We start from the raw sequence: 121,280 nt of genomic DNA, 5'->3' as shown, positions 1-121,280 counted from the left end.
TCCAGAACACCTCAAGAAGCAAGGTAACAACAGGCATATTTTGTCCAGAAGGCAGTGGAGAGGAAGGAAAAAGGCTAATGCAGAACCAGGGCTCTACAGCAGAGCCAGCTCTGTCCAAAGAACCATCACTCAAGGATCAGATTGTCTTGGAGGTGGTTTCTGTGCAGAAGAGTCTCTTTATATCTACAAAGCTTCACAGTGCTTCCAGGTAGGAGGTAAGTGCAAAAAGCTTTTTATAAGGCTCTGTTTCAAGTACTCAAGTTACCTCAGTGCCTGGATGCCCTGTCATTCCTGCATGAAATATTCAGGGGATTATCTTGTAATCAACTGTCTAATCAGAACAGATGATGGATCCTGCTTAGCCTTCAACCTTGCAATTTAAGCAATGTATAGGGAAGAAAAGTTGTTGATGACCAATGCTATCTGAGAAAGAACTCTTATTTACTAATGATAACTGGAGGGAGCTGTAACTAATTTGAGTCCACATCTTTTTCTTCTTTTATCCTATTTACTACTCTAGGATGGTTTCTCTAGTGTGACAGGGACAAATGGATTTATTCAATGCCTGAATAAATTCCAGTGGTTCTAAGATCTTGTGAATCAGGATAATGCACTGTGTCACAGATGGAAAGGGTAGAAGTCATCTCTGTCCCGGAGACATGTGCTGATGCACCCTGGTTGTGCTATCAAACCTGCTGAGTACATAAAGGGAGCAGTGCAGCTGTTGTGTCCCAAAACTTGAGCTGGATGATGTAAAATTTTCCCAGCAAGCCTAGGAAGTTCATATGGGCCTTGGAATTCATTAAATGACCTCACTCTTGTTGGTCCCTACTTTGAAATGGCATTTCTTATCTTCTTATCTTCTAATCAATATATTAGATACAGATATCAAATACTTTGTCTTTTTTACCCTGACAGTATCTTATGCTACTCTCAGAACTTCTTTCAGAAGTTTTAAAAACAATTAATCTGTTTCCTAGACAGGGAACAAATCTCCTGCTTTCTACATCTATCTCAGGGAGAGGGAAATGAAAACATCCTGAAACTTTCATTATTTTTCATCCATGCTGCTCCAGCTAAGCTCAAAACCAGAAAGACATATCCTGGCTAATTCTGGAATAGTATAGGAATGTAGAGCCAGGTCCTGCTGGATTCCCTGTGGACTTATAGCTCTGCCTGCACGGGTTTCAATTACCAGCCTCTATAAGCCATAAGGATGGGTGTGTTACAGGTAATACGCTTAGCCCAGGTAATAAATAATATACACAGCAATATGAGAGGAAGCAATATCCAGCTGCTCTGAATGGAAGTACTCTATATTTGACTTTCCAATGGAGAAAATCATATCTTGGCATCACTATCTTCCCTGAAGTACCTGGGTATGGTGTTAATTGATAATGCAGAGCTGTGACAAATAATACTGATATACCTGATCATGTTTCACCTGCTGTAGAGGAGTGGTGCTTGCAAGTCTGTAAATTTAGCAGAGAGATTAGATGTTTTGAATTATTAAGCAGTTATATAAGACTCCTCCCCAAATCCATTCAGCATTCCTGTAAATCTATCCTGTGGTACACTCAACAATCCAGCTGGTGTTCTGAAGCGGTGGGATGTGTTTCTAATCATTGGTGGAAGGGTAAAGACCAAGGTAGTTCAAGCCCATCAAGGCTCACAAACAGTATATGTATGACTTGGGAAACAACATTCCTCAAAGCCTGCTTTCTGCTGGAGAATGCCAATGGAGCAGTCAGATGTAGAGGACTGTGTGATGTGCTGGCACACTTGATTGTGGGCAGGACTGTGCTCTTCACTCCTGCCAGGGAGGAATGCTGCTGAGAGCATTGGAATTGCACTTAATGCAGCTGCCTATGTGAAAGGCAATGTAACCTGCACAGGGAAGGTCCCAGCCCACTGGTCCTTAGGCAAAAGACAGACAGCCCTTTTGGGGCAGGCTGCCTGAAAAAAAAATGATTCACATGTCAGCAAGTCAAAGTCAAAAATGCATTTAACCTCCTCAGCCTGCTAAAGGAGATAGTATAACATTCCCTTCTGCTTTTTCTTTCCTGACAGTCTGTTTCTACAAAATGATTTTCAAGGAAGATCCTTCTGGCCTTGCTCATGACGGGGGCTTGGAATATATAGGTAGTAGTCAGGCCTGAGTAACAACATTTAGACCACACCAAAGTCCCCAGAACTCCCTGCTGGAAGTAAAGCCAGTACGTGCTCTTCCCATGGGCTGCATTGCACTGACTCATATAATTAATTACCTATTTAGAAGACCTGTCTGCAGCCACGAAGCCTTGGGCTCTAATCCCATCAGCTTTCACGAGCTAAGAAGGGTCAGTCTGGGTGAGGGCACAGGCTGAAACAAAGGGACATCTCAGCCATGGTAAGTGGAAGAGGATGACATTTGCCTTTTACTCCTGATCCATCCCTTGTCTCTGCTCCTCTCTGATGTTGCAGGTTGCTATTCCAGGACTTGCTGATCTTCAGCTTCAGATGAACTGTTGACTAATTGGTGACCCAAATCCATCTGTCCGAGAGCTAATATCTAGAGGCAGCTACAGGAAGGAACTGGTGTGAGGGTGGAGGTAAACTGGTGACAGATCTCCTGCAGCAAGTGGGGCTGGTGCCAATTAAAACTGGGCTTCTCTCTTTGGTGTTATTGTGGCCAATAGCAGAAAACACAGAGATGCATGGAAGGCCTGCACTTCTACCACTGCGCAGCAAAAAAGGATGTCTTGAAAGAATAGCAAAAAACAAAAAGGGGTCACAGTTCAGAGTGTGCTGAATCCACAGCTGACTGGTGAGAGAAGCAGCAGGGATCTGCCTGGTTCTTCTAAAAAAAGGAATACAACTTACCTTTTTAGATGAAAGCACAGGAGTTTTTGTTTGTCCCCAAAGGGAGCTTTCCTTGCAGATGGGGAGATGCTTTGACCCATTTAATCATGTCACAGTATCATTCATTATTTTAAAATTGTTAGTTAAACAAGAAGTTTAAATAATTCTTGTTGTTCAAAAATATGCATGGAAATAACAGTCCTCCCTCTCTCATATTTTTGAGAAAGTAGTACTTCCCAGTGAAACTGCTTCACTGACACAAGATTCCTCCAGGACCAACAACACTTTGGAAAACTGTTTGTGTTCCACGGCCAAACTAGACAACATAGAATTTAAATCTTTGTAAATATAAGCCTGGCAGCAGTAACTGAATTAAACCTGCCCGTGCAAATTCTGCATCTAAATTAATTCCAACTTTTGAAACAAATGCAACATGTGAAGTTCAGGCACGAAATAAGGGAGATAACCACTGAACTTTCTCCTCGAGTTAGTCTGGGCAAGGGGTGAAGTAAGAACTGTCCTTAATCCTGTACACATTTCCTGAGGACTTGCAGAATTTTCTCAGCCTGTCCTCAACACACTTTCTTTACATTCAGCTTCAGGAGAAACATATATATGCACTGCAGAAAGATATTCAGTTGTCTGAACCACGACCAGTATTGTTTGCGTACCAGGAACATTCTATTTTTACTCTGAAGCCTTATCACATAATGCTGTACTCCCTGAAAAGAATGGGAGGAAAAAGAGCAAAAAATTTTAGGTCCACAGTGAATCACTAAGGGCTGAAGTGGGAAATGAAAGCCTAATGTCTCTGCAGACAATACTAAATGATTTGGCAAATGTTCTTTAAGTATAAGTAACTGCTTCCAAGCATGATTTATTTGTGGTTGTTTTTTGTTTTGTTTTGTTTTTAATAATGTGGATTGATTTCCACAGTGAAATGAAGGGAATCTCTCTCCTACAATCCACCCCAAGATGAATCAGGCTGTGTTCTCTTGTGCTGGTAAGCTTTATTGTTTGCTGTGTCGATACAATTTATTCAGGATTCTAATGGATAAGGCGGTTGTCTTGGGTTGAAAGTTATCAGTTCTCACACTAACACAGAAGGCATCAGCCCTCTTCCCCCCCTAGAGTTACAAGACATAAAGAACAATATCTCCCAACTGGTTTCAACAGATGAAAATAGAACACACATTTTTGGTTACATTTTTCAACCCAAGACAGCAGTGTACAGAGAAAAGGAGGCTTGCATTGTGAAGTTCCTCCATCATAAAGCTTCAGATTAGGCAATGGGGCTTCTGGGCACAATTCAGGGTGCGCACTGGCGATCGCGGCATTCGCACAGCGAGGCGGAGGGGACGGAGAGCTGCACCACGGTCCCGTTGGGACACCGCAGCGGGATTGTCACCGTGCTGGTCTGAGTGGCTGTGCAGCAGCTGCACTGGTCCTCCCACTGCCCAGTCTGGGCAGAGTACCTGGTGGTGCTTCTGCACTTGCCCTAAGTGGAAAAAGAAGAGAGCTGAAGTTCGAACAGAGCCTCATCGCACGCGGAATCCTGGTTCTTTCCTTCAACATATCTGTGGGTGACTGCCTCCACCTTCTGTGCCCTGCTGCAAAATATGAACTCAGAAACAGGTGCCTGACTCCAGAACATGAAGTGCTGCTCAAAGAGTACCTTCTTCTGAGCATTATCAGAGCAAAGGAGAGGTGAAGAAACTGCTCACACACACAAAACAAGCCCAGAATTTAAAAACTCATAGGGAATGTCCAGAGCTATGGTGTTGGCTTCTGGGCAGATGTGGTTATCGTGCATCCAGAAAGCGCTTTAGCCCAAATGCTGCAACCCACACACCCACTGTTGCCCTGCTGCTGCTATTTTTTTTCTTGTTCTGCTTGTCTGGCCACTTAACTAATTTAGACCAAGCTGTCAGTGCCTGTAGCTATAAGCCTCCATGATGTAAAAGCAAGTAGCTCCACATAACACTCTGTCACAGTCCATTTCCTTTGGTGGCTTTGTGCTCCTATTTCTCAGTCTAATTAAACTAAAATATTCTATCATTATCAGGGAGCACTTTAGAAAAAATGTACTTAATATTATTTATTCCCAATATAAAATCTGGACTTCTGCAGGATAAACATTTATACTCATGACTTCATGACTTGACAAGAAGTCAAGAATTATTAGTTATGCCATAAATTGGATTGCACACAAGGGTTGATTAAAATCCTCGTATGGGGCTTGGTTATCCTGGAAAGAGCAGAGATGCAAACAGCCAGAAGGGAAGTTATTTATTTTAAGTTCCTATTTTAACAGGAAGTTGTAACAGGCATATAAGGTGTAAGAAGTGATGGGCTGGAAATTAAACTTTTAATCTGAACATAGAAGACACAAGACATGTAGAACACAACAGCTTGGTGCCAAGGCTAACGGAGGAATCCCAGAGCTTATAGGACACACAAGTCAAATCTTGGCACTCAGGTTTAAAGGTCTTTTAAAGTGTCATTTATCTAAATACCTATTTAAATTCCCCTAAATCAACCCAGAGGCTCGGTGCTTAACTACAGACTCAGAGCTGGAAAACAGCTTCATAAATGTGAAGAAAAATATTCATTTTCTTTTTGTATGTAGGAAGCCCTAACAGAGCTACTTCAGAGCCATTAACTTCTGATGGAAGCAAGAGAGTAGGATGAACCAAGCCTTTGTGTCTAACATATGGGCCTCTTTTCATGCTGGTTTGACTAGGGAAAATCCAGCATCACCAAATTACTTCAGGAAGTAAGTGCCAAAGAAGTTAACACCAAGTCAACCAATGAGAAGCCACTTACAGATGTGAAATCATGGTGGAAGAAAACGTTTCTTTTTGGGAAAGAGAAAGGGGAAGTCTTGAGGCAGAAGGGGGCTTGATTTTTTTGTTATTTACCTCACAATGAGAAATGGGCACCTCCTTTTCAGCCACACATCCATTGATATTCCCATACTGCAGTCTGGTACTTACTGGATGACATTCCACTTCCACACCTACCAAATAAAAAAAAGAAAAAAAAAAAGAAAAGAAAAAGAAAAAAGGTGTTTGAAACTGCTGACAATTGCTTTTTGTAACCCACTTCCCTTTACTCCTGAAATTGCTGTCAGTGAAATGTTATTCCTGGTAAAATCCCTAGCCCTAAAATTCCACTAAAGGAGGATTTCCCTCATGCTTCTTTTCAATTGACTGCTTTGTTTTAAAGTCACCTTGGCCATCTAACACCAGCCTCTTCCCTGGTCTTAGACAACTCTCCTGGTAACTCTGGTAATCAACAGGGATTCTGTTCCCCCACTTTCAAAGAGAAACTCATCATTAATATGCTCAAATATAAACAAATCCAGAATATTTTCTTCTGAACTCTTGTGTGTTTTGGTCTGCACCTAACAACTTGTGAAGAAGCCAGTGCTTTTTTCAGTGGGTATTTTGTGCACAGACAACAGCAGCTCTGTGTAGTGTTACTACAGTTTTATGTCTCTGTGAAAAGACAGGCTCCTGCTCATACCCATTTCTAGTTTCTAGCCAACCAATGAAATTTCTGTGTTTAACAGAATATTGGACTGATTTTTAGGTGCTACACAAAAACATTTCAGAAAGTTGAAGGAATTGAGCAAGGCAACTGCACAAGTACATACAGAAAAGGAAGAGAAAGGTATTCCTCTTCCTACCAGCAAACATAGCCTTCCATCAGAATGTTGGTACCAAATTGACTCTGTGCCTTGCTAAAACCTTAAATTAAGAAACTCTGAAATTGAAAATGAAATAAAATTATGAAAAAAAAAATGCAGCTCATTTCTGGTTTCAGGGCTGAAAATGCCCTTTCTCTTTTAATGATTTCATCACTCGTTTATAAAAATTGTTCACCTGAAAGGACAGTTGCATTCACACAATTGAAAAGCATAAAAAAAAGTCATCAGGCTCAACACTACTTCATCCCCTTTTTGATACTGACTTACCAACTTGTTCTCTAGTTACTTTACCTCTGTTATTTATTTCTTTGTTGGCTGTGCCTCCTCTGCAAAGTGCTTGTAACTTAACAAGACATGTGAGATTGAGATCAACAGAGAAAAGAAGCAAGAAGCAGAGATGCAACTTCTTTTTAAGTGGGAAAATCAGGAATATCCTCTGCCAGTTTCAAGTCCTGTGTCTAACACCACAAAAATCTCATGAGAAAATAAGACCTGTTCACTTGTGTGCTCCCACAAACTTAAAAGCTGGAACAATGCCTTCAGCCACATTAAAAAACTCCAGTTGTGAAGGCATAACATAGAAAGGGAAACTGGCTCCTCAACCAACTCCTTTGCCCAAAGACTTGTAGGACTCTGCTGAGCCAAAGGCATCAGCCTGGACTTGAGGGAACAAGTTCCTTGCCCAATTCTTTATGGCACAGAGACATCTGAAAGACAGACTCTCTCCAGACCTTGGAAGAAAATGTAATCTATGTCCATGTGAAACTGAGCTACATCCTGGCTAAACATCATTGGGAATAAGGGTTTGAAGGCCCATTCAACGCTGGAGGTTTTAGGCATGCAGTACATCACTTAGATCAATTTGTCTTTGCTGCTGCAGAGAGGTATCACTGTTAAATTACTCCAACTGTCAAATTTATGCATTGATCTGTGCTCATTTGGAACTAGTTTCTCCTCGATTACAGTGATTGGCACTCACAATTAATAGAGCCTGCCCACCACCTTGTCTTTTAAATCTCAAAATCTGTTTTGGTTAATAAATAATTTTGAGTATTCCTTACTTGTAGCCTGGTAGACTAAAGCTCCCTTAACCAAATTACCTGCTTGATCCATTTGATGACAGTCTCTCAATAGCTTTCTGACTTCTATCTCTCAAGCCCGAGCTCAGTGATTATCCAGACAGGCAAAGGCTGCAAACTCTCTAAGAGTTACCATCCTTCATCAGGGGTATTATTGCAGCAGCAGCTCCTGTGCCAGTGTGGTGATGGGCTGCTATGCTGGCCATCTTTTATTTATGAGCACATGCATAGCAAAAATTAGACATAACACAGACAAGACGTTGATATTTTGACCTTAAAAGATAATTTCAATTCTTTGCTATCTTTTTTTTTAATTTTATATAAGCTACAGTATTATTATTACAGTATTATTTCTCAGATAACTGAGAGGTTATCTTCTCACAAATACATCAGAGATTCATTTTAGAAATGAGAATCCAACCCTGCATTCATTCCTTATGTAAGCAAACCCTTCCTACTCTCACAGCCTGACTACCATTTGGATTATCCACACAAAGATGCATGAAAATAAGAGTTGCAGGATTGACCTCTCAACTGGTAAATTTAAGAAACAATCAGGTTATTCCATAGGAATGCATTGCCCCTACTATTTTTGGTTAACATGTTATCAAAAACATTACTACCACCAGGGTTGGGCTTTTTTGATTAATTAATTTTAAGTTAATTGATTATTCATGAAGCGTTTTCCTCACATATTCAGTAGTATCAGATTAGTGACTTGTCAGGCTGTCTGTGCAGGACTGTTCCTGTTACCACCAGATGAACAATAAAATAAAACATTCATAATTAACATCGACATAAAATGTGGAGAGTATCTATTTCCTTCTAAGCACTGGAAATACTGTCAAAACACGTGTTCTAGATGACAAAACATGACAGCAGCATCCCAGTCAGTGGGTGGGCTTCTGTGATGGTTTATTATAACCACATTCCTAAGTTCATTTTCATTACACTGTAGGTACTTACATACACTGTCTTTTCCATACAAGATTTCTGGATTATTTACTTACATGTGTCACAGCAAGTGTTGCCAATTTTTGCAATTCTGCCCTAAAATGATAAAAAAGAAAACTCAAATTTTGACTGAAGGGATGTATTTCTGTTCTGTTGAAAGAAGATGTATAAAGCAGGGTAGTAGGCAAAAAAACCCCAAGCCACCTGAACTTCTTTATTATACAAAATCATAAATCTACATTAATAATCTTCTCTTTATCAATTTTAAGATTTTGAACTTGTGATGGTATTTGTTGGTAACTAATTGAAAGTAATTGACTTATTAACAAGTCCAACACCTGAAAATATCACTCTCACCTTCTGTTAGGAGCTTTCTAAAATAAAGACGTTAAATACATATAAATTCTGGAAATCAGAAGGATAAAATGAGTAGCATTCAAGTCTCATATCTGTTTAAGAAATATCACATCTGTCAAGTAAGTTTTAAAAGATATAAAACTTTATGTATCTTGTTTCATTGCTACCATCCAGAAAATAAATTGTTTGATTCTTCAAATATTCACCTTCCTATTCATAACAGAATTATGGCCAGCAGTCAGCACAGTCCCTCAAAAAGCCAGCTTATATTTTAAAACAGAGAAAACCTACATCTTTGTAAATTTCAGAGACAGTCCACATTCAGTTTAGGCAAGGTATTAGGATAGGGTTGGGGTTTCCCACCCCAGCACACAGAAGGTACCAGAAACATGACAGAGTGCATTAGGAAACCTGGAAACAGGACCTGTTCCACTACTTACTCCTTCAGCCAAGCATCTTCTGGCATCAAATGGAGGACAGCCAGTGATTCTCCTTTCCCAGATGAATTCCCCTCTCTCATTTACTCTACAGGAGTGACTGTCACAGCCATCCTGAAGGGATGTGTTTGCCTGGAAAGATCAAAGGGCTGTTAGCTTTGCACAGACACAACAGGGGACAGGAAGTTCTCAGGGTATTGTTTTGCTGATGTCTCAGTTAAAGTACCATGGTGGTGACATTCATAAAACATGGAAATCTTTAGTAAACAGCATTGTGTGTCAACAAAGTAATTATCTTCTGTTTAATTCCATGGCCATATTGATCACAGCTCTGCCCAAACCTGACCTTTTTCAGCTCTTAACAGGGAAGAAATTTCCATTAACTTAGGGGAAAAAAAATCCTCTAAGTGAGAGATTTGGGGTCTGGCCTATGATCTATCTTTTAAAGAGACATATAAACAATTATATACCTTCTGGATGAGTTAGAAACTTCTTTAGAAAAAATATATATATAACCACACGCCCATCCCCACACCAAATCATTTCGGTTAGAATAAGGAGTCCAGCCATTAACCTCTCACTGCCAACCAAGCCCACCACAAAACCACATCTCTTAGCAGCCTGTACCAAAGCTCGACAATTCTTCCAGTGGAAAAAAAAAAAATTGATATCCAATCTAAACCTCCCCTGGCACAGCCTGAGGCTGTTCCCTCTTGTCCTGTCCCAGTTCCCTGGGAGCAGAGCCCTCTGTCCCCCAGCAGTCCCCTCCTGTCAGGAGTTGTGCAGAGCCACAAGGTCCCCCCTGAGACTCCTTTCCTCCAGGCTGAGCTCACCCCTGGTGCTCCAGACCCTTCCCCACCTTCGTGGCTCTTCCCATACTCTCTGCATCTAAGACTTCTCTCAGGAATGGAATAAAAGAAAATTTTAGATGCTGTCTTTTGTGACAGAGGATGGAGTTTAACCAGAAAAATATGCATTTGTGTTTAAGAACATATCATGCATTAAGGCCAGGCTGGATGTGGCTCTGAGCAACCTGCTCTGCTGGACTTTGTCCCTGGCCACGGCAGGGCATTGGGACAAGATGATCTTTGAGGTCCATTCTATGGCTCTGTGCTGGAGAAATTCCCCAAAATTCACATTTTTAACTTAACTATTTCACATTTTAAATGAGGGTTTTATTTCCTCTAAATACCTGTTTGAGGTCATATTCCAGTTAAATTTCCTTGGTAACATTCCTGAGTCTAGATGCCCCTCTAGAACTTTGCACTGTGGTATGAAGTATCCTATTTTTTTCATTTACAAACAAATTTAATTCCTTGATCAATTATCCTGAGACACAAAAAACACTGGTAATGCTATCTAATCAAAAAGGAAGAAAAATGCGCTTCCCTGGGGTTCAGCAGAAGTTGATGATACATTTACATTTACTCCTAAATAAAAGAAAGAGTGCTTAAAACTTACCTGAAGATATTGAACCCTTCCATCTCTCAACCTGATGCTACATGAAGTTGGCACACATTTTCCACAGCAAGAGCCAGGGATTTCCTGCCTTCTGTAGTTCTAGAAGGTGAAGGACATTTTTCTGGGTTTAAGCATGCATGTTATTTTATTTTAAAGAGGTTAAAAAAATAAGATTCAGTGGACAAATTGATAGCCAGGAAAATTCTTCTAAGTAAAACTCAGTAAAAATTCAATGAATTTTACACAGCAAGACATGGAAAAGTTGTTGGAAGTGCTGAAACTGGAGAGAAAAGAGCAAAATATCCAGTTAGCATTGGGCAAGGAAAGGGCAGAACAAGGCTAAGCTGGAAAATTTGGAGTATAGAAAGAAAAAGAAAATGGCTTGATAATACAAGAAATAACAGAGCATCAGAGAAGGTACAATATAATAAAAGAGAAAAGGAGAAAAAGAAAGAAAAGGGGGCTAATGGAGCCCCACAAACAGCATTGAAGAGAAAAACGGTGGCATGAGAAAGAGCAGGGGGAATGAGCAGCACTAGGTGGAGAGATAGAAAGTTATAGAGTGGATAATGGAAAAGAAAAAACCAAACCAAGCAGAAAGGAATTGAGCTAACACATGAAGTGTCCCACAGTAATGTCCCCAGCTGCTGCAGATAACCAACAGCTGCTTATGATGAGATGAACATTTTTAAGAAAACAAACACTTTCTGGTTCAGTGAAGCCATGCATGTCATCCATATGTTTTTTGTAGAAAGAGAAATTGGGGAGGGGGGTTGCTATTAAATCATCGGGGGGAAACGTAGTTCATTGTTATTTAGGTGAACTTTCCCTACTGGTAAAAATATAAGCACCTAAAGCAGGTCATAAAATGACCAAAAAAAAAATTACCCTCCTGAGCAGAATATGCTGGAGTTGGCTGCACTTCAATTGCCAGTGCATTTCCTCACACAACTTCAGCATGCAGGAGAAAGCAGGTGCTCCTGAGAGAATTGGTACTCTTAACCCATTTGTACTCTTAAATTTTATTCATTAGCAAGAAATAGCTTTTAATCTGCATGAAGTCAAAGGCTTTGAGACAGGAAAGATCCTGTATAGTGTTTGAATCCCACTGGCCTTGGGAGATGAAGACTTTCTTTATCTTATTTGATTTTCTTCCCCCATTAAGCTCTATAAATTCATTACAATGGCTAGGAAGGGATATATACTCCAACTTCCCTTGGGTAGCTGCACATCTCCCAAACACAAGTTCACAATCTTTAATAAGCCCAACTGGAAATGGCCCTTTCTTCAGGGTTTTCTGTCCAGTCTGTACTTTTGGGTCACGTGGGGAAAAGGAGCTGTTTGGGAAATGTGTGGGTGGTGAAAGAAACAAGAGAGGAATGTTCCCTCCACACCACCCCTCCCCCCCACTTTTTTTTTTTTTTTTTATCATGCATTATATTGATTCCTCTACCTTTAATTTCTACAGCTGGCTCCTTGCAGTGAGCAGCAAGAATGGAGGTTTGTGTATCTTTGTGTGGGAACATACACATGCACACACGTCTCTGGACACAAATTCAGTCTGGTGTATCTGGGGTTTTTTTATGTGTCTGCCAGGTTACATTTTGTGGAAGTTATATTTTGAGAAAGCTGCTCAGCACTGAGCTTGGCCATTTATTTTCCCTTCAGAAGACTATGCCTATAATCAAACCTTACAGGAGGGATCATATTGGGGTCTGGAACCACAAAAAGTATTCCAGATTGTCCTTTTTGTCACAGGCTATATCCACACAACCAAATAAAAGGGATCAAGGCTAGTTTGATGACCCAGTGGAACACTTATGAATTATCTGAGCTGCATTCTCCACATGAAACTGGCTGGCCTTGGGTTGTCCTAACCACTGACCAGTCCCTCAACATCATTTGGAAGTCACAACATCATTTTTCTATTCACAACAGGCCAGCTGGGACACTGTTGACAATTCCTCAAGAAAAAAGGGTTGCAAGAAATAATTTGAGCCTGCAGTCTCGCTCTATTTTTTTTTGGTAGAGATTACTCTCTACAGACACTTAACTACCTTTCCAGTCTCCCAGTTCCACTTCAGGATGAGAAATTAGATTCATCAAAAACTCTGCCCCTCTCTGTTCCAGGGACCCTATCAGTGTGTGCCCCTCCTGGACATCAGCCAGGGAGCCCACATGATCATGTTAGTTAGAAATATGGATTTTGGGTGCCACAGCCACCACTTGCACAGGTCCTGGGTATGGTTGGGCCCATTGGGCTTCATCCACTACCCAGGGAAAGGATGGAGAAGAGGAAGAGGCATTTAAATTTTTTTCTGTGAAACTTTGCTGCTGGTCTGTGCTCTTTGGACACGGGGAGATCAAACCAGTCTCTGAAACTCACTTAGGTCTCCTTCTGCTCCAGGTATTGGTGCTAAGAGAGAAAACGACGTAACTGAGCAGAACTAATCAAGCAATCCTGTCACACTGTTGGTCAGTGGAATAAAAATGGAAGCTATATCCCTCTGGCTTTCTCACCCAAGGTCATTCTTTGCTGGTGATGGCAGCAAAGACTTCAAAAATCAGTGCGAACTGATGGGGACAATCACTTAAAATCCCCAAAGGCATGTGCTGGGAACCAAACAAATGCTACTGAGCCCAGCTTTTAGACAATTTGGAAGAGTCATAGCAAAGGCCTAAAGCATGGAGATCTGGTTGGGCTGCCAGATAACACTATAGGAAAAAAAGGACTCAGCAGTTCCTGTTACAAATGATTTGCCAAACCTTATACTGCCCTAAGGGTAAGTCATCTGAAACAAACAATAAAATGTGCCTGTGGAGCTGCATACCATGTAAAGTTATTTTTGCTGTGCTGAGGATTTAGATCAGATTTGGTGCATACCATCCAATTCACAGAAAGAACACAGAGCCAAGGCTTCTCAGAAGAACCTGAAGAAGGGCCAAAGGCCCCAGAGTCGCACCAGACATAAACTGGTGTGTATAGAGAGGAACAGGACTCTGCTCAGACTGGTTCCTAAGCAGCCCCCCCAATGCTCCCACTCACCGCTGGGCAGGCCTGGCAGTTCAGCTTGGTGCACCTCAGGGTGTATTTCCGAGGCGCTGTCTGGAAGCAGTCGCACGTCGTGCACGGATCCACCATCAGGCGCCTCCCGTGCTGAAACGTCACAACCAGTCATTTGTCAGTCAGTCAGTGACCACCTCACCAGCAAAACTCAGGTAAACAGGGACTTCAGGGTAAATCTCCTTCGCTAAAGCTTGCTCTGCAATTCTTTGCTAGAGAAACGAGAAACCCATGTTGCCAAGTTTCCAGAGACCCCAATTTTTTTCATCTCTAATTCCAGAACGAGCAGCCATGGCATGAGGCTATTTTTCAAGAAATCCCTTTAGAAGTCCTTAATCTGAGAAATGTTATTGGCATTTCTTCGTTGTTTACAAATCTAGCAAGCAAGAAAGGAATGCTTGAAAGTTATGAAGAAGATTTTTTTCTTCTGACTACGTAGTTGCCAAGAGTTCATTTTTTGAGTGTAATGAATTGATTTGGCAACAAATTTTTATGCTAGTGCCATCCCAACCCACAGATTGTGGGCAGAAATTGCTTGTTATAGTTTTTGTAACAATGCTGCTTGGAATCTCTAAAGGCCTAAAAGCTTAAAATTAAGAAAAGACAAATAATTAAAAAAAAAAAAAGGAGTTACTGATTGAAGAATTCTACTTGTCCATAGTTATAAGCAAATCAAGCTGAGCACAATTCAAATTCCCTGAGCTCTTCCCCAGCACCTTGTTTACTGAATCCCATCACCTTTTCAAAGCAAGCAAAAATGACACTTAAAATGCAGAGCAAAAATTCCAAACCATTAAGAGACAAAAATATGTGGAGTCAGTAATTCCTGCACTCAAAGGAATTCTAGACAAACTCTTTTTTCCTCCCAAGTGCAAAGCCCTTCATTTCAACACCAAAATAACAAACCACAAAGGGTGAAGGGGCTAAGCGGGAGCAGCCTACTCAAGATTTTCACAAACTTCTAAAAACTAATAAATAAGGTAAATAAATAAGGCAAATAAATAAGGTAAATAGACAATTTTGCTAGATTATGAAAGGTTTGAATTGTACTTCAGATATTAATGGAATACCACCACTGATTTGACTTGGTACTGTGCATATCCTCAGATTCCTTTTTGAATCATTAAATGCTCATTAAACAAATGAAGCAAAGACAAGAAGCTGGCCACAGTAAAAGTAATGCATTTATGGGTAATTTAGAGCCAATACTCTGAAGGAAAAATGTTCTGAGCACAGAATTTGAACTACATTCTTATTCTGTGCCCCAGGACAACAGAGGTCCTCAGGCCTCTATAACCAGTAACAATAATGACTCTCTACTGAGGTCTAGAAAAAGGATCCTCCACATAAAACATGATGAAAGAGGAAATACAGAGGAGGAGATCCCTGTCTTTTAGCAGCTCAGCTTGAGACGTGAACAAGGGATTCCTCAGCTTTCCAGGTTTAACCTTTTGTAGTGGCTACCATTAATCTGGAGGGTTAAAAAACCTCAATGGAGGCAGACATGGCAATACACTCAAAAATTTGCTGCTGGAGAGAGAGAAAACATGCTGATTTTGGCTGGGGTACAGATAATTTCCTTCCCGGTGGCTGGAATGGAGCTGTGGTTTGGATTTCTTCTGCACACAGGGTTGATAATACAGAGATGTTTTTATTGCCAAGCAAGGATTCCATGAACCAAGGCCTTTTCTGCTTTTCCTGCTGCCAGGCTGCTGAGGAGACTGGGGTTCATGGAAGGTTGGGAGGAGCCACAGCTGGGACAGGTGACCCCAGCTGACCAAAGGGACATTCCAGACCTTCTGGCATCATGATCGGAATATACAGTGGGGAGAAGAAGGAGGAAGGGGGGATGTTTGGAGTTATGGCACTTGTCTTGCCAAGTCACCATTCTGCTTGTATGGGAAGGCTGAACACCTGCCCTACCATGGCAAGGTTTGAACGAATTCCTTGTTTTGCTTTGCTTGCACAGCTTTTACTTTCACCATCTTTATCCCAGTCCAGGACTTTTCTCACTTTTACCCTTCCCATTCTCTCCTCGATCCTGCTGGGGAGGAGTGAGTGAGTGGCTGCTGGTGGGGGTTACACCACAGCAGATGGAGAGCAAATATCCTATGAACTCCAGTTGATCCAACACTGTTGTCCAAACTTCCAGTGCTGATCTCAACACTGGAAAGCAGTCAGACAGCAGGGTGACAGTTTTTGCACAGACCACATGACACGGTTTATCAAGGAATGCCTCAATGGCTCTAGGCTTTATCATCATAAAGGGTCTACAAAGCCACGACTGATAACACTGATATCCTTATGGAATCTTCTAATAGTTCTAACATTCCAATTAAGTATGAAATAGATAAAGTTGAATCCATACGACAGTCACTGTGAGAGACAGGAACACAGGGATTACTAGAGATACACTGAAATGAAATCTTCACACACAGGTGCCTTGAATTTCTGGGGCAGGTCTTGCCCTGATCCCAAATTTTCTTGTGTCAGAACTGAACAAAATAATACATTGATTGATACAGACTTTTTTTCCCTTTATATAACACACCTATCGTGCTTTGGCTATCTAGGAATGAAATGTCAACACCTGCTAACCCAGTGCCACCAAATAAGCTGCATAAAGCTCAAATCTGCTCAGATCACTTCAAAAATGCTACTCAGCAAAAGCCTGAGAAAACAGATGAGATACAGATAATCCTTTTTGTAAATACAGCCACCTGCTTGGAAGATTGCATGTAAAACCCACAGCATTGATAAGAATAGGAGAGTGGATACAATACACCAAATTACTGGAATATAATATTGGTAATCAGATACATGACAAAAATGTAAAGGGATTAAGGACACCAGAAATGCAGTAAAATACCCAAAACTTGGAACTATTCAGGGAAGGAGTTAATGTAGAAAAGTTTTCCCTTGATATAAAATGAAACTTGATGACTATTCTTAAAGGACCCAACATAAAGGGTTTGAAATCCAGAAAGTATAAACTTTGTGGACACCACATCTCTCCTGACCAGGACTCTGGAACCAGTCACTGAAGCAGAGAATTGTACAAGACAAAGCTGCAGTGACACCAGGTGCTCAAAATATTTTAGACATGCAGTTAATTAACTTATACTAAGTCATTAAATGAAGCTAGTTTAAGAAATTTTAGAAACTTTTTTCCAATATTGCAAAAGGTGAGATATTTTGAAATTTTCAAAACACAGACACTTCTCATTTTGTCTTCAACATGACATTTTATTTCAAAATTTGCTTATGTTTCATTTTAAATTATTTGTAAATATTTTTTAAATGCTTGAAGACAGAAAAAGCACTTTACTTGACTGATCAGGTGAACATTTAGTTGGAGGAGAAAAAAATTAGTCATGGCAGAACAACTGGAAAGAGCTTTGGTTTGCAATACAGAAATTTTTATATATATATATATATATATGGAATATATAATCCTGTACAAGAGAAGGTGTCAAGAGCTGCTAATTACTGCCCTGCTTGACATTCCCTACAAATATTGTCTTTATAGGATGCCAACTAGTTCTGACAACATACAATAGAGGGATTAAAGAGAAAGTAGATTATTCCACAATTTATCACTTTTAAACCAGCATTGTGACAAGAAAACTTTTCTCTTCTGACAAGAAAAACAAGAGTTTTTCCTTGGATTTAATTCTACAGGGAAGTCATCTTTACACAGAATGATGGATGCTTGATGACATGGTTTTAGCTCTTAAAAACTGATAAACTTATGCCTTTGGACTAGAAGAAAAAAAAATCCAAAGCAGAAGAAATGGATGGAGAAAAGTTCTCTCTGCCACACCATTAAAATATAAAGAGATTTGAGTAAATTTACTTTTAAATAAATCAAAAAGGAAGACACACGTTGACAAAGCAGGAATGAGTAGGTTAAATTTAGGTTAAATGACTAAAGAGAACCTGTCTCCCTGGGGGATGGTGAGAATAGTTAGAGCTCTTTGACACCAGAGGTGCTGCCAGAATATGGATTTAGGGAAACAATGGACAATTGACAGAGCTCTCCAAAGATAAATTCAGCATAAATGAGATCAGATGCTTAAGTCCCATCATTCCCACTATCATGGGCTGGGTTAAACATATCTTAATCTATCCATTAAATACGCAGTTGAGAAAAAATTTCCTCACAGGGCATATCAGCAGGGATCTTGAAAGGGAAAAGAGGTCAAACAGGGAGGAAGCTCAGCTTTCCTGTTCCTGCTAATAGCCAAGGAGGGATACCTCTCCTTCCACACAGGTGGAGGAAGTCTCCACCCTTGCTTTAATCTGCCTTATCCTCTAAACAGAATAGGGGAAGGTTTTGCTTCCCCAAAGTGGGCAAGGATCACTTGGGAGATTAACCATCACAGTGAGTTTCCTGTGTGTTTGGTAGTCTGCAAACCATTACAAAATGCACATTATCACAGTTTCTAAGCACTCTTTAAGCACCCTTCAAGATAAGGAAACATTGCTGTCTCCATTTTGCAGAGATGCTCATTGTCATATAGGAAGACCCAGGCAGAGCCAGGAGCTGGACATAGACCTGCTAAGGCCCATGGCACTGCTTTTAGTCCAAGATCTCACTTGCAGAGATTCTATCTGGAAAAAAAGCTGCCCTGAATTCTGTGTGTGTATATTCTGACAAGTGTGTGTCTTTCAAAAGCTCATTCATATATTTAAATATCTCATAATCTCAACAAGTAAAAGGAATTGTGTCTTACCCCGATAACAGTGCCATTCAAAGGACAACCATTCAGGGGTGCTGAAAAAGAAAAAAGTATTCCATTTAGCATTACCATTATAATGACAATTCCAAAATGTAATCAACCACAGTTATTCCTTTTTGACTCAGTACAGTTCCAGCTTGGAGAAATTTGTATCCAGTTTTACTGTAAAGAGGCATAACTGAGCCCCCTTGCATTACACCTTGCAAGGTAACAATTGTCAGAGCTATACTTGAGATGCTGCATAAAAAGATCTCTGGCTGAGCTATTTTTGAACAAGTACATGGCAGAACATAAACTTTGCCCTCCAAGCCTCACACTCTCAGATGATGAACTCGGGTTTTCTGTAAATTAGAGAGCATATATCCTCTCCTCCTCCCACTGCTCACTGCTCCCTCCTCACCCTGTGGTTGCACACACACTTGTCAGCTAAAAACTGGGAGTCTTCCCAAACTGTAGCCAATTACCCAAGTGTTTTGATTTAGACTTTTGAGCCAAGACTATGTTAGGAGTAATAGAATCATAGGCTTGGCTTGGAAGAGACATTAAAGATCATCCAGTTCAAACTCCCTACCACGGGCAGGGACACCTTCCACTATCCCAGGTTGCTCAGAATCCCATCCACCCTGGCTTTGGACACTGCCAGGGATGGGGCAGCCACAGCTGATCTGGGCACCCTGTGCCAGGGCCTCACCACCCTCACAGGGAACAATTTCTTCCCAATGTCCTATCTAACCCTCCTCTCTGTCAGTGAGAAGCCATTCCCCTTGTCCTGTCACCCCTTGTCAAGAATCTCTCTCCATCTTTTCTACAGGCTCCCTTCAGGTACTGGAAGGCAGAATCCCCTCCTCCCCTTTTGCCCATGGGGCTTTGGATGCAGCAGAAGGTGCTTCTGTACTCAGTAGAAGGCAGTAGAAGCAGAAGGTGCTTCTGTACACAGGAGCCCTTCAAAGTGGGACTACGCTTCCAAAACACACACTTTTAAAATTGTTGAGCAATAGAAAACCACTCCATGAAACAATTCATGCTGGAGTGATCCCGTTTGTCATCCCCAGACCTTACCACATCTGCAGGAAGGACAGCAGTCTATCACTTGGTTGCAGCGCAGCTCAGTGCCCTCTGGACAGTCTGGCACATCCATTTGGGAGCAGGAAACATTCTTTTGCTGCACAAAAACCTCGTTGTTCACCCGCACACACTCGTTGACAACGCAGCGGTTCCAGGGGGATCGCCACTCCGTGCCAACCTGAGGGGAGGTTGTGACAGAATTAAACAAAAGCAGCAGCATTTGTGCCCCTGGACAGAGGGAAGGTCACCCCAGCCAGACGCTGGCTTGCCAAAAGCACATTTGCTGCATCAGGAACAGTGTCCCTCAGCAGTTCTCCCCAAATCCTTACCGTGACAATCAGTTTATAGATCATGTTGTTTGTAGAGAATAAGAATTACAGGAGTATCCTTTAAAAGGGACAATTCAAATAACATGTGAAGATGGAAAAGCAGTCCTAAGTAGAGTTAAATCTGCATTTATTCCCTACTGACAGGCTGCACTGCAGCTGAGCTGCTCCTCTTTCTGCTGCAACCTGCTGCAAATCAGCTCAAAGCCCAAAGGAGGCTCTAGCAATAGGCTCTAGACCTGAAACACTTGCAAATGTAGGAAAGACAAGATCCTGTTGACAGCTCTCTTATTATCATCACCCACAGGCCAGACAAAGCAGGAACTTCAAATGCTTTTTATGGGAACAGACATCAACAGAGGCCAGGAGGAAGATGCTGCCACAGTTGAGTGTGGGAGGAGCTGTTGGTTGCCTTGTGGTTTTATTCCTTCACTGATACCACTCTGAACGTACTTCAAGAACAGCAAAACTGAAGATCAGATCCCCAGCTGCAGTCAGTTCAAACATCTTTGCTCAGAAAGTTAGGAAACTTTCTTTGAAGTTAAATACTTGATTCTTCACTAATGACAGAAGAGTTACAAGAGGATATAGCAAGGAAGAGACTGCAGAGTATAACTATTAATGTGTTAGGACAAAAAAAATGTCAGTGAGACACAAAAATAGACCTTCTGAAGGCTTATTTCATTAAGCAAAAAAGAATAGCGATCCACATTAAGAAATCCCCTTGTTAAAACAATTAAAAAGGCAGGTTGCAAAATGACACTTTAACAAGCTTTTTTTTTTTTTTTTAAAGACAGCAGCAGATTGCAATACAAATTAGCTGGGCTAATTTAAACAAATAGCTGACAGCCAGGGAGGCATTATACCCAAAGAACTTACATCCAATGCGTTCAAGCTACCATGGCTGAAATTGGTAATTGTACACAAAATATCTGGCCCAGAAAAGAGCAGGGAGGATTTGCATGTGGGAATTGACTGGGTAGGTCACAGGACACCCAAAACATTGTCTCTCAGTGCTGCTTGATATGTGGAAGAAAAAGCTGGTATCATCTTCATCTCCTTCCATGGAACACAAAATAATTCCAGGGGGCTTTTGAGAGGAGGGAGGCATCCATCCCACTGGCTCCTCACCGCATGCAAAGGAGGATCCTCATCACCCCGAGCCCAGAAGTGTGGCTCCTCACAGGCAGTTTTCTGACATCTCCCACAGCACTCCCCTTCTGGCACAGTGTACTTGTAGCCCTGCAGGAGGAAAGAAAAGAAAAGGATTTTCTTACTCAGGAAGAGGAGGCAAACAAGAACATCAATCCCAGCATTTTCTTTGAGGATTAATATTCAATACTAGCAACCTTGTAGGAAGAGAAGATTTGAAAAACGACAGATGTAATTATGAGGGGGTTTTAAATATTTTTGAAAGTATATTTTTTATATATATCTAACAGTATCTTACAAAGGCAAAGTAAAAGTAAAAATTGCTCTTGTGGCATCTTGGAGGTTCATCAGAACTCACAACTGCCCTTCCCCTTCCAGAAAATTCAAGGGTAGGATTCAGTCTGAGCACATTCAGACATCTGTGTTTAAGCAGAGGGAGGATGCAGATTGCTCAGACATGTCACTGGGGACCAGTTTTGACTGATCATTTCATCTTTTCACAGAAGCATTTAGGTTAAAAAACCCTTTAAGACCAAGTTGAACCCAGCATTGCAAAGTCCAACACAGTTTAAGCCAACAGCTTACTTGCAAAAGGCATTTGAAAAAAAAAAAATCTACAAATTAAGACAACAAAATGAAACTACTATACAACGCTAGAGATTATGTATCTTATCAAAGTTGAACACTTAATTAAGGAAAACTAAATAAGCAGTATGAAAATGGAACAGTAGGCCCTCTGTTATTAAAGAAAAAACTCACAAACTCAGCAAAATAGGTCAAAAAACCGCCAAACAAAACCCCGATCCACAGAAACAACAGGAATCCCAATTCTCACTTTTAATACATATTAATCTCTTAAAACAAGTAGTCAAATACTGAAACAGTGAAATATCTAAGTGCAAGAAAGCAAAAAAGCTTTAATCTAATTAGAAATAAAATATTCTATATGTAATAGCTAGGCAGTCTCCAAGGGGCACAACATAACTCTGATCTCAATACAGAGCTGAAGGAGAGATGTTCTGTCACATAATATTGTTCATGTGAAAAATGCCTGTAAAAATAAGCATAATTTTATTTTGGTCAAGCTGAATTACTGAGGGATCCCCAACTGCTCCCTCCCTTCATGAACTGTCCCTGATTTGCAACATGAAGCACATTAGCACACCTTGATAATCAATGGACTTTTTGATAGGGAAGTCTATTCCATATATTGTCATAAAATGTGATGTCACAGCTTTTTTGTGAGAAAAGTTGTGCTGTTGAGAATTTGGTTTCATATTACTTTTATCTGCTAAGTAAGTTTAGACATGTGTCTGAAGCATCTGAAGTACCAGATGCAACTTTCTGCATGGCAAACTCAAGAGAAGTAAAAATTCAAGAGCTAGTACATGTTATGGGGGTTTTAGGCTATTTTTCTCTTTTTTTTGTGTGTGTAGCAAGTGAAAAAAAAACCTCCAAGTTGTTCTCACAGAAGTCAGATGACACTGTCAAAAATGATACTGCACAACTTTAACACCTGGCAATGAAATTAATAACCAGTATCAGCAGAGTTCAAATATCATCCTAGTAATGATTCATGATTAAGGTATGTATTTGAAATCAATAAAAATTTTAATGCCATCTAATCTGAACTGAAAAATAAGTTTAAGGTCAGTTCAAACTAGATGACAGCACTGCTGATGTCCTTGATATTCAGTATATCCACTGAATCAGGAGTAAGCAAAGGAGAAAAAAATCTGAGCTACCCAGGTAGTGTAATAGTTACAGTTTTAGTTGTGCAGCCTTGACAGCCATTAAAGGAGCTGAAGAAATTACAAATTCCATAAAGAACTGGCATCATTTCCACCAAGTCTTTTTAGGTGTTTTTAACCAGATTTTTTTGATGCTGCAATGTCAAGGAACTGTAGCTTTGCATTAATGAGATTTTATTAGAATATTCATGTGAGCTGAAACACAGCCAGATACTTTAGACCTAATATTTCATTAAAATTGCCATAACAGTGACAAGTCTTTTCTACATATGGAAACTGAAGGGATTCTCTTGCAACAGGTGAAAACTTCTACATTTACTCTCATGATTTTTACTGCATTCAGAATCTTAAAACTTTCTCATCAAACTCTGCCCTAGCTTTCTTGGTTTTTTCCTAATGGATTGGGGTTTTTTGGCTGGCCCTAGAGAATGATACAGTACATAAGATTGATAAGGATCATCAAGTACAGCTGCCGGCCCTGCACAGGACATCCCAACAATCCCACCATGTCCAACACTTCTTGAGCTCTGTAAGGCTTTGGGCTGTGACCATTCCCTGGGGAGCTGTTCCATGCTTGACCACACTCTGGGAGAAGAACCCTTTCCTACTATCTGGCTTAAATCACATTCCTCTACCAACTCTTTGTACCAATTATCTGTCTATTCCTGTTTGACCATCTAAACCAATAAAACAAAGTGGCTCACACTTCCTTTGCAGGCTTCCAAAAGTAAACCACAGGGTTTTATAGGATGTAGCAGATGTCTGAGCACAATAAAGGTCCCAGCATGAGGTGTTATTACTGCTACAATAGGCAGAGCTGAGCAACAGACAGAGCTGAAATGGGAACTTCATAAAGTGAGCTTGAGCTAGAACAGACATCTGCAATTGAACTTCAGCCATCATGAACACTTATTGTGCAAGTGGTGTAAATGACAGACACTTCAGGATTTTCTTCAGTTTTTCTTCTATCAAAATGTAAAATACATTTGTCACTGCTTTTCTTGGCAGCAGGATGCAGTCCTAAAAAATAGCCCTAAAATAAAGTCAATAATGCTCAGACTAATGCTCTTAGATTCTGCTCCCAAGATAATCCATTGCTACAACACTTATTTTTCTAATTTTTCTCTGGTTACTCTCTGAACAAGGAGGCTTAAAAGGGATCATTGCAGGTTCCCACCAGGGCTCTGCTGGTTATTGCACTGGTTCACTGGTTACTCACCCGAGGGCAGAACGTGTCACACTCTTTGTCACGACATTCCATCATCTGCAGTCCTGTAACATCATCCCTCACACTGGTGCAAGAGCATTCCCTGCATCCATCTTCCCAGGTTGTCCCAACAGGATACACTATGTTGTTGTGCACACATACCTATTAAATGCAATAATTAACACATAAAAGAGCACACTGCTGCTGTCAGGACACACTCCTGGTTTTTAAGGCTGAATTTTAAGGTGTGAAAGCAACCATGAATTCTGTGGAATATTTTGAATTCCTTAGAAATGCTACAGATCTTAAAATTATGGCCAGTCTCTTGAGGAAATGAAAGTACAAACAAAGCTACTGTTTCATACAAAATAAATTGCAGAGTTTTATCTGCAGTCAGTGGAATTGCCCAGGGTCTCAGTTTCCCTGTAAGTATAATGTGACAATATTCAGGGATAATAAACAGTAAGTCCTCTAGAAGGAGCCTTGAAGACAAAACTTCTTCCAGCTAAACCATCTGATCTGAAGACATATTAATTGAACCTAAAAGTTTTTTATCCTCAGGCCACCACAGCTATCCCTAAAACACAGAGCCATCCCTTATCTTGAACTTTCTATTAGTAAATTTTACAGCTTGGTATTAAAGAGAGAACATCATTTATTGTTATAACTAGAGCAATTAAGTCCCAGAGACATGATATTAATTATGCAAGGTCATGAACTACTCAGAAATGGACAATAAAAGGTAGATGTCCTGAGCTGCAAGCCAATGTAACCCTATGTTCAGGTTTAATGAAAAAGTTGCATTGCCCTGCAACCCCTCCTCTAAGCAACTTTATCTTAAAAGTTAACTTAATATAACATCTTAATAAAAGGTTGGCAAAATAAGAAAAATATATCCTAGTGAAGCTTAGCAGAGTCATAATTTGGCAAAAACATAAAAGTGGTGATACAGTTCTTAAAAGACACACCACCTTCCCAAGCAGAGACAAAGGTAATCAATGAGCACAAGGAATTTTAGGTCTAAAGTGTACCAAATATATCAATAAATTTAGTATGGGATTGGAAGAATATATAGCAACGGTAGTGGTACCAAAGTATGTATATCTGTTACCTGAAAACAAAAATCCCCTCTGAAATTCCTGATGTTTGAGTGACTTTTAGTTTCGAATTTTTTTTATATTATCTCAAAGTTACAAAAAATGGACTGGTTATGTCAAACTAAATTACTGTACTAAAAGAAGCAACAGTATGAAGTAACAGTATGTTTCTTTCAGGCAGTTGTAAATGAAAAATGCCCTGGCATCACTTTCCAGCAGTCTCATTGGGGGTTTATTCATATCTAGCTGGCTGCCTGCTTGCTCTGGTGCTGCCACTCTGTGTGGAAAAGACATTTCACTTCCCTTACCCGGTCTGGAATGCAGGTGGTTGACACACAGCCACAGTCATTGGTGAGAGACTGGGAGAGGTACCCGGGAGGGCAGCTCACTGTGGAGTTCCTGCAGCTGCAGGTACACTCGTATTTATCACAGCACTCGGTCTTGACAGCGGTCAGCGTCCGATGCGACGGGCAGGAAGGTCTCGGGATGGAGCTGCACATTTCCCTGTTGCAGGCTGGCAGGAAAAGGTGGGCACTGCGTCAAGCTCATGGATTTTTAGAGTGCTGCCAGTGAACAGGACAGTTCTCTGGCAGCAAGGCATTAATCACCACCTCAAACTGTTATAAATCTGCTTAAAGTCTAAGGAGTAATGCAGATATAAAAGGCTCTGGTTCAGGAACTCAGAAAAGTTCCTGCCCTGCCAAAAAAATTCTTGTCTCATACACAAACAAGAAGATTTATAAAATAAGCATCAGAGTCAGAGAACACGTGTCCAAGAAGTAAAGTGTTTTTCTTGTCCTTAATTTGAAAGTGTACTCAAAGTGCCAACAACACACTTCTGCCAAGTCTGGGAAATCATTACATGTCCGTTGGCACCAAAATTAAACCTTTCAGAGGGAGAGAAATAATCACTAAAGGAAGTTGTCAGTGTTGCTCCAATGCAGCGTTCCAGTGTCACTCCCTGGTAGGAAAAATGTTCTTACCACATGTGTAATTTGGTCTGCACTCTCCGGGGTTGGTCAGGGCAAGCTGCAGGCCAAACTCACAGACAGGGGCAGGAGGCAAATCACAGGAAACCAGGTCACACACTAGGAGCAGAAATTCAGAGATCGCTTAAAACCACGCCTGCTTAGTCCTCAAGGAAGGACACACACACACATGCACATCCCCATTAAACTCACACTCAATTGCTGTCTTAAAATATGAAGTACATTAGAGTTCAACAGGTCAGAGTTTGTTTTCAAAATAGCTTAGAGAAGAGTTCAAGATCAGGTTACGGGGATTAAGGTTCTAATGTTATATTTAATGGGCAAATATAGATGATGCAAAAATAAATGCTTGAGAAAAAAAATTCTAATGTCATTTAGACAAAAACAAATTGCTCCATCCTTCCTCATCTACTACAGAAAGAGGGACAAAGTTGGAAGTGAATGGAGACTCATAGCTTAAGGAGCTGTTTGGTTTTCCACATAGCTGATTGTACAATCATTCAGTGGTATCAAAAATGCAGCACTGAATTAAAGTATTTTTTTAAAAGGGACAGTATACCTCAGAAATATCTGGTAAAAGTACAGACCAAGAAGATTCCAAGAGTTCACAAGAACCTACCACACTCGTACTCAGGGCAGCACTGGCCAGGGCCCCTGCGCAGGCGAGCGACTTCACACGGACCACACTGGACAGCTGGAGAAAACACCCATAAAACAAGTTTGGATAAGAATTAGGAAGCCAGGAACCAAAACATCAATTCAAGTCCAATCACAGAGCCAAATGAGTTTACGTTTGACAGTCGGGCAGGGTCGGACCGTGCAGTTTATCTTCTTGTTATCGAGACATGTGCAGATCTTGCAGGGCTCATTCTCAGGAATCCACGTTTCCATGTGCTGAAGGAAAAAAACCCAACAACAGCATGTTAGATAGAAATCCCATGCTCTGGTCACTGGTATATTAGGATGGGAGGATGGGAGTAGGTGAGGGTGAGTAACATTAACCTGGAAAATCAGAAGATTTACAACGATTTATCTATGAAGAGTTGGTTGCTCTGTTAACAGTAAAAACATAAGGAGACACATAATTCTGCAATGACTGTAGTGTGCCATTTTAGCAAAATATGTAAAGAATGGATAGGATGAGGAATTACTATTGTTTTAAGCATCAAAAATGCTCAGATATAAATGCAATTGCAGGCTATTGTGAGTAACAGTGGACTGGTGCAACTACATACCATGATTGCATGTTCAGTGGTAATAAGGGAAACAGCATTATTTTGGGAAATACAGAGAAGTGTCTGCTTTCCCTGATTAGTAAGTCTTCAACATAGAGAAATAAATAGTGCATATTTTTATATGAAAAATATTTGGTGTATCATCACTTTACTCTTCAGTGGACTGAAGACTGGAAAAGCACTATATCACCTCTAAAACAAAAATTGGCACTGTGGTGACTACCTGGGGGTAATGAGTATTTTCAGAAACCATCAGTAACGAAAGTAATTTTTCAATCACTCTTCCTTCCCATGACAGTGGAAGTCACTGATATTAAAGATGCAGTTACTCACACAGAACTACGCACATTTAACACCCATGTGAATAGGGAGGTAAAAGTGGAAGGACACATTATCAGGCATTTTAATTTGCACAACCAATCTAGGTTCTGGGTAAGAACATGTAGAGCAGGTCAGGATACCACAAAAAAAATGCTGTCATCTGGAAAACTCTAGAACATGGTTTAAAACTAACTCTGCTGAGCCTTTTAGAGATAGGAAAAAAAAAAAAAAAGACAAATCTAAGCATACTGCATCTATACTCAGAAACAGTTACGTTTTAAGCCATTCTGTGTGAGTGTTGGGACTAAAACCCCATAAGCCCAAAGACAGTCTAGGGTAGAAAAGAACAGAGGAATGAACACCAGAAGAAAAGAAGGAGGTCAAGGAAATCCTGACCCAAGTGCCTGTTGTATTGCTTACAAGCTTAGCCTGCAATGATGGAGAGGCAAAACAGCTACATGAGCTGATCCTCCCTGTCCTCCACCTCCCCAAAAATCTCATTAAGGATCTAAAGCCCATAAAACACTGCAATTAAAGTCCCTTCTCCTTCAAATCCAACAATAGAAATGTGGATTGAAGACGACTGGCTGATGTACACGTGAACTCTAAGAGCTCAGTAGCTGGGAGTGAAGAGGAACCATCCCTGTTACTTGGAACAGGGGACACAGGGAAGAGTTTGGAACAGGGAACACACCCACTGTGTGATGCTGGCATCAACAGTGCCTTTCACTGCAGTCTGGTACCCAGCATCCACAGTTTTTCCCAACCCCATAGTGCCACAGAGAGGGCTGCCTGAACTAAGTAAAGTGGATTTTCATTAACACTAAAATAATAAATTTCAATGAAATAATAATTCTTCTCAAAAAAAAAAAATATATATATATATAGACAAACACCACCTAACATAATGTTGACTTGGTCTAACCACTTCCCACCATGTTTCATACATGAATTGGAAAGGACCTACAAGGATCATCCAGTCCAACCCCTGGCCCTGCACAGACACCCCAACAATCCCCCCCTATGCATCCCTGAGAGCTCTGTCCAAACTCTCCTGGAGCTCTGGCAGCCTTGGGGCCGTGACCATTCCCTGGGCAGCCTGGGCAGTGCCCCACACCCTCTGGGGGAAGAACCTTTCCTGATATCCACCCTAACCCTCCCCTGACACAGCTCCAGCCATTCCCTGGGTCTTGTCCCTGGTCACAGGGAAAAGAGTTTGATCCCTGTCTCTCCACTGTCCCTCATGAGGATTTCAGTGAGCTTTGCAAAGACAATACAACATATTTTAAGTAAAGGATTCAGATTTATGATTAAATTGTCATTACTTGTAAAAGTCTGCTGAATGGAGATGTTTATCTTGGTTAATATTCACTTATGCCATCATTCTTCCTCTCTTTCCTCTAGACCTCCCTCCACATGGAATTGTCATGCCTTGCCAGATCTATACAGTCCCAGCTGTGATCTTTATATCCAGTCCCAGCCAATTTCACACTAGGGGAGCTAAATGGGGCTGACAGCCAGGAGATTACAAGGAATTGAGTTAGAAAATAAAGTATCCAAAGGGAAAACAGATTTACTTTCAAAAGTGTGAACTCCAACCACAGCCAGAGGTTGCTGTGAATGTAGTTACCTGATGGTGTGTGCCATCCTCACTGACACACTGAGTGCAGACTTCTTCACTAACACAGCTGTCACCAAAAATCACCTTTCCCTCAGGGCAGAAGCAGCCTTCTGTGGGATAATCCTTGCAGACACTGACTTTGGTATTATTCTCACAGCTCTTCACACAGGCTGTGTGGCAGTGGTCATATATCAGATGCGGGGCACATTTCATGGCTGAGCAAGACAGAGAAGACAACACCAGCTTTATTTAAGAGATCTAAAAAAATAGAAATCAATCTTTCCTATCAAGCTTTCTTTAGAATTCTTTCCATTTTAGAAAGCCATCACCCAATGAATGGATCTGGTCCCTTGCAGCACACATCAGCAAACCACATTTTCAGACCACATCAATTAGCAGCAACATATGACTCACCCCAACAATGATATAGTGCTTCAAGTGTCTTGTCAAATTTTGTTTCCAACACTGGACCATAGACAAGAATTTAGAACCTTATGTATATAGTAATAGTGTATGATTAAGAGATAGCAAGGACAGACTAAAGCATTGAAGAAAGATTTGTTATTATTACTATTATTTTACTGTTAAACTTGATAGGCTGCAGTGTTCCCACACAACTACAGAAAGCTAACAAAAAGAATATTTTGGTACTTCAAAACTGAACCTGCTGCATTTCTGCATCTTTTTAATTAAACTGCCTTATTAATAGAATTAATTGAATCAAGGAAAATTGCATAGCCCTGTAAGACAACAGAAACTTCCTACTGATGTGTTCACAAACCTGAGGATATTGTCTCTAAAAGCAAACACAAAATTAGGGCAATAGCTGTTCAGAAAAACTATGGACATAGCTTCCACACTGTGTATTCCCTTAAGTCTATTTTTTTCTACAGCTTCAATTAGAAAAAGTGTTTCTTATTTCCCAGTCTGGGACTGCTGTGAGGTTTATAAAACTTTCTTTCAGTCCCCTGAGAAAAAACATTGAAAGAAAATCCAAGCTCCCAAACAAACATGAAAACATTCATCAGCTAAACTGTCTACACACACTCTTCTAGCAGCCAGTGGAGACGCAAAAAAAAAAGGTCTTTGACATTAACCCTTTCCATGTTAAAGCAAATTATTTTGTAGAATCATAAAATGGCTTGGTCTGGAAGGCACCTTAAAGACCATCTTGTTTCAACACCCTGCCTTGGGCAGGGACACCTTCCATCATCCCAGGTTGCTCAGAGCCCCATCCAACCTGGCTTTGGACACTGCCAAGGATGGGGTAGCCACAGCTGCTCTGGGAAACCTCTGCCAGGGCCTCACCACCCTTACAAGGAAGAATTTCTTCCGGATTTCCAATCTAAACCTTCTCTCTGCCAGTTTGAAGCCATTCCCCCTTGCCCTGTCTCTCCATGCCCTTGTCAAGAGTCTCTCTCCATCTTTTCTGTAGGATCCCTTCAGGCGCTGGAAGGCCACAATGAGGTCACCCCAAAACCTTCTCTTTTTCAGGCTGAATATATCTGAATTCCAGAGAGTATATTCACCCACCCAGGGAGAGCAATCAGGAAGGACTTGCAGTGCTTGGAATGTCCCAATATGGCACAACAAAACCTAAAGTAAAATTCTACAAGAATGACAGGAATTGAGTGCACTGGGAGGAGGAAAGCAAGGTAATCCACAACTGTGCTACTGTTCTTAAACACACAGTGGTAGAGTAATTATTAAGCTGTAGTGTTTATTTAGTCATTCATGCAACTTGGATAAATCAAATGTTGACAATTTAAATTGTTGGCAGTTGCACACAGGCATTTGCTGGAAGAAGGATGATGATGTTATTGTTAGGACACTTAACACTTTTATGCTTTTATGCTAAAATGAGCAACTCTTTGTCTATCCTTGTACAGGCCGTGTAACCAGATAAGAATTTGAAAACTGCACAGTTATTAAGGTAATCTGCTGACATCCGGCTTTGGACATTACAATTTGCAAAGTCTTGCTGTGGCACTGAATTTGGAAAATGGCTGGCAATGTTCTCCCTCTGCTTTCTAAATAGACTATATTCAGTAGACAGGTTAACAGGATAAGGTGGAGAATAAGCCACCTCAAGAGTTATTTACTGGTATTTAATGATTCCTTGCATTTTTGGCAGATCTTTGGGTATGCCTCCTAATAGGGCTTTCAGGAGAAACAGAACAAACAAACAAACAAACAAATAAAAAGGGAAAAAAAAACCAGGAAGAGAAAGCAGAGAAGCAGAACTACTTGTCTATGAGAATTCAGGAGAGAAGGTATGCAAGGCAACAGCTGTCTGAGTTTGGCTCCAGCATGAGTGTCTTGTTTGCCTTGGTTGTGTTCTGGTAATGTGCAATACTCACATCCTGCTACACAGCACAAATTTTTCACCTTCAAAACACAAGCAAAACCCAGGCAGAAGGAGAACCAGATTTGCAAAGCAAATTACACCCAGTTGGCATGTCCTGGCAAGAACTGACATCAAAAGAGAGGCTATTTCCCCATTTTTCCCTGCAGCAGAAACTTAAAATCACACTGGCTCCTCTGAGCCACTTTCTGAAAAGCTTTGGCTTTGATAGAAATGGAAGGATTTTGTGAAACTGTTACAAAGCAAAGTCTTGTTTTGTGCCAGGTATGGCAGTGACAGGCTGGGAAGCAGTTCCACTAGTCCAAAAGTACAAGTCTCTCTGTCCCCCTCAGACCATTTAAAATCTGTATCAAAGCAATGATATCTCCTGCTAAAACAGCCTGGTAGACTCTCAGCCCAAACCTGGTGCCACAAAGGTTCAGTGGCTGCACAGCCAGGTACTGCCACAGAGCTCTGGGTACCTGTTCACAGTATCTTTATTTCCCTCTAGCATGGAGTTTTACCAGTTAACAGTTTACCAAGAAACACTTCTTCCATAACATTCAGCTTAGCAGGTAACCAACCAGTTATGAGATCTGCAATGCCACTTGAGCATTGGAAAATCAAGCTTGATCCGGAACATCCAAATAATTAACATTACACTGAGCTCTCCAAAAGCAGGACAATTTCCTTATCAGCTCTTAGCACAGAGCAAAACCCTTACGGCAAAGCTCCGGCGTCCTCCAGTCCACGCAGACGCCGTACTCCCTGCAGATGTGCGCGTAGGAGGTGATCATCTCGCAGGCCTCCTCCTCGTAGCAGCTGCTCTCCATGCAGGCCTCGTAGAACATGTTGGGGGCGATGACGCCGTGGCAGGCGGCGAAGGGCTCCGCCAGCAGCAGGCGGCAGTGGCCGGGGGCACGCTCGGAGCACCCGTCCTCCCTGCGGCTCTCGCAGGCCCTGCCCGGCTCCGGCACCGTCCAGTCCTGGATGAAGGCGCCGCTGTCGGCGGCCACGGAGCCGTTGCGCAGCGCCAAGTCATTGGCGTGGTTCTGGTCACACAGCCCTGGCAGGGCGAGAGAAGGGAAAAGAAAAATCCCTGAGCAATCAGCATGAAAATACACCTAGGATAAAAAAACAGGGGTGGGACAGATGGCGCTGGTTGGGGCAGCTCGAGGAACTCATGATATTCCTTATTGCTGTTGTCAATAGAGGCATAAATACCCCGGGTCTTGTTTCTTGTTTCCTCACTAAAGGAGGTACAGGTTATGCCACAGAGGTACAATCTCTGTATAGATTACACCACTGAGGACACTGTAGAATTAACTCACGCAAGCAGCAGTCGCCCTTTTAAATTTTTCACCTTCACTGCATGCACTGCTCATATTTCTCACGGAAGTGAATTTGTAAGAATCTAAAATGAAACCCTCATCCAAAAATAAAAGCACAGATCTCTCTCACAGATCTCTCTCACAGATCTCTCTCACAGATCTCTCTCACAGATCTCTCTCACAGATCTCTCTCACAGATCTCTCTCACAGATCTCTCTCACAGATCTCTCTCACAGATCTCTCTCACAGATCTCTCTCACAGATCTCTCTCACAGATCTCTCTCACAGATCTCTCTCACAGATCTCTCTCACAGATCTCTCTCACAGATCTCTCTCACAGATCTCTCTCACAGATCTCTCTCACAGATCGGGAAGATGGCTTTCTGTTTTTTCTTGCTTCAAGTTGTCTCTGCTGATCTTTCTAAAGTATTACTGGGCATCAATGAGCTGTCACACTGGGGATAAGAGTAGAAAAACTTAGACAGATTTCCAATATTCCCCCAAAAGTGTGGGACCAGTTCACCCAGAGAGTTTACAGATTTGGACATTCGCAAATAGCAATAAAATAGATAGAAGTTCAAGCCCAAGTAGGAAGCTGTTAAAAGTACTAACTTTCAAACTTACCACAAAGCCCTTTTGTTCCCGAAGAAAAGCTCTTTGAATTAAGTCTAAGAATAAATTCATTGTTTCTTGGAGTAAATGTTAGATTATGTCCAAGAAGAGAGAACTTGATTTCATGCATTATTTCTCCATAGGCAGTGATTTCAAACAAACTGCTGGAATAGGGGATAAGAACCCTTTCACCATTAACAGTCACCTGTTCAAAAAAAAGGTGAGGTTGTCACATCAGTTCTAGCAAGCAGTTACAAATCAATCCAATTTTATAGTTGAAGCACATTTTGACTTGACAAATATCTGAAGATTTAACTGAATCTAGACATAAACAATTTTGCCAGCTGAAGGTTTCTATTGAGTCTAAAAACATACAGAAATACTCGATCTTCATCCTGTGATGAAGGATGAACATGAACAACTCTTCCAACATTTTCCTATATAAGTGCATTCTTTGAGCACCACAGGTTTACAGACTAACACCCTCATGCTGTGAGGTTCAAATGATGCCTCAGTGGGAGTCAAGGCTGTCCAGCACCATGCAGAACTTGGTGCAGGTGCTTTGGTCCACCCTATTTTGCTACATGAGTCAGAAGAGATCATTTTAACAAGTTGGCCAACTCCTGTACATCAAAAATGGGTTGATTTTGAATATTCTCTGCCTATAAAACAGATGTAATGCATACTAAGCTGCCCTTTCTTCTAATGCTGAGGTCCAGTTGTACACAAGGTGAGAGGCAACTCTCTAGACCTTCAGCTGGCCAGTGAGGCACAGCTCTGTGAGGAACAGAGTGCTCTCCCATGGACCAAACACAGCATGAAGGACCTCTACCAAAAGAGGGCAATCAGAGTGCAGTATGTCCTGCCTGTAATCCTGCCTTTCTGGCAGAGGTGTCAGGGACACACTGCCAAATCCCATGTTCTTGACATTGGCACACCAGCACGACAGGGAGAGCAAGAGGAGAAACGTGGCTGGCTCATTATGTGAACACGGATTGTATCATGAAATGGAGAAGACATGTTAAAAATAGGCTGAAACTTGATCAAGGGAACAAATTTGTCCCCATAACCTGAACTCTACAGCACAAGCAGGCAATGCACAGTTGAATTTATGGTGTTTGCTTACTGCCATGTCTCTGAAGAGCTGCACTGCCACACCACGATGCTTCACTTCAATGGAGTCCATGCAGTTCATCCTGAGTGCTGCTCTGCATGACCCTTCATGGAGCACGACTTCAACATCATGTTGCAAGTCTTGAAATAGGATGTAGGAGCAGTTTCCAGTCAGCTTAAAATTCAGCCCATCAAAAGTGACAATATGTTGAGATGAACTTCCTATACAGACACCTGGGAATAAACAACAACAAAAAAAATCTTGTAGGCATTTGCTTTTAAATTTTACTATTTCTCACAACTGTTCTCAAATAATTGAGAAAGAGAGGAAGGTAATGAATTGCAAATGCTACAGCAAATCATTGGAAAGAAACTTTGTAAATACTTCATCACACGTGGAGGTTTTTTGCAATATCTTTGTCTGAGAACAATAAGTATTATAAAAGATTGGGATAAACTTGTAGAAAATCCCTTTGCCTAAAACTTATTCATATTCAATATGATTTTGTAATAGATTTTATTAAAAAATAAAATGGGGAAATCCCTTTCCTGTTTGTAGAAAGACTGTAACACACTGTTCAATCTTTGCATTGCATTATATTCTGTACAGTGTTACATTTGATTCCAAACAACACTATTTCACCCATTTCAAACACATCACAAGTTGATACCCAGGGACTTTGTTTTTCACACAGGAAACAGGAAAACTGCAGAGAAATAATATGCACAGGATAAACCAATGGCCAGCTGACAGCTCAGTGTCCTGAGCTTCCAAGACACTTCCTTGTCTTCAAAAACTGGAAAAAAAGGGAAGATTATAAATCTCAGAAGAACCAAAATAAAACCTGATACTTCTGGCCCATAAGTTTTCAAATCTCTTGGTTAAAGGATAATAAGGACAATAAAATCAATGCCAGCAAAACATGTAAGGAGGAAAATGACCATGGTTAATAATTCAGTACTTTGCTTCTAGCTGAGAATAATCTTTTTCCTATTCAATGACCTTCAAATTTAATTTCCCAGGAAAAACAGCATCTAGAGGGAGGGACGTATCCCTTTGGAGCACTGGGGCATCTTCATTTTACTGTAAATGCTTATAAAGTTCATATGTAAATAACAAGGAAATGAATTAGCAATAAAATGACATTTCTCAATCTTTACTTATTCATGGACATTAAAAAAATAAGAGAATGAGAATCCTTTCAAATTTCTCATGGGTTTCTGTAGCACAAAATGCACTAACATGCTCCATCTCAGAGTAGTCCAAGAGCACACAACAGCCATGAATCACATTGCAAATCATGCTGCCGTAAAATCTGTAACTAGTTCAGCAAGCAAGCACCTTTGCAATGTAACTCCTGAACCATCCTCTGAACTCAGATGATCTGGAATACTTTTTCAAGGACTTCCTCTTTGCAGATGCATTTGTCACATCACCCACACTGTCAAGCCATGGCTGGAAATTGTGCTTCAGCTCTCCAAATGAGTGAATCATGAGTCAATTTAGCAGCATTTTCACGGGTGGCCTAACCAGTTTCCTTCCATAACAACAGAAATGCTGCCTCACACTGAGCTCCCACTCAGCACCTCTTCTTTTATGTCCATCTCTGCTTTACTGATTGTTGAGAGTTTTGTCTCACACAGCATCAGAATCAACCTTTTCAGCTGCTACCACTGTTGCTTCAGCTGGCACAGAATCACCCTGGCTGCACTGTGCAGTCATTAAAAGGACTTGAGCCATGGGATTTTTTAATCAGCTGAGGGGGATTGGGATTTTCTGTTCCCTCCTTCTGTAACATGAAAACTCCCTACTTTTCCCTCACAAGTTATACCACTTTAGGAAAAAAAAAAATTGATATTGTGGCTCATTAAATTCATAAAGAGATAACAGTTCTTAGCTCATCTTAACTCAAAGTGAACTATAGGGCTTTTCATGATAATCAGCTAAGAGTATGAAAGGTTATTTCATTTCATCCTTCCAGAAGGTTTTTTATGAAGGTATGTCTTGCATGCCAAAAGTAATGCCCTCATGTTGCTGTCTATATATTTAGAATCAAGAACTTTAATGAAGATGCACTTCTTATGAATAGGTATCACTAAGACTATATCTTAAATATTATAAAATACTTATGACTATCCATCTAAAATATTTCTACTTTTTCATTCAAAGTTCTTGTAGCAAACCAGAAATGTTAGATTTAAAGTGTTGAGATCAACAAATACAATTTTAGGAAATGCCAAAACTAGGGGTGTAAAGAATTGTGTATGTCTAAGAGTTCAGGGATCAAAATCCAGCCACAAGCTTTGGTATTTCAAGCAGTGGCTGGAAGAAATTGTAATTAAATTAGCCAGCTCAGCAGAGGACATTTTAAATTAAGATTATATGTTGTGAAGAGGATGTGTGTGTATATATATAGGGTTCTGATCTATTTTTAAGAAGTAAGCATATGAATATAGATTTAAACCCACTTATGGTTTAATAAATGGATTACCTGCCTCCGGGCTGCATCCCTCTAACCCTCTAAATGTGAGTGCATGCACTTAATTCCTGTTCCTGTGATCCCAGCTCAGGCACCAATCAGTGTTCAGCCTTTCTGTTCAGACACTCAGTGTGAGATTATCTGGATAAGGGAGAATTTTCTGTTATGTTTTTGTACTACACCTGCTTGAATGAGGGCAGGCCAAACCCTCAAGCTCTGAGACAGACTGAGAATCCATCACATGCTTACAGCTTGTCAAGATAAATTCCTGGTTTCTCCCACACATCCTCCTTCTCAGCTCACTCAGCTTTGGAAATTGAGTGTGAGATTCCCTGATAAAACACTGTCACTCTGCTAGTGCAAAAAATAAGCTCAGAGTGGCCCTGAACTTGCAAGGTTTTAGCATTTGGTATTCCAGCATCAGTTAGGCTGTTACACTCCTAATTATTTGCCTAAATGGCTGTACAACAATTAAACAGCAATTCCTCCCACCCTGGTCATGTTTGAAGTGTTCAGTGGCTGAGAAGTGCCACTCAGCATTACATTTGTGGTCAAACATTTCAGGTGATGGGGAGGGAGAGGCACACATGGACGGATACTCACACGGGCACATCCATCGGCAGCCACAGGTCTCCTCCACCTTAACAGCAGGAAGGTTGCTGTGACACACGGGCTTTGGCATCCTCTCACAGTTGATGTGGTGGCTCTCCAGAACTGTGTAGTCTCCTGGGAAGCAGGTCACAGTGTGGCACTGGTCTGGTAATGTCCATTTATCACCAGGCTAGGGAGGGAAACACAGACATGCAACAACTGAAACCAAAACCTTGACGTTTGGCTGGTGCCACGGAACTGCAGCCAGAGAGTGAAGTGACCCTGGCAGCAGTACTCACATTAGCCTTGGAAAAATAAATAATGGAATGCACTGTATTAAGGACTTCATGAGGATGAGAAAGTTTAAATCAGAAACACTAAGAAGCAGGCTAAAATTCCAAGCTAAGGATAACAGTCTACAATAGGAGATATTTTCTTCCAACCACCTCTAGTTAGAGCTCAGCCATCCTACAATACGCATGGAGAGCACAGTCAACAAAGAATTGCCCTCAGCTTTACTTCAAATTTTGAATCCTTTAGTTTCCATAAGCCACAGATGGTCAGAGCACAGCAGGAATGAATATTTGTTCCAAACTGGAACGCATGGAATATTGTAGATATTTTATCAACAACTCTGAAACTTTAAAACAGCTTTTTTTTCCTTAAGGGAAAATGTTCCTTTATCAGATCATTGTTATTAGATGTACATAGTGGATTTCTAGAGTTAATGAATTAAATTTAAAATATATTCCTGTTTTCTAAAAGACAGACAGAATTTTAAGGCACTGAGATTATGTACTAATAAATGACAGAGAAATAGATGTGGAGTGTCTCAGGATTCCTATCTGCAGAAAGCTAAGCTCTCTGGCCCCAATCCTGCAGAGCTCTAAAGTCCATAAGAAGGCTGAATGAGTTTTAAAAGTGTTCATCCCTGAGGTGTACGTTCCCAGGAATATCCCCAAATGTGGGAAACAGCACTTCTCAGAGCTCTCCCTGCAGAGGTGAGTCCAGAAGCACCAGTACAAGTGAAACAGTGCTTCTGTGAGCTGGGTAACCTTCCTTGATATTCACAAACAGAAACGTGGGGAAGAAAAGAGAATTGATACTGGGCATGGCCATCTCCCATCCTGTCCTTTGCAGTTTAACCATCATTCCCACAGAAGAGAAGAAAAAAGGGAAAAAATACCTAGGTAACAGCATAATTCACAAATTATTCTTGACATTCTGAAAGTATTTCTCTGTATCTCTGAGTACAGGATGCCATAAAGTGTAAACAAGAGCTGCCAGATTTGCAGCCATAGAAAACTACATATTAAATACAGGTCAATTTACTGGACTTGTTTTATGTGTTTCAGGACTTTGAGAAGGCAACTGGAAGTTGCTTAATACTTTTTTCAGGCTTGTGAGCCTAGAGGAGGCTACAAAAAAGTAACAAGAGGAGCTTTAAGGACAGCAAAAACATTTTTACAGGAAGAGCTAGAATACTTTTTAATTACAGTTGTCTCTCCTACAATTCACTGAAAGTGGAGCACCTGGAAGGGTACATATACAGCTGTGCAAGTCTGGCTTCCATACACAATTTATTGGTTTTATTTCACTCTTTAATAGGACACTTACTAGAAAACATCTAAGAGCTGGACAAGAAAAATAAAGCACAAGACATTAAAAAAAAAGTTGAGGGATAAAAAAAAAAAAAGAGTTGAGGGATAAAAAACCTCAAGAATCCTAGTGCAGAGGAAAACACAGAGACTCTGAAGACAAAGACAGCCTAAATCCCAATTGATATGAAACTGTAGGAGCAAAAGCAGGACAGAAAGGGAAGCAAAATCAGGGTTTCCAAGCTGTGAAGGATAAGTCTGCCAGGACACTGCAGGAAGCCTCAGACTTCCTCTCTGAGGGAGCTCTGAACCTGCAGACCTGGATGTGCACACTCTGTGTCTTGCTGTGCATCTGCAGGAGAGAGACCCACGCACCTCAGCAGCTCCCTTGGCTCTTATCTCTTAGTTTAGATTAGGCTGTTTGTTTGTTTGTCTGTGTTTTAAGCCAAGAGCTGAACAATACTAGAAAAGCCATGGTAATAGCTCAAGAATATGGGGTTTGCCACCTCAAACAGCCTAGAAATGCAAATTACTCTACAGATCACTTCATGAGGAAATACCACTATTATAAGACAAAAACCTGCACCTCTGTTATCACCTTTATGCCTCCTTCTAAATTTGAAAACCAGACTAACAATGAAAATTAACTATGTTAAAAAACCCTAATTTATCAAAATTGTCCTGATATTCTTCCAACTGGAAAATTAAAACATGAAACTAGTGGTTCTTTACACAGTCTATGTTTGGCACTCCTGCAGCTCCTTGCTAGTGGATCTGATGAGTACTACAAACCTCCAAGAATTCAAAGAACTGCTGAACAAACTCACAGAGGACAAAACTATGAAGCACTATCAAATACAAAAAGGTGTCACTTGCAGCTCAGGGTATTCCTGAGTAAACAAATTATTTACGGCTAGGATAGTTCAGGGAATTTTTATACATATTTATTCACATTGCTTCCCTGACTCCTATTTTTGGCCACACAATACAGGAGGTTGGACAGATTTTTGGCCTGACCCAGCACATTTGATCTGCTACTAACAATGACTTTAATCAAGACTATTCCTTCTATAGGGGGTAGGGGTAATAGCAAAACAAAATATGAAAAAGGAACAAATCATAATATTCCTGACACTGATAGGATTTAGGCTGAGATTTTTGATCCTGAGAACTCAGATTTCCTCACAAACTGCAAGAGACCAGTTCCCACAATCTCCAGGTGCATGACAGACATCTCAGTTGGGAAGCTGAGCCTCCTGCAAGAATTCTCTGAACAACGCCTGAAACATTATGAAGTCGATATAAAAGCCTGTGTTCTCTGAAGCAGGGAAGGAAGAGCCTTGATTCTTCCTCCCTGTGGATTCGTGGGCTGTGCTGGAAGAGGGGAACAGAACAGTGGCACCTTGGAGCCAGTGAGGCCCAGCAGAGGATGCTGCACCACAGGGGCAGGAACTTCCACTGTGTCCTGTAGGCTCCATGGGATGCTCCAGAGGGCTGTGGCCCCACAGTGCCTTCTAACACCTATTTTTCCTGGCTGACAGGAGAGACAACTCAAAATCCCCCTAAAGGCTGCCATTTGAAAGTGTGGTTCATTTTCATATGGACTGGAGCCCAGTCTGTTTCCTTCTAAAAGCATTTCAGCCAGAACGGAAATTGTGCTTTAAGTTTATCAGCCCCAAAAATGAAACCTGACATGTCAGAAATTCAATTTAGCCTTCCCAGCATTTATCTACACATACCTGTGCCTGCTTCTAGGAGCCCAGAGGCCTGGACACATGCAGTTCAAACAAAATCTTTTTTTATTTTTTCTGTCTTAATAAAGAAGTTTTTCAAGTTCAGTTTTTGTTTGTTGGGTTTTTTTTCTTAATTAAGCTGTCATCCTCAAAGCCATCAGATTATACTTAGTGTCTTATTTAGGTAAAGCCTTTCTGTGTTCTGACCAACTGATTGAGGCCAGCTATGTAAGGCAGCTTTGATATATTTCCTGTGTTTAGATAATTCATATTCATTTATTATCCTTCCTCACAGTCATGTCTTCACAAGGTTTGGTTTTTCCCAAAGGAATATTTTTATGGAAATTCAAGATAAATCCCAGAGTAGAACTCATAACTGATCCCTACTAGAAAACATGGCACAAGCTTATGCTAATATTTTTAAATGCATGAAGTATCATATACTCTGAAAAATCTTGGCATTTCACCTGAGAGGAAGAATCTGAACCATTTATAACATCTGGAACATCACTTTTTTTGAGTGGGATCACTTTTGAGAGATCAGACAAGTTTGCTAACATTTCTGAGCATTTTCTCAAAACTAATAGGAACTTTTATAAGCACAAACAAACTCCAAGACATTTGATTCCATTGCTAAAGAGACTATTTTCCCTAGAGACAGAACAATCACACAATAATTATCTTCCTGTAAAATTGTCATAGGGACAAAGTATTTGTAATTCTAGGATAAGGACAGAGGCTGAACAATGACATTGTCCCTGCACATGCACCTTTATTTTGGCCATGTGTAGTTGTCCCAGAAGTTCTCTCACCAGGAGGTGGAAGTGCATTTTTTGTTGTCAGGGAAGACAAACACTGTCACAACTTTTGGTTCTGCACTGACTTCAGTAACATTCAACACTCCCCAAGATGAGGTGATGTTAGAGGAAGCCTCCTCTGTGTGCAAAGTTATCCCACCAATTCAAAATCCAACATTTTCCTCTTCCAAAATAATTCTTAATATTGCCCTACACATTTTGTTTTAGGTTAACTGTGAAGATATTCATGTTCTTGCCCAAACTTTGCAACTTAGAAGCCAGATGGTCAACTGAGGCAATGCACTTACTCTCTTTCTGTTCCCATCCTCATCTATGCATTCTCTGACTGGGTCTGAAAGAGAAGCAGACATTTTTTAGTTTATCCCCCTCCCTTATCAAGCCTTTTAAGTGGTGTTCACCAAAATACAGAGTGCTTATGTAAAAACTTGATTTAAGCTGTGAGAAGTTTGAGGGGGTTTTGTGCTAGAGTGAATCCCTACCTGAAGACTGCAGGCATTTGTCTAAAGTGTACAAGGGTAAGTCACAAAAGGCATAAAAAATGACAGTGCTCCCGAAAATACTCCATGAGCAATAACTGGGCTGCAATTCTACAGCTTTTGTACAATTCTTGTACAGCCACAGCCCTGCCCAGATGGTGCTTAAAGGATGACCAAGGCTTTGGCTCTGAGGCACAGTCCAGCCTTACCTCAGAATCTTGTGATCCATTGAGAACATTCCTAGCAATTAGCAGCTAATGAGAATTTCCACACCCACATTTAGTAAATGCAGGAAGATCAATACAGCATAACTACACAAATAGCTGTAATAAGAACACTCAAATTCAGTTTCCTTACATTTAATCATGACTGATGAGCATTGTTTTCATATAATCAGTTAAACAATCACAGGGTACCCACTGAATTGCAGTTTCTATGTGTTTGTGCTCTCACTGCCCACCTAAAGATATTTTGGAAGCAATTTTATTTTTGTACTATGGCATGACAAAGTCTCTAGGATATTAAAACACTCACTAGCAAACTCTTTGTAGAATACTAGAATATGCTATCCTATATACACTCTCTACTCTGTCTTTTCCAGGATAAGTAACATGTTTTCAAATCATTTAGGAACTCTTTTAAACCTTTTTTAATGGTATTATTTTTGGTACACATCCATACAAAAGGCAAGACTCCCTCTGCACAAGAAATCCAAGTCTATGAGTCTAGAGGGGAAAATTATACTTTACAGATTGTATGAAATTTACATAAAACAAAAAAAACAGGGGAAAAAATCCAAACAAAAAATAAATCCCCACAAAAAAATATCATTTTTCACCCCTTAGCAAAGTCTTTATCATCAGCATAAGAGGGAGCTAAATTTCTCAGATTTTAGGTGTTCGAGATATCTATAGTTCAAGGTTTTTTGAGCTGTTGGAAAAGCTTTCATAAAAAGTACAAAGCTTTCAGCTCTAATACTGATAGGTTATAGCACAGATTGCAATAAGAAAATAGTTACTGGTTCCAAATTCCTGCTCCTCATCCTATATCTTGGACCAATGTAATTTACAGCAAGAAAAATCACATATATTACAGTGTGAAGAGAGGAAATGCATCTTTAAAAGCTTATTTTAAAGGAGAGGAAAGAAAATGGCAGCTGTTTAAATCTAGAAAATGGCAGCTGTTTGATGCTCTGGAGAGATTTTAAAACGCCAGAAGTGATCCCAGCGGAGGCTGATCGGATATCTCCAAGCTGGGCTGTGAACACTCTGCAACTTCCTCATTCTCAGAGGTCCTTGGCTCTGCAAAAAAAAGTCCATTTATTGTGGTGGAAATGTAACTAAGCCCTCGTAATGCTGGCAAAAACCTGTGCAATGACTAACACCACGAGGCAGTGACTTGTGGTGAGAACGTGTGGATGTTATTGGAACAGGAATAACAACAACAAGATGAGGGATAAATATCTATATCCGGACCAAGGAGGTAAAAGAAGTAAAAACCTGGTCAGTGTTGAAGCAACGTTCCTTGGAGGAGGAGTGTTGTTATCTACAAATAAATGAATGCATATTTAAAAAATTTTACACTTTTCTTCCCTAGTATCTGTTTCCCTGGGAAAGCAAACTCTTTATAATTTTTATTTTTGCCTTCTATTTTGGCTGAATTTTCTGTAGACGTACACATAACAATGCCTGAAAAACACATAGCTTAAAATCTTTGCTCACAACATTTCTGAAACGTGCTCCACTCATTCATGACAGCTTCAATTTTGTTGGTATCCTCCAGTTATTGACCAGTCCTGAGTACTGATGATCAAGATTGATTTTTATTAAGGAGGTAGCTTGAAAGATCAGGCCTAAGCAGTTCTAAAAACCTTGCTGGAACTGGGTTAACTGGAATAGCAAGTTCAATAGCAAGTTTTTAAAGGGCTCAAATTTGGTTTCACACCTAAGTGATGGTGGTGGTCTAGGTCAGCATTTGTGAGGATCATCAGTGGAATACTAACAATGCAGCATCTGATTGCCTTCAACTATTGAGAAAAATCATCCTGAGTTTGCCTTTTGATTTTTGTGTTATGCTCCAGATACAAGGTCACTTGACTTTTGGACTTACCCATGCACACTTTTTTGATAAATTCACTGTTCAGTGTGATCATAGTGGATAAATCTTCAAAATTCTGGAGCTTCATGATTCTGTTAGCAGCAGATGGCCCAGCCAAAGTCCTCAGCTGCCCTTCATCGTATCTGCTCCCAACACCAACAGGGAACAGGGATACCCCTAGAAAAAGAGAAGGAAGGGTTTGAAACAGGCAAAGCACAGGAGAAAAATAATTGCTCATGGATGTGGAGTGTTCATCCCTGGAAGTATTTCAAGGATGTTGCACTTGGCAGTGCCTGGCTAATGGTTGGACAAAGATCTTAAAGATATTTTCCAGTGTAAAGACTATATATCACTTCTATTTTTTCATTTGCTTTTAAAAAGAAAATAACTGGGAAAAGTTTTTCTCCAATACTTAATTATCATGTGTTACTTGCATCATTCTCCCACAGTGGCTAAAGGCAACAAAGAGCTGGAATGATGCTGCTCTAATCACACTGTTAACTAAGATGAGCTCTACTAGTCCTAAGCATCATAAGATCATTCATGGGCAACAAAACACAGCTGCAGACTTAATGACAACATCTTCACTCTTTTTAAATGGAAAAAAAATCTCAATATGCTGTTTTCTTTCTTCAGTTACATGGCAATTGGATTATTTTCAAACCATTTAATTAAAAATAATGGTTGATAGTTGTTATACAGTCCATGCCTTATTCAATAAGTCCCAGAGCAACCTTCAAACGAAGTCAAAGTTCCTCAGCTGAACACCTGAGGAAGCTGAGGTACAGAAACAACAGCCAGGAAACTCAAAAAATCATCAGGCAGCACACTGATAGCAAAAGTATATTCCTGTAGAGGTCAGTGCAGAATCTGACCAGAACCTCTAATTGTTATTATTATCATTATCTTTATGATTATTTTTATTTCTCAGCAGTATTATTAGAGTGAACCTTTCAAGTTTCACTGTACTGCAACAGTATTGAATTTATGATATCAAACCACATTTCTGTTATCCCTGTCTACCCACAGGATTTCAGAAAATGAAATGCTACTAATTTATGAGTCCAGGGGGAAGCTGTCAGTCTTAAATGCAGATTGGTCCTGAATTTCCCAGTACCTCAAAGGCATCTTCACAGGGCATGTTTTGTTCAGGTCTGTTCCTTACCACAACAGTACGCACAGTAACTCCAGAACTTATATGAACACCTCAGTGTCTTATTTTTCCATCTTTTGTTCTGGCTCACTACTTAAAAAGCAACAACCCTACATATAAATAGTGACAGTGAAAGGAGGTTTACTGTTCACTCTTGCAGAAAGGGCAGCAGCCTCCACAGCGTCTTGCGAGCTCCCCGACACGATGACGATCGCAACCTTTGATGCGCTGGGTCTGCCCCCGTGGGATTCTGACATTGCATTCTGGACCACAAAATCAATGGCATTTCCTAGGAAGAAATGAAGAGAGAAATGAGAGATACAGTAGAACAGTCACAGGAGACTATAAAACTAAATCTTTCATTAGTGTGTTATGCTAGTAGGTAGTGAAAAATATTTATTCTTAAAGGACTCCTAATGTCTGATTTATTGCAGCTACATGAAAGACTTCAGCTGTTAAAAACCTTCCACTATTTATTATGACATCCAAACACAGAAGAACCATCCTTAACTCCATCCCTAGACCATCCCAGTCTCTGCAGTGATGGGAATTTTTTTCCCTGTCCTTAGCCACGATAGTTACCTTTCCCAGAAGTATTGCCATCCCTAAAGGATAGCAGATATTGTGGAGATTGTATTCCTGCTTCCAACTGCCGAGCAACACTGACATCCAGTGGCGAGCTGATTCACAGCTTGGCATCGTCATGAGCTGTTCACACAACTTGTTCTCACTCCTATAAAAGATCTAGTGCTTCCCTAATTTCATCGACTTTGTCTACAGGTGTGAAAAGCCTATCTTGCCTCCACACTACCAGAAACTTCTCTGAAATTTAAATTCTATGTAATCCATAATACAACTGGGTGATCCATATTAAAACAAAAACAAAACAAAATACCCCACACAAAACCCCACAAAACTTGCAAAGAAATTCTACCTGAGCTACCAGATCAGAAACTGACTTAAAAGGGAAGCTGCTGCCCCTTCATTTAACATCTGTGAACACTCAGGCAAATTTTTGTTGATAATTATGACCTCAGCAAGAGAGTACTTTGTTAATACTTGCATTTACACATGTATTTGCACAAATATTTACACTGGGAATCATGATATGCATCGTTCTTAAAAGCTCCTTTGGGCTTGGAAGTTATCAGGTCAGGAAGCAGAAATGAAACCGGGTGACTGATGTGACATTTGGGGCAAACAGTAACTGGTGAATAATAAACACTTGAAAGAGTATTTCCTCTGAGTAATCTGCAATAGCTGTGGAGCAAAAATAGGTTTGCTTGAGGAATTCACTGTACAATTTATAATAACAAATGCATTTGTAAAACACTGGAAGTCAGCCTGTAGTTAATTCACCAGCACAGTACACCTTAGCACGCCTCAACATTTTTGTACACTTGATGTCTTCTTGCACCATATCACTCACACCTTTTCAGTGATAGAAGCAAAAGTCCTTTTACCAAGCTGCTGCAAGCATAGACAAACTTTAGGAATCTCATTCAGCCCTGATTACTAATAAGACTTGGAGAGTGAGGATTGTTCAGCTTGGAGAAGGCTCCAGGGAGACTTCACTGCAGCCTTACAGTATTTAAAGGGAGCTTATAAAAAAGGATGAGAGCAACTTATTATAGTGGCAGGTAGGGATAGGACAAGGGCAACCATTTTAAACTAAAACACAAGAGATTTATATTTGATGTGATGAAGAAATTTTTTATTCAGAGGGTCTTGAGGCACCAGTGGAACAGGCTGCCCTGGGAGGCTGCGGCTGCCCCATCCCTGAAAGAGTTCCAGGCCAGGTTGGACAGGGCTCTGAGCAACCTGGGATAGTGGAAGGTACCCTGTCCCTGGCAGGGAGGTGGCATGAGATGATCTTTAAGGTCTGTTTCAGACCAAACTATTCAGTGACTCAATAACATAGCAACAGCAGCTGGATATTCAGTGAAAGCCTCAATATTTTGAAAGTTTTTTCTACCTGCAACAAAACACATTTTAAAACACCATTATTAGCTGGGTGATGGGGATTCCATCCCACAAAGTACTATTCCTAACCACAAAAAATAACTAATCTCATGTTATTAACTCATGTCCTACACAGCTGTCCCACAATCCTTTCTACAAATGGTTTTGTCTGTCAAGTTCAATATTAGATACAGAATGGCACATGAGCTAGAAATAATGAAAGATAAAACAAAACACAGCAAATAAATACGAATATATTCAAACTCCCTGAGATTGCTCTAGGATGGTCACTGTGCCAGAAGATTGAGTCATTTCCCTTTGGTCCTACAAATAATTACCAAAAATGTATTTCAGTTTTTAACTTTTAAATATATTTTAGGTTAAACTTTTGCACAGTAAGAATCACAAATGATTTTTCATTCATTTGTGAAAAGCACTTGAAGTTTCTGTATTTGTTTTCTCTAATGACCCTTTGATTTTTGTGTGGTTGCTGTGGTCAGCAGACACTCCAGCTCCATTTTTCTCCTCACATTAATTTTAAAAATGTCCAGAAACTCCATACAGATTTGCAAACCGAAAAAAAAAATCCATTATTTTTATAATTTCTCATAAAGAAATCAAATACCATTGTAATAGAACCAGTGACTATTTCAAAGGCCCCAAAAGCGATTACTCAATTTAATGCATGGAAAATTTGGTTTGGCATAGCAAAAACTCTTTGGATTTCTCCCTTTATTTTGAAGCCAGCTCTAGAGGAAAGAGCCAGGTGTCTGAAGACACAATCAAACGAACACTTTTGTCCTGCTAGAGGGATTCAGAAAGTCCTCATCCCAAGCTGGAAGCTGTCACTTCTCAGCTCTTCGTCTCTCCATCTCATCACAGAGGGCAATACCGAATCTCTCAGAGGCCACAAGAAAAACTCTTCACTGCTAAAATCAACCAACTTGAACATCTTCATACTCTGAGACTGCAACACAACAGAAACCTGACATTTTCATACCAGTAAAGGAAATGCAAGTATTTACACTGAATTAAAAAACACCATGCACAAGGCTTTATTGAGACTGAAAAGAGCATTCACAGTATGGAAACATACAGACAATCCCAGACTGATTTGTGTTGGAAAGGGCCTTAGAGATCATCCAGTTCCAGCTCCCCTGCCATGGGCAGAAATATATTCCTCTAGCCCAGGCTGTTTTCAGCCATTTTAGCCCTTCCCTCAGCCCACCAAAGGTGGTGAGCCCCAGCAGCCATCCAGCTCAGTCAGTAGGGTATGACTGCCACTCATTGGGCATGTCCAGGGAAAAAAATGCAAAGAGATAAAAAGGAAAAACAAAAAACCCACTTAAACCACACAGGCTACTTTAGGAAAGACAGACCAATCATTCCAAGCACAGAACAGCACCCCCATCCTTCAATGCTCATACTTGGAATAATCATGAAATAATGACTATGAACATTTGATGCTGAAATTCTGAGAGTCTGAAAAAGCTTTTTGAGAACCTTTTCCTGGTTGACTTGACACCTGATGGATTTTAAAGTCAGACTTGTATTCTGAAGTAACAACTCAGAATGGTTCACACAGAGTTTCCTGCAAGGACTGCAAGTTGATTAAATGGATCATTATTAAATGAATAAACAAGCTTTAGGGACAAAACACAATCTGTTGAATAGGGTTGGAGGTGTTTACTAGGAGTCTACAGGGAATTACACTAGATTCTCCCTTATTGAATAGTTTCATTAATGATTTGGATGGAAGAGCTAAAATGTGTAAAAAGGCATGTTAATCTAAATCAAATATTGGATTGGGAGCAATCATGGACATCATGGAATTAACTGAATGAGCACAAGATGCCCTAGAAATATTTGAAATATATCCAAGGAATAAAAATTAAGATTCATCCCAGAATTAGCCAATCTGGAGCACAGAGACATTTAATATTTTGGTGGATGCCTCAGGGAAAGCAAAAACTTCCTAAGAGCAACCTTTGCAATTATTGTCTTTAGTTTTGTCTGAAACAAGGAATTAAACATAAAGCCCCTTGAGGTTCTGTGGAGTTGTGACAGACGGGGGATTCCAATCAGATGGAGGTTCCTGCTGGGAACTTGTGAATCTGTGCTTTAAGTGGCCTCAGTGGTTTCTTTAACATTTCTGTAACATCTTGACCACAAAAGGTACCACAAGAGATCTTAATCACCCACAAGTCCTGAAAGCTGCCTGGGAAAGAAACAAAAATGGAATGGTTCCTCAGCACCTGAAGTGATACAGAAGCAGCCAGCACTGTCTGGATGGTGGGTATTCCAGACTGCAACTATTTAACCAAGGCCTTGTCTAACCAGGAACAACTCCCTGCGATGACAATCACAGAATCACAAAACCACAAAACATTTTGGGTTAGAAGAGACCTTAATCTCTTAATCCAACCCCCTTGCCATGGGCAGGGACATCTTCCACTAGACTAGGTCCTGAATCCTGAAGCTGGTCTTTGTATCTTAATTTAGGCTCTTCACTTGGCACTCAACTGGGATTTTTCACTGAAAATAGAAGATTATTTTAATTTTGAAACCAATCAACTATTGAAAACTAATCCCACAGTGCTTTAACTGGTCAGTTCCTGGCACATGAATATTGATATTGTGGCATTAACACACATTGATTAACATGTGCTGAACTTTTCATGAGCAGCACAAACCTTTTAGTCCAATTCCACTGAATGGAACAGGCCACAAAACTTCTCCTCTGCTTTCCTGTCTCTGCAGGTCACAAAACCTGCATTTCTCTTACCACCAAGGGCTTCTGATGAGCCCAGGCTCCACCAGGAGCTCATTCAACTCACAAACCTTGTAAGAAATGAACTAGAAAAAAAAAAAAAAAAAGCAAACAAAAAACCCTTGAAGGGCAGTGAATTAAAACAGCTCAGGGAAGATATTAGTGGCACCCAAAACTGGTCTTAAAAAGGAGCTGGCATCACCAGTTCAGCTATATTTGTGGGGAACAAGTGAAAGTCTCTGCCAGTGGGTGGGAGCCCTCTGATCACGACAGCTGCTGGCCTTGGGTGACAAGGGGCAAGATTTTGGAAATTCAGTATGGAGTGCATCACTGGGGGACAGAGATGAATAAGGAAAATGCTATGGAGAGGGTCTTTGCTTCCAAAACCACAGGGGAGGTTTACGAGACAGACATTTATATCTTCTTAATCCCCACAGCAAAGCTGAATGCTGCTAATCAAATATATTAATAACGATGGAAAGTTGGAGGAAAATATAAATTTAAGATTTTTTTTCCCTTGGGGGGGGATATTTCTTTCTCTAAAGATGCTTTTATACAGCTGAGCCACATAGAACATATTTCCTCCAAATTTTGAGACTGAGGCAGGAAAATAGCCTAAATGAGTGACTTTTACTAGTACTATAAGGAAGCAAAATAATGTTTTTATAAAGTGTTAAGCAGTATTTACTGTAGGGATTGCTCAATCTGCTCCCTGTGACTCTCCTAAACACCCACAAATGCTGAACAGAGACACATTTACGTGATTCTCAGTTCTCCTGCACACATAACTTTAGTGTTTAGTTAGTTTCCTTCTTTTTTTTTTTTCAGTTGTTTTTTTTTTTGTGAAGTTGTACACGATTTCATGGTGTCTGAATAGCCCCAGAGCTGCTTCTTGATAGGTTACTTGAGCCAAAATTTGCCTGATGTTATTGAATGGCCCCACTGCACAAGTATGGGAAAGATTTGTGGTATAGGCTGCTCTTTTCTTGTTCTTTCTATGCCCTCACATACTCAGTAGTTTTTCATTACTGCTTACTACTAAAATCTCTCTCTCCTGGAGTTTCCTTATGGCTAAAGGATGCAGGAAAGGGAATGCTTTCTACAGTAAGACTTCTGCAGCAGCAGCAACAATTGCCCTCTGCACATAATCACATTTTGAACCGAAATAGCATGATTTGGATCAACAAAGATGGAGCAAAGATTTCATTGAATTGTTCTTCTACCATAGGGCAGCCAGTGCAAATAAGAAGAAACAGATCTGCTCTGATAGCAATGATATTTTTTAATGGGTAAATTCAGATCAAGCAAAGGCTAGAAAAGATTTCCTAAGAAAATGCAGTGTCCAGACTGGGCCATCTACACTTGTCAAGCAACCTCTGCATTTCCTGAGGCCCAAGCACAGACAGAAGGGCCTGAGTGACCCTGCACTTCCTGGGAATGCTGCCTCCTGCACAGGCAGCCACATTGACACAAGGTGCAGAGCAGCACCAAGTGACTTATTTTCATGACTTCATTAGGAGGAACTACTTCTACTCCGTTCCACTTTGGTTCATTATATCACATCCCCAATCATGGTCTCTGAGAATTTCCAATGAGACATAAACAGACCACTAACAAGGATGTTATGTGGCTGCCTCTCCCATTTCATTTCCCAAAGGTTGTGTTTGCTCTGTTTATCCTGCAGTTCCGTGTGGCTTTCTCTACACATTACATAGAAGACTTCACAAAACTTATCTATCTGTATGCAACAATTTATCCCACAACGAGCCTACAGAAGTCTCATCAGCCATCTGGTATTTTTATTTCTCCAGGCTGAGAAAGCAATCAGGGCTAATCCTCCTGCGAACCGTGGAAGTCAGGTTTTATTTTGCACTTTTCTGTACAAATAACTCTTTATAATCCAAAGACCCCAAAAATCTGTGTACGCCTCTACTCTTACAGGAACCTGATGTTAAGTGGTTGCCAGAGAAAATGTAGTTCCAATCCAGAAGAACAAAATTCTTGGGGTATCTGGTGAAAGAGGCTGTAGGACAACCATTTTTTGCTGAACCTGAAACTAGTATTTGTGTGTGCACCAAGTTTCCACAGACCCAGTGGGAAATCTCTGATGGTTTAGCACATGCAAATTGAAGTGGACTTGTCTGTCTGGAACAGAAAATGGCATTTCACAAGTAACTCTTCAAGTAAGCTGAAGTGTTGCCTTAGGCAATCTGTGTTCCCTGCTCCCTGGCACCATCCCCAGTCTTGTGCCAGCCCAAGTCCCTGTGGAACCAGCATGGCAACTTGGATGAGGGAAGTGAACCACACAGAATATAACTCTTGTTTTGCCATTTTTCAACCAGATGGGTTACACTGGCTCAGCACAACTATCTGGCAAGGGTAGCTCCTGAAGTCAGCATGAGCAGTTCTGCTCCTAAATGCCTCATCAACTAACCAGCATGGAAAGGTTAATGATCAAAGTCTTGACTTTTTAATTATGCTTCGCTTGCTTGAAGGATAATGAATGCAAACCCTGAGCATTACTTCAAGGCTTCTTTCCATAATACATTAAAGACAAACCATAATTTGTGTAACCTATGAATACATTTTAATAGACAACATAGAACCATAACAGGACGTTGAACCTTAACAAGAAATGCCACCACAATGACATAAATTGTTGCTTGTAGCCAGCCTGCATTTAGCATTCCTCTAGGGCTTTGTTCCCCGCCTTGTTTAAACATCAGTATTCACAAAATCACTCACCTAGTCTGGTAGGACCTTGCTCCCTTTGTTGAATGGACTGCACCATCTCTACAAGCCTGTCAGTCTCTTGAGGCATGTTCCATGAAATTTCTAGATTGTTTTCCCTGGCATATTGGAGAACTGACACATGAATTGAAGAATTGCCTGAAGCAGAAAATAAACACTTTAGGCAGTGGATGTGAATGTCTTAAAATAAATCTAAAGGAGACGTTAGCATTGTGATTTACATTAGGCACAAATGAACAGTGGTTTTACATCAGAGTGTGAAAAGACCAAAACTGAACTATTCCCTGGTGAAAAAATATGCAAGTACTGCTGGAAACAGTTGTTTTTCTCTCAGGAGTCAGCATGCAGTATTTTATCCCAGATCAATATGACAGTGACTGGAGAATTTCATTTTATTGATCTCTATTCAGTATTATTCCTTTTCCATTTTAAAATTGTCTAAACACCCCTCTTGTTTGTTTTGTTTAAATGTGCACCTTTTTTTGCACAAGTGGTAGATTGATGCCCCATTTGTCAGATGGGCCAAGCTCCCTGGATAATTTCATGCCCAGTTCCCTCTCTCATATGGCTCTGGAGTAACGTGCATGGGACAAAGTGAATCCAGAGAGCCTGAACTGTGAAGGGGAATGAAGAGAAATTCCAAATTATGCTCCTCTCTGACATCCTGATTATACATTATGTAAGAAGTACAAAAACTATTGACAAAGCATTTATATAGATAGTTAAAAATACCAGATTTGAAGAATTGAACTAGGCGATATGTTGTTTATAGTGATTGCCTGTACTTCTCTTTATGGCCTCCTATTGAAGGTATTTATGTACAAAGCACAATGAGTCTTTATCAATGCATTGTAAAACATGTATGAACACTATAAATATCATAGCAGTTGCTCCATGGAAATGGTTTAATGCTGGATCAAAAAATACAATTCTATTTTTTTTTCAAAAATCCATATTTGTTAAATACTGCTTGGATCCTGTGTAGGATGGACATCCAATGGACTTGTTACAACCCACACGATGTCTTAAACTGCTCCCTGTGCCACATGATCCCTTCATGTACGTGCAGGATACAAGACATTCTGCCAGGGGAGCTGCACTGATAATGAAAGATAAGGAATGGCCTTATCAGAGGTGTATCCCCCATCAGTACACACTCTGTAAGTACAGTGAGCCCAGCGCTCCCAGAAAGCATCAGCCATCCCACATGGGTCAGGACATAAACACTGAGCAGTCAGTGTTTTGAGGGGCTGGAACGAGTAATTTGAAAATAAGAACTGAAAAACCTCCACTGAGAAGCTGGTTTGTCCCCTACAAGCAAAAGAAGAAAAACCATCTTTCTGTGTTTGAGCTGAAAGGCCAATACATACCGACAACAACACTTTCAATGAACGCCCGCACAAAGTTTTTCATTTCCTCAAACTCCGATGCTCCAATATTGGAACTTCCATCCAGAAGAAACATGATGTCCATGGGTTTGTTGCACAACTCTGAGGGTGAATGGGGGAGAGAAAGAAGTTATTTTATATATAATGACCAAAAGTGGCATCTGCTAATGTGGTAGGGAGCAGAAAGGGAAGGTCCAGTCGTATTTTGGAAAACAAAGCAGTATAATGACCAGTTGAAACAATAAATGATGCCCCTTTATTGAAAGCCTTGAGATTCATATCCAGTGGGATACTTGGATATTTCAGTTCCTGATTTCTACCGATTTTGTTTTACTCTCACGGGACTAAAACAAAAAATAACAGCAGATGACAATAGCAACAACAAACCCAACCCAAACCAAGAACAAAACAAAAATTAAAAAAAAAACAGAATACCCGCCTCACCCCTAAGCAAACAAAAGCAAAAAAAGTATGTGAAAAACCCAAAAATGTCTCTTCAAAAAATAGGAAGTATAGTTTTTACATTATTTCAAACAAAGAAGAATAATAATAAAGACAGGAGAATGTTTTTTCTTCTAGCACTCTCCAACCTGTATGAAAGCTGCCGTACGTTGCTGACAAAAGGAAACAAAGACTTTGAGCCTACAGAAAACAGAGTGCAGGACTCGGCTCAGTTCTGCAGGACTGGGGCAGCATCCCTAGCCTCCAGAGAAGATAAACAGTCCTTCCTTGGCGTTATGACAGCCAGACACCAAACCAGATAAGGCAACCCTTCAAATTTCAGTGATGCACAGGGTAAATGGAGGAGACCCAACAGAGGAAAGAAGAAATCACACAGAAAATTCGTCCAATCTTACCTGTGATTTCAGTCCAAAATCTCATCCCACGAGAGCAGCACGACTGCAGCACTAATTCAGGTGCCTCTTCAATAAGCCTGTTGTAACTATTCAAGATAATTGGGTCATTAGGCTGGCTGATCTTTCTGAGCTCTTGGATATTAGCACTGGGGGTTATGCCTATGGGAATAACATTTATGCTCCTGGGAGGTCGTGTGATAACATCAGTGGAAGGACTGGATGACACCATATATACCAAGTGAGGAACATCATGCCTGCCCCCATTCACTGATGTAAATGTGTGCTTGGAAATATAATCGAGGGCATTGCCAGTGTTGGTAGCCCTCCCTCCCTGGTAGGGTATACTCCTCACTTTCTCAATAATGTTTTCCTTTGACTGTGTTTCCCTGAAGGAATACTCCAGACTGACAGTCTCTGAATACTGCATGACAGTAACGTGAATGTTTTCCTGTCCCACGTCCATTTCTGTGACCACATTCTCAATGAACTTCTTGACTTTATTGAAATTTTCCTCCCCGACATTGTCAGATCCTTCCACAATAAAGGCAATATCCAGCCTGTTGGGAAGAGAATTTTCTGAAAGAGGTGGTGGGGTTGTGACTCCCAAAGGGGGAAATATGACACTGGACATAGCTGGAGCAGATGTAGCTGGTAACAGAAGACTTTCTTCAGGTCCAAGATCACACAGGTGATCAATGAGGAAATCTCTCTGATCTGTTAGCTCCAACACATTGCTCACTAGGAAGGCTCTGCTATCTGGAAACATCTTTGCCATGAACTTGACTTGCTCCACATTGATGTGTGGCCCAATCCCCACAGGCATTACTGTGATATCTCTATTCTTCAAAAACCCAAGCATGTCACGGATTTTTTTTTGAGACTTGCTTGCTATAAATATCACTGCAATTTTGGCAGCATTGGTCCTTTCTGCTTTTCCAAACACATGCAATGCAGTGTATTTTAAGACTTCATAGACAGATGCTTCTTTATCACCTGTGTATTTTATGTTCTGGACAATTCTTCTCATCTGGGAATTTGTTTTGATATCTTTAAGGTTAAGATAGATGGTGGGACCAGCCCTATACACCAGAATTGACACTCGGATTTTTTTCTGGGAGATGTGGAGTTTTTTCATCACACCAACTATGAAAGTCTTCAGCTGCTCAAAGTCCTCCTCTGAGAGTTTATTGGAGCCATCAATCAGGAAGGCCAAGTCCATCATCTTGCTGCATGAGTATGCACTGGCTGGCAGCTCAATGTCCTCCTCTGGAACAGGTGTTGTCAGAGTTAGGGTGTTGTCCATGGGCTCACAGTCCACACAGGTTAAGTTCTTCCCTTCGCACAGACTACAAAAATCATCAAATTTAACTGTAAAAAGCAGTGCTTATAACAACAAGTCACCCACACATTATAAGAGAATGCCAACACAAAACCAAATACCTCAAAACCACAATGAAACCAAAATGTGATGTGAATAATTTTTTTCCCCCACCCCAATGCCCCACAACTTCCCACATGGTATTGTATGCCTAAATCCCCTATGCTCACAGATGTTTGTTTAGATCCAGGAAACATGACCAACTACGGTGTGTTTGTCAGAGAAAACTCCTCAGAAGAGTCTTTGGCAGAAGGGGTAAAATCTGTGTCTGGAAACTGTTTAGGAACCACTGAGCATCAGCAGTACAGCAATCTACAGGCCACTGGTGGACTGAGTTGGCTGATGTGGTTTGCTTCACAAGGAACTAAAACATGGGGCAAACCACAGGCAGCTAACACCAAGTAAAATCCTAGAGCAGGAGAGAGATTTTACCTCTGATATGACTCGGCAAACCCTCTGCAGGGGCCAGGTTTACACAGATTTTAACCTTACTGAAATCAACAATCTTTTTTCTGCCTCTAATGTGCTCTACATTCCTGGTGGGGTTTTTTTTCCTGACTTAATTTTGATTTGGACACAGCTTGGACACACGTTCATCCTCTGCTGTTTCTTATGTCTCTCTTACCTTCCTATTTATCATGATTTCTTTTTCAGTTTCTCATATTAAATGCTTTATTTCAACCATAGATATCATCTCTTTTTAGTCCCATGTCTTCTCTCACCATTTGTACTCACCTCCATTAATATATTTCCCTTCCCTTTTCCACCTCAGCTCCCAATTTTGTTTCCCTCCCCTACCTCTGCCTGTTCCACTATTCATCCTTCTGCATCACCATGAGCTTTTTCACCTCTGTGACCCTCCACCTTTTATAAACTCATTTATAATTCATCCATCTTTAGCAAGTCTTTAACACTTCTACCCTTCTAATTCCTGGCTGCATGTTGCTCTTTACTTCCTAGAATCACAGAGGGGTTTGGACTGGAAGAAATCTTTAAAGTTTCTAGTCCAACTTTCCTGCAATGAGCTGGGACATCTTCAACCAGATCATGTTGCTCAGAGCCATGTCCAGCCTGACCTTAAGTATTTCCAGGAATGGGACATCCACCACCTCTCTGGGCAACCTGTGCCAGTGTTTTACCAACCCCTTTGTAAAAATCTTCTTGATTATATCCCATATAAATTGAACATCCTTCAGCTTAAACCTTAATCACCCCTTGTTCTGCCCCAACTGGCCCTGCTAAAAACTTTGTACCCATCTTCCTCATAGGCTGACGAACTGAAAGGTCACAAAGAGATCTCCCCAGAGCCTTCTCTTCTCCATCCTGAACAATCCCATCTCTCTCTGCCTTTCCTCACAGGAGAGTTGTCCCAGCCCTCTGATCAGCTTAGCTCCTCAGAGAAAAGAACGTGACTGCTGACTGCACTCAGGCACAGGGTGGAACAGAACCAGTCCATATATTCTCCTTGTCTTACTGGACAGTCCAAGGAATAGTGTAAGAAAAGGTTATAAAAGAGCAACCACGAAAAAATGCTTGTTTTCACTGCCAGAGAAAATCCAGGATGTACAAACTACATGAGTCAATACTGGAAGAGGGTGCCATTTTCCAGGAAAATGCTTCATGTGTGTTGTCTTCACTTAAGTTCTTTGAATTTAAGTGTTATGTTCTTTTCAAGCTCATTTTAGTGTCTTCCTAATTGCAGAATGCACAGCCACTTTTGGCATTAACATACAGCAACATAAGATTTATTACTCTAATCCTAATATGAATGAGACTCTTCTGGTTTCCAATTTCCTTTGGATGTTTGCTGTGAAGTTCATTTTTGTGTAATATTTTCTATTGTTTGTACAGATGGTGTAGGCATCTAAATTAGGTGACAGCTATGCAAAAGGATGTTTCCCTAGTGAGGTAAGTTTTCCTAATGTTCTGAAATCTTTTGTGAGCAGCAGCCAGTGTATCAACATTTAAGATAAATTATTATTAAGAATTACAAAATTAGAGAGCAGAGACTCATTTAAGACGACTCTTTTTTGACCTTTTGGTGGAATTCAGGGCTCTTCACGTATATTGTTAAAAAGTATGTATTTAATTGATCATCCAAACAGTCTCATGCCCTGGGTTTATAGCTCAGTTGCACACTAGCCCTGGCTAGAGACCAGGAATTGTAAATTTGTACCCATTCTGAGCTTCTATGAGCTTCAGGTTTGGAGCTAAGGTGTTGGCCTGGGCTAATAGCTGCTGCAGTTTTACAACTCAGTTTCCATTAAATCTGATCAATTTATAAGTTGGAAAACTCTCTTTTATTCCCGGCATTATAAGTCACTAGTGAAAATATCCATCCATGGTCCAGACATCCAGAGAATGACAAATTTTCATAATATGCCACAGGGCACTAAACAAAATGCAAACAAACATTGCAGCTGAAGGTCCTCATCCTGCACGGTGCACATCATCACAGTCCCTGCCATTCATTTCAACCTATTTGGCAACACCTGTATGCAGGATCAGAGCATGGGAATCGCCTTAATAGCTCTTGGAAATTGGTTTTCCAGTAATGGGACACAATTCCAACTGCTAACAATCTCAGCAAGTTCTAGACTGAGTGCACATTCAGACCTTGCACTACACACAGGAATTTTTTAGCGCTGGCAGAAGGAAGGAGTCTGACAGCTTTACTGATGTTGAATCACACATTGCACAAAAAGAAGTGGAACATCTGAAGCCAGTAAGGCCACCTAGACATGGGAGAAGGCCTTTTTTGAAAGGAATTTATGGATTTCACTTGCTTCAATTCAGCTGACAACCTATAATCCCTACTACTGTCACTGAAAAACTTCAGCTATGGGTCCTCTGTGAAGGGCTATTGACATAAAAGATGGTTTCCAAGTTTCTTTTTGAGTGGTATTTAAAATTACATCTATAAACTTATTCATGAGGATGTTCTTCATCCCTGACCCTTCGTCCTACACAAGAGGGATGCTGGTTCCCTGCACAACTCCATCATACCAAGATTGACAGTGCTGTGGATCATCTCTGTTCAAAACCACTCTCTTTCCATGTGGGATCCTTTCATCTCCAACTGCACACACGGGACAGTCTTCTGGACTGACACAATCCAGGGACAGCTCATCAAGTATTTTCCCTGTTTCAAAAGAGCAGACCAGCATAAAGACGCCAGTTGTCATGAACTATAAAACTAATCATGGTGTTAAAAACAAAACAGTGCTTCTGAGGTGGGCTCAAACCTCCTGAATACTCTGCTTGGTGTTGTGTCTACTGACACAGAGAAGTATCTCCTTCCCTCATGATGGCTTTTATTTAGATATTGAAAGCACCTAACCCAGAGTATAACTTGCAACAGCCAGCACCACACAGAAGGTAAATATATCTTTATAACAAAGCATGGAAGACATCAGGATATTGGTAAAAACAGGGGGAAATGGCATTTTCCATTTTACATGTATATTATTTATTTCTCCTCCTATCCTTTACCTTGTTCTGATCAGAAATACCAGGGCCCAGAATAGCTACTCGGGGTCTTAAAATACCGTATTTGCTTCCCTTCCTCTCTTTTTTTTTTCCCCTGTTTCATATTTTCCATATTTTTTTCCTTTCCCTTTTCTGCTAGGTAGTTGTTGGAGTAATTAAGCTGGAAGCTTGTGCTCATGGGAGGATGCCAGCTGGGCACTCTCAGGAGCATCTTGGAGGTAATAAGCAGATGAAGGCAATGGGTCTCACTGAAGCAGAGCATTTTATCAATTTCCAGCACAAATTCATATCCTACTTTAACCACAGAGTCAACAATCTCTGTTGCCACACAGCCTCTAATCCTCCAGTCTCATCAAGTTGTTCCCATCCTCTGTCATCCTTGTTGGCAGGGGTTCATCCTTCTCTTCTTGGCACCACTTCATGCCCTCCACACACTGTGCCCATTTCACAAACCCAAACCAAGATGCCCCACCACCTTGTTCCTCAGGCACTAAGGAATTGTGGTGAAAACACATCAGTGAGACTGTTAAGAAGAAAAAAAGTTGTTTAAGTAAATCAGAAGATGGACTTACCTGCAGGACAGTGCACATGGCATCCTTCCACACACTGCAGAGGACAATCCAAAGCCTGGGGGTGTTGGCATGTGACAGGACAAGCAGGTCCACAGCTGTTATATCTCCATTCACACTGATAATCTAATTCCTGTTTATTCATGTCCTCACAGCTTTGTGCTATGCAGGGACAGAATCAGAGGAAAAAAAAAAAAAAAGTCAAACCAGAGTGTATATCCACCATGCTGCTCAGAATTATGGCCCCAAACACTGTGCAAAGTGGAACATATATATCTAGAAAAAGAAAGATTCCTACTTTTAAATAAAGATTTTTTTTTTTAACTATGGTTTGACTACAATCAGGGCAGGCCTCCTCTTCACAGTTACATCTTTTTTCACACAATGAAATACTTGCTCTAGACCAGAAATTCTTAGGTTTGATGCACTTAGGTGCAAGCGCAGCACAACCTCGAACTGTAAATTTTAACTAATGCGCTTGTACATATATATTACTGAAACTATTGTTTCCTCTAGATTTTGTACCACAGGCTATTACATCTCCTAATTGATGGAACGGATTTGCCAGGGATAGAAATAAAACAGGAGGTGGGAGTGGCAGAGCTGTTAGCCCAGCCCCATTAACACGGATTTCTCTGGATGTCAGTGGGAGCAGAGCCAAATCTGACCAGTCTGAGCCAAACCGTTGAACGTTTTCACCCAGCTGTGCCTCAGGCTTTGTGTACTTACGGCACAGGGACGGTGCCCTCCAGTGCACGGCGGCGCCTTTCTGCGCGCAGGCGTGCGCGTACGCCGCCACGGCGTCGCAGAAACACGCGCAGTCCCCGGCAGACTCACAGGCACAGGTGTCATACAGGCAAATGTCAATGTAGGGCTCCGGGTTCACCTGCACCACAGAAAGGCAGCTCTGAGTCCCTTCATCTCCTTCCTGTACGCATCGTTAACCCTCAGATGGTTTGGCTGCTCCACTTGCCAAAGGTCAAGGCACCACATAAATTAGTGCAAATCTCTCTGCTGACGTCACCAAGAACTGCAGTTTGTGATCACTTCGTATTTTTAAGACTTCTCCCATCCCTCTCATACAGCAGCTAGGGTATAACACAGCCTGAATGCCATTGCATTGGCTCAGCATCCCCCTTCCCTCAAATCTCAACTCTTAAGCTTCACTTCATGTGCAGTCTCTGGACTGTACAGTAAAATTTCCCTTGGGAAGAAGTTATGTCATAGCTTAATAGGTGTGTTTTCCAATAAACATGCATTTTCCCATGAAGCATCAGCTACAGGACAAGGTGAGAGATGAGGACACCAGCCAGCCTTCACCAAGTCTATGTGCTGTCAGCACGGCCACACTTTTTCCCTCAGCTGTAATCAGTGCCAGCACAGATCATGCAGCGCTGAAGGACGTGAAACACGTGACCCAATACTCACCAATTTTCTGCATTCTTCAAAGACACTTCCAGACAAAATGCTGCATGATGTTTCTACCATCATCTGCTTCACTATGTTTCCACCACACAGTGGAGACATTAAGGTCTGTTCCAGGTTGGGCTTAATATTGTGAGAGACAAGTAGAGATTGTATTAGCCTTGTCTTCAGGACCTTGGGGCTCTTCAAATTAAAATAAGAGACTCACTAGCAGAGGTAACTGTTTCTTTGAATAAAGTTTAAACCTGTTGTACAACACAAACAGATACTGCTGCAGCAGATCACCTCCTTGGTTTTCTCCAGCTCTTACTTGTACCCTGAAATTTTAGCTCAGGCATTCAGATGACAGGAAGACCCACTGTACCAAACACCCATCCTGACAGATGACCATCTCCAACTCCTCAGAAGGTCCACAAGGCATAAAATATGATCAGATTTCAGCAGACAATACCCAAGGCCGCTGCTGAATAAAAATAGCTCAATAATCTTCTCTCCTCCCATTTAATTCATCTAAGAACAAGGAGCACTAGTATTGACATGGAATTTAACACAGCAACAACCTGCAGGTCCTGTCCTGTGCCTATGACACTGAAATGAGAAGCTGCTCCTTCTCAGTATGACCCTGTGGCCTCACTCCTCAGTACTGCAACTTTTTACTGTGCTTCAGTCAAGTCAAATGAAGAAAAGTGACATTCAGCAAGGTAATATTGTGGCTATGTCACACTTGCACATAAGTAGCAATTAACCCAGAAGTTTTCACGTGATCAAGAACAAATGCTTCAGTGTACTTTTCTGGTAATTTAAATCTTGTAATAAAAGATCTAAAAAAGGTTTTTTCCACCTCCCCTGCCCCTGATCACTTGGAAAGGAGAAAAAAAAAATCAGCCACAAGAAATGCTTCACTTTACAAATGTCAAAACAAGTTGTTTTCAAGGTGTTTCCTTGCACAGTTCATTTGGAAATACTTTGGGCTTTGTTTGTCAGCTACATACGAACTTATTATTCAATTTCCTTCTTTCAAAACTCTGTATTTGGAAAATAGGAAGTAGACTCTTATGTGTAATATAATTAGTACCCCAAGAAATGTCCAGCACTGGGACACAGATAACACTTTCAGAAAGCAGCTATACTCCCCAAAATTCACATGAAATGATGGATGGCAATAAGGTCTCCCATCCCCTCCTGTATCCTACTTTTTCTGTTCAAGCTTTTCCATTCTGAAAATAAATATTGAATGCTCTTCATGACAAAAAAAAAAAAAAAAAAAAAAAAAAAAAAAAAAAAAAAAAAAAAAAAAAGGCATTATATAGAAAGATGTTAACCTGTGCATTCCATGGTTTGTAATGGACAGACGACTAAGATTTGGGATATAGAAACTCGAATGGGGAAAATGACACTTTATCCAAACTCCTCCTGACTAAAAATTACAGCTATTTTTTTACATTCAACTCTAAAATGAGATTTCCAGTGATAGCTGGATTTCAAGCATCTAGGCTAGATAATTCTAGGAACAGCCTCTACCATACAAATTGGGTATTTTAACAATCCTCTGAAGCCAGGCAGCCCAGAAGCTTTACGTAAGTTAGTTGACCTTTTACCAGATTTAAACAAATAATATTATTTGGCAAAAACACGGGGGAAGGAGTTAATTTCTACTTATTTTAATCCTTTCAAAGCTTTATGTCCACTCTTCAATGATACTGTAACCCACATTAATTAGCTTTCACGGTTCATTCACAATCACCTTTACAACATCAGCACAGCGGGAATTAACTTTCCAAGAATTCCCAAAGTCAACTGGATCTACTTCAAGATGCTCACTGCTGCTGGTCAGATCATTGTTTTGGATTCCATCAAAGTTTCCACACAGACCACACACTTGATCCTTGCAGGGAAAGAAACATAGAAAGTATTAATCATACATCTGTAGACCAGCTTAGGGTTTTGTTAAGCAGTCTTCTTAGCCTGGTGCTGTAATGCCATGAGGTTTAAAAATCAAATTACCCACAGCCTTGCCAAGGCCACTAAAACAGACACAATCTCTCCCACAGAAGGTGTAGTTCCCATTCCCACTCTGCTTTGCTGAAAGCAGGACCACGCTGGCCCCAAGGACTCCAGAAAGCAGGACTAATCAGCAGTGCCCAGTGGCTCTCTTTGGAGTGTGTCCCTACAATCCCATTTTATTTTTGGAGATGGCTGGCCTATCACCATCACCAGTAAATCTGGCTCCTTATGCTGCTTCTTGTATGCAGAAGAAATCGCTCAAGGCATGGTTATTCTGAGGCCCCACAGCACTCATCCTTTCTGTCATAACTCATCTCCAATGACCCAGGATTTGGCCCTTAGAGTTGAATAACCAGGAGAATAAGGCAGTGCTACAGTATTAATAAACAACCCCTCCATTTTTGAACAAGTGACTAACATTCCATGAAAATCCACATTAAAAAAAAAAAAAAAAAAGAGCTGCTCTCCAGGGACGGGTTAAGTGCATTCTTTAGTGAGAATAAGAAGTGAAACAAAAAACACTTACTTTGAAGTTGCCTTTTAAGATAACGGAGACTCCCATGGCCAGGTCCCAGGTCACACTGATGCTTTTGCCCAGTAAAATGATGTAATAACGGCCAGACTTGATGACATCTAAATTATCATTTTCACCCTTAGGAGGTACCCTGATGTTTACCTGAATGAGAGAAACACATTGTGCCATCAGCAGTGCCTCTAATTATTATTTAAGGCAGGTGATTTTCCAAGTGGCACCACGTTAAGAGGTGTCTCCAATCATGCTGTTCTCCAGAGTTTCCATACACTACCCAGAAGCTCCAGAGAAAACCAGAAATTTGGGATACAAGTACAGTATTTCAATCTCATCCCATTTTCAGTCTTTGAAAGTGGTCCCAGGGTACAGCACACAGATGCCAACATATGAAGCAGGGCTGATAAAGACAGGGTACAATCAATTAATCACCAGTTTAGTATTGGTCACTGGTTCACTGAATAATTACATATTGGTTTGGGCTTTTTTTATTTCAGATTTTTAGAAAACTTAACAATTCTGTCCTTCTGGTCCCAGTGTAATGAGATCTGAGAGAACCATGTATATCAACGGCCTCTGAAAGACCAGTCTTATTCTAGAGTCAGAAAGGACCTTCTTCCCAACCAACTACACCAACAGGAAAATCCAGAGAGATTCCTTTCAGTGCCTATTAATTTTTTCCATCACTTTCCCTTCCCCTGTGTGCCTCTTACTTTTTCCATCTGGCTGCAAATTCACTGCCTCCAGCTACTAAGACTTAAAGAGATTAATTTAAAATGTTCTCTTTCATACCACAATCCTCTTTCAAGGGGAACTCTAATAGGAATATTAACCACATTTGGAAAGAAAAGTCTGGCATGGCTGTTACTTTAAGCACCATTAATGCTTTAACTACTTAGTTCTGGAAAAGGCAGATGAAAATCTTCAATTGGTACAAATAGCAATTAATACAAGGGAGAAAGAAGGGCCCAGTTATTATTTACTCACTCCCTTACTTCAAGAGCAAAATATTTCCTTATCCCACTATTCTTTCTTGCTCAATTCAGTAAAAGTTTAGCACATAATTCAATTCTTTTAATCTCTGATTTATCATCAGAAACATTTATCCCAAATAAGACAGTTTACATCTTCCATGGATTTCCTAAAGAAGGTCTTCAATGACTTCAGGGAAGATATTAAAAGATATTTTAGGTTCTGAAAGCTTTTTAACTTTCTCCTATGCCCTATGTATTACTACACAGTATAGTCACTTGACCACTTAAAATTCTAGAAGAGTCATTGTCTTTCCAAATTCAAAGGGCTCCAAAAAAACACAAGAGGATGAAGTTGAGCTGGGAGGTTGACCTAAACTACAGAATTTTTATGTTTATGGAGGCTTTTTGCCCAACCATGAAGTCATAAACTTTTGACCTTGCGAACTTGCAGATTTGTTTCAGAAAAGCAAAAATTATTTCATTTTTTTGTAAATGTCAGCCAGAACTCCAACATGTCAATTAAACTCTCCATTTACCAGCAGCAGTAGAAGCTGCTCTTAAAACATATCATCCTAAAACAATGTTAATTGGAAATTTTTTAATGGCCAAAAAAATCTGATTCTTCTGCCTGGTTCTAAGGATTCTTGTGGAAAAAGAGTGTAGAAGGTCATCACTGAATAAGAATTTGTGCCTAAGAATCTCCATGTCAGTTGGTTTTCCTTAATGTCTTTTTTGGTTGTTATTTCTAAGCAAACCTGCTCTAGATATTATTGCACTCAGCCTTAAACTCTCTGAAAAGACAACTAAAATTTCACTCAGGACCATGTGGGCAGTGCTGAATAGAGATCTAGGTCTTACAAGGACAGGCTCTCTCAGGAACCAGACACCCTCTGATGCTGGAGCTGCTGGATGCCTAAATCACCTGCTGTTTTCTTCTGGCCCTTTCTTACATATCCAGATGGAATCACAGCTTTTCTGAAGATCTGTCACCTAAAGAAGCTTTCAGACAAAGCCCAGCTTGATGGAATGATCCCTGCACTGCTGTTCACCCTTACCCAAGCCAGGGATCCTTTAGCAATAGAAATAAAAAATTGGGCAACAAACATGTCTTGTATTCATTCTTGCAGCACCCAAAAGCTTGCACAGATCCTATGCTGTCAAGGTGCACTGGACAGACCTTTAATAAAGGTCATGGTTTTGTGTTCCTGCCAAGGCTCAGTGATGATTGACAGGCAATTCCAAACCTGGTACAGCTTTGTCTGTTAACCCAAAACAAGGCAAATGTAGAGTGGGCTCACATTCCACTGGGGACATTCTTGAAAATCTCTGGTCCAGATGCCAGCTCAGAGCACAGGACTTTGGAAAAGGCAGTGGCTGAAACAATAAACCACTGCAGCTCTGCAATGGTTGAGCTCACAGGCAGCATGAATTGTTACAGTGCTCAAGGCCAAGGGCTGAACACTGCCCTCTGCAAAGCTCTTTTACTGCTGGGAAGGGACATGGGAGGTGGAAGCGATTCTTGGTCAGTTTTTCCATGTTTGTTAGTAGCAAAAGGGAGAAAAAATAAGAATACTGTTAGGTGGATATTCCATCCAACAATTTAACAGTACAAAGCACAGCTCACATTCCAGTATCAACTTGTTTGAGCAGTGGTTTTTCTTTTTTTGTGCATGTGTACTCAGTCCTTCAGACTACTAAATTAGCTCTGATGTTTTACTAGCCACAGGTCAGTCATTTCATAGCCCTTCCTTGCACTTCAGGTTGCTGGAAATAGGCTTTGACAGACCATGTTTAGAAAGGGTCTGGGGTACCCAATGCACGAAGGACATGGAACTGCTGGAATGAGTCCAGAGCAGGCCACCAGGATGACCAGAGGGCTGGAGCACCTCTGTCGTGAAAAAAGACTGAAAAAGTGGGAATAGTTCAGCCTGAAGACAAAATGAGAAGGCTCCAGGGAGACCTTATTGCAGCCTTCCAGTAGCTAAAGGGGCTACAAAAGAGCTGGAGAGAGACTCTTTACAAGGGTCTGGAGTGACAGGACAAAGGGGAATGGCTTCACACTGACAGAGAGCAGAGTTAGATTGGATATCAGGAAGAAATTGTTCCCTGTGAGAGTGGTGAGGACCTGGCACAGGTTACCCAGGGAAGCTGTGGCTGCCCCATCCCTGGAAGTGTTCCAGGGCAGGTTGGATGGGGCTCTGAGCAAGCTGGGATAGTGGAGGGTGTCCCTGCCCATGGCAGAGGAGTAGAACTGGGTAATCTTTCAAGTTCCTTCCAACCCAAAGCATTCTATGATTATCTGAGATAAACTGATTGGCACCAAGCAGAAATACCAAATCAGCATTATACCTCTGGATGCAAAATGGATAAATATAATCCTGCTAATCTGTTCATTTTATGATCAAGAACCCCTGAGGTTTCATACATAATAATGTGAGGTCATTCATGCCTCAGCTTACTGAACAATCTGGAATTCTTTTCCCAAAAAGAAGAACAGGAAGATAAGAGAAGAGTACATACGTTTCCATTAAACAGCTCTATTTCCCCTCCTTCATACATAATGATAACCCTTTTGGTGCACTTTTCTCCAGTGAAGCCACAACCTTCATTTGAAACAAGTATCTGGAATGTTCCAGAGTCACCCTTGCAGAAATCCTATCAGAAAAGAAAATAAGTGAGTCAGTAATGCAGAGTACTTGAAAAACATACACAGGGAAAAACACAGAGAAGAAAGAAGCCTCAAACAACACTGTTTAATCTGTGGTCAATAGGATACATATTGGCATGCCAACTGTTCCCATGTTCATTTAGTTTATGCTTAGCATTGATATTCATGTGTTTCACCTCTTAAAGAGTGAGGCACACTCTGCAGTGACACACACATGCATAATTGAAGAGTGTTTTCTGGCAGGGAAAACCCACAATGTTACAGTATCTATCATATTTAAAGATATATGATGGGCACAGGGCATACCCAAATACACAGACAGCTTAATGTATTGATTTTCTTGTAAGTCCAATATTTCTGAAATCCTTGGAGAGTTCATACTACATTTATATGATGGCTCATATCTCCCTGTCCTTTCAGATTTTTTTTTTTTTGGTTGTGTTCATTTTTCTCAGTATACACTTTTTAAGAAAAAGACCCTGTGTGGACCTCGTTGTGTCTGTCCTTTAAAGAAAACAGATCTAAATCCCATTTTAAGTAATTTTGCAGTAGTGTATGGTATTGCTGCCCATAAGACCTTTACACACAGCTCTCAGTAGTGACAAAGCAATCACTCAAACATAATCCAGCTGGCATCAAGGTGGGAGCGTATTTCAAAGAGCTAGGCAGAGGCAGGTTGATCACACCTTCCTCCCTGAGGAGAGCTGCAGGGAGCAATGTGCCTCATGAGGACTCTGTGGGGAAAATAGCCCATCAAAGAAACATGTCACACTGTAACTGCAGAATGTTGTTATCAATCAGCAGTGAATCCATCTCGTTTTAGACCACATTTTCACATAAATCCTTGTTTGCACAGACATTTCTAAATATGTGATAATTTGCATGTAGATAAGACTTTATTTTAGTTAACTCTAAATTCTCACTGCTTCCACAAACCAAAAGTTGGTTTTAGTGTGCTCTGCCTTTATCCCCCTCTCCTCCTTGCTGTGAGGAAAATGGATATTATCAGGGGACTTCAGGCAGTTGGTACAAGGAGCAAGACAGGACGATGCTGAAGGGAATGAGCAGAGCCTGTACATTTAGGGAAGGTTCAGTGAGCATTCCTTGTCTGACTCAGCCAGGCAGCAAGCCACCACTACAGGATAAAGAGGAAAAGAAGAAAACATTGATTTATGGATAGCCACAATTCAATTTTAGAGATGGGACTCAGACAGCTCTGCTCTGTACCAAGGTGCTTTCATAGGGTTCCCAATGGCCACGCTGGACACATGAGAGCCTGAGTCCTGTAGAACACAATGCACTCTTCAAAATTCTCAAGGCATCTCTGAAGACATTAATAAGCTCTATTCTTCTCTACTATACATCTGGCTCAGTAATTAGAAATAGTTCACTGTGATTTATCCAAACACTGGGCTTCTTACCTAGTGTAAAACCCTTTTATATCATCAGGCAGCTTTAGCATATGACATGTTCTTACCTGAGCCAACACATATTGGCAGTTTCCTGGAAACTTGTATTTCAGTCCATCAAATGTCAAGTAATGAGCTGTACCAATAGCAGTGCAGGTGCCATCACACAGATTTTTGGTGCACTCCCACTTCCTCCCCTGGCACACACTGTAGGAGAGAAAAGGAAGCAGTGACAGCTGTCCTTATCTCAATGTAAGTAACAAGCAAGAGAATGCAAAGTACTTTAGACAAAGTGAAAGTGCCACAGTCTCTGCCTCCAGGAGCTCTCTACCACCAAATGAGAGGCTCTCTCATCAACATAAACAAGAATATGTTAGCAGTGGGTACATAAATCCAAATAATGCATTAAGATTAAATGAGTAAGGGATGTGTTTCTCTGTTTCTTACAAGTTTTGAGTAGGACTCTGTGTGGCTTGAATTTCCCTGTTACAAAATAGGTCAGGACAGAGCAGAGTCTGCTGGAATATTCTTTTATACTAGAATTTTACTTAGGATATGATGCTCTGTTCCAAGTACCCTTTCAGCAGAACAGAGCGTCCATGACTCTTGTCCTTTTCCAGAGGTATCCTGGAGGACCACAGCCTCACTGTAGAAGCTGCAAATATGAAAAGAGAACTTTCCCTTGACATCCACAGGCTTTTGATCAGTGAAATAAATTGAGTGAATAACAAGCAAAAGACAGAGCAAATAAAATAAAACCCAGAATCAGTGGAGAGTTAGAATTTGACATGACATATTATAATAATAATTTAATAATTAATAAGCAATAAATTGCTGGAGGATAACAAAACATTCATCCACTAAATGCTCCATGAATGCTCATGGACATCATCAGTGCCCCAGGAATTTTCTAATCAAGCTCTGTGAGGGCAGGGAAAGAGGAATTCTATCCATGATTTACAGACGTAAAAACTGAGGGATAAAAAACTTGAAGTACTTTCACAAGATCAAATTGCTACCCAAAGGAAAAAACTGAGCACTGAACTGAGTTCACTAATAATGCCTTAACCTGAGCATAGACATTATTTAATCTTGGTAACATTTCATATCATAACAAATATTGTGCAAGGCATTTTCTTCAAAGAATGAAATTTCAGTATCATGAAACTTCTTGCCCCCTCTCCTCTGGATTCTCTGCTAACACTTAAATAAGAGCAAGATTTTGTAAATATGTGCATGGACAGATTAGAAAGGACGTGGGGTGTTAAATTCAGATTAGCCAATTTCTGCTCTGCACTGCTGCACAAGTGTGACTCCAAAATGTTCATTGAGCTCCACAATGAATTCCCAACACATTGCATAACAGAAGGTTTGCCACTGGCTTAGGCTTGGAGACATTCTGTTGTTCATGAATTAGGGTCTCCCATATGTCAAGTCGGATGTAAACGCCAAATCTGACACCTCTGGCTCATATATTGCCTTTGCAGGTGTTCACATCTGGCTAAGAACAAGTGAGAATGAGAACTCCTGCCACAGCAGTACAAAAAGCAAAAAACAAAAGAAAAGGAAGATCTCGACCTCCAAAATGCAGACTCTCAATCCTTACTAATTCTCAAAGCAATAGTAATTTCCTATATCACTTTCTAAAGGATATTTTCTGAGAACTATCAGGAAACTGATATCCTAATATCCTAAAGACATTTTTGAAGGGACTTTATTTCCAAGTTTACTTTCACATTCATGAAAAACTCCTAAAATTTGAGGGACATCATTTTATCAGTGAGAAAAATCCTGATTTCTAACATTTCCTCAACCCTGATATTGAAGGAAATTCTATGTATTTGAGGAAATATAATTTACAATGGTATTGCCAGAATTAAGTGGTCAGTTACAAGAATGAAGCAACATAGTTATGACTACTTTAAGATCAAAGATTATGAGAATAATTGAAAATCAAAAGACTGATCACGTTATTGTACGGAATCTTGCAAATTTCTTAACACTGAAGAATTTCACTCTGTACCCTTCTTGTTTCAATAATTTTTTATGGTGCCTCTTTTTCAGCTGAGTCACTTTTACCTAAATGCAATGTAAGCATGTTAAAGAATACGTATCTAGACAAAAACATTAATTTCTCCCTCATCTTTTTCCCTTTTAAGCCTATTATTTCCCAGGTTTAATTAAAGTACATGGATTCACTATGTTATATGTAGTTGCAAAGGAAAGAAATGAAACAAAACAGTGGGAGGTCAATATTTCCATAGAAAACCTTCATCCAAGGCTCACTTAACACTAGTTAGGAGCAGTCCCACCAGTTTAAAAATGCAAAATTTGAAATTACTGTTATTCAAAGAGCAGTGTATCAAACAAAAATCAAGCCTTGGACTCTCCAGTGGTGCTGATTTTCTAACCCAGCTCCACCCAGTCATACAGAGGCTAACAAACATTGCTCCTGGGGTTGCCACAGAGCTGGGCAGGGACATTTAGAGTAGAATGCATAACAGATTCTCAAGTCTTAGTTCAGAAAACCCCCAGAATTTTCACACTGCTGGTGGCTGAATGTCCTACACCATAGATTCTTGGAGCTCTGAGGGGAAAAGCCACCATTCCCCACACACACAGAAAACAAAGCCCCTCCAGTGCAGCCAATGTGCTGGGCAGGAGAAGGCAAAAGTGGCCCACTCCACTCTACCAAAGGCTGTGCTGAAGGCTTCCCTCCATGCAAATTGAGCAGCCCAGAACTCCCCTTTAGACCCATAAATCCTTTTCTAGCAACGAAGCAGGCCAATGGTGAAAAACATGGAGCACTCACTCTTTTCTTCTAAGTACCAGTTTTTGATCTATCTTCCCATCTATTTTCCTCTTTTTTAATATATCAGTGGATAGAGCACTCTTTTGAGATATAGGAGGTCGACCTTGTCTCGTCCTAATTCATCATTTGCCTGAAGAGCTCCTATCATGTTATAGCTGGTGTATCCCACCCCTTCTGGCTGAAAAGGGCTGGTTTGAAGGGCCTCAGACAACCAACAAAAAGGGAAACAACAGCAAAGTTCAGTGAAAAAGCCCAGGCTCCATTCCTCCCACCCCAAAGCATATAGGTCCTAAATTGTTATCTTGTGTTGCAAAATCCACTATCCAGTGCCTACAGGAGGAGTTGCACAGACATACAACTATTTGTAGGGCACGAGGTAGAGCTTGCCAGACATTGGAAGGAATTAGATTGGATTTTTATGCATGTTGCATAAATAAAAATAAAAAAATATATATATTAAAAAAAGGGAATGTGCTCTCTATGCAATTACTGTGCTGCAAAAACTGGTTTTCTACAAAAGAGACCTGTTAAGCAAACAATATTTGGCATGATCAGAAACACAGCAGGCCCCCTAAAGAGAAAACACACCCTTCCAGTGGCTCACCAGGTATTGCAGTCCTTAGTCACTGTTTCTCCCTTGGAATATTCTCTCCCATTGTGGAAGCACGGGCATCTCTCAGGAGCAACACACCTGTTTTCATGTCGAACCTAAGCAGAACACAGAGTTTGTCACCTCGTGGGGCTTTTGGGACATGGCCATGGGCAGGGCAAGCAAGCAGCCAGGAGCAAGCACAGAAAGTGTGAATGGAAAATAAAAGCAAGGCTGAAAGGAATAAAAGAAAGAATGAAGGCTATGCAAGGTAAGAAAGGTACAGTACTACTAATACTTTATCCATTAACATAAATAGAGCTGCAGGGACATAAATCACAGCCTGCTCCCACCATCTCAGGCTGCTGGGAGAATAGGTGACATTTTAGAAGAATGGCACAATGAGAAAGTTCAGGATGCAGTGGACCAGGCTAACCTGAGTACAGAGAGCAGGTGAATAGCTCCTCAAACACAACAAATTGGAAAAGGGCCCACTATAAAAGCAGACAAAGGGCCTAGATGGACTAAAAATGGAAAAAGGAACATCAAGGAGACCAGAAGCCACAGCACATGACCCACCTGCATGCATATGCAGGTTCTGTTGTCCCAGACAACAGCTCCTTAACAAAACAAATCCTCTATCAACTCTCTTCTGAAAATTGCAGTAATCACTCATTTTCTTTCAAATCCCTATTTATCTCCTGGAAGGCAGGATAAATATCAGTCCACTTTAGGTATTATTCTGCTCTCTCTGCAACAGCCCCTGCTGCTGGGAAATATGACATTATGTTCTTTCCAAATTTTCAGTTTCACCCTTCTGATCTGAGCTTCTCTTTGTATAACAACAAATCATTTGTCCCACTTAAAAAAACCAAAAACAAACCAAAAAACTCCAACTAAAGTAAAACAAGTAATGCCTTTAAATATTCAGTTTTCTCATTCCTTTTCTGTTTTCTTTTTCTGTGATAACTTTCCATTTTGAAGACCCCAGTTTTAGAGAATCAAACATAACCAAAGGCGGCTATGCTGACTTTTCACTCAATAGCAGTTCTGGCAAAGCCAGGATAGGTTTGGCTCTTGTTTCATGGAATACCTAAATGGAGAGGCCTTTCCCTTCTTCTCATTCAAAAGTCACAAAATATCACCTTCCCATTTGAAACTCATTGTGCAAAATCATTAAAATAATTTCTTTTTTCCCATTAAATATGGGCCAATGAGATCAATGTAGTCTGAACGCCAGGTTAATAAAGAAGAACAGCTTTGCCTTTTCCTATGGGGACCTAGAACTGCCACATGGAACAACTCATAAAAAAGATTTCACAGCCCAGAGACCCTTCCTTCAAATGCAGATCCATGTGCTCTATGGCTCATGGAGAGCTGCATTCTGCCAAATAAAACCACTTCAATAGAAGCAAGATGGAAGCAAATGCTTTTCTAGATAACAGAGCTGGAGCTCTTCCTTCACCTTCACAAAGGATGGCGAGAAAGTCCAGAGAAGACCAGAAAGAAGAGTTTAATACCTTCTTTCCTTCCTTCCTGGTGGCATTTAGGAAAAAAGCAGGAATATGACCTCACACTCATGGCTACGTTTCTGAATTTTTTGCAGAGTGTTCAGCTACGCAGTTCACAATACACTTGAGGGCTTGCCTCTGGATACAAAACTAGGGATTAGACATCTGGTTAGTAAAAAGGAGAATTAGAACCTCTACTCCTTGCTCCCTAAAAGCTGGTACAGACTGGTATTAGTATTTTTTATCACAACCAGAGCAGCAGCTGTAAAACCACCAACAAAGAGGGAAGAGCACCTTGTCTTGAACCCTGACAGAGTGGGTGGGTGGGATTTGTGGACTTTGACGAGTAAAATGATTTTTTTTTTCTGCAAAACTCAATGCATTATGATTTTGTTAACAGCAACACACAATCTACTGGGCCTATTAACACCCCATCCAAAATCTGGGGCACATCTGGCAGCCTGCTGCCATGCTGCACTACAAAGGACCATGCGGTGCTGCACTACAAGGCCAGGAGCACTATTCACAAGCAGCTGGATTTTCTCTGGAAGTCTCTCAATGCATCAATAGATTGCAGTTAATAGAGGAAATCCAGCAGTCCTGAGTGCTTGAGATGACAGGAGGCAGCAGCACTGGGGAGGCAACCACATGAAAAGACAGAGGTTTGTAAGGAAAACATCAGCTGTTTGCAGCATTAAATGCCCTTAGGATGATGCTCTGCATCCATGGGATTACAAGTGGTTGACTACCAGCTCTCCCATTACTTGGGGATCAAATAGACATGCCCATCATTTCCTTGCTCTATCTTATTAATTGCTAAACCTCAAAAAATCTTGCAAAAGGAAAGACAATATTACAGATTTCAGAACCTTTAAGATTCTCCTTAGCAACACTCATGGGAGGTGATTGTTCTGCTCTGCTCTGCACTGGTGTAACCTCACCTTGAGTCGTGGAGGCAATTTTGGGCACCACAATAAAAGAATCTAAAGCTGTTAGAGAGTGTCCAAGGGAGGCTACAAAGATGGTGCAGGGTCTGGAGGGGAAGCCACACAAGGAGTGGCTAAGGGCACCTGGTCTGTTCAGCTGGAGAAGAGGAGACTGAGACCTCACACCAGTTCTGCAGCTTTCTCAGGAGAGAAAGAGGAGGGGCAGGCCCTGAGCTCTGCTCTGTGTGACCAGGGACAGGACCCAGGGAATGGCTGGAGCTGTGTCAGGGAAGGGTTAGGTTGAAGCTTAGGAAATTTTCTTCCACCAGAGGGTGTGGGGCACTGCCCAGGCTCCCCAGGGAATGGTCACGGCCCCAAGGCTGCCAGAGCTCCAGGAGCATTTGGAGAACGCTCTCAGGGATGCACAGGGTGGGACTGTTGGGGTGTCTGTGCAGGGCCAGGGGTTGGACTGGGTGATCCTTGTGGGTCCCTTCCAAGTCAGGAGATCCTATAGTCCTGAAATTCATCTCAATGAACCTAAACTTTGAACTCTCTTTGTCAACATAGTTTGATGAATATCCCTCTGTCAAGGGAAGCTCAGACACTGCCCTGTTCCTCCTGACACACGTGTGGATTTCAGTGGAAAGTCAGCCAAAGGTATGAAGAAGCATGGGGTTAAGTAAAGGAAGTGGGTCAGATTAGAACCCAATAGCTAATAGGCTTTCAAATAAGAGACTGGGACAGAAGGGACCTTAAAAATCACCCAGTTCAGTGGGCAGTGACACCTTCCACCATCCCAGATTGCTCAGAGCCCCATCCACCCTCGCCGTGGACACTTCCAGGGATGGGGCATCCACAGCTGCTCTGGGCAACCTGTGCCAGGGCTTGCCCACCCTCACAGAGAAGAATCTCTTTCATAAATTATTGTTTTAACTAAAACAGCCTCTCACCCTTACTGTGCAAACAAAGTCAAAAGTGTGTTAGATCAAAATGTGCTGGTTTACACTTGACTTCTCTTTCTTATGTTAGCTGCATGTCTCTGATGTTTATTTGACATGCCCACCTCTTCATAAAGACATGGTAACCCAGGATAAGCCCACACTGAAAAACATACAATAGAGAAATTAAAATAGTCGGGTAAATTACAGTTGAAAACAGGAAGAAAAAAAAAAAGCCTTCCAAACTTTCCTGGTTAAAATGTTTAGGGTTTCTATTTTTTATCCTTTTTCTACTAATGTATCAAAGTTTTAGAAATAGTTTTATTTCAGCAGTCAGAATGCAATAAAATATTTAAATTTTAAACTTTAATTTTGTGTCAGTTGTTGGGGATAGAAAGAAACTAATTTTCTACTTTTGGAGTGTCTGGATTTTTCACCCTCTGATTGTTCTGCTCCTCTCTTTCCCCAGAAAGGTGGTTAACACTCTATTTGTATATTTATTAATATTTTCCAACGGGAAAAATTTAAGTGCAGTAAACTAACCTGAGAAAGCATATTTTCCCCCACACTTCTGCACATATGTTATGATTTTTCTTTTCTGCTGTGCAAAAGGGTGACAAGTATGGAGAATTTCCCACCTTCCAGATGATCAAAGAAGAATTATTTTTATGACATATTGAACATTTGTATTTTCTATAAATCAAAACAGTGTAAAATACTAAGTCAAGATAAATTAGAAAACTTATTTTGCTGCTGAAAGAAATTAGGTTATGTCTTCAAGCTAATAAGTTATCTGTGAGCATTGATAACTTTCATATGCTACTGTACTACAAAAGTAAGAAGGCACAATTCCTTCCAGCATGATAATATGTGCAAAAATCTATGGGAATACACGTTGAGTAATCTGTTAGTTGCCACAAACCTTCCTGCAAACAGCAGCTCACCTCTGTGAGTGCTTGTAAATTAGGCAGGATTACAGAACACCAATAAGGGAGACCAACCAGTAAAATGATAATTCCTTTTCCCAGCCCCTTTATTGCTCACCTCTGTTGTACAAGCCTGGGAAACACAGACTTTTACACTGATTTGATTTGTTAAGCTTTGTCACTGTGCTCCCAGAGTCTCCATGTTAGAAAAGGACAGGATGGAAAAGAGATCCTGGTCACCATCCCAAATCCTTCTCTAGTGGGGGAGCACAAAGCCTCATTGCAGAGTACAGAAATGAGAAAAAAGGGTCTCCCCAAACCTCATCCTATTGGGGGAGGAGGAGGAAACTGCTGCTTGAGATCGGGCTGGCAGCTCCTGTGGAGCCAGGAGTCAAACACAGGGCAAACAGGACACACCTGAACAGGGACTGGGCTTGACCCTGGCTTTGCATGGCAATGGTTACAAGAACATCTCTCCATGGGCTTCTCCCATCCTTGCTCCCATCCTCATGACTTTTACTCTCTGCCAGAAGGGAAGTCAATGAGAACAAGCAATTCCAGGCTGAGTTTAGTGAAGATTAAACGATACTGTCATCTAGTGGACAGAGAATTTATTTACTTCTTTTTTTTTTTTTTTTTTTTTTTTTTTAATGCCTGATACTCAATCCAAAACCCGACAAACCATCTTGTTGAACTCAGGGGTGTGTTTCACACCACTGCAAAGTCAGCTGCAGTTTCCAATTCCAAAAGGCCAAAGACTGTTCTGGTGGCAACAAGTTTATAAAACAACTGTTTGTTCCAACTTACTGAAAAATAATATGAAATACTGTACCAAATATGAAGGTTAATTACTTTGGGGGGTTGGTTGTTTTTGCTTTTTTTCCTGTGGAGTAGCTATCATAATTTGTTTTCCACAATTATGTCAAAAGTGTACTATTACCATGTCCCAGAACTGAAACCAAAAAGCTCAAGCCTCTTCACTGAATCAGAAGTCCAAATGTTAGATGCTGCAAAGAAAAAGCTGTTCACCTTGGAGTTCTTGGAGCTTTACAAGTAGACAAGCTTTTCTACTTGTCTCGCTACTATTTAGGAATATTTTTCACTTAAGGGACAGACATCTACAGACTAAAATGTGAAAAGAAGCAACACTTGTTTTTAAAATTATGCTGCAAATTTATGGGTGACTTCAAATTCTGTTCTTTTTCACCTCCAAGACATGTCACAAGCCTGAGCTTTTGCTTAGAGTTGGCATTTTATTCTGAAGTTGAATCTATTTACATAAATGTGTGTTTATCAGCAACATACAGTACTAATGTTCAAAATAAATGTTTATATTATGGCTAGAAATTACTGCATAATGAGAATTTGGGAGCAGCTATTTTTCTAGTAAGATAGTTGAAGGAATTTGGGGGTCGATAACATTCAAACTAATGATTAAATTTGAGAGTTGCAGTGGGACATAACCTTGGATCCCAGAAAGCCTCTTTTTAATGAAAAAAAAAAAAAAGTGTGCTTAGTAGCAAGTTTCATATCCCACATTCCTTATCACAGAGAACCTTCAATTTGGTACAACCCACAGGAAGGCAGCTGGAGAGATGGAGACTTGACAACCACTTATTCCCAAGCTGTAAGAAGACTGTTTGTAGGAGAGAATGAAGGCAAGAAAGCAAAGAGAACGAGCTTCTTGCTGCTGTATTGAAACCTGCTTACCATCCCTTTTGGACAGAGGCATCCAGATATGCAGCCATGGCTGATGCACTCCAGGTCGTAGTTCTGGCAGGTCTTGGTACATTCCACTCCTTCTGCTCTTGGGTTGTCGGCAGGACAGATAATTTTTTCCATGGGGGATCTGCACGTCAAGCTCCTTTTTACTTAAAATAAATGAGTTTACAAAAAGTGAAATTAGAACTCAAGTATTGTTGGCAAAGTATTTTTCTAAAAGGTGGATGAACATTTTGATTAGAAAACTAACTTAGAATATGGCCTGGAGCAACACGATGGCACATGATATGGCAAAGAAAACAGCTCCTACTTCCCCTGGAATGACCTCAGTTAGGCTGTCATGAAAGCAGGTATTTAATACTGAAGCAAAAAAGCTGCACTAAACTTAAAAGTGCAGTTCCAGACCGCAGCGGGGCAATGCAAACACCTCTAGGCATTGCACAAAGTTAGCAGAAAATTGATATTCTGAGAAGCAAGAGCATCATATGTTATTGTATTTAGACCCATTTCCAACACTGAATATAACTACATTGGTGACTGTAAACAACAGTGCCCTAAGCTTCAATACAAACTCTTTGAGACTTCAGGATCTGACAGAAGATCAGAATGTCCCAAGAAACTCCAGGGTATTATTTCAAGTGGTACTAGCAATATGACTCTCAGAGGTTTTCCAAGTCTTGACATCCTATTATCAGGAGAAGTATGTCTTAGGGGCATTAAGGGAAGGGGTAGGTGAGATATTCACCTGGAAGGCTTCACCTGAAGAACAGGTGACCCAACAAGTGACGCTGTCACTGGTGTCCTAGCAAGCAACATTAAGCAGGCCACTGTCCTGTATCTGCAGAGGCATTTAGAGTGTTTTCCTGTAGAAGGTGTTTTATCCTAAGAAGGTGCAAAGACAAACTATAACCCTTTGTCTCCATGGCACTGGCAAACATCAACCATAAATTTCCTCCAGACCCCAAGTACAGGTGCATTTGTCAGTGTGCAGTGGAAGACAGCGTGTTTGGCTCTACTGGTGATCACAGGTTACCCTGAGCTGGAAGGCACCCACAAGGATCACCAAGTCCAACTCCTGGATGTTCCCAGGCCTCCCCAAAGCCCCACTTGCCCTGTCCTCTCTGAGATGCATCCAGTCTCAAACCCCCTATCCCATGATAATCCCAGAAGCTCCATCCATGTATCAGTGGGAAAACCCAAAAGATCCCAGAGCACTGCTGCCCTTTCTCCAATGCTGAAAACCCCAGTTAGATGCCAGAAGTGTTCCCATGCAACTCTCACAGCCTTCAGTCAAATGCTTGATAAACCTGCCCACTGATGGGGAACATGGCAGCTGTCAGTCTCCAGGAGGTTTCATGGCGATTCCTGCTGGCTGGCAGGCACACTGGAAACCTGGCAGCAGTGTAACCTTCAGGCCAATAAAAGCCTCATTTGCACCAGAAAAGAGTTTGCATTCCCCTAGTGAGAAGCAGAAGGTATAAAACTGATGAGTTACTGATGTCTTGTGATCCTCAAATAGCAACTGGGGACCTCAGATCACTGTCAAGGCATCCTTTAACCTTTTCAGCTCAAGAAAGACTGCAGTGGATAATTAGAATTGTAACTTTGAGAGGTGAGATTCAGTGAGCCCTGCACCCTCCCACACATTGCTTTTGTTTCTATCCCATTAAAAAAAAAAAAAAAAAAAAAAAAAAAAAAAAAAAAGTTAGGAAGAAAATCTCTCAATATCACAACTGTTGCAACCTCCAGAATTACTTCTCCAATCTGCACTACCAGGAGACTAAAGAGAAAAAACAAATCAAAATAAAATATTAATTTTTTTAAGGCATACTAACTTCTGGGAGATGGCCTCTCTTCAGCAAATACATTAGCCAGGAAGGCACCAGGAGCTCTGTTTGTACTGCAGTGCATGAATCCATTCTCACAATAGCTAAGAAAAACAAACAGAGCTTATATTTAATGAAACAGCATTTAGCTTTCACTCATGTTGATTTTCAGTCAACAGGGAACTTGTCAGGACACAAAACTACACCTCAGTGGGGGCTGAGCTATTGCTCTCCATCCACAGTGTCGTCTACCAATATTAAAGGCAAACTTTCCTTAAGGGAGTTGATGGGATGCAGTGAATGGCAACCCAGCTGCCTGCTGGCCCTGGATCCAGTCCAGCTGCACAGGGATAAAACCAGGCAAGACAGTAGTCAGCTCTGCTGTGGAAAGAGGTAAGGGACTACACAGTTCCTGAAACTCAGAATTTTTGTGGTAGAGAGGAAAAGGACACACTCTTCCCAAAACTTGGCCTGCCCAGCAATTGCATTCCCACTCCAAGTAGCAGTGTGCTATTCAATTTAATAATTAGAAATGTTTTTTAATACTTGTATTTTTGACAAGAGGTAATTAGGTTTTAAGAGTTAAGAAGTGTAGCACAGCACATTAAAGTGACATTTTAAAAGCCCACAAAGTAGCTATTGTCAGTAATTAAGCTCCATTTCAAACTGGCAGGAATTGTTCATAGAACAGGGCTTAATACTGAGTAATTCTGAGTAAGGTGGGATTTGAAATTAAATGAAGAGAGTTACAATTGCAAAACTCTCCTTTTGGCTTGTTGGAGGCAAAATCTTGCCTTTTCTTTAACTAATTTCAGTGGATGCAAAAGAAAGTGACCCCTTTAACAACTCAAGCCATCCAAAAACTGGAGTGACGGTGTGTAGGGACGGGTCACGAACAGCGCGCTTACCACATGGAGTAGTGATCCGAGAAGACATCCTCTGGCTGGAAGATCTCCCCATCGTAGTAACAGGAGCACTGGGCCTTGGGCACACACTGCTCGTGCTCATCCAGGTAGTGCCCAGGGGGACAGTAGCACCCCTCCAGGCAGAGCTGCTCACAGTCCTCCTCCGGGTAGGACAGCGACCGGCATGTCTGGTTGCACGGCGTCCCACACTGCTGGTACACCTGGCCTTCAGGACAGGCCATTGCTGGGAAACACAGGAGGGAGAAGAGCGTTTGATCCAAATCCAGCTCAAGGAAGAGCTGCCTAAAACAGACTGGGAAGCTTGGGATTAAAAGATATTTGCTCCATTTACTTGTCAATGGAGCGTTACACCATCCCTCCTTAACTGCAGCACCGGTATAGCCCAAGGCATTGCTTATGTATACACACAAAACAAAACCTCAGTAAAGGAAGTTCCTAATAAATGTCAGGACTGGACTACACTGCACTGTGATGGAAATCCAGCCACAAAATTTCACCCAGAACATGAAATACAAGTTGTGTCCAACCTCTTATTATCTGGATCACAGTCAAGATAACGTAATTAAAGCTCTCCAATACCTGAAGGAAATCTACAAAAAGAAGGAGAGTGACTACTTACAAGGGCCTGGAGTGACAGGACCAGGGGGAATGGCTTCAAACTGACAGAGAGTAGGTTTAGATTGTATATCAGGAAGAAATTCTTCCCTGTGAGGGTGCTGAGGCCCTGGCACAGGTTGCCCAGAGCAGCTGTGGCTGCCCCATCCCTGGAAGTGTCCCAGGACAAGCTGAATGAGCCTTGGAACAACCTGGGATAGCGGCAGGTGTGCCAGCCCATGGCAGGGGTTGGAATGACATGGCCTATAAGGGCCCTTCCAGCCCAAACCATTCCATGATTCCATGCATTAGGAGCATTTAAAATGTCATGTACATATTCACACCTCTCTTCCTTTGCAACATTTTTAGGGACTATTTGGTCAAAGTAAGAAGAAAAGTAGAACTTTTCTGCTTTGGTAAACAGGAGTGCTGCAATAATTTATAGCCTCATATCCCAGAAGGACTCTGGGATTTCTATGGAAACAAGTGAAAATAATGAAGTAATTTAGCAATCATGGAGTCAAACCTTGATACTAACGATTTTTGATAATTAATTCTTTTATATGGAGACTAATTATGACCTTTGGAGCCATTTTGGCTTTTGTTTTATAAAACCTCCACTTCCACAGGGACGATTTTGAGGCACTCACCTCTGCACACATCAACATCAGCACTAGGTGGCAGCTATGACAACACATTGCAGAAGACAAGAAAAACGAGCTTGTTTTATCAAGAGTTTGAATTTAACAGGCCTCCTGATAACCAGGATTTACACTGTCGTTTGTAGCAACCTTCCACAGCAGTCGTAAGGCCATGAGGAACAATGTTCAGGGAAACAGCTGCAAATGAAAGCTGGCACATTTGCACCTTGCTAAAACCGAGATCAAAGGGTTGCAGCGAAAGCCCTTCCTCTTGTCATTCCTGCAGAATGATGTGATAATCCCTGCTCTCTTCTAGTGCACATCCCTGGGAACTCTGGCAACCATGAAATAACAGGATGGAATAACCTACAGCCTCAGCCAGCTGCTCACTGGACTAGCAAAGCAAGACCCACATGCTGACCAGTGGCCACCTTCACAAAACTCTTCTGAAATGAAGAATTATTACTGCCTACTGAAGAGAGACATGGTTGCACCAACTTCTCTTGAGGCTCCTGCAGCCCCATACATGGGAGTGTAACACCCTAAACTGAAAATCTGGCCCAGAAGCATCTAAGGTGACTTGAACCCTTCTTAAGAGCAAAAATCTCCCACGTCTGGGACTTGTGCCCAAACTGCTTAATGTACCTGTCAGAACACAAGAAATGTGTGCTCATCAATACAGTAAATGATTCCTAACTCTGGACTGAGCAGTAGACTCATTCACTCTTACAGGAGTCTTTGGCAGCCATTGACAAAAATGTGCTTCTAATTTACATAAACCTGATCTTTGCAGTAAATCAAACCCTGAACAGGCACAGCCCAGAGCTGAGGGCATTTTAAAAATAACTTCCATCACTAAAGGCACAAACCAGCAGGACAACCATGAGGCCTCAGCCAAAAGTATTATTTGCTACACATGAACCTCTGGAAACACGGAGCTGGTCTGGCACACTTCAGATGGGTACATCAGTTTGAGTTTCAAGATTCAAAAAAGGATGGGATAACCAAGCCCAATATCCTGCCATACTTTCTAGTCAGTGGTAACACTCCCTGTCCACAGGGACAACTTTGCAGTAAGATCCCTTTCTTAGAGAAAGCTTTGTAATCCATGTGTGGGACTGGCTTGAAACTGAAAGAGAGCAAGTTTAGATTGGATATTAGGAAGAAATTTATCGTTGTGAGGGTGCTGAGGCTCTGGCAGAGGTTGCCCAGAGAAGCTGTGGCTGCCCCATCCCAGTTCAAGGACAGGCTGAAAGGGACTTGGAAAAACCTGGTCTAGTGGAAGGTGCCCCTTGGAACAAGATGATATTTAAGGTCCCTTTCAACCCAAATCATTCTAAAGTTTTCCTTGCCCATGGATCTCCTAAAATTTTCATAACATCCCATTTTTCCAGTTATGCTTCCCAATGCCATGCTCACACTCCACATCCCAATACCCTGCTCTTATCCCAGCAACATCTGCTTTTAACAGGAAAAAGGCAAGACAACTGACCTGGGAGAGGCCTGTTGTCTGTACACGGTGTAATACACTGCCATTAAAAAAAAAATCCCATTATTGACAGAAAAATTAGAGGAAAAGGCAAGGTGCATCTAGTCCCTGTGGATGGCTGCTATAAAACCAATATAGCTCAATGCTGTGCTCTGAAGCACAGCCCATCCCAGGAATAAGATGAAAAACAGTGGGAAAGCTTTGGAAAAAATATGTTTGCATGAGACAGGTCATGCAGCTTTTGTGGGCGGGTTTTGAAATCAGAGTAAATCAGAGAAACCATGACCAATTCCTCAAGTAACACCAGGTGAGAGTGTTGCCACCTCTGGGTAAAGGTGCACACTGCCAGGATTAGATTTAACACAGCTTTTCCACCATGTTGAGGCCCAGCATGTCCTGTAGTCATCCTCAAATGCTGCTCAGAGCCTGTCCTTGAATCCCTACTCCAGCTCTCTTGGATTTATCCAATACAAATCCTCTTACAGAAGGCATGCAAAGCCACCAACTGCCCCAGCACTACCACATTAAGGAAAATAATGGGCTTAGCAACATGTCCTAAAATCTGAAGGAAGATCTAGGAACCTGTTGACTGATTCCCCTGTGCCACAGAACAATATACACACAAGACAGGTAAACATAAAAATATTTGGGCTGGAAAAGACCATAGGATAACTGAATACAGCCATTAACCTTACACTGCCAAGTCCACCACTAAAGCAGGCCCCTAAGCACCACACCCATACGGCTTTTAAACACCTTGAGGCATGGTGACTCAACAACTTCTCTGGGCCCTCTGTGCCAGTGCTTGATAACATTTCCATGAAGAATGTTTACATAAAACCTAACCTGAACCTCCCTGGTGAAACCTGAGGCCATTTCCTCTTGTCCCTTGTTCCCTAGGAGCAGACCCTGACCCCCACCTGGCTGCACCCTCCTGTCAGAGCCATAGAGACTGAGAAGGTCCTCCCTGAGCCTCCTTTTCTCCAGGCTTAACCCCTCCTCAACTCCTCCTCATCAGATTTGTGCTCTCAATCCCCTCACCCAGATCCGTGATTAAAATATTAAATAAAACTGGTCCAACTACTGAGCTCTAGGGAACACCATTGGTGACCAGCCACCAGTGGGGTTTAACTCCACCACCACTCTGTGTTCAGCCATTCAGCCTGGATTTTACCCAATTTTTTACATTCAGCTGCAGGAGAGACACAATTCTTCACAGTGTGGCCTGTGTGCTCCTCCCCTGTAGCATGAAGGGATTGGCTCCAGTGCTTATTCATAGTGGGATACAGGGTATGAGTCAGGTCTTAAATAACCAAACTGTAACTAAAATAATGTCAAAGATAGGGGAGCTGAATGGACTTAATAGCTTGACACACCGCAGAAATGCTGTGCTACACTAATGACTTTGCTCCCTGACACTTATCCACTCCAAATCAAGCAAACTGGCTCTGTCAAGTCATTTCCCAAGAAACCAAACCTCTGGGGAAGAAGGTAGGGCCAGAGCACACATTCAGTGCACTGGGCCATCAGCTCAAATTACACAACCTGCACATTCACATCGCAAGCCCATTAAGGAGGAGGGATTGCTCTCCTTCATGTGACAGGAGATGTCTAGGGCACCAGGATTATTTAATGGGGGCTGATGGATCTGCAATCAGGGAAATCGTCACTTTGTGAGAGCACAAAGCTCTCTGTAATGCACAGAGAGGAAGAAGCAGCTCTGCACTATTAAAGATTAATTGTGAAAATTGACTTGTTCAATTACAGAAAGAGCAGTGGCGCATTATCGCTGATCTTTCTTTCAGCCTCCAGATCTGCAGAGTTCTGAAAGGGTTTTTATTACATTACTGTTCCACTATCTGAACATTTACATAAACTAGGTAAAATATTATAAAACCATGCAGCAGTTTAATATAAACTGCATTTGTTCTCACTCACAGCAAATACTCTCCAACCAGAAGTTGTGCTTACTGACCTTGCAGACCCTACCAGGTCAAAGGCCAGAGACCTCTCTTTTCCACTTTCTACACACTCACTTTATAAAATGTTTTTCCCACCCTCTGCTTGGGGAGAGGTAGCAGAACAAATCTGGAGAGCTGCCAAGTACATGTGCTTTCCCCCAAATTTTTCAATTGTCTTCTTTCCTTAATAACAAAGTTGCTCAGGAAAATGGAAAAACACTCACTTCAGAAATATTTATGGGAAAAGTATGTCTGTGCTCAATCAAAATTACATGGCAATGGATTTTTTCCTACCACATTGACCTAAGAGGGAAATAAAAGAAATGAAAGGTGTTGGATTCTGCTGCTCCAGCCTCTTGGCAGTCTGGCTATAAATCTTGCCCTAGATAAGAGCGAGATGTTGGAGAGGCTGCAATATCTCTGTTTTGGAGATACTCAAAATTTGTCCGGACAAAATCTCAGGCAATCTACACTAATTTAGCCCTGCTGTGAGCAGGGGTGGTGCCACAAGACTGCCAAAATTCTCTTCTGATACAAGTTTGTCTTGCCCTTTTGCACTTCCTCCATAACCCTACATTCAGCTAGTCAGGAATCACTGATGATGAGGTCAGGATGTGGGAAGCTTGGGCCTCAAAAATAGGCAGTTCATGGATTACTAAAAATCACGTGGAGATTCCTACCCTGGGACATTCAGAAAGTTTCCAGGTGAGTTGCTGAAAATGGAAATCCAGGCACAAGTTCTGTGGAGCTGTGTCAGATCACCACTTCTCTCCCCTAGTGCTGAGCAGTCCCTGGGAACATCTTTTGCATCCTTACCAGTGTGGAGGAAAAGATTTACTCTCATCATTTGCCACAAGGAAAATCGGGCATCTCATTCTAGATCTTTCATCCAACATTGCCAGAAAAATTCCTTCAGGATGAGGCAAATGAGTGGGGTTGGAGCAGCCTTGCACTTACGGCAGAAGTCGGGTTGCCTCCACTGGACCAGGATGCTCTTCCTGGCACAGGCTGCTGCATAGTTAGCAATGGCAGAGCACAGGCAGTCCTTGCCACTGGAGCAGGAGCAAACGTCAAAGCGGCAATTCTTCACGTAGGGAGTGGGGCTGACCTCGTGGTGACAAGGTTCAAAGGCAGGAGACATCAGGACTGAGCAGGAATCCTCAGCATATTTGGCTAAAAAGAGAAAAATTGCACGCTCATGCCAAATCCATCAATCAAAGTCGCTTTCAAGGAAAGCTAGAGAAGCCACACTAAGAATTTTCTCTTCCTTTTATAAAAGAAGGGGAAAAAAAAGCCCACAAGAATAAAACAGAATCAGGCAGGCACCTGATCCTGATAGCACCATGAGCTCATATGTCACGAGCTCTACTGACTCTGCTGAAAGAATAATGTTTCACTAGTAAAACAAATCAGGGAAAAACAATGCTTTTATATTCTGTTAGCACTGTTTCTGGTGCTGTAATTTCTTTTACAAGGCCTTTGCTTTCTGCTGCCTTTTTGTATTTGCAAAATTAAATTAATTTTTGTTTTCAATTTCCACAAAATATTACAGGCTTTCCTTAGGAAGCCTGCATCAATACAAGTCTCTGTAGGTTGTTTTTTCGTTGTTGTTGTTGTTTATTGGGTTTTTAAAAACATATATTACAGCCACCCTGGTGGTAATGTAAGCAACGTTAGCGTCTTCTCTTTTACTTAATTCTCCTTTTTTTATGTAAATGGAAGATCACCATTTGCTGCACACACTAATTTTGGATAGAGGTCTGTACCTAAATGAGGATTGAGATTGCAGGGGTCACTGTCTTGTTTTAACAAGTCCTGGCAGTCTGCATTGAGCTTCCAGGAGTTTCCAAAGTCTTCCAGAAGGGATTCCACCATGCCAGAAGGTGTAAGAAAATCATCCCCTTGGTTCCCATCATAATTTCCACACAGCCCACACATCCTTTCAGAGTACACTGGAGACACCTAAGGAACATAACATTAGCCTGGTCATCTTCCAGAACAGGTTACCACTGTGGAGCAAGAGTTTTTTTAAGGAATGAACCAAACACAATTTAATAGTCAAGAAAATTCTCAAACACACATCAAAATACTACAGACACAGTGCCATTGTACAATATTTTCAAACTTGTAACAAAAATGCTACTATTAGTAGCAGCAGGACAATTTTTGTACAATACAGTGAATTTCAGAGGGTGACTAAGAGAAAAATAGCTTATTTTTATGTCTTGATCAGCAGTCTGGTTTAGTCTTTCCCTATTGTCCTCCTTCACTCATATAAATGAGCAGGGAAACAGTGGGGGTTGCACTTTTTTATGTAATTCTGATGGCAATTTGGAGAAAGAGACTGCACCTGGGAGCATTCCACATTTTAAAGGAAAATTGGACGATGAAAGAAATTTAAACAGCCTGTTTTATCACAAATTTGAGGTAATATTAGAGATGTTCCCCTCAACACTGAGGACCCTGGATAAAATAAGCAATAAACTAAGACCCCTAAAGCTACCCCACATTAGAGATTTCTCCTGCCCAGAGGAACTTCAGCCACACTAAAAGCAGAATTTCCAACAAATCACAGAGCAGGTGCACTTTTCACCCTGTTTTATTCCTGCTGCAAATCAAGGGGCAGCTGAAAGGTGACCCTAAAACCTGGAGGTAAACAGGGAGAAATCTCCTAAGCAACATCTGCAACGCAAAGGCACCAATACTTTCATTTTAGTAGGAACTGTCAGTTTCTGTTAGGAGTAAAGCTCTGGTATACTGCAAACACTATCAACTACTGAGGAGCTTTGATGCTACATTAGCTCTCTGCATCCATGTAGTACAGTCCTAGTTTAGGCAGGCTTGCAGGAGTAACCAGTGAAAGAAAACAAAAAAAGGGAGAAAAATCCACATTTTTAAAGAAAATTAGTTTTCTGTATAAATAAAAATAAAAACCATCATCCAAAAATATAACCTGATACTACCCAGCATTCAAACCCAGGGGTCAGAGAATAAATATGGGGCATCAAAAAGAACAACTAGAGGATAAATATTCTTACTTTTAAGAGTACTACTACTCTTTCACGTACTCTGCAGATGAAACAATGACTCAAACAAGTCCAAGCTGTGGAGTATTTAGAGTGGAAGCTCAAATCACAAATATCAGGTAGTCACAGAAATGGAAGCCTTCTTGAGGAACACAGAAGAAGAATTTCTGCCAGAACAAGGTAATGGAAGTGTATCACTTCCTCCAATTGTCAGCAATACTTGGCAACAGGTCAGTCTACAAATCCAGCATAAAATAACTCTCCAAAAGCAATTAAAGAGATGCTTTAGATGGGCTGCAAGGGAAGGAGCAGACAACTGCAGAAACTTCCACTGCTTTTATGGGCAGAGGATCTGGAGCAGAAAATTAGGTTTGTTTTCAGTGGGACAAAAACTTTGCCAGGTTATATGGGTCTCTGATCAGGGAGAAAAAGACTTTGAATACTGAGGAAAGCCAAAACTCCTGAGATGTGCCAAGGGACTGAAGTGAATTATTCTAAGCCCTAAAAGAACTCTTAGGACCTTCAGAGCACAGAGATATAGGTTAAATCAAAATAACAACCACAAACCCACAGATGCATTCTAAAATTATTCCAGACCTTTCTTATCTGTTTTCTTTTCAACTCTTGAACTCAACTCTGAACTGGCTTTCATAACCCTTTCTGCTGTGCCAGACATGACATTTAAGCCAGATTTTGGGGCAGGCAAGGAATGCAAAAGCAATGCCATGGTTCAAGGAGGGCAATGTTTCCCAGGAAAATGGGTTTTCTTGGCAAAACTCCTCTCTTTGAGCAGACCCCTACTACAAGGGGGGTTCAAAGGCAGCAGAGCTGTGGTTACAGCTTCCTTACAGATAATTTCTGTTAAACCTGGCTTGGGTATTTCTGCACTCTGCTGTGTCTGCAGCACCGACAAAACCTAATTGTTAATCAAGACTGACTTCAAACATTCCTCACAGAAGAAGGAGCATGCAACGCATCTTCTACGAGCTGATTTCTATTTCCTGGAAATTATGAGTAACTGTGTCCCTGGAGGCCTTTTCTTCCCTTATTTTAAGTCACTCACATCTGCTGTTTTAGACAGGGCAGTCAAAGCAAATAAAAACAAAACTTCAGTTTGGAGGTTATCTGCTGAACAGAACACAAAACTGTTTGTGGTTAATAATGGCTGTCATTGCACACACATACACACACACAAAAAAAAAAAAAAAAAAAATTAAAAAGCTACCAAGCTGCTGCAAGATGAAGTGTTTGTTTCTGGAATACAAAAGGACCTGTATATCACTCTGGGGGTAGCGAAAGAGAAAGGAATTTCTAACATGCAACACAAAGCAATTTCTGACTTCAGACAAGAAAATCTTTGTACATATTTGGGTGGAATGAGAGAGCGGGCAAACAGGCAGAAATAAAACAGGCAGAAAAATTACCTTCACTAGGAGTTCTCCATGACCATCCCAGTCAATCTGCAGATCTTCCCTGTAGGTGAGGCGAACTGAACTCCTCACCACACGCTGGACACGGAGGGCACCTGAAGGCAGCCACAGGGTGTCAGTGAGCTTTTACAAGATGTAGTGACAGGACAAGGGGGAATGGCTTCACACTGAGTGAGGATGGGTTTAGATTGGATATCAGGAAGAAATTCTTCCCTGTGAGGGTGCTGAGGCCCTGGCACAGGTTTCCCAGAGAAGCTGTGGCTGCCCCATCCCTGGAAGTGTCCAAGGCCAAGCTGAATGGGGCTCTGAGCAACCTGGGATGGTGGAAGGTGTCCCTGACCAAGGCAGGGGGTTGGAACGAGATATCTTTAAGGTTGAAACCAAATCATTCTGTGATTCCATGATTTCAAGCTTCTGGTTGGAAAGTAATAATTTCAAAAGGAATAGACCAACAGTGATTTTCACAAATCTCACAAGTGCAGACCAGGTAAATTCTCCTGATTTTAAAGGAGCTAAACCAAGATGTGTCAGCTGCATGGAGAGAAGCTGAAATGACAGAGTTTCCAGAGGAAACTGCAAGTGAGAGTTTGGCATTGAAAACATTCTTTGAGCTGGACTAAGGGATGTCTAAAGCCACTACCAAATAGGAGCCTTTCAGTGGCTGGCCAGAGCCAGCCTGTGTGAACACACCTTGCAGCAAAGGGATCTGGATGTCCTGTCCATTCAGTGAAACTCCTCCTCCGTGTTTCATTTTAATGATGCTGTTGTCCATGTCGCGGATCCGGACAGAAGCGGAGCGAGTGCACACAGCATCAGGATCATCTGCACACTGCAGAGAAGGGAAAATCCGCCTCAAACATCAAGTTTTCACTCTTTCTTGGTGACTTAGTCCCAGAAGGCATTTTGGCATCTAATTTGGGAGGTGTTGAGTGTCACACTGGTTTTACGGATCTGGTTTCTGCATCCCACAAACAGCAGGCTGGCAGCCTTCCCTCCATTATCCCGCTAATCACACACCAGGGCTAAGCTCCCCGTCTGAGAACTTGGAAAGGGATCTGTGGGTGTTCCACCAGACCCCTGGGGGTGACCACAGCAGTGTCAGCCCCACAGCTGTGGCAGGGGCAGGAGGGCCACCTGACCCACACAGCCTGGGAAACAGGCACGGAGTTCACATTACCCGAGACTCCTGGGGTGTTTATTTTCCTGGCTGTGGCATACGCAGATGAGGAACAGGGATTGCAGGGGCCCCACGCCTCCTCCCTGGTTTCGAAAGGGAAGTTTCAGTGGAAACCTGTCCTGCAGGTTCCTAAGCATTGATGACCTCAGAGCTGCACTATCAGAGCTCTGTGATGCAGGAGACAGACGCAGATGGTGTGGAGAACTGTCACAGCCCATTTCTCCAAAAATTGCAACTTCCCTGGTGCTGCAGGACAGGCTGATACTCCCCTCCTGTCTCCTGTTGCATCTCTCCCTGCTTTCAGTTCCTCTGACCCCATCCCTTTTCCCCCCCACCTCTGCTTCCTTTAGGATCCTTTTCCATCTCCAGATTTGTTCACCTTTTCCCAAGCACAAATGGGCAATTCATTTCACAACTGTATTAACCTCCCTGTGACATCCCCCTTCAGAGTCTCCAGCCCCCCTGCACCAGCCTGGCTCCCTTTCCTGCCTCTCTGCAGCTGCCTCTCACACATCCAGTGGGGAAGCAGTGAAGGAAGTCAGGAACTGCTGTCTGAGTACAAAAAAATCCCAAGCCAACCTGACTAAATGGGAAGCAACACAAGGCACTGCTCTGCCAGTGCACTCTCCTTGCTGTCCAAGGAAATGTCCTTTCCGCACGGGCATTAGGGAGGCACCAGCAGCCAGGGTGCCTCGCAAGGGGTGTACCCTTGCCTCTCTTTGTTTGTTCAGCTGGCAAAGAGGCTGTGAGAGCCCGTTCTCCAAACCTCATCACGAGTCTCCATCCCCAGGCAGGCTCCTGGGAATGGTGGTGAGGAGAAGCAAAACACTTATTAACTAAGGAGAAAGACTGCATCTGTTATTTAAACTAATTATCTCATAGGGAAATTACTTCTGTTGTGCATCTGCAATTCATGTCATAGCCCCACAGCCCTGCCCCCTCTCAGGAGCATTGGCAGAGGCACCAGCCAAGGCTGCTGTTACCTGCACCGTCTCGATGATCACAGAGAAGGAATTTTCCACACAATCCTTGGCAAATAAGTACTGGCAAATCCCACTGAAGGTGAAATACTTGTTGTCAAAGCTTTTGAAATGGGACTGGCCAGTGACAGAGCATTCCCCTGGAAAAAGCAAAAAGCCATTAATCACCCCAGTGCCAGTTACGAGCAAAATCCTGCTCAGCCCCCACAAGCCTCTGAGGGGAAGAGCAGCCCTGGTGGAACAGGTTGTACAAGGCCCAAGCTCCCCACAGACCAGAAAGCACCTGCAAGATCCTTATCTCACTCTTTATTTCCATAAGGCACTACCAGTAGCAACAGAAGAACCAACAACACCTGGAGAACACAGAATAAATTGCAGTCAAGAGCGGAAATTTGTGCCTGTGGAAAAGCCTACATTCTTTTGCTGGGATGCCTTAAATACCAATTTTTTTTAACATAAAATACCTTATGAGAATGAAGAGCTGGAAGATAATGTTTGTGGGAATCCTTCCAAGTGTAGAATTTATGTAACACTTTACCCTAAACCATCATCTCAACTAATAGAAAGTTAAATAAACTTCTATAGTTACAATAGCTAAATCTCAAGTCCTCACAGAATGATGTGAAAGCCTGGTTTGACCACCTTTCTACTAGAAAAAGGAGCTATTGGAACATATCAACATTTGAAGGAGTTTTGGTCAATTGTGGCTTTTCATTTCCAGGAAGGCAGTATTCAGATACCACAGCTGGGATTTAGTACCCCGTTATGCAAAACTATGGAAAGGCTCCAACCACACAGAGCTTGCAGAGAAAATCTTCCAAATGAGAAGCCCATCACACTTAGAGATGATCCCATGGCAAACAAGGTGGGCAGCCACTTCCTCATCCAGAACAAAATTCAGGTGCCGGGCCTACACTGGCCATCATCAGCCAAAGGCTGGAGAAAAGTTAAATGTTACAAGCTGGTAGGTGAGCTCCATGAGTTATTTATTCTCTCTTCACTGCCTTTGAGTCCCACAGAAAATCTGTCTAATCAACATCATGTGGAAACTGCCCTCTTCAGCATATTATTCAGTGTTTACTATCTTAAACCAGCTGGTGCTAAAGCACAGATCCTGAGGATTCCCAGCCTTGCACAGCTCTGATTCACCCTAAAAGAAGTTCCAGGACCTCCTGGATGTTTGCCATCCCTTGCAGTGTGATTTCCAGGGCATTCTCTGCAATAAGGAAACAAGAGGACAGTTTTGTAGCACAGAGAACTGGGGACTGCCATCTAAGACAAGTCCCAGGCATTGGCATTGCTCCTGAAAGGGAAATTTGTTCTCTGTGGCCAAGTCTTTTCTTTTGGGTCCCTCTGTCTATTCCATTTGATGTAATGCATCCCATAAAATTTCCTGAAACCTTCTGCCTTCCATTATGATATCAGCTTGAAAGCCTCTTGGTAGTGCCAGCCAGATCCAGCTGTGGATTCACCTTATCACCAAACTTACAGCTGGGCAGTTCACTCCCACACATGAAAGCAATCTTTCCTGGCAAAAAAGCTGGTCAAAAGAAAGAACTACCTGGAGTTTATACGAGTAACTGCTTAAATTTTCTGGTCACATGATTTTAGAAATATTTGTGGTAACTAACCAACAATGAAAGAATGCTGCAATATTAATTCAAGTAAAGACAAACAGTACAGGTAACAGTATAAATTTGGCTACTCTGGGAGGCTTTGCTGGCCTCCCATATTGTCTCAGTACAGTTTACTGAGTTTTTAGCAGGCACATGTACAGCAGCTGCAGGTATACAACACTGAGTCTTGAACAAGCTTAGCAGAAAACTGATTTAGATATATTGGCAGAAAGTACAAAAATAATCTGCCTTCCTTTTCCACTTCTGCTCATTTGGGACAGCTTCCCAATTCAGAAAAAGGCTGCAATGCTATATTGCCTCTTGCACAGAGCTGGATATCAACATCTGTTTTCAAGCCTCGAAACCAGATTTATCTTCACTTCTATAACCACTATAAAGAAAATATGGTCAGAGTTTTCAGGACAAAAATTTGGCCCATGGATTATTCCTCATAGCCCAGAGAGTAAGGACATTAAAAGCTCTAACCTAAGGAAATACTGAAATTAGAAAGGAATCTACTTGTTGTTTGTAACCATAGTGTTGCCCATTAGCTAAAAGGTGCAACAAATCAGCCTGGGCTGTGTCCTCGAGGCTGTGTTTTAGACAGTGAGATTCTCTGCATTGGAGAGATCCTTAAATGAGCAAGCACAGGGGACAGCTCACTAAAAATGTCATCTCCGTTTTGAATATTTGTATACACCACCCACCATCCTCTTCTTTAAGTGCTGATACTTTGGGGAAAGTGTTCTTCTGGTCTAAAGGAGCGTTGATGGGTCAGGTAAATTTCATGTTACTAGAAAAAGACAGACTTTTTGAAAGAACACCTTAAGACTGCAGAAATTGCCCTAATTTGTGAGGGCTGCACAATCTCATCCTAACAAAAAACCACTAAAGCCCCCAAATCTGTTCTTTTCCTGTCCAGCCATAACCTCAGTCTGCATCTGCAGAGCTGCCTCCCCAACTTGCCAGCACCCATGGAAGGCAGGGCAGCCACTTTCTCCCTGGGGCTGCAGCTCCTTCACCCACAACATGACCATGAGGGAATTGTCATGGTCAGTAAGGTACAATGAGGAGCTGTAGGTGGTCAAAGAAAGCCAGGAGTGTTCCTCTACCTGGAAGGCAATCCTCTGAACATGCAGACCCTCATAACTGGCAAATTAAGTAATCAAAGCAGGAACTGGCCTTCCCACCAAACAGGATTTTTCATTGACATAAACCACACAGGGCAATGTCTGACGTGTCTCAGGAGAAGAACGTAATAGTAGAATCTCAACTGGATTGTACTGGAGAGAGCAATAAAGAATAAAGATTTGCTTTTTTGTGTGAAAAAAAATGTAAGTGGAGCATGAGTGGGAGTGATGTAGACATAGCCTACTTCAGGTCAAAACCTGAAAAGAGTAAAGCCAACATACCTGGGCACTCCCCATTGCTGCAGATCCACGTGCCACGTCGACAAATGCTAGGAAAGAGACAGTACCAAGTTAGGCAAGAGTACATGAATATACATCATCTGTTGCACATTTTTCCCCAAAACCTGAAAATGGTCCCCTGTCCCAGGAAAGTTAGATCAGTCCCCAACATCCCATCCATCTCCCATAACCTCATTTCTTAATGTATTCATCCCTTCTTTCCATCATTTGACAGCAACTGCTGGTAATATGAATGGGTATGGTTGCAGAACTCAAGGACTTCTGTTTTTCCCTGCCAAAGCTCTGTGTTTAATGGAGTTTTCAGCTATATTCCACTGATGTGGAATGAGTTCAATGCAGTTCTCAAGGTATATCTGTCAATACAACAGAATCACAGAGGAAAAAAATGTTTGAAGGGACTTTTAGAAAAATCATTTACTACAATCCCCAACTTAGAGAAAGCAATGACAAAGCTGGATCAGGTGAGTGAGAACTTTTCCCATTTGAGTTTAGAAACATCCAAGACGAGGCCCCACAGCCTCTCTGAGCAGCTATGCCAGCACTGGGGAAGGGAGAATTTTACTTTGTGTCAGAACAGAATTTCCTTTGCAGCTTGTGTCCATTGCTTCATAACCTCTCACTGTTTGCCTCTGAGATGAGTTTGGCCCCATCTTTAGGCAGTAGAAGTTCCCTCATCAGCCCTTTAACAAATCTCTTCTCCTTTGCTGCTTCTTCTGTCAAACTCCCCTGCTGTGATCACCTCCAGTGTCCACCACAAGCTTCTCTGCACTCCTTGTTTCAAGAGCTACTATATTCTTCTCATTCCTTTAATTATCCCAGCCCTTGAAAACCATTTGTGGGGGGGCAGATTACTGAGGATGTTAAATGCAGAGTCACTGGAATGACGTTCTCCACAGCAGCATCAAGTTTGAATAACAGGAAGTAATAACAAAACACAAGAAATAAAAAACCCAGCCTGTCAGGCTACACTCATCTCCCAAGAGCACCAAGCAACAATGTGGCCAAGCTCAAAGCTGCAGAGGACTCCAGGGAAAAAGACAAAGTGCTAATGTCATGGTTATGGTTTGTGTTCTGGGACACATGGTGCAGGTAGTGAAAAGCTTCTAATTATAGGGCTGATGCACAGACCACCCTTCTTCTGCAAATTATGGTCTTCAGTGCGTCCTCCTTCTGTGCTCTAATTGGAAACCTCAGAGCAAAGAGGTGTCTGAACTCCTTGCACAAGAATGTCCACACTGAACACAAAACCAGATCAGGAATAGGTGACTAATTCCCCTTCCTTTCTTTAAAGTGCTTGTTTTCCCCTCCAGTCTGGAGTGAAAGAAAAATTGTGAGCCATGCTAGGAAGACTCATTAGCCCTGTGACAAGTTCCAAGGACGTGCCTTAGGCTAACTCCTCTTGGAAAGAAACGGGGTTTAGAGGTTAAATACACGTAGGAAGTCAAAACAAAGACACCACTGCTGACACTACCCAGACATGAGAACCTTATCCACAGGAAACAGGTAGTTCTCTGCTCTTTGAAGGAGTGTGACCTTCATGTTGTTCTATCAGATCAAATATCCCTTTAAAAACAGAGCTGATTTTGCCTTTGTGAACAGCTCACTTCTTGGAAGGGGTTGGCAATTCCAATAAGTGAGCAAATTCTTTGCCAGTGAAAGGAGATTTTTTAAAGGTAGAGAGATTTCTAGAAAGATAATGCAAAGCAGTCACTGACCAATGTGCAGTACTTATCTACAGTAACCACACCAGAGCAGCACAGGCTTTACCATGAGTTGCAGTCCTGGGAAATGGTGAAGCCAGGAGGATAATGTTTTCCAGAGTGGATGCAGGAGCAGTCAGAGCTTTCAATGCAGTGTTCACCATCAAGGAGCAGCCCGTCTGAATAGGTTAGGTAGCATCAGACACCCATACCACACACACACAGGGACAGAAACATAAACACAATTAGATTTTCTTCTTCTTCATATGCTTTGCCAAGACTTCAGATGTATTATTATCCATACTTAGTAATCACAGACAGCAATAAAAAGGAATGAGGCTTGCCAAAAAGCCTCACAGGTGCAGGTGTCTGCTTTCCTTCTGGTGCTGCCTTTCCCTCAGATGTGCTGAAAAAAGCATTCCTGGTGCTCCCAGAAAAGCTCTTTGCTTAGCAAATCCTCAGGTCCAGAATACATGTTGGGACACAAATCAAACACAGGGACACAAAGTTGATAAGAGCTAGTCTGGGACCTGGCCTTTGGAAAAACCATGAACTTCACTGGCTGCAGTAAAGGGTGCCCACATAAGTCTTGTATTTGTCATAAGAGAACCAAAGATGAGGCAAAGTGGGGAATGAAAAAACAAATTTAGACACTATGTAAGTCCAGCAGAGAGGGTCTGAGAGAAGGAAGCCACTTCTGAACTTCTGCAGAGGCAAAAAGGGCCAGCTTCCCAACTTGGGTCCAGCTGTTGAGGTTTCTATATAATACACAACTACAAGATCCTGTTCTATATAGAGAGTTCTTTATCCTCCAAGGATAAACAGAGGCACAAAAGAACTACAAGACTTTTCTAAGACAGAAACTTGTCTTTCTATTCCTAGTTTATAGTGCTTTTTATTCAATGCCTATATTGAGAGATAGATTATATTTCCCCATTTTCAAAAGAGCTGCTGTGGCAAAACATTTGTTTCCTTGAATGCCCCTCTCCCTTCTCTTTGAGGGACTCCTTCCAATCTCTGGCAGAGATTTTGGCTCTTTTCCCTGGCAGCAGTCATCACTGACAGCAAGACCCAGGTAAGTCTCCTTTCTCCTGTTCTTCCCACAGAGCTGTCTGGAAAGATCTTGGCTGCTGAGAAAATCCTTGCAGTGAGAGAGAATCACAACAACATCTGAGCATTTAAGAGTGCTGTGGCTCTCCAGAGAGTACAAGAAAACAGAACGCCTGCCTTTTTTCCTGGCAAGAGTAATTCCATTTACAGCAATTAATGTAATTCTGAGGGGCATTTAACAGAGGGAAAAAATAAAAAAAGAAAGAAGACACTTGTCAAGCATCCTCCAGATCCTGTTTGCTCTTGGAGCACTGGAGGGAAGCTAAGTGAAGGTAGGATTCTCATCAAAAATCCCTCTAGTCATCTGTCAGATCCTCCCAGCTTTCTATCAAACTCAAATCCAGGTTCCTCCCTTCTGGCTGTGCAACAAATAGCAGTACAAGTTTTGAACTGCTGATTGTTATTTGCATGCCTTTTACCCTTTCTGTGGAGCTGCTGCTTCTCTGCTCTTGCCCAGACCAGGGGAAATGCAGAGATAGTCCTATTCAAAACAAACAAAGCACCCAATGAACAAAACCAAACAAAAAATCACCTAGAAATGGAAGCATATGGAGGCTTGGAGCCAGGAATCAAGCTGTCCTCTTGCAGTTGTTTTAAGTACAACAGATAGAAGTAGAAAACTGGGCTGTTCCCTTTAATCCAATCAAATCTCTTGTATGGAAGATTCAATAATAAATTAAATTATTCATCTAAATCATGAAGACCTTTGAAACTGCAGTGCATGCTCTACATGTACTGTTTTTCTGCAAGAAATTCCTTCAGTGTATTCTCTGCTGTTGCTTCCCTAACTGTATTTGCCTCTAACCTAAGCAATTCAGAAGGAGTACATCAAGGGCAAGCAGTCTCTCACCAAGAAATAAAGGCAATCCTGGAATATTAGTTGGTACTGATTTTCACAGAAACATTTACTTTTTAGTTGGCTCTGAAAAAGGGCCCTTTTATGGAGCGAGCATACAGGCACTACAGAAACTGGATTATTCTAGGGCATGGTCCCAGAAAAAAGAAGTGTTTCTGATTTCAAGAAAATTTAAGGGAAGACACAGCTTTCCTTCTTCTAATAAAATAGGTAGCCTGACTGCCAAATGTTTCTCTGTAAATAACCCAGTAAATAAATTACCAGGGCAGCTGCAGCCATCAACACATTGTCCATGACACACTTCATTGATATTCAGGCTCTGGCAGGTTTTGGCACATGGGGATACACACTCCTTATATTCCATGCCAACTGGACATCTTGGCCCTGAAACAATTAAAAGAAATTAGAAATGCAAATTCCTCAATAACTCTTAAACCAGCAAACCCCCTCATTATCAAAGGTTGAACCAGAGAGACACAAAAGGTCATGTCAGCTTCCAAATGATTATTTCTTTTTTTAGAAGCAGAACATTTTAGAAATATTTGATTTTCTGTTTGCTGCAATATCATCATCTGTCAGGTAGCATAGTAAATACTCAGAGATTAGAGCAAATTTGTTTTCTAATAAATTGAGTCTTAATAACTAAATACAAGTAATATCAAGAACAATCAATTCCAGGGAGAGGTTTTGCAATAATATCTAAGCAATTTTGACAGATATGGTTGTTTTGTACCTTTAAGCCATGCACTTACACCACTCATTTGTGAAATTATCCCGTTTGGTGTTTCCAGGTAGAACTAGAAGACAGTTAAAACTCTGAAATCCCATCCTCTTTCTTCCAGAAAACCACCAGCTCAGGATAACACCCATGCCATACCATTATCTAGGCCAGGCCATTATGCAAACACAATCTATTACAGCCATTCCTTCTCTTCAATACAAACACACACACACCATGCCCTACAAGACTGCAGGGGCATGGAGTGGGAAGAAAATGTTAGAGCCTGCCCTTTCCAAGCAAATCCTCTGCTGAAGAGGTGGGAGGGTAACGAAGGAGTGATCCTGCCCTGGGCTCAGGCATCAACTCACACTTGCAGAGTGTGCCCAGCACTAGAGCCCTTCCCACACAGCACAGCATTCCACACTCCATCATCATCATCTCCTGAGAAAGCACCATTGCACAGACAAAGGGGGATAGAAAATTAAACTCCTGCTGTGGCAGAGGGACACTTCCATCTTTCCTGACTCAGGAGAAAAAACCAAACTGTGACTTGTGACTTCCAGGGTTAGAAATGAGCTCTGAAGCCCCTGGGATCACAGAAAGGCTCATTTCACTTGTGGCTTTTAATCAGACTTGCAAAGAACCCCAGCAAAAATGGGTTCTCTGGCTCACACCCTGAGCAAGGAGATGAGCTTTAATAGATGTCTTTTATGTCCCGATGGAAAGGTAATAAATTTCTGCTAGAACTCAGACTGCACAATGCCTAGAACAAGTGGCTGGCAGCATCTTGCTGCCCTAACAGCAGTCTGGAGGCACAGTTTTCTTCAGTGGACAACAGCAGGATATCTCTACCACAGAACCAGGTGTTGTCAGCACAAATCACACAGTTTAACTCGTGGAATCAATTTACACAAACATGCCAAGGAAATTTTCCTTTCTCATAACAACAACCAAAAAAAAAAAAAAAAAAGCACCACTGATAACATGATATAAGAGGATTTTTAAAATTTCTATTTTGAATGCTCTGTATTAAACCACAGTTCTCCAGTGGAGGTATCAGCAGTAGGTGCAAACATTACTTTTCCTCTATAAACACAATCCATCTCAGTCAGCCTATGCATTTCCTTATTGGAAAACCTCAGCACAGATGCAATCAGGACCTCTGAATTCAGCAAAATGGGGCTAATAAAGGCAGCAGTTCAAATGAAATCAGGATCCAGGAACCTAGACAAAATTTGGCTTAGAAAAAGCAACATCTCAATTTCAAGACAAGTGATTCAAGCAAATAAAGGGTGATACAGTTGTCTTTATGCAAAAATGTTTGAGAGCATTTCACAAAGATGCTGACTTAAAAACACAGGCTGGAAAATGTCACACATCTGAACTACATGTGAAATAGCACCTAAACATCCTAATCTATACCTTTGTGTATCAAATAAGCCTTCACTGCCTGTGCACGTTGTGGTGGGACATGTCACAGCTCAGGATCTTCCTTTTATACAGGTCAGACAACACTGCCTTGGGGACAAAAACTTCTAGAAGATGGTGAGTGATGGAGAGCTGAAAGGGGGAGTGAACAAAGGCACTCCCTACAAATGAACCAAACCTCCTAAAAAAGCACCAGCTGCTTTTAGCTGCGGGACATAAATCTGCAAGACAGACAGGATCTTATTGGGGATGAGCAGCCTAGGAATAAATCTGGCAGCTTACTGCACGAGCTCTCCTCAGGCCAGCCCTCCAAAATGACTCCTTGGTGAGCGCAGCTCCTGGCGTACTCCAGGAAGGCGGGGCAGTGGCAGTCCACCCCCTGGGGACAGGCACAGATGTCCCTTTCACAGAGGCTGACGTACGGCTCGGGATCCACTCGATGGTGGCACCGGGAGAAGGTCAGAGACGTGCTCAGCAGCTGGCAGGTTTCCAGGACGTCCTGCATGAGAAGTGAGGGGCAAAGGGACAGAGAGAGAAAGAGCAAAGGGCACAAAATTACTTTCTAAAGTCTCAGGAAGACGAGGGAAAACTCGACTTTTCCAAACACACCATCACCACTGTTGTTGAACAACATCACAGCTCTTATTTAACATCACCAAGCAGTTAATAACAGCCAAGAGCTGATAGTGAGCCCATTTCTTCACCACATCCATGGATACATTAACATACTGATTATTATAGAATGGAGTATCACATAAGGGATGTTTCATACAGAAACACGTCAGTCAGTCACCAAAAAGATAGAAGCATTCTAACTCTCCTTTGGCTTCCCAGAAAAGAACTGGATGGTGTCTGGATTCCCAGGAAGATGCACACAGCAACAGAAGGGAACTAAGGTACATAGGAGGAAAAACAACCAGACAATCTTCTGGATAACAAGAGACCAGAGCAGGTGTCCGAGGGAAAGATTGAGTCTGACTGAAATCCCAGGAATGAAATTTGTTTTCCACTTCTGGCCACACGTTCCCATCACTCCTGCTGGCTTGTCCAAAGCACAACAGGTCAATTTAGCTCAGATAAATAGGAGAACAATAGCCCAGGGAAGGAAAGCAATTTATTCTGCTCTTCTCCTGAGTTAAATCAGCATGGTGACAGCCTGTGTGAGGGAAGGACACCACAGGGAGATGGGAGGAGGGTATCAAGACCTCTTCTTTCAGACAGCAGAAACCTAAAAGGAAACTTAACTGTATGTGAAGCAAGACTTAAGGAAAACTTAGTGTATGATTAAGTTCTCCAAGGGAGGCTCCCAAATAAACTCTTTTGTGCACATTATGTCACAGTTCAGTGAGTCTGAGGTCCTCAGTGCAACTTTCTGAAAGGATGGCACTGAGTTTAGGTAAGTGAAAAAACGATTTTCTGATCCAACTCAACCCCAGAGAGTTGGAATATAACTTTGTTATACTTATTTGTCGGTGTTTATATAAGCAAATGTAACCATGGTGTGTTTTGCAGGTGTTATACTCAGTGGTTGGAGAGGAGGCATATTCCTCAGAGTGGTTCACAGTTACAATTCATTACTTCTAAAAAACTTTACATATACCTGAGGTGATAGCACATACCTATCTGGCTGCTGGGTTAAAAAAAAAAACCTAAAAAATCACCTTGTTTTCTTATTTTCTGGGAGACGAAAAATGGAGAGCAAAAAAACCCCACAGGAAAAGATCAAGATGTCTTCTCTGAATGGCAGCTGTGGTGCCTGTACAGGGAAACTGCTGAGTAGAAAATATATTTTTATTTTGGCTAAAGGGTGTTTTGTTCAGGTGATCAACGCAAGCTACTACATGTCTGAGCCAAGACAGAATTTCTTGCTTATGAAAACAAACCAACCAGAAATGTCTACTCCATTGGGAACATATTCCAAGTTTAGCAAAGGGCTCAGGGAACAACCACATGTGCAAAGAGGTTTTGAGATTTCTGAGAAAGGACTCAGGGAACTTAAAATAGTGCTAACTGAGAGCTGGATATGGTGAAAATCAGAAATTCAGCTCCAGCCTGGGGTAATTCTGATGCCCTGACAGGACCCACCACACTGAATCAGATGGGAAAAGAACAAAAAAGACTGGAAGGGGGAAAGCAGGAACTACATAAATGGTGGTTGGTGCTGCTCTAAGACTCACAGAAGTGCAAAAAAGCTGAAAAAGTGCCCTAAGGGTGGAAGTAACAACAACAGAAGCAGCCAAGAAAGCTATTAAAGCAGTGCTTGGAGATGAAAACTGATAAAACCAAAAGTGAGCTCAGAGCCATTCAGGGGATGAGCAGTGCAGCAACTCCTGGATCAAAGCCTTGATCCAGATAGTATCAAGTGCAGCAGAAAACCAGTATATGCAACAATCCCATTTAGGGGCTGAGCTAATGAAGTTTCTTAAGGTAATAGCCTGTTAATACAACACAAACCACATAACTCAGACTGTATGTTCCACTAAAAGGATCATTTTAGATGGGAGGGACTTAAAAAATAAAGGCGATTACGTACCAAAAAAAATTAACCCATTTTTTTTCCTCTAGTTCTTTGGTCCTGGATTTGTTCACTAACAGCTCACTCAGCTAAAGGCTGAAATCCAACTGATTATCTAGAAACCAAGTAATATATGTTGAAAAGCAACAAGCAGTTCATTTTCTCTATGCAAAGGTTTTCTTGCCATTCAAATTTCGTCAGATTTTCCAGTGATTTTATGCAAAAAAATCATAGCTGAAATTTTCCCATCTTTCAGACATACCTCAACTATCATGACAAATAAGCTGAAATATGGGTAAATCCAACTAGATACAAACAACAAACACCATGAGGGTATGGTCAAAGAGTATGGAATGATCACCCTTGGAGATATTCAAAATGTCAGTGGACAAGGACCTGAGCAGCCTGACCTAGGATGGCCCAGTTGGAAGCAGAGAATTGGACTCAATGACCCCTCCCAAATTTAACCATTCTGCAAATTATTTTTGTTTTCACTCTGTCTTTCCTTTAAAACTCACTGGTCAGGCTGGACTAAGAGAGGTTGTTATTCTTTAATTTAGAGGACAGTGGTGTGTATTAGATATTGGCAGCTTCAGCTACTGCTGTAATATTCCTGCTGCTCATGGAAGCTACTCCACACAAAGAAATATTTAAATCCAACAGACTGGAGAGTGAAGCCTCAGACTGAAACAGTGTTTAGGGTAAAGGTGTCTGCAAGAATAAAATTAGCAGGACTGACTGCAGTATCTGAAATGCAGGTGAAGGTCATAAAATTTCTCCCTTCTGCACAAGTCCTATTGCAATTGTTTCTTTAAATAGGTTGGTAGGGTCCTGGCACTGGCAACCCTCAGCAACCACAAAACTTGCTGACCTTCTTTCTGCCCCAGGCCCACCACATAGAGCTGGAGGTGGAATTTTGTACATTCTTCCCATTTCTGTGGCATTTCCTTCTGCTGCTGCATGAACTGCATTTGTCTATGGCTTAACAATTACCATTAAAGGGAGAGAACCTAAAAAATAACAGAAGAACTCAAAGACACCCTCTTGTTCCCTTCAATTTAAACACTATGGTATGCAGATACACATATGGTTCTTCAGAACACTCAGGATTTTGGTGCCATAACTGGGTATAATTTTGGAGAAAATATATTTCAGGGAGAAAGATTTAGCCTCCCAGCTCTCCAAATTAAAAGCATCCAAACCCAGTAGGTTTAATACACTAAAGACTGGCTGTATGTTTGAGCAGACTAAGTAACAACAGAAAGAAATCACTTCCCTTGAATACTTGAATTCAAGTATTGAATTAATCAATGAATTAATTGAATTAATCTGATGAAAAAAAGGAGATATTTTAGATTTTCACCCATGTAATCTATTATTATATTTTATAGAATGATTTGAGTGGGAAGGGACATTAAAGAGCCTCTAGTCCAATCCCCTGCCATGGGCAGGAACACCTTCCACTAGACCAGGTTGCTCTGAACCCCTCCTAACCTGGCCTTGAACACTTCCAGGGACAGGGCTGGACCTCTGAACTTTGCTGGACATGCCACTGACCCCAATCATAATGAATTATGGTCTAAAGCTGAAAAAATTCTACTTGTTTTCAGATCTGAGAATGAATGCTATTTCTTTATTACATATGGAAGTATTCCGTGGGATAATGAGGGAACTGTTTCTTACCAACTGCAGTAAGAGCTGAATGTCAGCAAAAGCAGAAATTAGCTGAATTTGAATTTCAATAATTTATTCATCTAACATACTATAGGTATAATTTCCTAAGGAGAAAACAAAAAAAAGAAACAATATAGTGACCTCCAGCCTCCACACACCATTTCTCTTAGAGATGAAATCTAGAAAATAAAGGTAATGTATAAGAACACAGTAATCAACTGCAATGCTTTCAATCATACACATTTTTGTTTTCAAGGCTGCCTCGTTGCCATAGTTTTCCAGATCACCCATTTGTACTTTCAGATCCATGTTACCCATACTGTTGGTCATCTCAGAGCCTGTTAAATTGCAGTACTTTAGCAGCCTAAACCACTGAAAAAAGGGATCAGACAATGCAGCAAGGTGCCTTTTCAGTAACTAAACATCAGCTGCAGAAGGCAGGGCATGCTAGGAAGGCTTTTTTCCTGCCTCCAACACAGCCCAGTTTGGAATGCTCTCTGGATCTTGAGGCAAGGCAGGCAATCACACTACGTGTATGTGTGTGTGTTTTAGAGGTGGAGGGCAGGGAAAGGCCCTGGCAACAGTGGGGTGGGAGTGTGAATTGGTTCAAGACTTTGAGCGTGACTTGAAGACTTTTCAGCTGACACACAGAGCCATTAAACAGGACAAAAACTTTCAAAAAAATTTTCAACATATTTTAGGATATGAAGATAAAGGAGCAGCAGGGCTTTCTTATTCCACTGCATAGAATCATACAATGGTTTGGGTTGGAAAGGACCTTAAAGATCATCTCATTACAACTCCACTGTCAAGGGCAGGGACACCTTCCACTATCCCAGGCTGCTCAGGGCCCCATCCAACCCGGCCTTGGACACTTCCAGGGATGGGGCAGCCACAGCTTCTGTGCCAGGGCCTCACCAACCTCATTGAGCAGAATTTCTTCTTAATATCCAAATCTAAACCTGCTCTGTGTCAGTGTGAAGTCATTTCCCCTCATCCTGTCACTACAATTCCTGCTGAAAGAAGCCAGAAGCCATCTCTCCAATAATGCTGTTGACCAGGGAGAGGGGCAGACAGAGAGGGTGAAGAAAACCACAGACCTACCCAGTGTGGGGACACTGGGGTGGGAGGAGTGCCTTGAAGCAGAGCTGTTGTTTCCCTCACCTAACAGCTGACTGCCTGGCAGGGAGGGAGGCTGGGAGACCAAGGAGATTTACATTCCTGAAGCTGAGGCAAGCAAACAAAGCACACTATTAAAAAGCCCTACATTCTTCAGGAGGCACTTGTTTGGCCGGACTTCTATTAATAGTGCTGTGTTTATTCTTGCACAGTGAATAAATTAAGGCAATGTTAAAGGCTGTGAGCTTATGAACTCATATGAGAGACTATCATTTCATTCAGTTTGTGGGAAAGAAAACTCTATCCACAAAGCATCAATATTTAACAGTATCTGTATAAAACCCAAAGTAGTTGTACTCGACCCATCAGACTGGATTTCCCCCTGCATGCCACTCCCCAGCCTCAGCTGCAATGTTGACATTTTCTAAACACTAAACTCACCTGAACAGATAAAATTCCAGGACCACAACCAGTCACAAGAACTACCTTTTCTCTGAAGCTGTAATCATGTTTAAAGAATCACACAATGGTTTGGGTTGGAACGGACCTTAAAGATCACATGCTCCACCCTACTGCCATGGGCAGGGACACCTTCCACTATCCCAGGTTGCTCAGAGCCCCATCCAGCCTGGCCTGGGACACTTCCAGGGATGGGGCAGCCACAGCTGCTCTGGGCAACCTGTGCCAGGGCCTCACCATCCTCACAGGGAACAATTTCTTTCTGATGTCCAATCTAACCCTCCTCTCTGTCAGTGTGAAGCCATTGTCCCTTGTCCTGCCACTCCAGGCCCCTGTCAAGAGTCTCTGCATTATTTTTGCAGGCTCCCTTCAGGCACTGCAAGGCCACAATGAGGTCACCCCAAAGCCTTCTCCTCTCCAGGCTGAACAATCCCAATTCCCTCAGCCTTTGCTCCCAGCAGAGCTGCTCCATCCCTCCATCCCCTTGGTGTCCCTGCTGTGGGACTGGATCCAGCAGCTCCATGTCCTGTTGTGTAGCCCTGTCCCTAAAAAAGCCTCAGCCAGGTAGGAACCTCTCATGCTCTGGTGCTTGGCACCACGCACCTTTACCAAGTCAAGTGTTCACAGCCCCCCCACACACCATCTCTGCCCAAGCAAGAAACATCAGCTGGAGGTTTCCAATGTGAAATCACTGCTATAATTCCTCAGCCAATTTTGCAGGTAGTGAGGCTGAAGTGCTGAGGGGCACGAGCATCCTTCACACAATTTCACAACACATCTGGAGCATCCCCATCCAAAAGTTAAATGGAAGTATAAAAAGTCAGAACTTTACAACTTGTCCAACTCTTAGTTAGCCTTTTCTAGATAGCTAGGAAATCAGCAGTGAGGGTAGCTGGAGAGCAGATATATTCCAGGAAGTGCTACTACTCTTGAGAAACTATTGGAGTCTAGTTTAGCAGATACCTGTCTACAGGACTTGTATAATGAGAAATTAACAACCACATTTTGGCCTCAGTTACCCTGGTATAAATCTAAACCTGACACCCAGGATATCATTCTGATTTACAACAGAGTACATGGAATCAGCTGTAACCCCTCAAGGGATGAAGGCTCAATTTACCATGATAGTCATAACCTGTTAAAACCACATGCATCAATAAATATTCAAAGCTACTTTCTTCTCTGAGCTGGTGATCATCTGCCTGCATCCACACCCTGTCTAAGGGAAACAAGAAACTTGTTTGTACTTATAAAAGACAAGAAGAAAAACGTTGATGCAGCAAAGGGGGTCACAGAATTGGCCAAGGCAAACTGTTCTGTGTTTCTTCAATAAATCAGCACCACTATCCATATGCATAGCTGAAGGAACTTCCTCCTGGGAAGGGAAATAGCCTAGTGACACAGAGCTTTTGGAACACCAACAGAAAACATCTCCTCTGTCAAAAACAGCCTGGCTGGAGCATCTCGTTCCTCTGCTGACTCCCAAGTATATAAACTACAACAAATTCACAAATACCATTTGGGGAGGCAGTGCCCACAGAGCCTTCAGAACTGATGCTTCGCTGCTAGCACAATCAGAAAGGGAATTAACTACCTCATCATACAGGAATCACTGAAACACACCTTTCTCAAGTAACATCATCATTTCTTTGGCAGTAACTTATACCTCAGCCTCAAACAAGCTGTTTGTCTGTTTAAACGGTTGGGGTGGGGGAAAGGTGGTTATGTATACATAGATAGATAAGTTACAGGTTTAGGCTGCATATCAGAAAAGCTTCTTCCTCCAGAGGGTGTCAGGCACTGCCCAGGCTCCCCAGGGAATGGTCACGGCCCCAAGGCTGCCAGAGCTCTGGGAGCGTTTGGACAACGCTCTCAGGGATGCACAGGGTGGGATTGAGGGGTGTCTGTGCAGGGCCAGGAGCTGGACATAGTGATCTTTGTGGGTCCTACCAAATCAGAATATTCTGAGATTTCTGTTCTTCTGCCAAAGGGCAGGCAAGTTGCCTTTCAGGTAAGGGAGGACTGAAACCGGAATGGCATCTCGCAGCACCGACCTTCTCTGCCATATCAGATGAAATGTTGCAGGTGTTGCTTGGAGTCTGCACTCTCTTGCACCGCTTGTTTTCACTGTGCAAAGCCCAGGAGTTGGCAAAATCATAACTGTTCCCCACCAGGGTCCCTAGGAATGAAGAAGGAGAAGTAACATGGCTATTTGAGGGGTTTTAGCAATGAGTGGTATTACTGGCTGCTATTAAGGTGACAGTCTGCCAAAAGCTCTCTAAAAATATAAACTGTTGTATCAAATGGATTTTTATTCCAAACAGATTGACTGTAGGAAAGCGTTATCAATGACATGGATTTACTTCTGCTAGGGAAACCTCTAAGCTCAAGGACAGACTAAAGCTGCAGAAAGCAGCTCCCACCTCCCTCATGCCTGCATGAACATGGTTTGAGTTGCTGCTGGTCAGCTACAATCTGCAGAAGCCAAAGCACAACTGCACATCATCTTACCACTTAAAAGTTGTCAATAAAACACAAAATATATTAGAGAGGCAAACAAACCCAGCTGCTTTCCCTAACTGAAGAAAGCATTAGCACTCTTGATCCCAGCTGGCCTTGATTTTTCTCCTGTCCAAAACTAAATCTTGTGTGTAAAGAAGCTTAACATGCACTGTCATGGTTTGGGCCCATCCTCTTCCTGGGTAAGGTTTCCTGAAACACACTCCTCTGTCCCAGCACAAGCAGCTCCTGGCCCAGGCTTCACAGGAATTGCATCCATTTTGCATAAAAGCAAAGCACGAGTTTGTATAGCTGCAACTTCCTGGTAGATGCAAACCACCTCTCTGCTGCTCTTGCTCCATCCTTCTGAGAAGGGGGATCCTCCCAGAGAGGGAATGTTTCTTCCACCCTCTTTTGCCACCCATGGCCTTGCTGGTTCCAGGACTATCTCTGCTTCCTATTGTGGGTACCTGCTACTAAACAATTTTGACCCAACAACTAACCCTCAGTTGCTTTTCAAAACCCCGTTGTGGTGCCTGTGAGAATAACAATTGCCAGTGTTAATGCATTCCCAAGACCTTATACAGAGGATATATTGAAATACAAGCCTGGCTGTATCTGAAAACCAAAAGAAATTCTTCCCAAATATACCTACAGAATATTTAATAATATATACATGTATAGATAATAAAGACTCCATTGAGCTCCCTGTTTAGTACAAACACAAGGAATATATAGACCACGAAAACTCTTCCTAAACTATGGACTAGTCATGAAAACTGCTCTGAGAATGCTAAGGCAGAGGTATTAAGACCTGTAGAGTTTTCTGTAAACTAGAAATTAGGGGCTTTTAAAGGTAGCATGTATTAGGCCCACAGCAGATATCAAAGGAGGAGGACTCCCAGGGAAAGGGGATAAAAGACACAAAATTTTCATCTCTGCAGCCAGGACTTGGCACAAGAAAAAAAATGCAGCAACAAGAACAACCCTTTAGTTTACCACGTATTATAAACATTAAAGCAGCAATGCAAGGCAGCCTGAGGAGAAGCAAGGTGCCAAATTCCCTTTTGTTTGCAGTAAGGCAGCCTTTCCCTAGCAGGTGTGTAACGGGAGCTGGGCTCTGCTCTGAAGCAGTGTTTCTGGATGTACATCCATGCCAGAATTCCTGCTGGCAGCTACCCTCAGGGCTCCTTCACCCACAGGCTAAGATTTGAAGGTTAGGACAACTGTTGGCCCTAAAACACTGGTCACTTGTTTTTTCATTTGTCACCTTCCAATATTTTTTTTTCTTCTGCCATGCTTGTAAGTTTATACCTCTTATGTGGTTCTTTTACGCAACATTTGCATTATGTGATTTTAAATCTTTGTTTGCTGTGATCTATGACTCACACTCAAGTAAGTGAAGGGTCTGGAGAGTCAGTCATGTGAGGAGCAGATGAGGGGGCTCAGCCTGGAGAAAAGGAGGCTTGGGGGGGACCTTGTGGCTCTGCACAACTCCTGACAGGAGGGCACAGCCAGATGGGGATTGGGCTCTGCTGCCAGGGAACAAGGACAGGATGAGAAGAAATATTCTCAAGCTGTGCCAGGGGAGGATCACATTGGACACCAGGAAGAATTTCTTCATGAAGAGGACTGTGAAGCATTGGAACAGGCTGCCGGGCAGGGTGGTGGAGTCACCACCCCTGTAAGTGCTCAAGGAATGACTGAACATGGCCCTCAGTGCTCTGGTTTAGTTGACAAGGCACAGATTGCTCACAGGTTGGATGATGATCTTGAATGTCTTTTCCAACCTAAATATTTCACCTATTTGATGAGGTTTCAGGAATAAAAATGGGGAGGGAGAAATACCCCTAGCACATCTGACTGCTCTGGGTAGAGGGAAGAGCAACTGCCAACACCTCTGCCTTTCTCACCTGACACCTCCACTTCCTCCTGCTGAGCAACTCAAGAAGGGAGGAAAGGAAATGCAATGGAAGAGACGACACAACAGCCTAAAAAACAATCTGGGGTTTAAGTGGGTAGGTGATGCTGTCAATATAATCTGGCACTGCAATCCCATCACACAGCAGGACTGCCCTTGTGTCTTGCACAGCAGTTTTGTTTTGCCTTTTGTGGTCACCTCTGCTTCCTGGAAGCACCCAAGATTCTGCAGAAACAACTCCCTCATCAGATCCCTTCACCAAGAAACCCTCCATGCAGTCTGGTGAGACTTTGTCTAAAGCACTGGTTTTGCCTAAGACTTGCAGGAAACGTGTTGAGAATAGAAGCTGTCACAAAACATAATGAAAACAAAGGATTTGGACACAAGTGCTTGATGAAGGGATGCCTGGTGTGGACCACAGAACAGCTTCCAGCAGGTAAACTGGTTGCTCAAAAGCTGAGACCCCCCAGGCAGCCAGCTGGGGTGGAACCTCCTTTTAGCATGCAAGATGTGTTCAGGAGGCAGATATTAAAGGACAATACAAATCCCACCTACTCTTAACATCCCAGAAACATCACAACATCTGTGACCTTGCAGAGGTCTTGGAGGAGAGGGCCACTCCCTCAGCACCTGAGCAGCAGGCAGGGTCTCCAGGGGTGTCCTGCTGGACTATGGCTTTAGTGCTCCAATTGCCGCCCTCACATCTGTCTCCCTTCAGAAAGATTTTTAGATCAGTGATGGCCAATCTTCACAGCAAAATCCTTGTTCACTATGATTATCTGAGCCTCCAATCACCAGTTCCTTCTGAAAAAGAAATCTGAAACTGGCACCAGCTTGTTTACTTTGACACTGATGGTCAGGCAAGCAAAGCATCAGGAATAACCAACCACCTCACGCTCCAGGCACAGAGTGGGAAGCAAGAACCCTGACCTCCTTCCCTGGACCTCCTGCAGCTTTTCCATATGGCCACAGGCCCATCAGATAACTCTCCCAGGCTCTGTTAACTCATCTATAAAATAAATGCAAGAATTTGGTCAAGACACTACAGTCCTTTGAGTCTTAATTGGTGAATAGAGTTTCAGTTGCTAAATAACCAACTTTCACATGTTGGTTATTTATCATGCAATGGGGGTGTGGGGGTTGTGAGGGGGGGTTTGTTTGTTGTTTTGGAGGCTTTTTTTAACACCATTTTATGTGGTTCCGGACAAGAAAACTATTGGTAAAGCTGCCCCAAAATGGATTCATATTTTGCATCAAATTAATAATATGAAATAATAAAGTCACGGGCTGTAAAGTCTTTCCTGCCCTCTCCAGTTTAATGAATATAAAATCAGTAATATTGAACAGGAAAGGGAAAAAGCCATCTCCAAAACTCTACAGCCTAGTGATCCAGTCACACTCCTCACAACAGAAAAGGCTAACTTCAATCCCAGATCCTGAATAAAGTACAGGGGTTAGGAATGCAGGTTTCTAGCTAACACAGAGACTTCAAGGATGACCTAAACATCCAAGCACCCATCACAGCAACACAAGAAATGGCTGGTGTGGCATTTACTGCCCCAGCTGAGTTGACAAGGTGGTGTTTAGCCAAAGGCTGGACTTGATCTTGGAGGTTTTTTCCAGCCTTAATGATTCTTTGCTAAAGTATTAGGCACAGACTGAGGCTGCAGGCACACGGATAAGTGAGCAGCCTTGCTCACTGGGGAGGAATTCCCTCACCATTTCTGCACAGCAAGAACATGCCCTGACACCATTCACATGCTGCAGGGCTAAGGGGATACAGCAACTTGCTCTTCTGTGCCCATCTGAAGAACTTCCAGGACCAAATTGCATTTGCTGTGTCAGGTTTCCTTTGTCATCTCTTCTGGTCTGTGCTTTCAATCTCCAGTGGTAAAATGCTTGTGACAATGGTCAGAATGGTCACAGACATTGACTGAAGGTGACCAAAGGTGTCTGTGCACCTAGGAAGAACATAACTTCATGTTTCTGATATGAGCAAAGGCTGACAACCAGCTTGAAGTGCATGCTGAGGTCAGAAAGCAGAGCCTGTTCAACTGGCAAGCCTTAGAAGCTTTCACAGAATTAAGGACCAGACCTCATCAGGCAGGAAAAAAGCAGAGGGGAAACCCTTCATTAGGGTCTAGGAGAAAAACAGACAAAAGACCAAACAAAAACCGTAAAAAGCTTCTGAGACTTTTTTTTTTTTATATTTTAGTTATGCTTAAAGTGTGAGAACAAACTCTCAAGGTTAGGCTTGGTTTTGCTTCCATATGCAATAAACAAGCAAGCCCATAGAATAAAATCAATGTTGTTTGTCAGTCTGGACAGGACATGAGCACTTCTCCACAGGATAAGCTATTGTAGGAACCATATCAATGGCAGTGACTCAGCCCCCCAGCCTGTCTGAAGGACAGTGCGGCTGCAACTCTGGGAAAAGGTTCTTCCCCCAGAGGGTAGTGGAGCACTGCCCAGGCTCCCCAGGGAAATCATCACAGCCCCAGGCCTACCAGAGCTCAAGGAGCATTTGGACAACATGATGGGATTGTTGGGGTGTCCTGTGCAGGGCCAGGACTTGCTGATCCTTGTGGGTCCCTTTCAACTCAGGATATTCCAAAACCTATTGGAGAGGCTTTTTTGGGGGATTCATGAACTAACACCTAAGGCCTTCAAAGCTCGGTCCCACCAGTGTTAATTTACCAGGGTATCAATTTTATTCTCATCATTCAGAGCTGCAGGACCTCAATAGCTGAGCATCCAAAGTGTACACAGAAACAATGTGTGTTATTCTCTCATCAGTTCTCCATTTCCATACTAAAAACACACTGAGTCATAAGAGCATCATGACAACAGCACGTTTGAGTAGATCATAGAACAGGAGTATAAATATATCAAGAGAAAAGAAAAGCAATTACAGTGTTCATTAAGTTTTAAAGAGCCTTTGTTCATGCCTACTTTATTTACTTGCTCTAAGTGGTAATACCCACTCAGAGCAGGTGTTTTGACTCTTCTTTCACCACCACCCTAAAAGCAATCCAGGTATAATCAATGAAGTTCTATATCATACTCCACTTTCTTAAGGGAAAAATCAGACTAACTCTGTTATTAAACCACAATAATTTCTTTCCCTAGAATACAGAAAAATCATATTTTCATTACCTTCCACTGCATGTTATTCTGAAGGTCAAAGATCTTAACGCATCTCTTATCAATATAAATCCATCCCAGAAATCTGACTTATTAGAACTGAGGCCCCAACCTGATAAATTCCAGATTTTAACAGGAAGCAATGGACACACCAATGAGACAGTTCAGTCTCCTGGCAACCTTAAGGTAACACTTCACTGCCCTCAGATCACTAAAACCTTACAGCAAGCTCACACCCTGGCACAGGTTGACCTTCATGAGATCTTATCAACCTGAAAGAAGAACAACTAAAAACTTCAGTGAAAAGAACAGGGTAAAATGCTTCACAGGCTTCCAAGAGGCTGCCTACTTTTTCTGTTTAAAGAATATTACCTCTCCCAGCTGTTTGTGTTGCCCCCTACCTAGAAGTAAGATTCAACAATATATTTAAAAACAAACAAAAAAAAGTGATCTGAATTATTCTGTAACTGATTTCCTTGGAGCAAGTTAAGAAACACTCCAGTGAACCAGCAGAGCTGCCAAGGAGGCAAACAGTGCGTGGGTGTAGTGACGCCTCTCACTGATACAACAAAGTCAGGCATAATTCAGTCTAATTCCTTCTAAATTAGTTTAAATGAAAGGTCTTTTGTACCCCTGGAAAAACTGGCAGAATTGCTGACACACAGTTCTATTCTTCAGGGTAAAAATCACAGATCTGTGTATCCACACAGGTGGATCAACACAAGGAAATCCCTGACTTCTGTAAGAGACACAGTTCTCTGTCACCTCTATTATTTTACAGCTCCTCCAAGCAGAGACTCTGTCATGGAATTCATTGCATTCTAAAATCTGTGGCCATGAATGGACTGTTTTTATTAAGAGGGAAGATACAGCCTCCAGCATGCAGAACAAATACAGCATGAAACACATTTAAATGTGAGCTGCAGAGGGGCCTTTTCTACCTTTGAACTATCCAAAACAATACAGTCTCCTTTTTTTGCTCCTGCTATTTCCAAGAGTTTTACTACTATTTACTGTCTCAAGAAAAAGCCATAAACTTCTTATCTCATCTCATTCAGACATCGAGGTATCCAAACCCTGGCAAGCAGTTCTGTGACCGAGTTTATTTCTTATTATTTACATTGCTGAAGGACAGATTAATCATTTTAACATGCCCTGAGATCTTTTTTTTTTTCCTGCACACTGAGGCTATGCTTATGAAGCCTGAGTGCGAGTAGGACACACCTCTGGAGCACTGCCAGGCTCCTTTCCAAGCTGCTTTGCCTCCCTTTCTATCTTCTGTAGCATTTATTTTTAATACACACTTCATATTATCAATCTAATGTATTAATGTATTAACTAACTTCAAAACCCTCCTTTTCAGGTAAGTGCTCAGAATTGAAAGACACTCTGAAATACCACAAATCAAGACCAAGCCTTCAAAGTCTCCTTAAGGGCTTTTCAGAAACTCTGAGTCTTCACACAAAGGTGTACTGAGCAGTAAAAGCAGTCTTGCCTCATTCTCACAGGAACTGGTGTGACATCAGGTGCACCTCCAGTCCAACAGCCCTTACAGATAGGGAAATGTCATTAAAAAGTAAACCTTTTGTAGAACAGCATCCCATGCCAACCTGCAGGCAGCAGGAATTTAATCTTCTGCTGCTGCATCTTTCTATTCTGACACTATCTATTCTTACTACTCATGGCTAACTCATGGAAAATTAGAAGCTGAATCAATGGGTCTTTCACACAGTTTTTTTTTGCTGGGTCTTCTTCTCACCAGTCTCCCCACACAAATTAACCTGTAGCTTTATCTTTGCACCTGAAAGTTTCCAGGTTTCTAAACATGCTACGTTCAGATGCCTGGGCTTTCCTCAGGAATGAGATGTGACAGCCATTTCCTTTCAGGAGGAAGGAAGATGAAAAGACTTAGACAGCTTTTCAGCACACCAAGTTGAGGTACCTGACAGGTTCTGTAGAAACACTTTGCTGGATCAGCAACATCTTTGTTGAATCACCCAGCAGGAAAAGTGTGCAGAACATCCATTAAAATACAATCAGTCTGTGGTAACCTCACCTTCCCGAGTTCTGAAGTCATCCTCAAGGAATTTATTAAAATTGCCACACAACCCACAGGTCTTATTATAGTGCTTTTCTTGAAGGAGTATCTGCATGTTTCCACTGGCATCAATCTTCACCACAAAGCTGTGCTCTTCACTGGATATTTTATAATAACCTGCCTCCTTCTCTATAAATATACCATTGGAGGCAAAAGGTATGGAAACCCTGTGGAGACAAAACAGGAAATTCTCAGCATGTGACACCCACAACCCATCAGGTTGTTTTCTGCTAGAATAGTGGTTCCTACAGGTACCTTTTGTCTTCCTGCATCACAACTCCATCTAAAGAGAGGCGAAGACTGAAATATTCTCCGAGATACACAGAGCAACCAATTTTGTCCCCATCCTGGTAATCACCTGAGGAGATGAGACACAACCAAATACTCTTAGTTCTGCGACTCAGGAGGACAATTTGTAGTCAGTAGAAACTTATTTTAAACTATGACCAACACAGAACAGTTATTAGTGAAGATAAAAACATGTACCAAAGCAGTTGGTATGAAAGTCACATACAATTTTGGTACATCATTTCTATACCCAAAAATAACTCTGCAGACGCCTATGCTAATTCCAAGGCCTTCTGTCCTAAAAGATGGGATATTTCTTACTGGTGTGGTTTAGAATACAGATAAAATTACTTCTAAAGGGTTGTATAGTTCTTATTCCTATATTCAGTTTTAACACAGCCACATCTCCCTGAAAAATTCAAAATTAATAAAGGTTTTCTCCTTTTTAGTAGGAGTAGTAAGAAAATCCCTGCTTCTCAGCTTATTTATGTGTGAGTTACACTACCAAGGCATAACAGAAGCCCAGAAGTAATTCCACTTTCCAAAGCAAGCCCAAAAAACCCTAATACAACCCACAGACAAACAAAAAGAACCCCAACCAAGACCCTTTTTTATGCAGTAGTCCATCCTATCTGACAAAGGGGAATTTTTTGTCTTTTTCCCCAGTGATGGAACCCAGTTCAGACTCACCTAAGAGCGTGAAGGAATGCTTGTGACAGTCCCCAGCAAGGATGTAGCTGCAGTCCCCAGCAAAACTGTACAAGGAACCATCAAATGTTTTGATGTGATCATTCCCAAAAAGGCTGCAACGGGCAACTGATGACTCCTGAAGTGAAGCACCTGATAACTCTGGGTATCAAAACACAACATTAACTTGCAATTTAAAGCAATCATTTTGCAGTTGTGGAATTTCTCTGCTGGAATTTATCCCCACTGATGTCCTGGTAGCTTCTAGGCAGACTAAGCCTGGCATGGCAGTCTATAGGATCACAGCTTTTTTATTATTATTATTATATGCATTACTGAAATACCCTTTTTTTTTGCTTAATTTCCACCAGCACAAACCTTGCATGGATTATTTAAGTCCTGACCCTTTGAGGAATGCCATGCATTCATTTATGCCTGCCTGCAACCCCACTAAAGCCTATGGAGCACTAAGAAAGCCCCATATCTTGTTCAGTCAAACCTCCCTGACTTCAGGGAGTGTTTGGGACTCAACACAGTGCCTGTTTCAAGGTAAACAGATGAAAAGAATGACTTTATTGGTGCCTTCAGCATGGTGAACATAATCCCTGAGTCAGTACAAAAAGGGGAAGGGGAATCCATATCTCACAAAAAAATAGTGAAAATATATTCTAGTCCAAACCTGTTTTCTTACCTGTGATTAGAGTGGCCAGCAGTAGGTTTGTTTGCAGCACTGTCAAGAGGAGCATCTGTTAAAAAACAAAAGAGACAATTTAGACCATTCTTAGTTTGAGACAGTCTGTTTCACAACTCCTCATCACTTTCTATCCTTTCTTTATAAAGAAAATTATTATTGAGGTTCTGCAACATTTCAGAAAGTCATAATCCATGCAGACAGTCATGGTAATTCAACTGCCCTCCATCCTACTTTAACCAGGCAATCTAGGAGAGTTATTAATTATTCTTTGCCCCCATTTTCACTTCTCATGGCAGAAAAGTGAGCTACCTTCACAGGAAATGCAAGCCAACACAGACACATATTGCAATTCCCCTCAGTTAACACCCTGCACACGAAGCCTTTCAATGCACATCATTATTTCTCAGCCAGCCTGATGTGAATAAGCACCCCAGACTGGCTCAACCAAGCTGGCTCCAGTAGAATTCACCTCTGCAGCACAAGATTTGCACCCTGCCCAAACATCCACAAAGAGAAAGAAAGAATATACAGGTTTTGCACCAGCCAGCAGGTTTGCTTGGTAGACCATTGTAGCCACATAATCCACTGATTTCAGGGTGATAATGTGCTTGAGATAAGAGGCAAGAAGGAAAGGGAGGAAATCATGCAGAGATTAGAGACCTAGGGTGAAAATTTTCATTCAACAAAATCAGTTTTAGCATTGCCTCCTCCTTTCTACAACCAGAATGTCAGTCTTTGTTTTCCATATGTCTATAAATTACCTCCAGGATGACCAGACTTTAAAAATAATAATAATAGGATAGGAGGGTCATGCAGATGGTGAACTACATAGGTTCTGTGGCAAAATATCAACTGTTCAGGATGAAAGCTGTAGGGAGCTCCATCTAGGGGAATTAATATCAGTGGTCATATAGGCAACTAGAGAAGCTTAAATATACCAAAGTTAATATATTAATGCCAGAAGACCAGACATACCCCTTTTCCTAAAGGAACCCTCCAATTAAACACTAGAATGTCTTTTGCAAAGACAATTTGAGATTTCAGGTATAAACACACACTTATTGCTGTTAATCATGTAGGTCCAACTCACAGCCATATAAATAAACACTGAGTTTGACTTATTTACACAAGATAGGAAAAGAAAGATCTATTCTATAACTCAGTCTAATATAATGCTGCAAACCCCAAACTGACATAAGGCTGCAAGATAGCTCAGAACTGGCAACCGCATGGGAATGACACTACAAAGAATGGTGAAAAAAAGTAGGCATTATTATTCTCAGATTACACACTTGCTACTGTATTTCAGGTGCATGCACCACGTTATTGTGATGAATCAGATACTGCTGTTCTTTGTTAACCCCTTTGTTTTACAAAGCAGGCAGAGAAAAAGGCAAGGTGTAAATCCCTTCCCATCAGTCCCCTTCCACCTCCCACTCTGTTCTGAACTGCAGATGGAGTTTCCCCCAATTCTAACAGAGCAGGTGCCACTAACAAACCAGAATACAATCCAGTAAGATCTGCCAGTATAAAATCCTCTATAGTTTTAATATTGGTTTAATTAGGAACAAATGTACCTTCTTCTGTGCGAGATTCCTCCTGCACATGAGCAAGAAACTCCTCCAGTTTCCACCTCTAGCCTACCACACCATTGTTCCCCTGGTGCTTCAGAAGTCAAGACTGGAATGGCTTTGGTCTGAAATCTCTTGTTTTTGTACAAGCCAGGAACTCTTGTCCATTTAAGAGGAAAGATAAAAACGCAAACGTCACATCCGCCTGATTCTCAAGACAATAGATTAAATTGCTATCGTGGAAATCAGGCACTCTTAATTGCCAGGAAGGTACAATGAGGGGAAATAGTTTTAAAAACTGACAGATAAAGTCTTTGAAATACATTTCACATGTGTATGTGTGACA

General features: G+C 41.6%; 1 protein-coding gene across 1 annotated transcript; it reads right to left on the bottom strand.

Annotated features, from left to right (window-relative positions):
* Window positions 1-3,831: 3,831 nt before the first annotated feature.
* VWF (von Willebrand factor) lies at window positions 3,832-121,077 on the bottom strand. The gene is made up of 52 exons (XM_063395388.1): window positions 120,941-121,077; window positions 119,361-119,415; window positions 118,673-118,831; window positions 117,950-118,052; window positions 117,653-117,861; window positions 110,087-110,211; window positions 102,548-102,764; window positions 100,378-100,500; window positions 98,218-98,329; window positions 96,433-96,479; window positions 93,408-93,544; window positions 91,938-92,076; window positions 91,242-91,342; window positions 88,558-88,753; window positions 87,749-87,964; window positions 82,089-82,329; window positions 81,190-81,284; window positions 79,343-79,503; window positions 73,347-73,450; window positions 69,999-70,137; window positions 68,374-68,508; window positions 64,877-65,026; window positions 64,091-64,231; window positions 62,350-62,469; window positions 61,651-61,807; window positions 60,925-61,083; window positions 59,870-60,005; window positions 55,486-56,831; window positions 54,611-54,730; window positions 53,235-53,378; window positions 45,903-46,046; window positions 44,617-44,781; window positions 42,319-42,362; window positions 37,895-38,072; window positions 34,825-35,045; window positions 33,711-33,903; window positions 32,480-32,821; window positions 29,421-29,626; window positions 27,026-27,128; window positions 26,854-26,928; window positions 26,229-26,333; window positions 25,554-25,759; window positions 24,161-24,310; window positions 21,170-21,280; window positions 19,707-19,890; window positions 18,642-18,682; window positions 13,888-13,998; window positions 10,842-10,940; window positions 9,384-9,512; window positions 8,643-8,682; window positions 5,763-5,860; window positions 3,832-4,339 (listed from the first exon to the last, which is right to left on the bottom strand). The coding sequence occupies exons 1-52, from the start codon at window positions 120,968-120,970 to the stop codon at window positions 4,151-4,153; spliced, it is 8,451 nt and encodes a 2,816-aa protein (XP_063251458.1). The 5' UTR covers window positions 120,971-121,077; the 3' UTR covers window positions 3,832-4,150.
* Between the last annotated feature and the right edge of the window lie 203 nt (window positions 121,078-121,280).

Source organism: Prinia subflava, chromosome 4 (genome assembly GCF_021018805.1).
Source record: "Prinia subflava isolate CZ2003 ecotype Zambia chromosome 4, Cam_Psub_1.2, whole genome shotgun sequence".
Lineage (NCBI taxonomy): Eukaryota > Metazoa > Chordata > Aves > Passeriformes > Cisticolidae > Prinia > Prinia subflava.
Note: the sequence above shows the minus strand (reverse complement) of the source record. Positions and strands in the feature narration are given on the sequence as shown.

Excerpts from the sequence above, each read along its gene's own strand:
- VWF (XM_063395388.1), bottom strand. The coding sequence starts at position 120,970 with ATGTGCAGGAGGAATCTCGCACAGAAGAAG. Across the intron at positions 102,765-110,086 it reads CATCTGATATGGCAGAGAAG|GACGTCCTGGAAACCTGCCA; the intron begins GTCGGTGCTGCG and ends CTTCTCATGCAG. Across the intron at positions 88,754-91,241 it reads ATGGAGAACTCCTAGTGAAG|GTGTCTCCAGTGTACTCTGA; the intron begins GTAATTTTTCTG and ends TATGTTCCTTAG.